The sequence below is a fragment of the Palaemon carinicauda genome, chromosome 6 (genome assembly GCF_036898095.1).
Source record: "Palaemon carinicauda isolate YSFRI2023 chromosome 6, ASM3689809v2, whole genome shotgun sequence".
NCBI lineage: Eukaryota > Metazoa > Arthropoda > Malacostraca > Decapoda > Palaemonidae > Palaemon > Palaemon carinicauda.
Window position 1 is genome coordinate 28,255,858 of NC_090730.1, and position 144,179 is coordinate 28,400,036.

A 144,179-nucleotide genomic window follows, 5' to 3' on the forward strand; every position below is an offset into this window, starting at 1 on the left:
TGTCTTGGTAGTTTCAGAGAAACGTCTTGAGAAGACACATCTCCAATAATCTCTTCAGCGAATTTTAGAGAGAAATTACATATTAACCTCCTTCAATTTCAGTAAAGTACCATGGCGAATATAAGTGTTGTTCAAATCCATTTACGTAAGCATGAGAAATATAAGTTTATTCCTGAAATACAGTACTATATAAGTTTGGCAATAAACATCGTAATTTGTCAAGATGAAAATTAAGTTTTCAATTAAATTTCATATACAGCCATTGGTTATTTTCACTTTTGAATCAATATCACACATCAACGGCCTATTTCTGCTGCAGAAGCTATATCTGCGTTGTGTAAGATTAGTTAACATAGCTTTGATTCGTGTCTTCCTTGAAGAGCGTTGCTACCTTTACTAGATGAGCTTCTTCGGTCCTTCGTATTTGGGAAAGTGGCCATTGGACATCATATAATAATAATAGTATTATTATTAATTATTATTATCATTATTATTAATTATTATTATTATCATTAATTATTATTATTATTATTAATAATAATAATAATAATAATAATAATAATAATAATAATAATAATAATAATAATAATAATATTGTTTACTCTAATCTAGTCATATTTTATGTCTTTATAAATGTTCACATCTGTAATGTATGTATCGTATACTATATCTTTATAGTGTACTTATAACTCCATAATAACAGCAATATACTGTATAGTAATAGGATCTACCAACTTTAGTGGGTAGGTAGATTTTTGTGTGCGTGTTTGTGTGTGCGTGTGCACGCAAAAAAAAAAAAAAAAAAAAAGAGACCCTACCAAAAGAAGGATCCAATATCAAACTTTGTGATCAGCACATTCAGGACCCAATAACTCTCTAGTTATCTTAATCTGATACGGATCAGTAATCTTTTTTATTTATTTATTTAGTTAACACTGTGAAATATGCCATTTAAAAGAATATACTAATATCTATATCTTCTACGAAAATTTACCTATATGTGAGCCTTTCTATGTTCTTTAATTACTATACCTCACGCTAAGCTAGAAAAGTATAAATTTATCTCGCGTTGGCGGAAGTATGCTCTCTCTCAGCATTTCCCGGTTAGATAGAATGTATTAATGGCCTCTTTCTTGGTGTTCTTGGTGATGGTGTGAGACGCTCATCATTTATCATTAATAAGCCAGGCAATAAGATAATCTAGCAACTGGCTATAGACCGTGAAATCAAAGGGTTTTTTTTTTTTCTTAATTATGAATTTAAAAGATTTAATAACTGGAAAATGAGCATTGCTAAATGGGAAACATGCTTTCTGGAATAATGAAGAATCTCATTTAATGTAGGCCTACCTCAAAAGGGGAAATTACCATGAATTTGAATTTTAATATTTAATCATGATATTAATGATTAACAAGGTGATTCAAAATGTAACCTCGAAGACTGAGGGATAGTGCATCAGAAACAAATTTATGATTACAGTCATAGTTTATGCCTCCCCGCTAACGAATCCCGCCATCAGCACCCCTGGCTCACGACATGATTCTCTGGCCGGCCAACCTTTCCCGTCCTCTTCCTGGTTAGGCTTTTGCATTACGTCATCTGCCTTTTATCTCTTTACTGTTAAAATGTCCGCATGTCGTCTACTAAGCAAAATACAGCTAGATGATGTTCCTTCCAATATTCTATTCTCTTGATTAGATTTTACCTCTGCCTCTATAGTTAATTATTTTATTTCAATTATCAATTTCCCGGAAGGTACAGTCAAACTCAAAAGTTCGCCAAGACTTCCTTATCGATGAGCCTAATATACTCACTTCACATCACTAGGAATTTGATTATACAAGTGTGGCTACATATGGATAAGGTACTAGCAACAACAAAATCTGCTATATTTGTACAAGTGATGCGACAAAAAGGACAGTTAAATGGTCTGAGTAGATATGCACACACACGCAAATGCATACACACAGATTGAACCCTTCCCACCCCCTCTCCCCTTCCTAACTACCAAACACTAGTTGGGCAATTTGTGGGAGGTTGGAGTTTCCGAGTGTACCTTTCGGGGTACCCGTTCTCACCAAGGTATGATTACTACCCATACCTGAGGGACGGGGAAAGACCGAGTAGTTATAAGTTCAGTGATGCCTCTGAGCGTGATAGGAAAGAAATATAATCTTATTCATAGCCAGACACTTTCCCTTCAATATGTAAGGGATTGTTTGATTGATTTGAAGTTTTCTGGCATCCTGACATCTAAGGTTATTGACTCCTAATATATAGGGGAGGATGGTTAGTACTATATAGAGGGGTAAAGATAAGAATTGTTAGTGAACATAGCTTACTTACTTATACACTGGTCTTGGGGCAGCTTGTTGTAATCGCCATAACAGCGAACGTAGAATAAGTATATGTGAAATAAATAATATAGCTATACGGAAGAAAGGGAACTAGAATAAAGAGTTAAATAGCTAGCGAGAGAAAATATGCTTACTATGGAAGCGCTCATCCCGGGCGCATTAACCTTTAGCCTTAACACATGTCGAACACCACCATAGGAAAAGAATTAAGCCATTGATGTGCAGAGCATAAACACATCTCCATCATGAATGTATAACGTAGTTGTGAACGAGAATTTGCAGAGAATACACACTGTAAATCAATCTCCAAAACTACCACAATACCGCATCGTGTATGTATAATGTTGTACGCAATTATGTAATATGTTAATATTTTAACAACTGTAAGTTAGAGGAGGCTATAACGATCAACATACAAATCATTGTTATTCATTGTCTGACACATGGATTTTAGATCAATAACATGTCAATTTATAATGATACTAACTCGCATATTGTCTATGTCGCCAGGTTTGATCACAACAAATAAATAGTGAATTCAACACTGCGGTATTAATTACTCCACCATTAGTCACTAGAGAAAGAGGCGACTACACTTGTTGACCCATGACCGCTCTTGATAGATTATTCCAATCTCTTCTGCCCTGTGCCACAGTCATCCAATCTCTAGGGTTCAAACCCTCCTGCTGGATATCCTCCTCTAAACACCTCCTCCAATCTTTTCTAGATAGTCCAGGAGGTCTACATTCATCTACATGTGCCAAGAAGACCCTTCTTGACCTTCTTTGCTCCTCCATTCTTGCAACATGCCCTCCCCAATTGTGTTCTTCTTCCCTTAATAAATCAACCAACATGTGGTTGTTTTGTTCGCTCTCTAAACTCCCAGTTATGTCTCCTCCTCCAGTTTTGTCTTTCTTGGTCGTATACTGGTCCCACTATGGTTCTTAATACTTTATTATAAAAAACTTCAGATCCTTTTTCTTGCTCTTTTTGTCAATGACCATGCTTCACATCCATAGACCAGAATGGGCCTTATTATTGTATCATACGCTCTCAATTTTGTCTTTTCTGATATTGATCTTCTTTTGAGAAGTGTTGAAAAACTATAGAGACACCTGTTCGCAGATCCAATTCTTTCATTTATTTCCGCTTTCATTTTTCCATCTCTAGTTATTTTCATCCCCAAATATTCAAAGCCTTCTACCACTTCAATTTCCATTCCATCGATGTTGACGTTTCCATCTATCTCTTGTCTTCTAGCTATTTCTATGACTTTGGTTTTTTTCTTGATTTATTTCTATCCCTATTCTTTCTGCTGCTCCTCTGAAGATATTGATAAATATTTCCATATCCCTCAGATCTTCCGTCACTATATCTATATCATCTGCATACCCTAGACAGTTAACGGCCACTTCCCTATACTTAATTCCCTCTATTCTGCCTGTGATCGTTCTTGCTACTTTTTTTAATCATGATATTGAACAACGTCGGTGACAATATACATAACTGCTTCAGCCCGGTCTTTATATCTATTGGTGATGATAGCTTTTTTCCATATCTTAGAGCATTTTGTATCTATGTAGCATGCTTGAGTCATTCTGATTAATTTATGTGGTATACCCATTTCCCTCATGATGCTCCACATTGATGGTCGGTGAATGCTGTCATATACTTAAAATTTATTGTGTTCCCAGAAATTTTGAATGATCTGTCGTACAGTGAAAAGCTGGTCTGTTGTTGGCCTTCCCTTCCTAAAACCAGCTTGATACTCAATAATGTTCCCTGCACATTGTCTCATTTGTTCATGTGTAAAGATGGTCAAAATCTTGTAGGCAGTAACAAGTAAATTTATTCCTCTATAATTACTACATATTAGTTTATCCCCCTTCTCGTGTAGTGGTATCATTATCCCTCCCTCCCATCTATCTAGTGTTATTCCTCCTTCCATATTATTGTTATGAGGTCATGCAGCTTTTCCTCCAGGGTATCCCCACCATATTTCCATATTTCAGTTCGAATATTGTCTATTCTTGGTCTTTTATTATTCTTTAACTCTTTAATTGCACTTCTCACATTATACCTCGTCGGAGCTTCTATTTCTAATTCAGAATCAAAGAAGATTATTGGCTCCATTGGGTTGTCAGGTTCAGGGTGATTTAATAATTCCTCAAAATATGTCCTCTATCTTTCCATTACCCTATTTTCATCTGTTTTTATTACCCCATTTTCTTCCTTAACCATGTTTTAGTGTTGCTTGGTATCCCTTTCTTATTTCCTGTATACCTTGATAATGCCTTCGTATTCGTCCCTCCTTTATCTCTTTATCAATCTCGTCTAGCTCTTTGTTGAAAGCTTGTCTCTTTTTTTTTTCTTCTCATTGTTGTTTAGACTTCCCTTCCTCTGTCTCCTTAAATCTCTAAATTCTTCATTCTCCGGGCTCTGAAGGGACCGAATTTTAGCTTCCTTCCTTCTCTTTGCTACTTCCTTACATTCTTCATCATACAATGTGTTCCCTGTGCATATCCAATCTCCTCCTCGGTTACTTCTCTAATCGTTTCCTCAATGTTTCCCCACTTGCCATTAATAACATCTCTCCACTCCCAACCCGCCTGCTCCTCCTCTGGTATCTATTTGTCAGCTTCAATTGGAAATTATTTCTTGTATTATCCTCCTTCAGTTTATCTACATGAAAACGTTTTATCTTCTCTACTGGTCTAGAACTTTCCACTTTCAAATTGGTTCTTATCTTAGCACATACAAGGTAGTGATCTGCGCTGCAGTCAGCTCCTCTGAAACTTCTTACATCCTCCAGGGTTCCCCAGTATTTCCTACTGATAAGTATATGGTCTATTTGATTGTTTGCCCTTCCGTCTGGGGATCTCCATGTCTATTTATGAATTTCTTTATGCGGGAATATGCTTCCTCCTATTCTGTAGTTGATTGCAAGTGCGAATGATATTTCTTAGTCCATTATCATTAGATGTAACATGTAGACTTTCATTTCCAATTGCTGGAGTGAATGCCCCTACTTCTCCACCTGTCTTTGCGTTAAAGTCTCCCATTAGCATAATTATATGATGTTTTGAAGGGCCATTTATTGTGTGCTGTAGACTGTCATAGAAATCGTCTTCTTCTTCCCCAGTACCAGCTTCTGTTGGGGCATATTATTATTATTATTATTATTATTATTATTATTATTATTATTATTATTATTGTTATTATTATTATTATTACTTGCTAAGCTACAACCCTAGTTGGAAAAGCAGAATGCTATGAGCCCGGCTCCAACAGGAAAAATAGCCCAGTGAGGAAAGGAAATAAGGAAACTACAAGCAAAGTAATTACCAATTAAAATAAAGTATTTTAAGTACAGTAACAACATTAAAATAAATTTTTCATATATAAACTATAAAATTATTTAAAAGAAAACAAGAGAAAGATAAATAAGATAGAATAAGTTTGCCCAAGAGTACCCTTAAGCAAGAGAACTCTACCCCAAGATAGTGAAAGACCATGGTACAGAGGCTATGGCACTATCCAAGACCATAGAACAGTTTTTTTTTATTTTGGAGTGTCCTTCTCCTAGAAGAGCTGCTTACCATAGCTAAAGAGTCTCTTCCATCCTTACCAAGAGGAAAGTAGCCAATGAACAATTACATTGCAGTAGTTAACCCCTTGAGCAAGGAAGAATTGTTTGGTAATCTCGGTGCTGTCAGGTATATGAGGACAGAGGAGAATATGCGTAAAAAATAGGTCAGACTATTCGGTGTATATGCAGGCAAAAGGAAAGTGAGCCGTAATCAGAGAGAAGGATCCAATGTAGTACTGTCTGGCTAGTCAAAGTACCCAATAACTCTCTAGCGATATTATCTCAACGGGTGGTTGGTGCCCTGACCAACCTACTACAACATAACAACAGCATGTGAAATAATATAAGAAACGGAGATAGGTAACACCAAAGGTTGAGGGATGTGGGCGGGAGCCTTGTTTCCCCCGTGGGCGTCTTCAGGGTTGGACATAACTCACACGATTTTCTCCGGTTGATTTTTCCCCCAAAATAATTACCCTATTCAAGACAGCAGTTGCTTCTAGAACAACTGCAGTGAGATAATCAAGAATTCAATTTGCTTGGAATATCATCCAATAAAATGGCCATTCAAACTAACCAGATGGAAATCTTTACAATTGATCAAATTCCGACCCGGATGTAAATATGACGCAGTCATATTTTTACTGGATGGAATCCGGGACTCGGTGAATCTTCAGTTAACGAGTTCCTCCCTCTGTACTTGTTTTATATGTATTTATATATGTGATCATATATATCATATTCCTCTTTCTATTTTTTAAGTTTATATAATATGGCTATATATCTGAGTAATTTGTGAATGATTTTGGACCTTAATAGCTTGTTTGTAAGGCTTAAACTCTTTGGTGACACAATTTGATTTTACTTGGTCCAGAGCAATGAAATGAACTTAATCATATAATACTGTTATCGATTTTAAGTTTCTTTGCACTGTCTGTATAACACGTTGTGAGATAAGATTTCAAATATGTATCGGCTACAATTTATCTGAACCTGCAACCAAGAGGGAGACACACACACATATATATACATACACACACACACACACATATATATATATATATATATATATATATATATATATATATATATATATATATATATATACATATACAAAGAAAGGAGTGGGCATCACTTATAAAGATAAGCAGGATGAGGAATGGGCTAGGATTGATACACGAGTGGTTAGGTGGCCTTGAAAGATTCAAGGATGTGGTCTACAGAGGTGGAATGAAGAAATAAAATTCTATTATTAACATTATCATTCATGTTATTATTTTCTTACATATCACTACGGCACTGACGCACGCTACTCCAGTCATTTGTTTGTGACTGCTTAAAAAAGCAAAAAAAAAAAATTCTTTGACTTTCCGCCAAAGAAACTTGTACCATTCAGGTAGATTTAACGTAAAAGATTGTTATAAATAAGCACAAAAATCTATTAATTTAGCAATGAAGCTTCCAAAGAGTAGAAATATCCGTACATGTAAAAATTGAATTATTATATTAACGAAGAGCAAAAGATATGAATCAGCAAGAAATTAAATATATGTCAAATAGTCAAGCCTTATAACAACCTCTTTGAGACTACAGTTATTATTATTTTACTAGATAAACTACAACCCTAGTTGGAAAAGTAGGCTGCTATAAGCGCAAGGACTCCAACCGGGGAAAATATTCCAATGAGTAAAGGAAATAACGAAATAAATAAACTACAATCAAAATAAAATATTTCTGAACAGTAACCACATTAAAATAGATCTCTCATATAAAAACTATAAGATATAATAGTGTGCCCTAGTATTCCCTCAAGCAAGAGAACTCTACCCGAAGACAGTAGAAGACCATGGTACAGAGGCTATGCCATTACCAAGGAATAGAGAACAATAGTTTAATTTTGAAATTTGCTTTTCCTAAACGAGCTGCTTACCATAGCTAAAGAATCGTTTCTACGCTTATCAAGAGGAAAGTAGTCACTGAACAATTACGGAGCAATAGTTAAGCGAAGAATTGTTTGGTAATCTCAGTGATGTCAAGTATATGAGGACAAGGGAGAATGTGGATAAAATAGGCCAGACTATTCGTTGTATGTGTGGATAAAGGAAAAAATCAACCGTAACCAGAGAGAGAGATTCAATGCAGCACTGTCTGGCCAGTTAACGGACCTAATAACTTTAGCGGCAGTATCACAACGGGCGACTACTTAAGCTTTCGATGTGTGTTTATTTATTCTTTACTCTTTCATTTGCTTTCCTAAAGTACATACTGGTTTGGTGTGTTCTCTTCAAGGAAATTTTTATAATATGACAACTTAGTTTTGCTCATAGTCTCTCTCTCTCTCTCTCTCTCTCTCTCTCTCTCTCTCTCTCTCTCTCTCTCTCTCTCTCTCTCTCTCTCTCTCTCATGTTTTTGATTTTGTTACTGCTTTTACATATCATTTTTTAAAAAAAAAATTTCTGTTAATAAGGCTAGAAAAATAAGTTGATATTATTTTCCAAATCTTATTATGAATACTAATTATTATGCAATAAATACATTGAAAATGTACATGGAGGACAGTGTAAAAAAATACCGCTGCATTTGCACTTGACAAGAAAAAAGAAAGCAATATTAAAGTATATGAGTTGTGTCATATTGCATATAAGGAAACAAAGGAATAAATAACGAAGAATATGACAGAGACATTTCAAACCAGTTTTTCATTAATACTCGATATCACTACATCCGACCAGAAGTTTAAATATAACACATACTGTATACAAAAAGGTAATAAACACACATGAATCAAACGATTATAATATTTTGGGGAAAAAGTGCTAAAACCTATTAGCATTTATTTGACTTCTTATGGAAAAAATATATGATATATATAATACTGTAGTCCTTTAGGTACATAATAGGATAGTCTTCACTTGAAATTTTTTCATGACGATGACAAATTCTTTAAAAATATTTCCTTGTATTTTCTTAGTAAACATCCGCTTAGCGCTACGCTCTTATTTTTCTATGATAATTTTTTTCTATTTGAATGACGGATCTTCAAGAAAATACTGATTCTAGCAAAAGGATGGACAATTTAATCCGAATCTTTTAGCTTCGAAACCTGTAACCTGTAGCTTCTCGCCTTTTATGGCTTTGAATAAATTTTTCATAATAAGTTGGGAATATATATATATATATATATATATATATATATATATATATATATATGTGTGTGTGTGTGTGTGTGTGTGTGTGTGTGTGTGTGTGTGTGTGTGTGTGATCACATTATTTCTGGTACCTACAGTTGTTAGTCTCCTGTTATCATGATCCATATAGCTGAAAATTTTCTTTATGAACATAATAAACCAGAAAAATCCCACTGCCATTCAATGTTAAGCTATATATAAGTATTCAATCATGTACAACAGGACAAGACTAAGGAACACGAAGAGATGAACAAAGGGAAACAGCATCATATGATTTTAGAACATGACGTGTATAGCATAGGTTATACATACATCAATAAACTACAGACAGCTATCATACGCGTATTCAGGAAGATAAATTGGTGGCAATGCTGTACTATTGAAGCATTTAGGAGGAACTCCAATTACTTGCGTCTTTACATCATCTTCAAAATAATCTCGTTGAAAATGAACGAATCAAACCTGGTCGGTCATCTAGGAGATTAACTTTGTCCTTACGTCTGCAGCGAATTACCAAGGCTTTCTTATTGTTTTGTCTCGAGGAAACCTGAAATACCTTTCCTTTTCATTTTGAGTTTTTTATGGTTTTGTAGCAACTGACAGCAACGTAAGAAATCAACATTTTCATAAATAGTGTTCATGAAGGCTGAAAGGTGAAGCCCATGACAATAAGATAAGGCTTCATGTTGCAGTCTGGCTCTGGCCGAATGGTGTTCCGTCACCCGTGACGTTTCATAAAAGACTTGGTCAGGTTTGAGCTCCGCCAGGTGAACAGACCCATCTGTATTGGCTCTGGGCCAGCCCACCACCTCTGTCATTTGCCCTCCTACTCTCCGATGCTATCTGTTTGGCTACTCGCCGCGCAATAACGGTAAGACAGAATGCAATTTATCAAAGCAAGGTGTGCCAGGAATGCCTGTGTCTAACGCACATTGGATCCAGTTCTGGTTATGGCTCAGTGCTTCTTTACCTGCACATACTCCCGATAGTCTGGCCTATTCTTTCCACTTCTCCTCTGTCCTCATACACCTAAAAACACTGAGATTACCAAACAATTCTTCTTTGTTCAAGGGGTCAACTATTGCACTGTAATTGTTCAGTGGTTGCTTTCCCCTTGGTAAGGGTAGAAGAGACTTTGGCTATGGCAAGCAGCTCTTCTAGGAGATATTATTCCAAAATCAAACCATTGTCCTCTAGGCTTGGTTAGTGCCATAGCCTCTTCTGTACCATGGTCTTCCACTGTTTCGGAGTAGAGTTCTCTTGAGGGTACACTCGGGCACACTATTCTATTTTATTTATCTTCCTCTTGTTTTTCAGAGTTTCTTTAGTTTATAAATGCCAAATTTATTTTAATGCTATTACTGTTCTTGAAATATTTTATCCCAGTTGATTATTGCTTCTTTTGTAGTTTATTCAATACCTTGTTTCCTTTCCTCGCTGGGCTATTTTTCTCCGTCGGAGCTTTTATGCTCATAGCTTCCTACTTTTCCAACTAGCGCTGTAGATTATCTAATAATGATGATAATCATCATCATCATCGTCATCTCCTCCTATGCCTATTGACGCAAAGGGCCTCGGTTAGATTTCTCCAGTCGTCTCATCTTGAGTTTAACTTCGATACTACTCCACTCATCATCTCTTACTTCACACTTCATAGTTCTCAGCCATGTTGGCATGGGACTTCTAACTCTTTTAGTGCCTTGTGGATCCCAGTTAAACGTTTGGTGAACTAATCTCTCTTGGGGAATGCGAAGAGCATGCCCAAACCATCTCCATCTACCTCTCACCATGATCTCATCCACATATGGCACTCGAATAATCTCTCTTAATAATAATAATAATATTAACAATGATAATAATTATGATATTATTATTATTATTATTATTATTATTATTATTATTATAGAAATGATAGAAATTATAATAATCGGTATTCTAATAATGATAATAATAATGATAGTAATAATAATAAGACAATTCCTATTAATCACTGAAAAATTGCATCAGAATAGAAGCGCCTACTCTCTGCAACAGCAGAATCACGACTACCGCACAGGGTGGGGGGGGGGGAGAACCTCTTGTCTGAAGAGCGCTATATACTTCTTAAGTATTCTAAACCCTGCGGCACCGCAAGGATTAGCAATGCATGTGGTTAACAAACCACTACCGTCCGGATATTCTGCCGCGCGAACATCGTATGAAGGCCCTCGTTGATCTACATTGATTTCTAAACCGCACGGACGAAACCGCACGATTTCAATTCGCTCGTTTGAAGCGATATTCGTGGTTCAACTGTTGCAGAAGGTATGCGTTCCTTTTCTGCTGCTATTTTTCAGTGATTTATATAAATTATTATTATTATTATTATTATTATCATTATTATTATTATTATTATTATTATTATTATTATTATTATTATCATATACTGTAATAGAAGAGGCACACTAAATGAAATAAGAACATAATTATACAAGTGATTGTTTTATTTTTCATATATGATACGTAAAATGAATTTGATTCAATCTTGTAAGAGAGAGAGAGAGAGAGAGAGAGAGAGAGAGAGAGAGAGAGAGAGAGAGAGAGAGAGAGAGAAGATCGATCAGTGTTTTGCAATGTTTCGGTCATGTTAAAAGAAATGAGTATGATAGTTGCTGAAAAGAATGCACAAGCGGGTAATGTAATGAGGAATGTTGAGAGAATGACATAGAAAGAACTAAATAGATGATGTACAGATGAATAGCTACTGAAAACGAAATGCACCCAATAGTAGTGTTTCCATCATCATCATCATTATTATTATTATTATTATTATTATTATTATTATTATTGTTGTTGTTGTTGTTGTTGTTGTCGTTGTTGTTGTTGTTGTTTTTGTGTAGGTCCAACCTTTGCGTAGTTGCTTTTTTTAAGCACCCTGTACATTATTTACACAAAAACCAGTCTCTCCTTTGCGTCCTCCACTCGAACCAACACCGCCAGACTGAGTATTCGGTACTGATGCAGATGAACCGCACTGTAAACAAACGTTCGTGTTAAGATATGCTTTTTAGCGGACATATTTCCGTGCGGAAAAAAATCCGTTCATGTGAAGCTTGATTTCAGTATCCCTCTCTTGAAGGAGTTGGTAAAGTGTGCTCTCTACTCTTACCATGAGGACAAATACCAGCAGAGCGGGTACACCGCTGCTACCCATAGACCTTGCTGCTACCCACGAAAGTGAGAGTCTCAGCCGTATATGGTGAAGTATGCTTAGACGAGGCGCCCAAAACTCCAGACAAGACGGATGAAGTTAAACCTGTTTTGTTTAAAGACTGTCTGGTGATAGATCTTACATATTACAACACACGCTGCTCCAGACATTTCTCTGCAACTGCTTCAGAAACCTAAACCAAATTTTTTTGACTACTGTATTTGTAAAAATCTTAACACTGATATATGAGCAGACTGATTTTCTGAGCAGGCCTAAATTCAATCACTTTCCAGCTCTCACCTATGGGTTTTGTCAATCAATTCCAGCCAAAGCGTGTCTTGTGCTGATGTGTTCCAAAGGGTTTTAAGAAACGGCTAATTGAATCTAGGCCCGCTATAGAGAACAACGAAATAAAAGATCATAACTTCAAAGATTTAATTAAAGAATTATGGGTAATTTTTGCCGCTGAGAGGAATGTACAAGGGATATTTATCCAATTGAATATGTATTGTTTCTTTTTACATTCGCTAAGGAAGAAATATCCTTTAGGTTGGTTAATTTCTTATTGCAGATTTTGTCCCAAGAATGTCAGATTTGAGCAATATGGTTATGAATTATGAAGTATATTAGACATGCATCAAACAGTTATTAATATTAATTTCATTGTAACTATAATTTGTCATCTGCACTTCGAATGAATTTTGGTGGAATCACTTTAGTCGGCAGTTACTCTGCCATTTGATAATTATATATGCTGTAACATCAGATCCCATAAAAATTGTTGAGATAAAGAAAAGAATAACGCATAGTATAAGCTTAAGAACTGGTAATAGTCTAATTTTTAAGCTATTCAAAAATGAGCAAATGGCAGGATTATAATCCCCACAGGCGTTATTAAAAGTTTTATTTAGATATAAACATACTTTCAAAGACTAAAATATCCATCTTATTTGCAAGTGGACAGGTGTGTCTAAAATCGTGTTACTGAAGCAGTGCTCGATGGGTCTAAGTGTTGTAAAGAGAGTGTATACACCCGACTATTCAGTAGGTGTGTAGGCAAAATGGGTGTATGCTACCTAGAGAAGATCAATCATTAAACGGCCTGGCCCGGCCAGTCCTTAAAAGATCATATAACTTTAAAGTGGTAGTGTCTCAACAGGTGTCTGGTGACTAGACAGCCCTTCTCTTTACATGTAATAACGTTTTCTGTATTAATTTTGTGCCAAAGAAACCGAATTGTTTATACGAAATTGTTATAGTAATGTGATTCAGTATTAGATATGACATGTAATTAACTGGGCCTGGCTATAACTCAGTAATAATTTCCACTTCTATTGAACTTATTGGACTTGTTGAAGGTCAGTGAACACATGTGAACCTTATCTGGATTTTTATAATAATTTCTGCTGATAAATATGTAAAATTGTTATTTGTTTAGTCATTCTTGCTCCCAGGTTAAAATGCATCTCTTTAAAAATTATTTCCTTCGCCTTCTCAGTCTCAGCCTTGTAGATGCACTTGTATTTTACTATCCGTCTAACGCCTGACGATTCTATTAGTCGCAGGGAAACCCCTTAAGGTTGAGTGTTAATAACTCCTTAACAGTCTCTTAGAAATGTGTGTTGCCATCGTAATTCGAGATCATAGTATTTTGAAGATGCCGCAAAATTTACCTTTCAGACATTGAATTCTCAGACAAGCATATCAACCTTGCATCTCAGCTTCCCTTTCACGTATGTTCACCGTAGCTTCCCATTATATTATCTTAATAAGTAAGTAATATATTTCATAATTTGGTTTTCTAGCGATCTTATTCTATTCTGAGAATAGGAAGAGGCAACAAATCATTCATTCCTTTATTGTTTATTTCATTCACGAATCATTTCTTTGAGTTAGGCTGTTTTCAACAACAGATATACGATGTAGGTATTTAGTATTCTGTTGAATTAAATCACATGTAGGCTACAGGTAGTGATTGTTGTGCGCATACTAGAAAGAAAGACCATTATAGGAAGGGCTGTCGTGGCTCGCCCGTGTCCCTTGGCCAAATTTTGTTAGTTATAACTAGTTAAAACTACTAAAAATTTGTTTCAAATGTCAATAACTGTTATACATTATACACATCAAAAATATTTATAGTTAAATGCAGATCCATACATTTATAAAAATACCTATAGTGATATCCTGACATCCCAATAACATTTGAAAAAGATAAAAAGTGCTAGTTTTGAAAAAGGAAAATATTACACGCTTTCAAAGAAGCTTAATAAATGAAAGTTACGAGATGGAAAACATCACATCATAAGGGATCAGAAAATGCTGGGTCCTTTTCCTTTCCTTACATTAGATGAAATTATCTCTCTCTCTCTCTCTCTCTCTCTCTCTCTCTCTCTCTCTCTCTCTCTCTCTCTCTCTCTCTCTCTCTCTCTCTCTCTTTTTTTTTTCTTCATAACAAAACCACTCCATTCAACCATCTCTTCCTTTTTATTAAAAATGAAACCGTATTTTTGGTTAGGTCAAGTTGTAATAAAAACAGAGGATATTGCAAATATTATCTCACCAAATGGATAGAACATTGGAGATAATAGACATCTTCAGGAAAATCTGTAAACTTAGGACCTTTTTGTTTCCAACCATACGAAGAATAAAAGATAATGAAAAATCAACTGAGTTTAAAGGTCGCTCATGAATGGCAGAGGCAAGGGACAATGACACTGCCATAGCATGCAGGACAATGCCCTAGAGACTGACCATATATTATATGATCAGCGCCTAAACCTCCTCTCCACCCAAGCTAGGACCAGGGAGGGCCAGGCAGTGGCTGCTGATGACTCAGCAGATAGACCTATAGGCTCCCTCGAACCCCCCAACCTTAGCTCACAAGGATGGTAAGGTTGCAAACACTAATGGCACTAACGAGTTTGAGCGGGACTCGAACCCCCGACTGGCGTTCACCAGACAGAGACGTTACCAATCAGGCCACAGCAACCATTTTATTATTAGTTTAGGAAATGTTTATGCAAGATGCTCGTCTAACAGCATATGTATTTTTGGTTCAATGTAGGAGAGAGAGAGAGAGAGAGAGAGAGAGAGAGAGAGAGAGAGAGAGAGAGAGAGAGAGAGAGAGAGAGAGAGAGAGAGATAGACCTTTGTTAGCAATACAGTAAACAATATTCCGTTTATCCTGGAACTGGTGTGTCATGGATAAAATTGTTTTGGAAAATGTGCTTTCTTTTAAAGATTTCAACTAATCGAAATACAGCTTGAATTACATATTGAAAATTTTTAATATATATATATTTTTTTTAATTTTTGGCCAACAATGATATCACTGGGTAAAACTAATTACGCTGAAGTTCTTAGAACATCATTCTGTGGAAAGTGGCAATGATAGGGCTAGGTTTATTGTAAGTACCATCGACAGATAAATCTATTACCAATCACTTTAGAAATGTGAACTCACTCAAAGAACATTGCTTAAAATAAAGATTTATACACAAAATCCTTTTAGAATTAGCAATGTCAAGGTCATAGTTATTTTTGGGATAATTAATTAAATTTAAAAAGGCATCACAAGTTTCTAATTGTGTTTTATAGGCTTACTGCCCATCATGAAACGAGTGTCTAAATTACATTAGCATATGGAGGTTTTAAAAAGAATTTAAAGAGAAAACGGAATAATCAATATAAACCTACAATTGGTTGGTTGATAAAATGAGTGTTTGAGATACTACCGCTAGTAGTCAGTGGGCTGAGGGGGCTCACCTTGCACCCCCCCCCCCCCTTAAAATTGAAAAAAAGTGCATTTAGGTTGTAGCTTTCGATCCATATTTTCATTTTTTTAATGTTCCAATTGAAAAAATACGGACTCACTACCATTACTGAGCCACTTTCTTCGATGACATCATCGAATTTTGCTGCTGCCAATTTTGGGGTAGGGGAAACCAAATTAGACATAACTCCGGACTGAATGGTCAGAGAAAGATAAATGACATATCAAAATGTTTGCTTTGGGCCTTTCTAACAGATAAAATAGACAATTTGCAATTATGTTCAATAATTAGGTCACCAGAGGTCAAAAGGTCACCAAATTTGGGGTCAAGTGAAAATTTTAGGCACCTCCATAAATGGAACCCCAGGACCTCCAGACCAATATCTGATGACATTTTCTGCCTTATTTTATCTCTAGAGACCTCAGCAAATAGAATGATACCCATTAAGTGTACTTATTGGCCAAATCGTGGAAATGAGATGTTATGTAAAAAGGTAAATTTTCAAATTTGTCGTTTTTTAGCCTCAAAATCGTAAAACTGCTAAAGCTCATAACTCTTCTTACAGAGGGGCTACGGAAATTATTTTGGTGTGTTTTCCCAGATTTTGGGGTCAGAGAATCCAAAAAAAGCATTCTCAACAATGTCAACTAATTACATCATGCTGAAATTCAAGATGGCCGCCACTCTGGACGCCGTAATTTTGACTTGGCTATAACTCCTCCATGAATGCAGGAAGAGAGATAATATTCGTGTCCTCACCCAGGTTCTTGAGATTACAGCATCCAATAAAGGCAGTCTCAACAAGTCTGTCAGTAAATTTGGGGAAAGTTACATAAATCAACAACAGAAATGCTTTATTTGAAGGTTACAGCAATCATGAATGAAATAAATAAAACTGTACATGAATGTACAATATACTCATATGATGCAAGACCTCATTGGGAAAATTCACACTGTGTTGCTTTGGACTACAGAAAAAAGTCAACCTATGCAAGGTATAAAGTTTGATAGTCTACTTGGGTACCTTTGGGTCCACTTTTGATTAAAGGAAAGGCAATTATTGGAAATATCTTGTGATACAAGGGAGGTCCTTGGTCCTTCGAGCGTGAAATCTACCATCTTGTTACTTGAAACTTTCTTAGTCCAAGTCAGACCCACTATCATCACTTTCATAGTCATCATCAAAATTTCCATCACTTTCATTGTTTTCATCTAGGCTTTCATCATCAGACGTCTCATCATCGTCCATCATCTCAAGTATAACAGCCATACTTGTAGGAACTGCAGTTCCCTTGAACCAACAGGGATCTAGGTTTCCATCCTTCATTATCCAACCATGGTCCACAGCTGGATGAGGGACCTGACCTCAGGTTTGGGATAATGGGCACGCTTCCATATAGCAACCTGATAGTTCACCTCCTGATATGCTCATTTAGACACTCTTGGTGGCTGAAGAGATGAAAGATCAACATTCTTCTTTGAATCCAGCGACTGCCCACTGCACTTTAACTCGAGTATTTGGTATCGAAGCTGGTCAACTTCCTTTGTCTTAGTTTTGGCAGAATACATGGTGCAGGTGAAATCCTCAAGAGCAAGGAATATTTCATCGGTTACCTCCCATGACTCCCCTAGGCAACGGAAGACTTTTTGGTACTTTGGGCATTTCTGTAGAATTCGCAGCAGTTTTAACTTGACAATTCCTTTAAAGGCACTTGTCATATCGCATCTACTGAATGCATGCAGACCAAAGAGAGAGGCACAGTAAGTTGGTGTGAACCCTTTCAATAGTTCTGTGACATCTATGAATCGCCTTCTATTCCCAGTGCCAGTATCAAAAAGGAGTTGCACACCTAAGTTTGGAGCATAGTACAGAAGTATGAAGAATATGTCACTGTCTGGACTTCGAACCCGAACAGATTTGTATCTTTTATCCTTGGCATATTTTGAATAGTGAATGACACGTAAATCATTCTCTTCCTGGGTTGAGTCAAGAGATTCAGTTTGAAATGCAGTCGCTGGATTCAAAGAAGAATGTTGATCTTTCATCTCTTCAGCCACCAAGAGTGTCTAAATGAGCATATCAGGAGGTGAACTATCAGGTTGCTATATGGAAGCGGGCCCATTATCCCAAACCTGAGGTCAGGTCCCTCATCCAGCTGTGGATCATGGTTGGATAATGAAGGATGGAAACCTAGATCCCTGTTGGTTCAAGGGAACTGCAGTTCCTACAAGTATGGCTGTTATACTTGAGATGATGGACGATGATGAGACGTCTGATGATGAAAGCCTAGATGAAAACAATGAAAGTGATGGAAATTTTGATGATGACTATGAAAGTGATGATAGTGGGTCTGACTTGGACTAAGAAAGTTTCAAGTAACAAGATGGTAGATTTCACGCTCGAAGGACCAAGGACCTCCCTTGTATCACAAGATATTTCCAATAATTGCCTTTCCTTTAATCAAAAGTGGACCCAAAGGTACCCAAGTAGACTATCAAACTTTATACCTTACATAGGTTGACTTTTTTCTGTAGTCCAAAGCAACACAGTGTGAATTTTCCCAATGAGGTCTTGCATCATATGAGTATATTGTACATTCATGTACAGTTTTATTTATTTCATTCATGATTGCTGTAACCTTCAAATAAAGCATTTCTGTTGTTGATTTATGTAACTTTCCCCAAATTTACTGACAGACTTGTTGAGACTGACTTTATTGGATGCTGTAATCTCAAGAACCTGGGTGAGGACACGAATATTATCTCTCTTCCTGCATTCATGGAGGAGTTATAGCCAAGTCAAAATTACGGCGTCCAGAGTGGCGGCCATCTTGAATTTCAGCATGATGTAATTAGTTGACATTGTTGAGAATGCTTTTTTTGGATTCTCTGACCCCAAAACCTGAGAAAACACACCAAAATAATTTCCGTAGCCCCTCTGTAAGAAGAGTTATGAGCTTTAGCAGTTTTACGATTTCGAGGCTAAAAAACGACAAATTTGAAAATTTACCTTTTTACATAACATCTCATTTCCACGATTTGGCCAATAAGTACACTTAATGGGTATCATTCTATTTGTTGAGGTCTCTAGAGATGAAATAAGGCAGAAAATGTCATCAGATATTGGTCTGGCTGGTCCTGGGGTTACATTTATGGAGGTGCCTAAAATTTTCACTTGACCCCAAATTTGGTGACCTTTTGACCTCTGGTGACCTAATCATTAAACATAATTGCAAATTGTCTATTTTAACTGTTAGAGAGGCCCAAAGCAAACATTTTGATATGTCATTTATCTTTCTCTGACCATTCAGTCCGGAGTTATGTCTAATTTGGTTTCCCCTACCCCAAAATTGGCAGCAGCAAAATTCGATGATGTCATCGAAGAAAGTGGCCCAGTAGTGGTAGTGCGTCCCTATTTTTTCAATGGGAACATTGAAAAAATGAAAATATGGATCAAAAGCTACAACCTAAATGCACTTTTGTCAATTTTAAAGGGGGGTGCAAGGTTAGCCCCCTCAGCCCACGGACTATAGAGAGTTACGGGGTCTTTTGACTGGCCAGACAGCTCTACATTGGATCCTTCTCTCTAGTTACGGTTCATTTTCCCTTTGCCTACACATACACACACGCACACACACACACTAAATAGTCCGGCCTATCCTCTGTCCTCATACACCTGACAACACACATTACCAAACAATTCTTCCTCACTCAAGGGGTTACAACACTGTAATTGTTCAGTGGCCACTTTCATCTTGGTAAGGGTAGAAGAGACTCTTTAGCCATGGTAAGCAGCTCTTCTAGGAGGACACTCCAAAATCAAATTTGCATAAGTGTTCCTTTTTAGACAGAGTCTCTTCAATATCAAGGAAGAACACTATCAGTTCCAACACATATATGTAAAATGCTGAAAACTGAGGGGACCATTTTCTGAACACAAAGGTCTCCTCTAAATGACCTCCCTATCCCGACCGGTATGTGTCTGTATGAAGAATTGTGGTACTGAGACTAAGAAATTTGATATCATCTATGACCTGGGAATTCTCTTGCAATGACCAGGCACACGAGCGCGATGGTATTGACTGAAAATTTTACAAGTAGGCCTATTCAACAATCAGTTTTGCTGATGCTGTCTTTGATTTCTTAACCGTTCAATGATTCCAGTTTATAAAGGGAACTGAGACGAAAACAAGAAGCCTATTCTCATTGGCTTTCAGCGTGGCAAAAAGAAATTATGAATGTGAATTTTTTCGCTGATAAAACCATTTCTTCTGTATTCTGTATTTAAGCCATTGTTTTGATAATAATGTTTATAATAGAAAAAAAAACATATAAAAGGAAATTCAGGTCTATACAAAACCTATCTATACATTTTTATTTAGTATGTATTTTTTTCGACTTCTGACTCGAGTTAGTTTTCTGTTATAAAATCAATAAATATTAACTCAAAATTGTCAACCTTATCTCTCAAAATATTCAAATTGATAATGATAATTACTATGATAGAAATGATGATGATAATAAAACTTACATAAAAATCATACCCTTTGCTCCTAAAAATAAAAATAAAAGCGTGATTACTAAAGGGAAAAGTCATATATATATATATATATATATATATATATATATATATATATATATATATATATTTATTTATTTATTATAAGAAATATTCTTCACAGGGTTTGACTAACGTGAATCTAACTAGTTCGCCAACAGCAGCCCATAAATCAGAGAAACCCTCTCACCTTATGCATTTTAGCGGGAAATATCTGGCGTATCATTGGCTGATTCTTAATCCGTTCTGATTGGTGGATGTAAGTGACGTCATACATTTGTATTTTTATGAATGAATTTAACTAGGTACGGGGTAGAAAGCTATATTCATTGCAATTAAATTGTGACAGAAAATTATAATTTTCAAGGAAATGTACTTAAAATGATAATAAATTACATAACTAATAGATAATAGATCTCGTTAAAAGGTATAAGATAAATGAATACGTCATATTCGAAGGAATGCTTGACTGTGTTCTGGCTGCCATGATAAATTTGAGTATGTTAAGCTGTAGTCCGCGAAGGCACCAACCAATCACAGTCGAGAAAGTTATAGCCAATGAGAGGACTGGAAAATCCCGCCAAAAGAGTTGGTGGATTTATTCATAATCCTGTCCAAATTTTATTAAGATTATTTCTTGGGAAATAAACTTAAAAAAGGTTTTACATTTAGTAATAGAATAAATAATAATCTTCTTGAAGGGCATAAAATTAATAAATACGCATATTCGAAGGAATGCTTCCTTGTGTTTTTGGCTACGATGTTGTGTATGTTTGTGTGTGTGAAGCTATTGTAACTGAAGGGAACCGCCAATTACAGCTGAGGAAGATTTGGCCAATCACAGGGCAGGAATTTATTGCCAAGAGAGTTAATTGAGGTGTTAATGTGTTGCTGTTCAAGAAACCTGCCCGAAACTTCATAAAATCGCTCTATTTACTATTTTTATTATGAAAATACCTCGTTATTACATCATCAAGGGTAAGGATAAATTTACCAGCTTGTACAGTATTTGTTTTTGAGTGAGCTATTAATTATATCAAGCTTATATAGTGAAATAAATATGTTACTTTAATTCGCATTTTATTCCATTAATCATGTGTTTGTTTATTGGGAAATATGTCATCATAAAGGGTAGGGAAAATATCAGCATCTTTTCACATAAATAGTGATGTAAACTCAGGAAATTTTATGGGAACGACCTCTAAACAATCATTTGGTGATAAAATGGATCCTAAATTATTGTATGTACAGGATGAAAAAGGCCCCTTTCAGAGTGTGGGGTGAGTGTATGGACAACCAAAAATATCTCGTGTTAATTTGATTCGTTTGTCAACAGCAGCTCATAAGTCAAAGAAATCCTCGCACCTAATGTATTTCCTTAGCAGGAAATAATCGGCATCTCATTGGCTAATTTATCTTCTGTTGTGATTGGTGGTTGTATGTGACGTCATGGAATGCATTCAATTGGGAGGTAAAATATCTATACCTATTGTAGATAAATTGAGGCTTAAAAATTACAATATTCATAAAAATAAACACAAAGTATAATTTATATTTTGGTAAAATAAATAATCCGAGTTGTTCAAATGTGTAAGCTAAATAAATACGTAATTTTCAAAGGAATAATTAGCGGGACTTTGGCTACGATATAAAAAGTGTATGTGTGAATTTGTAAATAAAGGCAACAACCAATTACAGCTGAGAAGATACAGCCAATCAGAGGACTGGAATATACAAACATGAGAGAGTTATGAGAATTTATGAGTTGCTGTTCAAGAAACCTGCTCGAATTTCCATAAATCGTTTTCCAATGATCGAGTTAGGAGGGACGGGCCTAAATAGTTTTTGTTTTGAAGGGAAGATTAGAGATTTGTATATGTCCTCCCTTATAAGATGTTTTAATAACATATTTTATCAGTGAGATACATTCTAATAGCCAAATAATTATTATTCTGTTTGCTAGTTTGAATGAAGTTTTGAGTATCATGTGGCTAATTTTCTATATTTAAATAAATACTATTATTCTATCGAACTTATGTAGTGAAGGAACTATAGTGTATGACTGTACTTCGTATTTTGTTACATTTCAAGTTTAATGTAAATTATTTGAAGGAATAATTGACTCTGGATCAGAAGTCCAGTGGTAAATTTTTAGGGATAATTCTTGATAATAAACTAACTTTCTGTGAGCATGTAAATATGACAGTTAATAAAATTGCCAAAGTAATTGGTATCATATATAGATTAAAAGAGTATTTCCCCTTATATATTATAAAACAATTGTATCACTCGTTAGTATCTCCTCACCAAAATTACTGCAATACGGCGTGAGGGAGTAGTAGTAGAAATGTCTTGCAACCATTAATTGTAATTCAAAAAAGACTGGTAAGAATCATAAGCTCCAGTGATTACTTAGCTCATACATCACCACTCTTCCGGTCTCTCTCGATATTGAAGCTGGAAGACACTTATAAGCTCTCCTTAATGAATATGATGTTCCAAACACTTATTTTGAACAAATTTCCAGATTTAAGACGAAAAATAAATCAGGAACAATCAGTTCATCCATATGGAACAAGAAATTCAAACTTAACTCTTCCTTTCATACGTATTAATAGATGCGAGCAATCGTATCTATACCAAGGTATTAAACTTTGGAATACTCTGCCCGCTTATCTAAAGGCACTCCTTAGCGTTCGATCTTTAAAGAAATCATATACAAATCTCCTGTTATCTGGGTATTAAGCTTTATTCATAAATATTAATACTTGCCTACCTAACCACAACGCAAGTATGTTTCATTGTTTAGAATATTTCTTATTTGTAAAACTAATTCTTTTACTGAGTTTTTTGCTTAGTATCTACAATTTTTCAATGTATATACCATTAGCTTTCATATACAATCCTTCTTTATCATATAAATATGCATTTCCATTTGTTTTTAGGCTAAGAATCTCATTTATATGTATCTACTTGTATACATATGATTATGTATATGTATGCCTACATTTTGTATATCTATATCCATATTTACTTTATTTATTATTTTTACTTAATTGATGATATTATTTTAGTTGTATTATTGCCCGAAGAGCTCTGCTCCACATGGGCTTGGACTGAGTCTTTTTTTCTTTTTGTAAATCTTTGTATGTAAATATTTTTTGTCCAATAAACATTATTATTATTACAACGTTAGGAGAGAGAGAGAGAGAGAGAGAGAGAGAGAGAGAGAGAGAGAGAGAGAGAGAGAGAGAGAGAGAGAGAGAGAGAGAGTTTCGAACATTTATGAGTTGCTGTTCGAAAAAAAACCAGCCCTTGATAGAATTATATTCTATCGCTCTAGTTAATGTGGTGAAGTAGATTTTAAGCTTTTAAGGGAATTGCAGTTATATTTTTTTCATAATATATAGAGACAGTTCTTTATAAGATGTTTTATATCATATTCTATCAGAGGAATGAATTTTGATTATCAAATCATATTTATTTAGAATAATGCGTCTTATGGGCGTCATAAGGAGTAGGGTGAACTTTACATTTTGTCTAAATGACTGATTAATTCTGTTCGCTGGTTTGAATGAGGTCTTAAGTAACACGTGGATAATATTTTTCATTCAAATAAGTACTATTATTATTTTGTGAGTAGATAGTGAAGGAGCTGCATGACTGCAATCCGTATTTTGTTACATTTTTAGTACAATGTAATTAATTAGTCGAAGGAATAATGAAATGTTTTGGGCTGACCAGATTTTGAGAATTGACGGGACACCTAATTTGTACTGTAACAAACAGCTGTTCATTATAAGTGTCAAGCATTACAATATTGCAATCAAACATGTTTTGCAGCTTTAAAGGACAACTAGAGTTATTTGCCATAATATATTGAATAGATTCAGGCATGATGAAAACCTTTCCACACTCCTTTTAATATTGTTTTTCTAATTTTTGTTAATATATTAGTTTTCATTTGTCATATTTTGTACTGAAACCAACTGCTCCCAATAGATGATGTTTGATTTCAACTCGGGACAAGATGATTATCTTATAATTTTTCACATATTGAAAATACGGGTCAAAAATATTCCGGGGAGGATCGATACGGGGCAAATGTCATAAATATAGGTTACCCTGGTTGGAGGTACTTATATGAATATAAAAGATAGACTATAATAAACCGAGACAATACCAACCATTGTTAAATTAGAAGCTTTTGAATAACAAAGGAATATGAAATTCAGGCATGTGAATGGATACAGTACTGAATTATAAAAGGCAGGATTACAAGCTACTGGAACAACCTACACCATACAATATTGAGGATATATTAGCGACAGTGGTCTGCAGGCAGTAAAAGGTAGAATTTGATGTGTTAAAACAAATGTGATTCACCACACAATCCAAACAAAAAAAAGAGAAGGCTGGTGCAAGAGGTACCAAAAGACAAAACAAGGAAACCTTATACAGACTGCTGAGAAGAAAGTGTTTTAAGGTGTGTCTAATATACGAAATTAATGTGGAATACGCAAAATAGTGCACAAAACAAAGCCTTACAATGGAATAGTCTTACTTGGCAAAAGTCCAAAACAACTTAAAAGAAGGTAAAAACTATAAAGCTGGTGGGAAGAGTATAGATTTAAATTTAGACTAAGTACGCAATTCAACTGTTATAAATTAGGCCTGATTAAATATGCTAAATCCAACATACACCCATTGAAGAGAAAGTGAGGATATGATCTGAGCTTTAAAGAGAAGAAGAAGAAAAAACTGAGCATATGTTTGACTTTGAGTTTGAATGCCGAAAACTTCCGGTAAGTAAAGATTGGTAAACATCTTAAAGTATAGAGCCAGACACACTACAGGCAAACAAAAGAAGCAGAAATTAGCACATAAGAAGCCCAGCGAAGGAAGCAAGGTACCTATGTAATAGATATTTGACATGTGTTTTAGAAAGGAATTGCTGTCATAGTAGATTTAGTCAATAATAATAAACTGTCCCAGTTTTCACCTTCTTGAGTAGTGAGGCCACACCCTGCATTAGTTGTGAAGTGAGCATCGAACGATCAGGGTCACTCCGTGAAGTGTAAGGTACATTTATTAATATAATATTAAATGGCATGTAACTAGATGGTTATTACTACATTGTGAAGCTTGCGCAAATGTGTACCGTAAGATCAAGAATAGCTTAACCTTGGCTATCAGATTCCAGATTATCTCTGTTTCGGTATCTTAGGCAACTAGATGAAAATAGTAATTTTCATTGCCAGTCCACTGTGAAAGTGAGTGAGAAACCATAGAAAAATGGGGTTCATATGTTTAGCCGGATTTACATGTGACCGAAGATGAATATCATACATCTTACCGTATGGTAGGCTGTCATGTGTTAACTTTTGGAACTTGGTAAAGTTTCTCCTTATGGCCAGGATAACTTTCACTAAGGTTCTTGCAAGCTGCCAATATTTGGCATGAAATGTTATAATAGGCCAGTTATCTAGAGGTAACCTAGATCAGCCCTAATCATTAGGGACCAGGCTAGGTTGTGGGTGGTAGATCCAAGTCTTAAATCGTGTATCCCATTGAGAGAATATCTTTAATAAACCTATGAGTTTTTCTCTCAATGTGTTACCATTTTTTAGCCTTTCCAATTAAATTTTGCGGGTGTATGTATGATAGCGGCCAGCTGTAGGCCTATGTATGATTACGGGTGACTTAGAATACGGCAGTGGTAGGGGGGTCGCAGGGGGGCGTTAGCTTAAGTAGGTAAGGACACGTCTTGTGGGTTAGGTTACGGGGGGTAATGTGGGTTATTTGATGTCAATTTTTAATCCAAATGGGAGGATCTGGCTGCTGATATTCAAAGGCTCCAAATTTTGTTATTTATACGATGTTTAGATTTTAACATTCACAACTTATTCGGTATACAGTACATGCTGATGTGAATATAATTTTAGGGGCCTTTGTATATCAGCGGCCAGTTCTTCACACTGATTAAAAATTAACATCAACTAACTTGAACCTTTCCCCACTAACGTAACCTACAAGCCGTGTCCTTACCTAATGGTGGGTGGGCTGATGCCCCCCTGCAACCCACCTTACACTGCCGTATTCCGAGTTAGACGTGATAATACATACAGATGGCTGCTATCGTACATAGACCACTAATTTTATCAAGTAACCAGAAGTTCGACCACATTTTACTTATTTAATTTCTACCACCAATTAACCTATATAAAGGGACTAGTACATCTTTTAATATTACCTCATATTGTGAACTTGCCGCCCTTCTTTTATTAATATCCAAGGGGAAAAAGAAGTAGAACTTTGAATGAAAGTGGGGTTGTATGTACGATAGCAGCCACCTGTATGTATGATGACGGCTGATTAATAATACAGTAGTGTAAGTGTGGTCACAGGGGCCGTTAGCCCTCCTTTAGGTAAGTAGGTATGGACACGGCTTGTTAGTAAGGGTTGGGGGGAAGTTTAGTTTAGTTGGTGCCCATATTTTATGCTCGCAGGAGGAACTGGCCGCTGATATACAAAGGCTCCTAAAAGTTCCTTTGTGATTACTCACAACGTAATTACAGTCGTATTTTCTTAGTTTTTGATATTGGTACAGTGTTTACAATACGACTGGCGTGTCTTCCCGAAAAACTAAGGCACAGTTACACTTAGGACACTAAACTCCAATGGAAAGTACTAAATGTTCTTAAAGAAAACTATTTACTTGATCAGGAGTACTACTATGATCTCCCTGAAACCGTCCGATATCCCCAAAATATGAATACAGTACAATAACTGGTAATATCACACGTCTGCATTATGGAAGATGTTGCAATTGTACTAAGCTTATATCTCAGAAGGAAGGCTGAATTCTAAAATTGCAGTTAATTGGATGATTTCAAAACAAAGGAACCAATCGGGTTTAAGAATTGTAACCAAACCCAAAATTCAAAACTGAAGAAAAAACACGATTCATTCATATTTACCTACTATGCGTTTCCCAAAAACAAGCAACACTTGCTTGACACCATAAACATGTCATTTGGATAGCATTATTATTATTATTATTATTATTAATTGCTAAGCTACAACCTTAGTTGGAAAAGCAGGTTGCTTTAAGCCCAGGGGCCCCAACAGGGAAAATAGCCCTTTGAGGAAAGGAAAGATTAAATATTTTAAGAACAGTAACAACATGAAGATAAATATTTCCTATATAAACTACAAAAACTTTAACAAAACAAGAGGAAGAGAAATTAGGATAGTGTGCCTGAGTGTCCCCTCAAGCAAGAAAACTCTAGCCCAAGACAGTGGAAGACCATGGTACAGAGGCTATGACACTACCCAAGACTAGAGAACAATGGTTTGATTTTGGAGTGTCCTCCTAGAAGAGCTGCTTACCATAGCTAGAGAGTCTCTTCTACCCTTAACAAGAGGAAAGTGGCCACTGAACAATTACAATGCAGTAGTTAACCCCTTGGGTGAAGAAGAATTATTTGGTAATCTCACTATTGTCAGGTGTATGAGGACAGAGGAGAATCTGTAAAGAATAGGTCAGACTATTCTGTGTATTTGTAGGCACAGGGAAAGAACCGTAACCAGAGAGAAAGATCCAATGTAGTACTGTCTGGCCAGCCAAACGACCCCATAACTCTAGCGGTAGTATCTCAACAATGGGGATAACTGTATTCCTCTGTATACATATCTATTTTCTGATAGATTCAATCAGGTATTTTGTACAGTTGTCTCAAGAAGACATACAGTAAAAGAGCATTAAATATTTAATGTTGGCTTAAACTTTAATTATACCCAAAATTGTAGGCTAATCAAAGTATCAATTTGTGTTTGATCGTACATGTAATACAAACCCTCAACCTTTAATTGAAATACATCATCAGTGAAGCTGGAACGGTCGTTAGATATTTAACAAGATAAACGTACTGTAGTTGGTAGTCAGGTGGTGGGTAAGCCCTACCTAACCCAAGAGGTAGAGCAACCCTCACTTTGATTTTGTGTATACCTTAGTACAGACGTACACTACTGCACTCACTAACTTAGTTGTTTTAACAATACTCTACAGTAATTGCTTTTCCTCACCTTTCAGTATGTATGTGTTTGGTTTGCATGTCTGGCCCCTAAGCCAGACATGCAGCTTTGCCCTGATAAAGAAGGCCGCCAGTGTGGCTGCTACATTAGTAGCCGGAGGGGGACTCTCCTTTTTACTTCTTGGGTTTTGCAGTGCGAATGAATGCTTGCAGTCAGGAGTGTAGGGAGTGGCCTCCTGTGCAGTGGGCAGAGTTTGCTGAAAAGAAGAAAATGAAGTAAAAAAAAACTTGGTATCAGATGCAATGCCAAGCTGATGCCGAAGAAGCTTTTTAGCTCCTTTTTCCATTCTTTGGGAATGAAGCCGGGTGTTTCCCTTGCAGCTATCTCCGAGGCTGTCCTCTTGGGGGAACCAATTGTGGCAGGAGAGACTGGCCCCCATCCTCCAGGAGTGGTTCTGAGAGGGTGTTTGTATAGCTCCTTCCTCTCTCTACCATGTACCTCCGCTGTAATTACAGTAATGTTGACGACCCTGGCTAGAATATAGATCTGTCTTGGTTGTAGCCTTTGCTTGTGGTGGATGGTGCCCTGTCTGCGGAGAAACTTCTGTAATGCTTAAATCTTCCAGAGCCCAGAAGTTGTCTAATGCTGCTTTGAAGGAGGTGTTTGACAGACACTGTTACGACCTTCCTCCTATTGGTTCCCCTATGAAGACTATGTCTAGTGGTGAAATCCTCGACTGTGGGAAAGAAGATGATTGTGAAATGTCCCCATCCCCCTTTACCTCTCTTCCCATGCTTGTCGTCCCTACGAAGATGATGACGAGACCACTAAAGCACAGGACAACTGGTTGTTCGGAGTCTCAATAGACACTTAACAATTGCCCTGCTTAGTTTTGTGGGGTAGTAACGCTACACTGAGGCCTGACCTTCAGGAAACAAGCTTGGTGTCGGTTTCCAGTGCTCGCATGCAGGTTCCTAAGGATCATAATATCAAGAGACTAATCCAGATTGTTGCTAGTCAGGACTCCTGTCCCTCTTCATCCTTGGGATGCTCTTGGGGTACTTTGGTGGCTGGCTAAGTGTTTGATGAAGATAGCTGCAAGGAAGAAGGAAATCTTAGCCGACGCTTCAGATTCTTCCTATTGTCTGGAACTACCTGTCCAGTGGAAGGGGAAGCACCCCCGTTTTGTTCACATAGTGAGGATTTCCCAAGCTTCTCCCTCCAGAAACAAGAAGTCTTGTGCTTTTAGTTTTTGTTTGCCATGAGATACAAAATTATGGACAGCTTGGTCGCACTCCTTATGAAACCGGAAGGCTCACATTCCCAAATCTTGTTCTGAGCAGCACTACACGAGTCCTGTAAGCAGCTCTCCTCCCGAACACAATCATGTTCACCTCGATTAACGGGCTTGAGCCCCATCGGCACGAGCAGCCTCAAACAAGAGATCTCGGTCTTGCTCCCAGGGAACGTAGAGAGGAAATGATAGTGTGTACCTCTTAATCTCCGTTGGTAAAGACCAATAGTGGTCGGTCTGCCTGACAACGCTCCTCTCCTAAGAATTCTCCAGTCTCGTGGAGACCAGAATTCTACGGAGGAGACATCCAGGCTTCTGACCCCTTGGGCCAAGGGATCGAAAGCAAGAGATAACTCGTCTTTCCTCCAAATAGAGGAGGGGAGTTTCATCTACTGATGCCTCGGGCGAATGCAGCGCGATACAAGAAATCTTCTATGAAATGACGTTCTGCTTCTTGCAGTTTCTCTCCTGGTTAGATGGGGATGCTTCTGACTCATGATCTTGGTGCAAGGAAGTCAGGTCCAAGATCAAACCTGCTTTTGAGGATGATGAAGGGAGAAAACGTTCAGCTCTAGAAAAGTCACCCTCCAGGGAATCATTCTTGACAAGTGTATGCACAGAGTGACTCCGTCAAGGGGATAAGTCACGCTTTGGCTGCTTGGCCTGAGGATTACTGGCCCGGTTTGGACTTAGACCCAGATAGGTCCTACGCCAAGCCGGTGGAGACTCCTCTCTGCTGGTAGGAGGATCTTTTGGTCCATCAAATTTGTTCACTGCAAATCAGGGTCCCTTGGTAGGACTGACAGAAAGTTTCATTCTGTGGAAACAATGTTATAGCTGACAAGCTTAGCTGGAGAGGCCAACAGGATAGGTCAGTCCCTTCATCCTCAATTGTCGGGCACTCGTGTGACTTCCTTGGGTTTCCCTGCCATAGACCTGTTCACAAACAGTTTGAACCACAAACTCCGTCTTTTAGCTTGCCAGTACTGGACCTGATGGCATTCAACACCCCTGGGATGGAATGGATGCATACCCCTTCCCTCCCTTTTGTCTGATCTGAAGGGTGCTCAACAGGATTCTAGCCACACCTAAACTCCAGCTTACCCTGGTGGCACCAAAGTGACCCCATATGGAGTGGTACTCAGACCTAGTTTTAACTCCTCGTTGAAGAGTCTCGGAGTTACTGCTGAGGCCAAGACCTCCTGTGCTAGCTTAATGTTAGAAAGCACCACAAGCTGACATTCCTATCTCCTCACTGGTGGAGACTATTCGGTTCCTTCTCGGTAAGAAGGGCTTTTCGAGAAGAACTGCGAGAAAGATGTCAGGCTACCTCAGAAAATCCTCCACTGCAGTTACAAGGCCAATTGGACAGACTTCTGTGCATGGTGTTTGGGGAGAAGGACATCCCTCTAGTCTCGGCGTCCATATAGGTCATAGCAGACTAACTCGTTTTTCTCCGAAGGGACAAGGGATTGTCAAGACTAGTGATAAAGGGTTACCTGGCCACTATAGGCCAGGTCTGCCCTTTCAAAGTGCTAGACCAGGGGGTTTCCAGAGAGTTCTCCATGCTCATGAGGAGTTTCAAGCAATCTAGTCCTCCCAAAAATGGGTCATCCTCAACGAAGAAAATCCTTCTTCCTTTTTCTGGCATTTGTGTCCAAGAGCTGCCATCTATTCCGCCACAATTCCAATCTCGTGTCCTCTATCTCTTCCTAACAAGCTGGGTGTAGGACGACTCTCTCCTATCTGGTAAGGACACAGTGACTTATCTTTAGTCCTCTTATGGAGAGCCAAAGACTTCCCTACACCGAAAGTGAATAGATAATAATATCCAAGAACAGTTGTTCTGATCCAAGGAGAATCCGGAAGTACTGTACCATCCCGGTTCGTGCACACGAAGTTAGGGATATCAAATTACAATAATCTTAAGGTACAACAGGCAACCTTCATTGCTCATCCCATAATTGCCTGGATAACGTTATTCTTTGTCCTGCAGTAGCCACTGAAGTTGTGTTGAGAACCTTGCTTCATCACAGGACAAGTTGCATCCCATCCAAGATAGTGGTTACAACAAATCTAAAAGGAAATGTAAAATGTAAGGGTATTAACTTTTTCCCTAATTTTGGATGATGAAGTTGCTCCATTATGTGGTGGATCAGATGCTGGCGACACTCATGATTGAGTGAATGAAATTGTTGTTATTGACAGGTTTTGTATCGAAGCACAGTATCTCCCTTATTCTTCTAGATGAGGGGGAGGATGGAGGAACTGTATGAAACATATTTCTCATAATGATCATACTGTACATACAGACACCATATCCTTACAGACTTAGGTTCTTCCATGACTGCCTACCAGTATCCTGGTAGGGACTTAGTCTAACATCTGCAACATCTTCCTGCTCAGGTTGTTGGTAGGTTGACAGGAGCCATCACTTTCACTCTTCTCCAAGACCAAAGTTCAGTGACATTTTGTGTGCGAGTAAACCAGGCTGATTGAGTTTCAGGACTTTCTCCCTCTAATTTGTATTTTTCCCTCTATAGAACCTGACACCGTAAGTTACACTTCCTGCATAGGTTAAGGTCAAAGTGATGGTTATGCTACCTTTGTTCCGTAAGTGGAATACATATCACGCTATTTATTAGGGGTTGTACTTTCGGCGGAGCTGAAATGACGAGCCATTAAAATTTAGTGAGGGTTAACTACCCACACCGCTAGTTAGCGGGGGGAGGGGGGGGGTTAGCTTGCTACCACTCCCGTTCACACACCTGTGATTTAGTCACTTTTACTTTTGGCTCGGATCGAGAGTGGTTGTTTCCTCTCTCCCTGCTCGCCTATTCTGGACTGCCATTAATTTTTGTCTTTTAACTTACTTTTTCTTATACTTGTATATACAGTATATGAAAACATTCTTAATGTTTGTGTATATAGGCTATGTGTATAGAAATGTGATAAGTTTTCTTTTCAGTGTTTGTGCTGTGTGTGTTACACATACGACAACGACACTTGCGTAGATTAGCAAGGCCAGCACAATTCAACTTTGTGGGGAATGACCTCTCCCTCTCTGGTCCATCGCTCTTCCCGTCGGTATATAAATGTTAACTCGGCCGCCGCAGGGAAATTGTTGCTGCCTTCGGCCAGACTCAGATCCAATGCACCAGCTCTTGCCAAAGAGTCGAAGCTTGCAGATCTAATGCACCATCTCTTGCCTAAGAGCCAGCGCTTGCCTGCTCTCCAGGCAGAAATTGAGCACCAGCATCACCGTATGTGCCATCGCTTCAGTACTCTCCTACACACTCGTGCAATAGGCAGTTAAAAGGAATAAGAATTTTTGGACTGGTCACCATTGCCCCATTCCTCCCCGCAAACTCATAAACATTGCCACCGGGAAAAGAGGAATAAGGCTTCACAGAAGGATTCAAGATCCCGAAGATTCCATCCTACAAGGGGAATCGAAACTGGGAATCCTTGGTCCCTGTCTCTTCTGAAGTTTCTTTTTTCCTTGACAGACCACCGTCAGCAAACAGGAAAGCATCAACAGTCTGATATCTAGATCACTGTTTGCTGATGGCTAGTTCACAGTTTACAGATTGCTAGTTCGCCGATCACCAGATCTCCAGTTGCTAGCTCAGTGCTGATCTTTGACCTTTAGTCCCTCCAATGACTAACAATCTCCAATTGCTAGTGTTTCCAATCACCGATTGCTAGCCAATAATCAGTCGTCAGCTTGCTGATCAGTAGATCACCGATGGGCAGCTCATTTTTCTTCGATCATTGAACTCAGCTCGCTGATCTCTGACCAGCCCATCTTCAGCTTGCTCATCTCTGACCAACCAGGGGGGTACCATAATCAGCTCACAGACCACCGATTCATCGGCAATTTGCCAGCAATTCGTGACTCGAACTTACTTGTCAACCTCTTCCTGTAGTTTCCTAGATCAGAAGGTGTACAACATACTTCTCGCTACTGGCCGTTCGCCATCACACTAAAGTGATCGCCAAACGTTCGACAACCCTCATCAACAGCTTGTCGATAGGGAACTACTTGCGAGCACTCTCCAACTACACAGTAACCACGATGTTTCTATTCTAAGGAATAGCATCAATCCCATCAGGGCGCATGGTAAGGCTAAGCGTTGCCTTCCTTCTGTTAGTTAAAGGAATTCTCTCTGAGAAGAATTCTTACACTGGGTATCGCGCCTGATCCTTTACGACACGAGTCAAGACTCCAGCGTCGACAATCTTCCATGCAAAAGGATCCGCAAGGAGCTGTCCCTTTGGGTCGATGTCCACACCATGTTGGAGTTCGAACAAGGGCTACGACCTCAGGTCTTCATTTGCACACTGGACCTAAAGGACAGTTACTCCCAGGTCCAAACCATCCATTTAGGAAGGTTAGAAGATTCAGTCTAGACAAACAAGAAACAACAGATCAAGGCACTGTGCTTCGGTCTTTCTACTACACCCATCCTGGTCGCACAGGATCGGCTTCTGTCTTTGTCTCGGGACGACTGACTGACCTTAGCAGACTCAGTGGCAACTTTGCATTAACACCGGAACTTCTGAAGTCTTTTTACCAAGATTCAGTGATCAGAGTAAACCTACGAAAGTTTTCCCTACTTCCCTCCCTGAAGACTGGTGTATCTGGGAATGCTTCTAGACACCAATCTCCACAAAACCTTTTCAAAACAAGAAAGACTCCCATTTCAAGAGACTTGAGTCGGAAAAGAAGAGAGGAGGGACCATAGTGCTGTACCACACGACCTCAGCCCTCTGGACAGAGTCTGAAAGCACCTTCACTTGAATCTCTTAAGAGATGAAGGCCAACTGTCCGGTCCTTCAGCAGCCTCATCGGTTCCTAACAGACCACTCAGTGATGTGATGGACGATACACCACACACCACTTAGAGACTCAACATCGACAAGCAAGAAGGAACTTGCGCGTAGCCTCTTCCCATCTAACAGTATAAACACTAAGATGGGCCTAAGTCCGTTCGGTACCACTATCAGCCCGGTTCATTCCAGACTAGAAGAACGTGCTCGCCGACAATCTGTGCACAACATCTCAGATAAGGTATTCCGAATGGACTTTGGATCGCCTTGTAGCCGACAAAGTCCTGATTCTCAGGCTGCCGTTGCTCCCCAGCCCTAGACCCCAAGGCTCTCTGGTAACAACGGTGAGTACAAAAATGACGTTTACGTCTCGTCCCTGTTTTATATGGAGAAGGGCACTCAAGAAGGCTTAGAACATCGGTCAACCTCTCAAGGACTCTCCTAGCTCAGCTATGGCATTATGCAGAACGGTTTCCAAACCTTTTGCAGCTCCTGATAGTCTCTCCAAGAGAACCCTCTCCACATCACAGACAACCCACTTCGACACCTACCACAAGCTATAGCTTTGCTATGATTGTACGCCTGGAGACTACCCAATACCTCTTTGCGAAAAGGTTGTCTAGATGTCTGAGGAATTCCTCAGCATCAGTCTACCAGGCAATATAACGTCGTGTGGTTGATGTCATGTGAAAGTGTGTGTCTCCACTCGATACCTTGATTCCAGCAATAGCGGAATCCTCGAGATACCTTGATTCCAGCAATAGCGGAATCCTCGAGTATATAAAAGAGGAAAAGACACAGGGTCTTTTCCTCTTTTATATACTCAAGGATTTCGCTATTGCTGGAATCGAGGTATCGAGTGGAGAGACACTTTCACATGACAACCACACAAGACGTTATATTTTCGACAGGTAAAGATGATCACTTAACCTTGATCCTTCACCTTCAAACTGAAAGAAAGGGACACCCTCTCATCGATAGACTTTTCCTAACTCATACGGACTTACAACTTGCCTTTCCCCATTCGGCATTGAGACCTTCCTCTCGGAACATGGTTCAAATTCTCCGATCCCTAAAGGGACCTTCTTATGTTCCACTTCACCAGGCAACAAATTTTCTCCTGATTTAAGAACATGATGTTCCTACACACTCGGACAGCAACCATACGAGTCAAGGAACTTCATGGTCTCTCTTTCGACATTGCGCATTATTGAGAAGGGCGAAAGACAATGTTCAGTTTCGTCCCTGAGTATGTCTCCAGAGATGACGGATCCTACACAAGTCTCCACTCGGTAACGGACAATCCAGATCATCCGTTACTGTACCCAGGGTAAGGTATGAGACTTTACCTAAAGGAAATGGCAACAGCCGGCCCGGGTCCCTTCTCTTGTCATCAGCACTGGGAGAGACTAGAGGTGGATCACCGAAACATCATCTTGACATGAAGACTCATAGTGTCAGGGGCATAACTATGCCCCTGGTCCTTCTTAGCAGATTACTCCGTGACGCAGGTTTTACAAGAAAGGATGTGAATGCTCCAGGTGACTTTCATAGCCTTTCTCCTGCAAGACGTGACCCACAGGAACTCGATACGATCTCTATCGGTCCGGTGGTGGCTGCACAACAGCTTGTTGTATACCTCAAGCTCCGTATTGGACAACTAGCAGAAGGTTAAGGGCACTGTTACCCGGTTTTAGTCTGCGTGAATGAAAAGATTTGACTGGCTCTTATTCTTTCCTTCATCCTACCCTCTCATGGGGAAAGCAGCATCCTGGGTTCTCTGCATAAGCGGACATCAAACCACTGCAGGTAAACCATGCTCCCTTTTGTACCTAGTATTAAGCTAATACTGTTGCGTCCCCATACCCTGGCGAGGTGGTATTGGGAAGTCTTGGTTACTTCAGGTTTTTCCTACATAGACTTGGAATAACTTTACCCAGACAGTCACACTTCTGCACGTCTCAACACACAGCTTGTGTAGGCTGCGGACCTTGTGTAGCAAGGTTTAGCGAGGGCAGGAACTCCCTATTTTTTGAGTACTAACATACTCAGATAAGGATCCCCCGGGCAAAGCCAAAAGCCAGATTGGCACGGACGTCCACCTATCCTAATGGGTGAGTCACCCCTAATAAATAGAGTGGTTTGTATTCCAATTATGGAACAAATGACAAATTCGTTGATAATTTGTATTTTTCCTAACTATACAAACCTTAGCTATTTATACAAACTTGCCCGCCATCCTTATCCCCCTTGAAGTCCTACCTCCAAGCAAAGTGACTAAATCACAAGTGTGTGACCGGGAGTGGTAGCAAGTTAACCCCCCCCCCCACCCCGCTAACTAGCGGTGTGGGTAGTTAACCCTCGCTAAATTTTAATGGCTCGTCATTTCAGCTCTGCCGAAAGTATAACCCCCTAATAAATAGCTAAGGTTTGTATAGTTAGGAAAAATACAAATTATCTACGAATTTGTCATATTGGATGGGCATGGCCTACTCACCAGTTGCTACTACTGTACTACTAAAAGTTTAAACAGTCCGTTCCATCTTCCCTGAAAGTCTTTCTGCTATTAAAAGTGTCTGATTAGTATAGTAAGAAAACAAATACTGTATACCGTATATTGCTTTTAAATTTGTGATATTCCTTGAAAAGGTTAAATTAATTTGAAATTTTGACACTGCATTTTTTTTTTTTCAGAATAACTATGGCTGTGAATGTTTTTTCTACGAGTTCCACTTCTGAAAACTTGAGCCGTCATGACTTGCTCAGTTGGGTCAATGACTGCTTACAGTCTTCCTATTCTAAAGTGGAAGAACTTTGTACGGGAGCAGCATACTGTCAGTTCATGGATATGCTTTTCCCAGGTACAGTATGTATATTTTTGTATTTTCTTTAAATTTTTTAATATGCAGACTTGTTTTTTCTTACATTTCTTGGTAGAAAGTGTAATCACCTTTTGTGAATTATATATGATTAAATTCATAATTCTAAACTATTTAGTAGAATGTATTCGAGAGGAAATGCCTGAAGAGTATGGCTGGTGTATCTTGATTAAATAGAGGTATGAACAAAATAGTGAGGGTGGAAATGGGTGTAAGAAATGAATTAGCAGGTAGGGAGGATATGAATTCGTTGAGGTGGTTTGGCCGTGTAGAGAGAATGGAAAATGACTGTCTTCTGAAAAAGGTGATGAATGCAAGAGTTGATGCGGGAAGTACAAGAGGAAGCCCAAGGTTTTGGTGGATGGATGGAATTAAGAAATCTCGGTGATAAGAGGATAGATGTGAGAGATGTAAAAGTGTGTGCTAGAGATAGGAATGAATGGAAAGAGAATGTGACAGTTCCGATGGGTCCTGCTGCTTCCTCCGGTCACCTTGGTTACCGTGGAGGTAGCGGTAATAGGGGATTCAGCATAAGCTTCATTTGTGGTGGATAACGGGGGAGTGTGGGCTGTGGCACCCTAGCAGTACCAATCAAACATGGCTGAATCCCTCGTCAGGCTGGGAGGAGCAAAGAGAAAAGAAAAAACCTTTTTCTCTTTTTTTAAACATTAATCTTACCTGCTGGTTATATAAAGATAGCTTTAGGTCTCTGACGTCCGGCAGAAATTCAAAACTCGCGGCAATCGCAGATAGAGTAGCCAGGTGTACACTAGCGCCCTCACACGAGATACACAGAACCATTCCATGAATCCCCAGATTTTCTCTGCCGGTCACATCGGCAACATCGTTGGAATTTCACTCATTAACCTGGATTTTAGCAGTTATCTTGGATTTACTCAAACAACCCCTCCTGGAAGGTACCATCTAAATCTCCAAGCTCTTCATCTAACTGTCTTCAGATTATTGAAAAACTCACAAGATCTAGAGGTTTTTTCGAAGGAAGCAACTACAGCTATTGCAGGAGCAAGGAGTACTTCTTCCATCAAGGTTTAACAATTTAGGTACGAGGTTTGTTAGAGAGGGGTGCAGAGTCAACTCTCTTTCCTCGCCCAGTACTTCTGTAACTCAGGTTGCTGACTTCCTGTTACATCTTCGAAGGAAATACAATTTTGTTAGCCTCTACCATTATAGGATACAAGAGTATGTTAGCAACCGTATTCATGACTCAAAGACTTGGACCTTTCTAATGTTAAAGACCGACAGAAACTTTTCAAATCGTTTGAAACATCAAAGCAACAGCTCCAGGATTCACCAGTTTGGAATCTGAATATTGTCCTGAAGTTCATTATGAGTGACAGGTTTGAGCCCTTGCATTCAGCTTCATTTAAGGACCTCACGATGAAGACTATTTTTGGTCAGTCTGGCGACAGCTCACAGAGTCAGTAGGATTCATGCTTTTACCTTAAATGGTTGGTTTTTTCGAGATCACAAAGCTATCTGCTCATTGCAGTTAGGCTTTCTCGCCACGAACGAACACCCTTCTCAACCTTGACCCAAGGCTTTTGAGATTCCGAATCTTTCGGATGTGGCTGGCGAAGAGTTAGAGAGTCCTGTGCTCAGTAAGAGCCCTGAAGTTATATCTGAACTGAACGAAAGAGTTGCGAGGCTAGTCGGAAGCTCTTTGGTGCTCGGTCTAGAAGTCCTCGTTACAGATGTTGAAGAATGCGCTGTCATTCTTCATCAGGCTCTTAATTAAGAGGCTCATGCACTTTGCAGTAAGGCAGACTGGAAGTTTTTTTTTATAAAGGCCAAGACGCTTGAAGTTCAAACTGTAACAAATTCGGTGACCTTCAAGCAGAATAGATCGTTGCAAAGCATTAAGGGCACAACCTTTTAGAGAAGTAAATCTGTGTTCGCTTCACTTTATTTGAAACGTTTCCAGACTCTTTTTGAGGACTGCTTCACTCTGGGACCATTCGTAGCAGCGAGTGCAGTAGTGGGGGAAGGATCCACCACTACGTTCCTATAATCCTAATACCCTTTTCTTCTCTTAGAACTTTTGTATTTTTATGGTTGCTTGGAGATTGGTCGACAGTCTTCCACAATCATTGATTTTAGCAGGTGGTCAATTTTGTTCCTTGAGAGAGCCTGGAACAAGGGTATTGGAGGAGGTACTGTCAACATAGAGGTTTTTACACTGATTTGACAGCTCCTAGAGGTCTTTAGCCCCCTGGGTGGATCGCTGGATCTCATAAGGAAAGCGGACATAATGAAAGTATTCATTGAAGTCAGCTTCCTTATCAGATACGAACCCTTAAGCGTGTTTATTAACTCTTAAGTAAAATTCCAACAATGTTGGCTCTGTCTAACCCTCCACCAAGGGTGTTGTTCAGCTATTTTTATATAACCAGCGGGTAAGTTTAATGTTTAAAAATGATATTTTCATAATAGAATACATTTTTGAACATACTTACCCGCTGGTTATATAAACTTTATTCCCCTCCTCCTCCCTTCTAGAGACATTCTATGGGCATGGAAAATCTTGGGATTCATGGATTGGTTCTGTGTATCTCGCGTAAGGGCGCTAGTGTACACCTGGCTACTCTATCTGCGATTGCCGCGAGTTTTGAATTTCTGCCGGACGTCAGAGACCTAAAGCTATTTTTATATAACCAACGGGTAAGTATGTTCAAAAATTTATTTTATTATGAAAATATCATTTTATGTCGGCTACCATCCAAAAACTTGGAAGAAGTTCCTAGAGATTTTTATTTTTTGTTACAGTTCTTTGGGAATTAAGATTTTGTAAGTCATTGACTGAAATTGGAGGAAAAAAGAATGACCAAGAATAAGTAGTCATTTATGGGCTTGGTTCTTGAAATGAATCTTTTTACAGCAGACAGATTTTTACAATGTGTTCTATAACAGTAAAACTTTACAATACTGTATGTCGTAGTATTGCAACCCATACATCCTAAAAGTTTAAACTTTATTGCAGGTAATTATTATTATTATTACTAGCCAAGCTACAACCCTAGTTGGAAAAGCAAGATGTTATAAGCCCAAGGGCTCCAATAGGGAAAAATAGCCCAGTGAGGAAAGGAAATAAGGAAATAAACAAATGATGAGAACAAATTACCAATAAATCATTCTAAAAACAGTAACAACGTCAAAATAGTTATGTCATATATAAACTATTAACAACGTCAAAAACATATGTCATATATAAGCTATAAAAAGACTCATGTCAGCCAGGTCAACATAAAGACATTTGCTCCAACTTCAAACTTTTGAAGTTCTACTGATTCAACTACCTGATTAGGAAGATCATTCCACAACTTGATAACAGCGGGAATAAAACTTTTAGAATACTGTGTAGTATTGAGCCTCATGATGGAGAAGGCCTGGCTATTAGAATTAACTGCCTGCCTAGTATTACAAAGTTAGTATTTTTCAAGTATAGTACCTGACTGTACTGTAAATTTTTAAGAATAGTTAGAAAGCCATATTGTTTCATTTGCAGTACTGTAGTGTAATTCTGTACTAGAATTGGGTATAAAAAATATAATTAACAATTGACTATGGATTCAGTGACTTGTATTACAAAGAAACTCCTCTCAGTTTTACCTTTGTCTACCAATACTGTACAGTCGTTTACTTAGCACTCCCAAAACATTGCAATTCTTCCTCACTCAAGGGGTTAACTACTGCAATGCAATTTTTCAGTAGCTACTTTCCTCTTGGTAAGGGTAGAAGTGACTCTTTAGCTATGGTAAGCAGCTCTTCTAGGAGGACACTCCAAAATAAAACCATTGTTCTCTGGTCTTGGATAGTGCCATAGCCTCTGTACCATGGTCTTTCACTGTCTTGCCTTTGGTTAGAGTTTTCTTGCTTGAGGGTACACTCAGGCACACTAATTCTATCTTATTTCTCTTCCTCTTGTTTTTATAGTTTATATATGAAATATTTATTTCAGTGTTACTATTCTTATAATATTTTATCGTAATTGTTAGCTACTTCTCTTGTAGTTTCCTTATTTCCTTTCCCCACTGGGCTATTTTTCCCGTTGTAGCCCTTAGGGCTTATAGCATCCTGCTTTTCCAACTAGTGTTATAGCTTAGGAAGTAATAATAATAATAATACAGTTGACTTTGATTGAAGATGAAGATTGTTTGATGAAAGTTATCTAACCATATGAAAAATAGTAAATGGATTATATATTTTTCTGTAAACAAAAGGAAAATTCCTGTTCTATAAGGACGCTGTGTTTTTTTTATTTTAGAAATAGGATAAATACTTAATAAAAAGTTGGCATTTTTTTTTAACTTTGACTTTTAGGTAAAAAAGAATTTTTATTGCCAATTTCCTGACTGTATAGTGTCTTTTGAAGTATATGACTCTCCTCCTCTTGCAGGATCCATCATGCTAAAGAAAGTGAAATTCAATGCAACTCAAGAACACGAATTCATTAACAATTTCAAGTGCCTACAGTATACATTCAAGAAAGTCCATGTTGACAAGGTAGGTTCAACATTTCTTATCAAAGTACGTAATTATAACTCATGGCAATGCATATTTTTCTAGTATTGCTTTGGAAGCGAGCAATTTTTCTATACCTGTACTTGGCACGGTCAGTGTAAGTTCATTCAGTAGTGGTTTGATAATTTAATTTTGTCGATTTTTTTTCTTCATTGCAATCCTTTACAAAAATATACTAGTGCAGTACTCTATACTGTCCTGGTTATCTCAAAACGTCTTTTTAATCAGAAGGAATCCTTCCTGGGTTAGGAATTGTTCCCCATTGTAACTGTAAACTGCTGCTTTCCAAAAATATAGTAGATAGGGGAGTGTGATTTTCCTGGTGAATTCACAATTTTAAAATACAGTACAGTAGTTGATGTTAGTTTGGAGTAAAATTACATGACTACTGTGCTTTTAGTATTTAAAAGCTGAAGGAGTTTTATGGAGATGTTATGTTGATGTGTGGTGTTTTCTTAGCATAGTTTCTGAACTACAGTGTATGATACTCCTTATAAACACAGCTAAAAATAAGTAGTTTCTATGCAAATACAAATCTTTTTCCTTTAAAAGAGAAGATTGTTCCTGTCCCAGGAATAATCTTTATTCTTGCACAGGTACAAACCTTCAACCTTCAATAGGAGTATGATTTCAGCGAAGCTGGAAATCTGTTAAGATTTATAACAAGGTGTTGGTAGTTGCTGATGGGCAACAGGGAAGTCCTGGCCCCTTGCCAGCTCACTGAGAAGTTACTTCGACTTCAGCTGCTGAGTGATACAAATATGCTTTCGGTCAACAAACTAGGCTTATTACAGTAATTGCTTTCTTCTTCATCTTTGCAGATTGCTTGTGTGTGCGCCTGTTCACAGAAAAACCACAAGTAGACGTTGCGGGGCATTCATAAGCAAGCTGAATGTGGATCCCCATTCTTTATGTCTAGTTTGCAGGTTTCACGTCTGTACGTAGTGGCAGGAGTTCGGAAAGAAGAGAAAAAGAAAAGAAGCCAGATTTTTCCCAATTGCGTTATGCCACAAAAGCGAAGAAATCTGCTAGTTCTCTTCTTTCTTCTTTTAGAACTCGGGCTTCTAATCCTCCTCCTAGGTGAATGCAAAGATGGAAGGCAACTAATTTTACCCTGGGGCATGCCCAGATTGAGATAGTAGTAGATATCTCTTAGTTAACCTGACAAGACACTTTTTTTTTTTTTTTTTAGATGACACTACTAGTGACGACACCCTAAAGATGTTAATGGCTGTCCTTAGGGCTGGAATGTATCCCTTCTAAAGAGAGAGTTCTTCAAGCTTTATCTTTACCCAAAGCAAAGTCTCCATGGATGGAACCTGCTTAGTATGCCACATCTGCAGAAGAAGCTCTTGGGTCTCCCCACTCAGGATTATCTTCTGCAAGAATAGCTGGCCAGCTATCTTCACTTGGAGAGGCACTTTATGCTTCAAGGAAGCTCTTAAGCCTTCCTTCTCCTTGTGGCCCCTTACTGGCTACACCTTCATCAGATGGTCTCCTAACTTAGACCATGTTTACAGGACGAAGAGGAGAGTTTCTCTCCAGCAGTGGACGTAGTAGACTCACCCATAGATCCTCCTTCAGGGTGTGTATTATTACATCATCAGAGGAAGATTCCCTTCAGTGCAAAGGAAAGAAGTCTTACTATGGGAAACTATAATGTCCTCGTGCTTTCCCCACTGTTCATGCGCACTCATTCTTATGAACACTTTCTGACTGGATCTCTCACCTGTGTGTGCTTTCTGGAATGAGCATGAGCACACTTGCCAGCTAGCGCACACTCGTCAGTGGTACTTGATCCTTGTTGTACTTGTGTGATCATTATCTTGAGCACTCTTTAGTTCATTCACACTCTTAGAAAGTGCTCCCCTCTGTGCTTGATCAACCTCCTGTTTGTGTGCGCTCTTCTATTCGCATGTACGTACACAACTTCAGATCATGCTTGCCATCTTTTTTGCGATATACCATCTGACTTAAAAGAATTTCCTGCGTGCAAACATGAGTATCGCAATTAGTACTTCCCTGTTTGTCTACATTCTTCACATACAATGCACCAATCAACGAGAATGAGCTCCCCTGAGCATCCTAAGGCATTCTCTAGGATTTTCAAGATTGCATCTTTGCACTTAATCTGCAGACAATGAGATAGCGATAGTACGCACACTCCTCTTCCCATGCTCGAGTGATCAGCTTTACATGCACAAATCTTGAACATTCTTTGGAACAGGAAGATAACCCTGTTAGGAGTCTACATGTGGACATACTGTACAGTCACACTCCCGTAATGACACACTCCTAGCAAACTTTGCTCTTCAGCAAAATCTTCCCATTACTTACCCTCCTCAAATTGAGAGGAAATAGTTTTCGAAGTGCATTCCCTTGGGGGTGCAAGATCATTTACTTGCACTCTAATGTGTGTTCTTTGCATTCATGCACTTCTCACTATGAGCGCTCACCTATGCTTATACAATCTGCTAGTAGGAAAGACCAGGTTACGAACAGGCGCTCTCCCAGAATAACATTCGCATGCATTATGTCCACTCTTGTTCTCCAATTACGGAACTCTCATCGATTCCTGTTTCTACCTCATGGATGATAACCTCATACTTTACACTTTCCTAGTAATGCTCACACTACATTTCATAGTGGATTTTAATACTCACTTGCTCTTTAAATAACGTAGTTAGGGAGAACTCGAGTGCCATTCATGCTTCCAAGCGTCCTCTCATGGTTCTAAACGCTTTCCTGTTTGTGCGCTGTTATCTTTGGAATCATGCACCTAGAAACCTTTTGAAGGAACATGCTCTTTAGTGTGCTCTTGCTCACCTCATAAGAGGTGCTCACCAATTGAAGATATCTCTGCGACACAACAGTGGTCAAGACAGGCTTTGGTTTACTGTATTCAAAACCATATGCTGGGAATATTCCTCTTGCAAGGTACTTGGAAGAGGATAATTTCCAAGCAGGTCACAGGAAGAGGCTCCCTGCTAGAAACTGAACTTCCCTTGAGGAGAGCTATTGTAGGACAAGGTCCCAACTGCATTCTTCTCCTTCAGACAGCTTGTGTATGCAAGGAAAAGACACTATGATAAGATACGGAGGAAGAATAGAGATCTGAGAGATGTATATTTCTAGATCCTGATGCATAATTGTTAAAGAATCTTCTGTGGTTCTTGCTAGGGGCAAGGCCTTCCAGTTCAAAGTCCAGTGTATTGGGTCTGTCAATCGCCCCTAGGTGTTCACTTTCGTCTCGGCTTGATTGCATGCCAACATCATCTGGTTACTGAGGTACCTCGACGATTGGCTAGTCCTATCGTACTCCAAGAGGCAACTCCTATGACAGATTTCTCTCCTTTTACCAGAATCTGGAGATCAGGATAAATATGAAGTCCAGTCTTCTTTCCAAGCAGAAGATGGAGTACTTAGGGATGAGAGTGGGCACGGTAGTAGGAAAAGTCTTTGTTTCTGACGATAGAGTTACCAGGCTCAAAAGGGTGGCACACCTTTTTCTAAAACTGCAACTGCTTCCAGCTTATCAATGGCAGCAATTTCTAGGCCATTTATTATTGGAGAAGCTGGTTCCCTTCAGGGGTGGCTGAAGAGAAACTAGTCAGAGCAATGACCCTCCCTAGTTCCTGTCAAACAGGAAGTAAGTTCCCATATGAACTTGGGGCTGAAGGACTGAATTCCGTTTGAAGGTTCTCTATTAAAGTGCCCAACTTTAGAACTTTTGTACATGATGCATCAAAAGAAGAGTGAGGGGGCCATCTAAGAGTTAATGTTATCATAGGCCTGTGGTCAAATATAGAGGAACCTTCATATCAACGTTCTATAAATTAAGGTAGTCCTGGTGGCACTACAGTCACTCCAACAGAATTTGATAGATCACTTGGTAGCATTGTTGAATGACATTATTACTGTAGTGGCCTACAACAAGAAAAAGGTACCGCTTCTCAGCACCTGTGCAACTTGGCGATACAGGCACAGAATAAAGCAGAACAACTGCCACTCAGGTTCATTCCCAGAAAAGGGAATGCGATAGCCAATAAACTAATTTGACAGGGGCAGGTTCTTGGGTTAGAGTGGTCCCTTTAACCTCAAGTGGTGAAGAACCTCTTTAAGTTTGTGAGGTTCCCCAACAATAGGCATATTCGTAATGAAAGTTAGGAACAAACTCCCTGTTTACTTCTTGCCAATACCAGATTTGGTAGTACAGTTAGAGGATGCCTTCCAACACTTGTGGGAAGGTCTCAATGTCTGTTTTTCTGCTGTTCGGCCTGATCAGAAGGGATGTCAACACAGTGGACAACTCCAATCCTCAGTGTGACATTGGTAACCCTCAAGTGGCTGCACGTAGTATGGTACCGTAACTTTCTGATGCTATTAACTGAGGCTTCAAAACAACTACCCAGGCGATCAGATCTCTGCCAACCCCATCTTCAGGCATAATGCAACTCCATGACGCACCTGTCTCTTCACAGGTGGAGGTTATCTAGCATCTCATTAGAGGGGGAGTTTTTTCTTATTTTTTTTTGCAAAACTCTGCACAGGAGATTGAATATCTCAGGAAATCCTTGGCAATCTACCAAGCAAAATGGGACATCTTTGATTAGTGCTGTAGGAGGGGTACTTTTCCTCTTAGAGCCTCTTTTCAACTAATATTGGACTTCTTGGTTTTCTTACATAGAGAGAAACTCCTTTCAGTTTACGCGGTAAAAAGCTACCACTCTCCCTTTATTATTATTATCATCATCATCGTGAGGGGGTTGTGAATCAATTGTTGTTTGCAGATATTATTAGTTGCAGAGTCTGAGGAGAAGCGGGGTTGATTAGTGACAGTTCTCAAGTCTTCAAAAAAGGCCCTTTACAAACCACTGAAACAAGCTTTGGATAAGGACTTATCCCTTGAAAGTCTTTCTTCTTGCTTTTATTTCAACAAAATGAGTAAGTGAGCTACATGGACTGTCCTATCTTTTCAGCCATTGTGAGGGTTGGAAAAAAGTTTTTTTCCTTTCTTTCTTAATATGTAGCAAAAACATAGAACCTCGCTAGAAACTACCAAAGATTTAAATAATTTTAAATGTCCTCCCATAGGAAAGTAACCAACATTCCAGATGAGTTGCTTCTATCCCCTGGAAGGGAACTAAAATGCTACCTCAAAAGATCCCAGCCATTCAGACCACAACTGCAGAACCTTTTTATTGGTGCTGGTAGGGTCAATAAGAAAATCTCCAAAAATGCCATCTCTATCTGGATTTGGCAAACCCTAAACTACTGAACCATACAACTAGCACAGGGACGCGCTGATGAAGTCAGAGGAGTTGGTTTGGTGTTATCCTTTTGAAAGAACTTGTCAGTATATCAGGCCCTGAAGGCAGGCGTTTGGATACAACAGATGATCTTCAAGGTCCACTATGTATGGAAATGCATCACTCACAAGTCACTTGACACTTACTCTGTAGGACCTGTGGTAACTGCTCAGCTGGTGGTGTAGCATACTTGGATCCCTCACAAAACAAAAAGCATCTCATCTAAGATGACGGTTACTAAGGCAGTCGAGGATGATAGTAAGAATATCTGGCCAAATTACCTCTTCTTCCCCAACCTTGGGAGGCACCTGTTAGACTGTTATGTTACTGGAATGGACTTTGATGCAGGTAAGACACTATACCAAGTTACTATGCTCTTGATTTTAAGATAGAAATGCTTATTCCCCAATCCTCAGGATGAGGAAGAGGATTGATAGTAATGTGAACCCATCATTTTACTTAGCTTTAGATTACAGACACCATGTCATAATTAGGGTACTCTATAGTTTCTTTTGTGACCACCTGTCTATGACTGTAATCTAGCCCTATCACCTGAAATTCAGATGATTGGAATTGTCGTGGAGTCAGCACTCTTGCTCCTCATAAGGACTTAGTGCTTAGACTACTGAGATTTTAAACCAGTCAGTTGAGTTATAGGAATTTCCTCTGAAGGATGAGTCTCTTATTAAAGGACGAGGGTTTGTATAAGTGTAGGAACAAATTGAAAATATTTAGAAGTTATGTGTATTTTTCTTAATTACAAAGGTATTCCACCTCATCCATCCCGTAAGTTTGAACTATAAGGTCAAAGTAGATTCTTGGTGAGCTGGCATGGGTCATGGCTTTCCCTGCTACCTGCCAGTAACTAAGACACTTCACTAGTAGTTTCCAGATTTTCTAAAGGTCTTGGGTTTGCATAGTTAAAAAAAAGCAAATTACCTTGAAAAAATTGTGAGATTTTAAAAGACCCAGGTTTGTATAGCTAGAAAAAATTTATTTCTAACTTTGTTAGATAGTATTCAGCAATGGAAGAAATTCATATTCTTGTTAAAATATGCCCAGCTAGCTTTAGATAAGTTGATTAAAGGGTAACCTAAAGAGGAAGGGTATGGTGAGCCTGTGAAGGCTAAAGTTGTTTAATATCAAGAAGGTATTATGATAAGTGTGAATATAACATAAGCAGTTGTTTTGATGCTGAGGGGCTTTAAAACTTAAATTGCCAATTAGCTGTTCTACAGAAAAAAAATCCTTAAGGGGCCCGGTGGGTTTGCTAATTAGAGCAAACATCAAAATCCTGAAAAAATTCACTGAGATTCGTATGGCAATGGAGAATGCATATACAAAATATTTTGTCAAAAGTCCTCTTACTTTTATTGTTACAGGGCAGTTAGTAAAAGTAACTCAATGAGACAAAAGCATTATTCCCTATAAGAAAAGGAACTATTTCTTCTGTTATCGTAACTATTGATAATTATTACATTTTAACATAAAACAAATTGTGAGCAGTGGGATCTGTATAGATTCCATGAGTCACAAGACTACGTATTATTCGATAATTACACACTTCGGCCATCAGTCCTAGCACGAACCTCATAGAGAGTACACGTTTCAGTTTAAGCTCTTGACTTTCACTTGTTTTTACGTCTCTATTTCTCTATTTCGGCAAGAATTTCATCATGCCTAAGAGGAAAAGATAATTTCAACATCTCGCTAACATAAGGATGACGAAAATTCGCTCTAATGAATTCAGAAGTGGGTAATATCGGCGAAAATAGCGTAGTTAGTGAGATGATAAAGGAGTGACCGTCTCGCCTAAAGAAGCAAGATATTGATCAAAGTGATCTTCATTTATGATTAGATTATGATAAATAACTTTGTTTTGCTTTATTAATATCCAAAAATACAAAGAAAAACTTTGAATGCCCGAATCTGAAAACTTTACTTATTGTCCTTCAAATTCTATCTTCTCCCTTAGTTTTAAAGGTATAGCATTGAAATTTGTTATATAACTTAGAAAGCCATTATAAAACAATAAAATGTTGCCCTTTTTTTTCAAGTTTTGTTTCATATTTTTTTCTTAATTTTTCCCCCCCTGATTTTTAGGGTCTATTTTTTTACCATAATGAAAAATTCATATCTAGCAAAAAAATAAATATTAGAAGAAAAACTGCACTTGATTGGATGTCTACATCAGGTCTAAATGTGGTAGTAAGCCCAGGTCTTATTAATGATTATCAAGGGAGGTGATAGAATTTGAAAAACACTCATTTTCAGGATAAAACGCTCTGGTGTCGTAAAACCGAAGATGAGAGGCAAAAATCCTATACAGTTTGGAGATGTCCTAAGTCACCTTATTAACCCTTTTACCCCCAGGCTCTTTGGAAATTTCCAACCCTTAACCCCCAAGGGGTTATTTTTTCCCCAGCACATTTTGCAGTATATTTTTTTTTTAATTGTTCTAACAGCCTTAATTTTTGTCATAGAGAGGTCAGGTTGGTCTCATTCTCTTGGAAAATGCCTGAATTTTCTCAAAAAATATTCAAAAATATGAAAAAAAAAAATTTTATAGCATTTTTTTGCAAGGACGTACCGGTACGTCCATGGTGGTAAAAGGATGAGTTTTGTGAAACATACCAGTACGTCCTTTGGGGGTAAAAGGGTTAAGTGGTATGAATGTCAGAGTCTTGTCCCTAAAAAACGGCATTAGCCGGACGTCCCTCCTAACTAAGAAAAAGAGGAAATTTTATCATATCTAATGTCCTCTTGTAATGAATTTATGCTCTTATAAACTGACTGAATTTTTAGCTTATTTCGTAGGCTTTATGTAAGATAGCTTTTTTCTTTTTATTTTGGTACTACTATTATTGATATCTCTCAAAACTAAGATAACAGGAGAGTAGATTTGCAATCCCCTCGTTCCATTTTTTTTTAGTCGCCTCTTACAACACAGGGATGAGCACAGGTGTAAAAATCCCCCCCCCCCTTTTTTCCTATCAAGAATATTCGGATTTCAAGTCTTTTATATAAGTAATTGTAATATTTAGTTTAACATGTAATATGTAGTTTAACATGTACTTTTATTTTTTCATTTTCACTTATTTTTCTACTTTCAGATTGTTCCTGTCGACAAATTAACAAAAGGAAAATTCCAAGATAATTTTGAGTTTTTACAGGTATGTTAACTATCCCTGTTCATGCATCATAATTCTAACAAAACCCATAGTTACTAGAAGGAAAAGCACTCCTTTATTTTTACACAAAGTAGAAGCAAGTATATGAAAATACAGTCACCCCTTCACATTTGCTGTTCTGAGTTGTGCAAATTTGATTATTCCTGAGGAGGCCTGCAAATAATTTTTTTTTTATAATTTAATTTTTTCGTGACCCTTCTTTCTTTGATCGTCAAGCTTTCAAATTTTCTTGTTTGCTTGCCTACCTTGCACTGCATCACGTCACTCTCACAGTTCCCACCTTAGCATAGACATTTTCTGTTCTAAATGCTTTGTTATTCCTTCCTTTTTGTAAATTTTTTTTTACTATAATGCTTAAGAGAGCTTCTATACAATCCTCCAGAGCTACCTCTTGAGTGTCAGGAGGAGGTAGGTAACTGGAAGGAAAAGTAGGAGTGTTTTACCACAGGAAGCCAAATGTTCCATGTGAACAAGAGCATTGTTTGGTACATCAAGAAAAATGAGATCAACCTTTGTGCTGCCATAAGTGCATAGGCTTAGTTTTGAGATAAACATGCATTTGTTATTGTTCAAAATGAAGTTGTAGCTATTGCAAGAGGCAGCAGGGATAAATCTTAGTATATTTGGTTGTTGTTGTTATTATTATTATTATTATTATTATTATTATTATTATTATTATTATTATTATTATTTTTATTATTATTATTATTATTACTAGGTAAGCTACAACCCTTGTTGGAAAAGCAGGATGCTATAAACCTAAGGGCTTCAAGAGGGAAAATAACTCAGTGAGAAAAGGAAATAAGGGAATAGATAATCTACAAGAGAAATTAAGAACAATTGAAAATCTATTTTAAAATAGATCCTTCATATATAAACTATAAGTAGAGACTTATGTCAGCCTGTTCAACATGAAAGCATTCACTAGAAGTTTGAACTTTTTTAAGTTCCAGCAATTCAACTACCTGATTAGGAAGATCATTCACAACTTCGTCATAGCTGGAATAAGTTTTTTTTAGAATACTGTGTAGTATTGAGCCTTACAATAGAGAAGGCATAACTTTGAATTAACTGCATACCTAGTTATTACAAACAAGGTGGTATTGTCTGGGAAAATCTAAATGCAAAGGATGGTCGGAATTGTGAAAAATCTTAGGCAACATGCATAACGAACTAACTGAACGATGATGCCAGAGATTAATATCTAGGTCAGGAATATGAAACTCATACTGTAAGTTCTTGTCCAACAAATTAAGATGAGATTCAACTGCTTAAGACCAAACAGGAGAAAAATACTTTAAATTAGGCAGAATAAAAGAATTAAAACGCTTCCTCAGAATAGATTGATCACCAAAAATCTTGAAAGACACTCAATACTACAATTTTGTGTGCCATTGACAAAGAAATGGACTGAAAGTCTCTCTCAAATGTGAATTTGCTATCAAGAATCACATCTAGAAAGTCATAAAGAGTTAAAGAAACATTATCAATGCTGAGATCTGGATGCTGAGAGGCCACTGTCCTCGGCCTGCTTACAATCATACTTATAGTTTTGTCAGGGTTCAACTTAATGCCCCGTAATTTGCACCAGTCATTAATTTTAGCGAAATCTCTATTAAAGGATTCAGCAACCAAAAATCTGCATTCAGGAGATTGAATTGATGCAAAGAGAGTAGCCTCATCTGCATATGCAACTAGCATGTTTTTAAGGCCAAACCACATGTCGTGTATATAGTATGAAAAGTATTGGGTCAAAACACTACCGTAAGGAACACCAGATATCATATTCCTATACTCACTATGGTGTTCATCAACAACAACTTGCAATCTATTACTTAAAAACTGAATAATGATGCTAAGCAAAGACCTACCTACTCCCAAGTGTTTGTTTGAAAACATCATAAGGTCAAAAGCAGCTCTAAAATCAAGGCTGGTCACACAAATTTACTGACCACAATCAAGGGATTTCTGTATAACATTGAAGATTGTAAGATGGGCATTACATGCTCCAAGGTCTTTACATTAGCCAATTTGCAAACTAGGGAACAGATAAATACTAGTAGCAAACCTATTTAGATGTTGAAAAACTGTAGATAATATGAGTGATATGGAAATTATGGTAATCAGCTGGACTAGAGCAACCACACACACATTTACATAATGGTGTAACATCATCAGTTCTCCAAGTGCTAAAAGAACCACTTCTTCCTAACTTGCAGAAAATAAGATAACTTGGGAGCTAAGAAATCTGCAGTCTTTATAAAAAACAAAGGAAAATACCATTTGTGTCTACACCTCCATAAGCATTAAGGTCCATCGAGAGAGTTTTAATTTCACGGGACCAAAAAGCTAAACTAGTTAGTTTAGCCTCAGGAAAACAGGAATGAGGAAAATTGAGATTCTCATTACTCTGCATACTGTCAAACACATCAGCCAAAAGGTACATGGATGAAATGACGGATGCACTTTTGCCGAAGGACAAGAAGTAGAAGTCAGGAAGCCAAACAGACAATGCCATATGGATAAAATGTCTAACATACATTAAATTGAGCAGACACAATGCTGAATATTTATGCATAAAGATTCATATAAAAATAAATAAGATGACAAAAATATTTTTCTAAGAGATAAAGATAACTATACCAATGACCAATTAACTAATTCAATAATTACTGTTTACCTGCCTAGTTTAATTAACAATTAACTAGATACTAATACTGCTATGAAGTTATGTATTTTTTTTTTTACTTTATTCAAGTGTGACTATGGAATTTATCCTTTTTTTCTAATTTAACCATGGAATTCATTATAACAGGACCTGGCTAATGAAAACTGCTTCTTGATGAATATTCATACGTTAATTTTCTAACATTATTCTTAAAGCATTGAATATTGTAACACTCATGAAAGACCATTTTGTTAAAATGAATACCCATACAGGATAAGCAAATTTGACATTGTGTCCATTTGACTTAGTTAAGTTAGTCATTTCATCCGTTCAGCTTCGTGGGTTCTCCCTTTTGTCCTTCGGCAAAAGTGCATTCGGTATCCTGTCTGCACATGAGCCAAAAGGGTTGCCGTTTCTTTTGGACAGTGAGTGACAGCTATCTGGTTTAAGTAAGGAGGAACTGTTAAGCCTACACAAAGATTGCAGATTTAAGGGTAGTCCACCACTTATGTTCCTTGGTTTTATCAGATAGGTTTTCTTTTAGGGTTAAATTTTATTTCTTTTCAGTTGAAGCATAAACTCTCGAGTTATAACTCCTAACTGAGTACAGTTATTCTAAGTAAAATCTGATCTGTTGCCCTTCCAAAGATGATGGGCCTCCTGCTTTTCCAAATAAGTTCGTTTGCAATCATCATTGAATGAAGATTTGTCTTCAACTCTATACTTCAGCACATGAGAAGGGATACACCTATCAATTATGCTGACCGGATTCTCATTCAAAAGAATTGCAGGGTTAACACTATTATACAATTGTAAAAAAGTTCAATAGGTCACTCAAAATGCCATTCCAATCTGCCGAGATTTTATGTAAATCTTACATTAGTAGAATGAAAGTGGCTTCCTTCCTTGGGAGTACCTATGCTAATGACCTCTTATGAAGGTAAGAATACCACTGTGACATTACAGATATGTGATATATTTTCAGATTAAGAAATTGTTATTACATAAATCACAAACTTGTGTTGTGGCTCTAGCAATTACCACCTTATTTGAGGCTGACATAATAACCTTGCCCCTCCTGCTGGTAGTGATAGTCATTATTTTATCCTGCGTCAAGGGTCAGACAGATGTCTTAATATTGTCACATAGGGACTTCCCCCCCACCTAAGAAAGACTCCCTTATTAATGACGAGGGTTTGTATTTACGTAGGAACTACTACACATTTTTAAAATAATTAGTAATTTTTCTAGCTGTACAAATCTGAGCCATTTATTTATATTTCCTACCTTTTGAAAATTATTGGTAATGTTTTGTGGTAAATATTTCTTCTCATGTTTTATTCCTGATTTTCTTTGTGTAATGAAAGTCAGCCATGTACTGTACTGTATTTGCATAGACAAACATTACCTTTTGTTATATATTAACTGATTGTTAGAGATATGCAGTTTAAACTCATGTTGATGCTTTAGTTAAGGGAAATGTTCAAGTATTACTGAAATATCCATCAAGAAACTAGGAAATTTAGATAAATATAGACACAAACCTTTCTACAAAACAATTGGATATTTGTATTCAGTGGTTACATAGTACAATATATTAGTTCTTTACTATTGAAAGCAAAATATAGATACTTTGATATCAATGTTATTTAGTTCTTTAGTATTGAAAGCAAAAAATAGATCTTTGAAATAGATTTTATTATTAGTAAGGGTAATCCTCACATATATCAGGTGTTTACAAAGTTTTTGTTAAGCCCATTTACTTGCCACAATATCTTCTGTCCTCATGATTAAAGTGAACCTAATGGAAAAGTTTAGCCATCAACTTGGGTGTTGTAGCAAGGTTTTTATTTTATATAAAGTTTCTTTAAAGTGTACAATTGGTTCTATGAGTTCAACACTGTAGTTACTGTATACTCTACAGTGCTTATTGCAGGGACTACCTGTTGGTATGCTGTTGTAAGTGTCTGAATGGCAATCATGAAAGCATTTGGAAATAAAATTTTGGACCTTTTAAGTAAAGATATAAAGTTTAGAAATCTTGTACTTCATATCGAAGCCCCATTTAAATTGTTTTTGTTTTGTATACCTCATTCTTATCCTTCCATTCTTTACAGTGGTTTAAAAAATTCTTTGATGCAAATTATGATGGGTCAGAGTATGATGCTTTAGCTGCTCGATTTGGTGAACCTATGATGGGCAAGAGTGGAATGGCCAGAAAACCTGTGGGAGGCCCAACTGGGGCCTTGGCCCGACCTACTGGAGGTTAGAGTTCCTTCAGTATAAGCTTTTACAGTAATAAGGAAAATATAAAGCTCCTTCTATCATAGAAAATCTTTCCCTCAAAAATGTTACTCAATTTATCTTGCTAAATGATATAGGTTATGGGATTCCATAAGTAGAATATTGTCTCATGTCTAGTTTTTATTACCTTAACAATTGTAGTTCCCATTAATGTAAGTATAAGTTAACTTAGCAGGTAGGTTATATGTTTATCCTAAAGAAAGTGAAAATTTTTTCTATTGAAATTGGTGCATGAGATCAATGCTTGTCCCAGAAGTTTGAAGACAAGATCTTTAGCCATTATCTAAAGCTAATCTAGAAAAGCTGTTTATTTTATTTTAGTATTTTAACCAGAAGTGCAAGAGATATGTAAATGATACTGTACTGTTTCAGACATATTGTTTTGAACAGGTCATTAAAAACAAAAACAAGAAAAAACAGCTATTGTGAATTGTTATTCCAGGTTTTCATCTACCGAAAATGAAGTAGAAGTTTGTCATTTGTTCATACATGAATACAAACCATTGTCCTTTAATGTGAATATGAGTTCAGCAAAGTTATAGCTACTGTTAAATTTTAATGAGGTAATTATGATTACTGACAGGTAGTGGGGGAGAAGTGCCTCACTCACATGTCAGAAAGCTGGACATTTAATTTTTACTGTGTTTGCAAGCAGTACACATGTATTCTTGCTTCCCATCTAATTTTGGCTGAATTAAGTTTTTGCTTTCCCTTTTTAGACACTTGTGTTTGAAGAATGAATTAAAGGAAGAATATGCAATGCTATGCTGTTGGTTCTGGGTAAACCTAAGGAAGTTATTCTTTGGACATTTCTGGTGCTCTGTTAGCAGGAGGTTTTGCTGCTACCCCTGAGCTGTTTTAACAGATTCCTGCGTCACCTGTAAAGGTGCTGAAGGATATATAGTAGTACCTGCTGGTATAGTCTTTGCTGCTTTGAAGAGTTCTCTGTGGTCTCTTCACCAATGGGGTGTTGTTGATTTCCACGACTGCGAAGAAGGATAACAACAGATTTGTTCATCCTTCTCCTATACTTCATCTTTGTTAGATTTTTCCCACCACTGCTACTTCTAAGATGTGATATTGAAGTCCAGGAAGACTGATTGATAGTAACCGCTTAAGTTGCTGACAGATCTCTCCCTACTTACGTGAGAGAGACAATTTGGTACGGAGAATCAACCTGGACTAAGAAGGTGTCTTGGTACGTGGTATAGGGACTTTAGCTCCTTCTATCAGTGCTCAGTCCTAACTGAACCTAGCATGTCTCTCTCTCTCTCTCTCTCTCTCTCTCTCTCTCTCTTTTTTCTTTGGGGGGTGGGGGGGGGAGTTTCACATATGCATACAGGCTCTAGGAATTTCCCTTTTTCTTGTGTGACTGGTAACAAAAACAAGTGACCCTTGGGCCAAAGTCAGCTGGTAGGCAGGGCTCAGCTAGAAGTGTTGTGGGTGGGCCACTTAATGGGTTGGATTATGGTAATGGCAATGACGATAGGTCCAGGGGCGGAGCCTGTTGATCCTTTTAACAAGAAACAAGACACCGAGTTTTATAGGTTTTTTTGAGTTGGTCGGGGCTTTTACCTTCCCCCCCTTGATACATCACAGGAGGTGGTTTTCTCAAGGGTTCTCCCCAGTCACATGAGCATTTGGATTTTCCCTTTCCTCAAAGGTTTAATTTTCCCTTTCCTCTAAGGTTTTTAATGCCAGGGCTGGTGTATCTGCTAAAGTCTCTAAGGAGATTGGAGAAGGGAAGAACTTTTCTTTTCTCTTCAGGCACCGAAGCAGTATCTAGAAGGTAAGCCTTTGCCTTCACTGAGGTGAGGGCATTGGTTTATGTTCCTCTAGAGGATTTTGTGGCGATGAAATTTGTCCTCTATTTGTAGTAGAGACTCGATCATTCAATATATGGCTCCGTGGAGCTTGTTGAGATACGTGAATACCAGTTTTGTCTCTCCTGACACCCACTTACTCAATAATGCTTCCTTCCTTATCTCCTTGAGGCATTAACTGTACTGTATATTTTCCTTTTCCTCCTGCAGTTTCAGAGGGACTATTTGTTGGTTACGGCGCCGTTTTGACAAGTCCCTGTTTGATAAGATAGTCGTATACTTTCTTGGAGCACCAGGGCAATATTGCTACTTGAGCCCAAAAGGCTCTATCTCAAGCTTTTGCTTCATCCAGGTGAGCATATGGCAGGTTCTAGAGGTGGTTAGTTGACTTCTTCTCATGCTGCCAGTTATCCTTTGACTGGTCTCCCTTATTAGATCTGTTGCAACAGTTCCCTCTTTTGGCAGATTTCCCAGAAAACTTGGGAGAAGTTCTTGGCATAGTCTCCATAGGGAAGGGAAAGGGACAGTCAAAGGGCGATTCTGGTGCTTCTGGTCTCGTGGGCAAGGGTTTTTCTGGAGGAGAGTCGTTCCCTCGTTTGGAGAATGCTGTTGGGCCCCGCCTGTCTTGCCATTTGTCAGCTTGGCAGGAGAGAGGGTTGGACGATTGATTAGTGGAGGTCTTGAAGGACAGTTACCAGGTCCGTTTTGTTTTCAGCCATCCCCTTTCTGCCTGTCCACTCAGCTTTGACAGTTTCCTTGCTGCAAGCCTTAGAGAAGTTGGCAGATCTTGTGGAGGGGGATTCAGTGGAGCTGGCTCCTCATTCCCCAGGGTTTATTATTGCATGTTTGTGGTCTTCAGGACTCTGGTGCCGGGCATCCAATTATTGTGATGAAGTTCAAGTTCAAGATGGAGACACCAAGTCAGTCCAAAACAGCAAACATTTGAGAGTGTTACCTTAAGTGATTAAGATGTACTATAGTGTTTTGTTGTTACTGTACATGTAAGTGTGGCGATGACTTGTGTTATGTGTACTGTAGTCTTACTGTGTACATAAGTACATGTGTTTGTGTACTTTACAGTTACTGAAATGTGTTCATTCATTAACAATATTTATAATCTGATAGAAACCAAATAAAAACAATGTTATGAAGTACAATGGGTTACTTAGTATGTTAGTCAACCATTCGCAGGCAATGGGCAGTCAGTTGGTAGGTTGGGAGTTAACCAACCCTAGGATAGTATTGGTAGATTCTCACTTTTCGTGCCTGTCTCTATTACCTAAGCCTCACGAATAAGTAGGGCTGACTGTACATACATATATACCAGCCACCCGTTGAGATACTACCGCTAGTGTGTTATTGGGTCCTTTGACTGGCTAGACAGTATAACATTGGATTCCTCTCTCTGGTCACGGAGCATCTTGTTTCTGCTTACACATACACCAAATAGTCTGGCCTACTTTTTCCACATTCTCCTGTGTCCTCACACACCTGACAACACTGAGAATACCAAACAATTCTTCTTAGTACAAGGGGTAAACTACTGCAATATAATTGTTCAGTGGCTACTTTCCCCTTGGTAAGGGTAGAAGAGAGACTTTAGCTATAGTAAGCAGCTCCTCTGGGAGAAGGACACTCCAAAATCAAACCATTGTCATCTTGTCTTGGGTAGTGACATAGCCTCTGTCCCATGGCCTTCCACTGTCTTGGATTAGAGTTTTCATGCTCGAGGGTACACTTGGGCATGCTGTTCTATCTTATTTCTCTTCCTCTTGTTTGTTTTGAAGTTTTTCTAGTATATTTATAAAAGATCTAATTTAATGTTGTTACTGTTCTTCAAAATATTTGATTTTGATTGTTTATTACTTCTCTTGTAGTTTATTTCTTTATTTCCTTTCCTCACTGGGCTATTTTTCCCCATTGGAGCCTTTGGGCTTATAGCATCTTGCTTTTCCAACCATGGTAATAGCTTGGTTTTTAATAATAATAATAATGTGTAATATACTTTAAAAAGAAAGAAAACCCGTAAATTACTATACCCTATACCTGTACTGTGCTGACAAATTTTTGTACCCTGTACAGTAGTGTATCTACACTAATACACTTGTGATAGACAATAAGTAATACATATAATAATTACCATTATTTCTGTGGTTAGCCTGCATTGAAATGGGCATTGCAAGTGGTGGAGAAATAGGCTTATTGGAGGGAGGAAAGGAAGATGCTGGACAGTCAGGATGAGATGGTGGAGAACCCGATTAGCTGGAGAATCAAGATGAGATGTTGCAGCGTAAAGATTAGATGCTGGAGAACCTGAGTAGCTGGAGAGTCAAGACGAGATGCTAATGAGTCAGGATGAGATGATGCAGTGTAAACTCCTCACTTTCACTCCCTCCTTTTGACTTTTCAAGGTCTCAAACAAATGCTTAGCCATCTCTTGAACCCCCATAAGGCTCACTGGGATACGCCGCTGATTCTAGTAGTGCAATGAGAGTACTAACAATCTTTCATCTCAATGATGAGACCACAGCATTGTTTCATATTAATGGTCAACTTCATAGGGTAGATCCTTTCACATTCTCAACGATGTGATGTTTATCCTTAATGATAGTCGCAATTGTAGAACGACCAAGGTCTAATGCGCAACCTATGTTCGTAAGGATCTCCTCTTTTTCATTTTGTTTTACTATGTTGTACACTTTGAATTCCGTTGAAAGGGCTTTTCACCTCTTCAGTGCACAGCCATCAGATGAGCTTCCTTTATGCTTTCCAGACATGGTGCAAAGCTTCCCCGTCACCTGTTAGTAGTTAAAATCACCTCGTTAGATTTTAACAGCTGGTCCAACTTTGCTGAAGGCATTTTCTAATGAAAGGACACAGGTTTGTATAGTTAAGAAAAATACAAATTACTTTAAAGATTCTGTGGTATTAAACACAAGCCCAATGTTACATTTTAAGGTATGAAAGGTTTCTTTTGAATTTTGAAAATTGGAGCAATAGAAAGTTCAATTATTTGTATATATATAGAAGGAGAAGGTAAGGGGAACAAATGAGAAGTTAAAGATTTTTTTTTATTCAATTTGGATGCTATGAAGAACTTGAATTCTTAGTGTAACAAGATGTGCATGCCTGAGGCATTACCCCTAATGTAGTTTTCTGATGGATTGAAGATCAGATATGAATGATAGGTCTTATGACACTCCTATTGTAGTTTATATGAAAAAAAAGACTGGGTAAAGTTAAATCACTATGCAGTATCATTAAGGTTTCTGCTGGTCATAGCTTGATTGGTTATTAGTTTATTGGCAGTTTTGATTGATAATTTTTTTCCATTGTTTTTTATAGAGTACAGTACTTCAAAGAGCTGACCTCGGTGTGTACTCATTTACAATGATTCTGTTTTTTTTCCACTGACTTGGAAGTAGAAACTAGTGCCAAGTTCTTTAACATTACTGGTTTGTGTTAATGTCTTGTAGGTTTTTATAGAAAGTGTTTTCATGCTAATTTCAACTTTAGATTGGTGAAGTTTGTGCAATATGAATAGAATTTAGCCGTGTTCTTAAGTTAAGGAGATTTAAGAGTTCTCTTGAAATAGACTTGAGAATTTCCTCAAAATATTTATAAAAATTCACTGATGGTGTATCTTTCAAGGAGTGCGCACAGCCCCATCTCGCATTGCTTCAAGACCAGCTACGACAACTCGTTCCCCTAATGCAAAAAATGCTCAAGTTGAGGAACTTTCTAGTCAGGTAGGACTTTTTCTTCTGGTAAATCAAGGTTTAAATACTGTTTTCTTATGGTAGAAGTATTGCATTTTTTCTTTTTTTGGGCAACTTAAATGTTACAAAGTAACCTCGACTGAGTAAACTGTTGTATTGTATATTTAGTGTGAGTTTCTTGAAAAGTTAGGCGGACCAAAGCAGATACAAACTTGTATTTATATATTTTTTATCTCTCTCTCTCTCTCTCTCTCTCTCTCTCTCTCTCTCTCTCTCTCTCTCTCTCTCTCTCTCTCTCTCTCTCTCTCTCATGTAATAGGGTCTCCATACATGTTAAATAGCTTGACCAACAATTGGGCTAGTGTGGAACTACTTTGGTTTGATCGAATGGCATGGATCATAACTTGATGGAAAAAGTGATATTTGTTCCTACATGAAACAAAACCTTTGTCATTTAAAGGGGGTTAACTCTAGCGTGAGCTAGAGATGCCCGGTGAAGAATTATTGGGAATCTGGCAACTAGTGTGATAGCTACTCTCATAGTGTTGGGTAGACAGGCTATGGCTAGCACTGAGCACACCATTGTATCTGGCTGCTCCGCTGTTTGGACACGTGTTGTCCATCTGGCTATTGAAGTGTTCTCTTTTTGTTTTAACATGTTTTTCTATCATTTCCTTATGAGTGAAGCAAGTTTGTGATGAGGACTTGTCCGGGTTGCCATTGTGGAATGTACATGAGCAATTTAGACGTCGATCCTTCTCCTGTGTGTCCGACTTGTAGGAAACATTGCTGCATGTCAGATTCTCCGTGTGCTGTGCGTCAGGAGTGGTTGGCCTCTTACGGGAGGAAATTTTGAGGTAGAAAAAGAAATTTAGATTGAATTGTTCTCCTTTGACGGCTTCGAAAGGAAGTAAACAGTCGAAATATTCTTTTCAGAAATTCAAAATTCTCCTTTCTGCTCCTGCTTCCTGCTCCTTTGTTCTAGAGTCTTTCATAGAGGAGACAGCAAAGGATAGTGATAGTGTGTTTTACCAGGATTTTCCTATATACTTGGATTCTTCTGCCTTATGCACTTAACCCTCGGCTGTAGCGTTTTTCTACTATAGTGCATACCTAAAAATCTGCCCAAATACTTTAATTGTACCCTAAATAACTGCTATAGCGCACCCTGTTTGGTAGAAAAAGTAAAATATTATGGGCTCTGAGCGTGAGTATTTAATTGACTTTGTAAAGAAAAGATTTCAATTGTTAGAGAGAAAGGCAGGTAGATAGAGCAAGAGGTAAGTAAAGAGAGAGCGAGAGGTAGCCTAGGTAAATATTGACAAGAGAGGTAGATCCGAGTGATAACTTAATAGTGATAGCTACAAATATACTGTATGAAAATTATGATAGCTTATAACACATTGGTGCTTATGCAATATTAACTATATAGATGTTTTGAGTAAGTTGAGAATTACTATAAACAATACTTGTTTTTTTATTCTTATCTGCGCATATTCCCGAGAGCGGCAGCTAGATATCAGCTGATCTGATCGTAATCAAAAACAAAAAGAAGTCAGTAATACATGATTGTTAGAATAAGCCTGAAATTCAAAATAAAAGTACATAAATGTTTTATTAAAGCTGAATTAACTATTTAAATAGTTATAATTTTCTTGAATGCAATAACCCTGTTTTGTTAATATAGCGCCCAGCTAACGATTGGAAATGGATTTAACCAGGATATAATTTTTTGTGTCGTTTAATTGTATATCATCTGCCACACACACAGAGTGAATGAGTGAGTGATTTTTTTTTCAGTTCACATTTTAGCCTCTTTATGATCAGCTTTTCAAAAGTGATTAAGGCTCATTCAGCAAATTTTCTAGCTATTCTACACGTGAATCGCCAGTACAGTCAATGAATGCCTCATCTGAGCTACGACACTTTCTTTCATGTTTGCCATCCTCGACGAGGAAGTCTGCATTTCCCCTTATGTCTCGTGGTCCTCGGGTCCTTTACACAATTAACTGACAAGACTACAAAATTCTGTATGCATTTGTTAGGCCTAATAAGCAGCCTACTTCACAAGTTGATAGGAATCTTGACAGATCTGCATACCCCTATTAGAGGCGTCAGTCTAGTACTCTTAAATCCACATAGGGGTCCTGTCAAGTGGGACTATCGATTAATCCCTGTTACAGACAAGACATAGGTTTGGAAAGATGTAAACCTTTTACATGAGTCCACATCAAATTATCTGGAAACAGATTCTCCTGATGTCTTGATGGTACAGAATGACACCATGTCTTATTATTATTATTATTATTATTATTATTATTATTATTTTTGTTATTATTATTTGTTAAATTACAAAAAAGCTGGATGCTATAAGCCCAAGGGCTCCAACAGGGAAAATAGCCCAGTGAGGAAATGAAATGAACAACAAGAGGTTTGACATTAAATTAAATTTGTCTCACACTTATCCTGTGTAACTTAACTCAGCCGATCACATCTGTGCCGACACAGATGTGATCGGCTGAATTAAGGTATACAAGTAAGTGTTGGAAAGTTAATTTTAAATTTAAAAATTAATCTTTCATATATAAACTATAAATCTTCAAAATAACAATAGGAAGAGAAATAAGAATAGTCTACCCAAATATACCCTCAAGCAAGAGATCTCTAACCCAAGACAGTGGAAGACCATGGTACAGAGGCTATGGCACTACCCAAGACTAGAGAACAATGGTTTGATTTTGGAGTGTCCTCCTAGAAGGGCTGCTTACCATAGCTAAAGAGTCTCTTCTATCTTCTATCCTTACCAAGAGAGAAAAGGAGAGTTGGTTGGTAATTTCAGGGTTGTCAAGTATATGATTAAAGAGGATAATGTGTAAAGAATAGGCCAGACTATTCTGTGTGTATCGGCAAATGAAATGAACCGTAACTAGAAAGAGGGATCTAGTACAGTACTGTCTGGCCAGTCAAAGGAACCAATAACTCTATTGCAGTAGTTTCTCAACGGGAGGCTGGTGCCTTGCCCAACCTACTACCTGCAACTGTTCCAGATGTCCGGTGATAGAGGAGAGATGTACCAGAACATAAAAACCGTTGTCCGCTAGTGAATCAGAGGACGCCGCTGCCCAATCCCCTAGTAAGCATGCCCGACCCCTAGTAAGCTTGCACGACCATCATCTCCAGATAACTTCTCTCCTGTTCTCATTGACAATCATGAATGTAATGCGATTGAGCTACCGTGAATTTATCCATTACAATCTTTGTCTCCAGAACAGGGAGAGAAATAGTCGTTCTTAAGACTTGTGGCCGTCATTAGAAAGCTCAGTCACTTGGGAGATGTGCCTAGAGGTCCATTTGAAGGAAGAAATACAGCGATTAATTCCTTTTTGGTGGAACGTAGCTCTAGCTGTGGATAGTATCCAAAGGATTGAGCAACATGTCTGCGCCTAACGGCTTGCTTAAAGCTGCGAGATCATCAAAATTATTAACCCTTGCCCTTTTGAAACAACAGAAATTTTACATTACAGGAGCAGCTCATCCAAACTCGTATCTGGATCTGGACGTGACTACTTTGACCCCGGTGATGTCCAGTGAAAAGTTGCTCAGCAGCCAACCGTCTTTTTGTCAGCAGGAACATTGAACTTGGAATCTGCTGCCATGTTGGCCTTACAAGTTTGTTCTTGGTTGAACCACTGGTTGGACAAAGTTTCCCAATTTGTGATTTTGAAGAATCTCTCTGATTCCAAAAAGAGGAAACTTGTTCATTCAAGGGCCAAGGCCATCTAGTTCCTTTTCCACCTGTTTTCCTTCTTATTGGGCATTTGCATTCTCAAATGTCTAGATGCAGTTTTTAACAATTTTGTTCCTCAGATGGCATTTCTAGATGCGTTGCCCTTTTGTAATACCCTGCTGATGCAATTCCCATCCCTGTTCTGTCTCGAAGTTGTGGCAGTAGCTGAAAAATGGGAAAAAGATAGCCAAGCCACCTTTCGACGAGCAGCTTTGTCTAAAGAGGCTCATTCAGCCCCCACAAGGCCCAAGACCCACCTCCACCCCTAAGCAGCCTCAACAGTGTAGCATCCATCTTCTGGAGGCTGACCATCCTTAGTACAGGAGACAAGGTGACTTCTCATTCCTTTCGTCGCTGTGGACATCCCACCAGCAGGGGTAGAGGTTGGCAAGGTTCCATTACATAAGGCATTCCTCTCATATTACTAATTGTTGGACAAGGTGGCAGTTCTATTGGGCAGATCCCTGGATGGTAGAGGCCCTTTCCAGGTATTGAGTCTTGTTTATGAGCTGTGGCCCTCTTACTCGGATTTTACGATCCGATCATTGTACATTAGAGGGACCCCCAAAGACATACTGTACTCTTATAGGACAAAATTCAAACTGTGGTAGGGAAGAAAGCCATAGAGGAAGTCCACGACCGGCTCCAGGCTTCTACAGCAACCTGTTCTTGGTCAAAAAGATGACAGTGGGTTGGAGACTATTCATCGAGTTATCTGACTTTAACCATTTTAATTCTTCAGACACCGTTCAAGATGGAGATTCTCAGTACAGTTCTACAACTGTCAAGTAATCAAGCTATATGACTTCCTGTTTTCCTTAGACCTCAAGGATGTGTACTTCAGATCCCAGTCCATCCTAGATCAAGAAAGTATCTCTGCTTCGTTCAGGGGATAGGAGATTTCAGTTTAAGAGTCCATTGCTTTGGCCTGTCTACAGTTTCTCAAGTGTTCACAAGTCTTCACTCGATTACTGGCTGTTATTGGCAGAATCTGAAGCTCAAGCTGTATGTCACAGATATCTGCTTGAGTTTTGTCAAGATCTGGGGATCAGGATAAATATTAAGAAATCTGTCGTAGATCTTCAACATCGTCTTTAGTGCTTGGACATGTGTATCGATACAGTCTGAGCAAGAATGTTTCTGTCTGGAGAAAGGCTGCTCCGATAACGACAAGTCGTAGCAGCCTTCTTCAAGAAAGACTTGCTCAAAGCAATACAGTGACAAAGACTTCTGGGGCACCTCGCATCTTTGGAATGGTTGGTTCCTTTAGGGAGGATGCACTTGCTTTCTATCCAGTGGGCACTGAGACGTCTTGCTAAAGGATAGACCCTCCATCATTTCAAGTGGAAATTCTTCCAAAAGTTGGGACAGATCAATCTTGGTTGCTTCGAGAAGAGAACATGTTAAGTGGATCCCCATTGCAGGCCTGGCCTGCAGATTTTATCCTTTTCACAGACACATCCTGGCAAGGGTGGATAGCATATCTAGCCCAGTATATTTTGAGCCTATGGACACATGATATGAATCACCTTATCAACTATTTAGAATTTAAGGCAGCTTACCCAGCGTTGCTCCTTTTCACAGACTCTTTAGGGTCACTAGGTAGTGTTGATAAGCAACAACATGACTGTAGTGATTTATGTCAACAAGCAAGGTGGCTTCCTTTTCACTGTGTCAGTTAGCAATGACAAAGCATCGGTAGGCTATGTCCAGCACAGTACACTACACAGCCTGGTTCATTTCAGGAAGAGGAATGTGGTTGCTGACAATCTGAGTTGCCTGGGTCAAATAGCTGAATCAGAGTGGTCTTGGAATCCTCTTGGGTTGAAGGAACCCCTGGGTTTGTGGGGTTCCCAGATCATTGATATGTTCGCCTGACACCTGAATAGGAAGCTGGAGTTGTACTGCTCTCTAGTTTCCAATCCATCAGCATTGGTGGAAGACACTTTTCAACATCCAGGGGACGATATGGACATTGATGCATTCCCCCAGTTCTATTTGAGAAGACAAGTTTTTAACAAGATAATGTTATCTGAGGACTTCTGAGTAATGCTACTTGCCCCAAAATGGCCTCATGCGGAGGAGTACCTTGACCTTCTTGACATGCTCGTGGAGGTCCCAAGAGAGCTTCCCAGTTAGCTCAATCTTCTGTACCAGTTGGATATCGAAAGGTACCACAGCACAGTAACTTACCCTATCTCTTCACAACTGGAGGTTATCCAGCATCTCTGAGAGAAAGGGTTTTCCAGATCGACTGCGAAATGACTCTCAGGATACCTCTTTCAGTCCTTGACAGTAGTTTACGAAGCATAGCGGTTAGTCTCCTGTAATTGGTGTAGGCGATGGAATACTACTCTGCTCGAGGCCACCGTTCTTGTTATAACACTTTTAAGTTTTTCCGCGGGAGGAGAAACTTCATTCTGTCGCTGCGATCACTCGACCTTAAGCCACATTTGTTGTCCAATGGGAGTAGATCTCCCCTTGTCGTGGGAACTATCAGCTTTGACTGAGCTTCGAACAGTCTTGCCCACCTCTGGGAAATCAAACCCCTATCTTGTGATGAAAGTTCTAAGAACCCTGAAGATGTCTCCTTATATGAACCCTTACCAAAGGCCTCTTGACGGGATCTCACTCTTAAGACGGTCTTCCTATTAACCTTAGCGTCTTTTAAGTGATTGAGTGAATTTTGTGGCCTCACGGTTTTGATATCACACACTAGGAGGTAGAGGCAACTGTCGTTCTCCTTTGTACCCGACTTTGTCACGAAAACGCAATGTCTTCCTACAGTACAACACCTTTTCGTAAGCACTGGCATAAAGAAAAGGAAAGTCACCAATAATACAATCTCCTTTTGGCTTCACAAGACCATTCTCAAAGCCTATAAGCATTGAGGAGAATCCTCCTCAGGGATGACCTCAAACATATGATGTCAGAGGGATTGCTGCCAATGGCTTTTTGAAAGAACCATTCAGTGGCTCAAGTTCTTAAAACTGGTGTCTGGAAGAGATAAACTACATTTATGGTGCACTGTCTATCTAAAGGATTACACAGATAGTTCTTTGGCTACCTTTTCCATAGGCCCTGTGGTAGCTGCCCAGCAAGTAGTGTAGCGAGCCTAGCTCCTTACAGGACAAGTAGCATGTTGCAAGTTATCAATGTTACTTCATTAAGTTTATTGTACGAGAGTAGAATGTCTGGCCTGTTTTCTCTTCGTCATCTTCCCCTCACTGGGGGTTAACCAATGTGATGCTGAAGCTGGTTGGAAACTCCTACCGGTGAGCTAACTAATGACGGGTAGTTTTTCTTCTTGATTAAAAGTGTTGTCTTCACGCTCTTTTCGAGGAGCTATGTGCCATTTTAACCCAAATCCTATAATCATGTACTAGTCTTTGCATGGTCTCCCATGAACCCTGATATGATAGTGACACTTGTCATCTTGGTTCACGGGATGCTAGAACATGATGCATCATTTCTCCTCTTACCCGACTTTGCATCTTTGTCCCGGGTGATTGCCAGCCAGATGCCCAACGGGACTTCCTCCCTTCTAGGAAGACTCCTTTTAAAGGATGGGGGTTTGTTTTGCGTAGGAACAAATCGCAAATTTTATAAATCGTTCGTAATTTTCCTACCTTTACAAACCTGAGTCATATAAATTTTACTTCCCTCTGCATCCACCCCACAAGTCCCAACCAAAATTACAATGGTGTGCCCAGTTCATGCCAGAGCCTGTCTACCCGATGCTCTTGTTGAGAGTAGCCACCATTTTGGTTGCCAGATCCTCACTATTTTTTTATCAGCCATCTCCAGCTTACACTAAAGTTGACCCTTTTAAATAACTGGTTAGTATAGCTAGGAAGAATGCAAATTGTTATTGAAATTTGATAATTTTTTTTAGCATGACAAAACTAGAACCTTCCAATTGATTTTATTGTCATTAATATTGTGAAAATATAACAATGAATTTATAGTCAACAATGAATTGTAGTACGGCTATATAAGCTCATAAAAACTTGTCCAAAAATTTCTCTGGTTATAGGAGGCTAGGATGAACGATGAAATATATTGATTCCTGCCAATGTCGGCTTTAAGGTAAATGAAGGTGCATACTGAATATGAATTCTCCGAAATGGCATGTATTACAACCAGATATAAGAATACCCTACAGTTACTTTAAATCCTTTAATCATGAATAAAGGGTAAAACCTTTTTTTGTACCATTGTATTTTCAAAACAAAAAATGTAATTTTCTTCAAAATAATTGTAATGGGATATTTGATGAGTAACCCATGTGATTTAATTCATGTATATAGTGAATGTAGGTCAACATTATTTAACAAATATTTTATGACTGTTCAAACTTCAACCAACAACAAATGTTGAGTTTTGAAAGTAAATATTAAGAAAACCTTGTGAGCATTCTGAGTATTTTCAACTAACAATATTCAGAATTCTGAAAAGCTTTGATTTAAATTTTGAGCACCAGAGTGAAAGTAGCCTTTAGAGTCTAATAAATAATGTCCTGGCTCTTTTGCCTGTTGATATTCCCTATCAAAGAATTACATGTAGGTAATTATACTGTATTAATAAACTACTTTTGTAAAACTGTTCAACATCAAGGAAAATCTATTAATTCTTTGACCATGCTTAAAGTTCATTTTATTTTCATAAGGAATAATGACAGGTTTTAACTAGTGATTTCAGGTTTTGATATGTCTACTTTAAAAGGAAAAACATTCATTCAAGTTAATGTCTTGAAGATGTATCTCTCTTTTCAAGTAGGGTCCTAATGGCTTCTCTTTTTTTCTTGTTAGTTGATGGAAATGAGAACGACAGTTACTAGCTTGGAAAAGGAACGTGATTTCTACTTTGGAAAATTGAGAGACATTGAAATTATTTGTCAAGATGAGGATGAGAGCACTCCCGTAATAAAGAAAATGTTGGATATCTTATATACTACAGAGGTAAGGCTTGTCCGTTTTTTACCAGTTATTTAATTTTTCTGATAGTATGAGGGAATTTGTCAAGTTGGGTCTCCTGGACCACCAAGTACAGTTTCATCCCCACAGTCTGACTCAATCTGTGCAGGAGGGTCACTAGATTACAGGATATAGGGGTTGAGAGAGAGTAGTTCTTATTTTTATTTTAAGTTAGTGAATTCTGTGCTTTATAGATTTGCTCCTACACGAATACAAACCCCCGTCCTTTGATAGGAATATGATTTTGGCAAAGCCAAACTTGGCTGTTAAAATTTATGATGCGGTGTCGGTAATTATTGGAGTGTAGTGGGAAAGCTCCACTGACCAATTAGCCACCTTTTTTTCAGCCACCACCACAAACTGGCTGTATTAATATTTTGTTTGTTCCTTCACAAATATAAACCTTCGTCCTTTAATAGGAGATTGATTCAAGCACAACTGAAACTCAGCAACTTATGACGATATGTAAGCAGTAATCAGTAGTTACCAGCCGTGTTGTGGGCAAGCCGGTACACAGAGAAGTCACTTTGTCTCCAACCACCGAATAACACAGATGCTATCGGCTTCTCTTCTAGCTTTGCTTTTAAAATTTTCTTTCTTTAACTCTTCAACAAGTTTCTTGTTCCCGTTGACGACGCTATGCTACACCTTTGGACTTATCCCTAGAACGGAAATAAACTTCAGCATCTTAGGACATTGTCATTGGATCTGAACTCACACGGCAGGCTAATATTCCACCCTTGAATCAGACTTCCCTGATTGTCCAACCCTCTAAGTTCGAAAGAAGACTATTGAGAGAAACAAGTTCTTCTTGAAAGAGAGATTGTAGTTCTTCTTGTATATGTGCACTTGCAAGCAATACTGTATGTCTCTTAGCATGCCGGGGATTTGGACTGAATCGGCATTTACCGTGAGTGCTCTGCGTCATGTTTGCAACCTTGCCTTGACAGACCTTGTTTGCCCGGCGTGGTCCTGATAAGCTCTCACACTAGCATGCTTAACATTGGCGAGCCTGTGATGTGCACAACAACAGCGTGCTCCCACACTAGTGCACAGTGACAGAGCTTCATTTGATCCAATGGATGCCCGCGGTCTCCCCATGGGCAGATATTTCCTTACATCCCGAACATGTGATTGCTATTACATGCACACGTTCGATGATCCCAAATCTAGCCATGATGACAGACTGTGCTCATTTGAAGTACTCACCTTGTTGCAAAACAAGCAAGCACAATTGCAATGTGCGCTCTCCTATTCCCTTCCCAGACGGACAGAGGATAGCTGATAAATAAGTGGGCCAGGGCATAACTTCCACACACATTCTGCGTAGATCATGAAAGTTTCTGAATAGAGGGAAAATATTCCTGTACGAGTGTGTTCGTACCTCTTAGTGTAGTTACAGACAGCATACCGTGTACACACTGCTGGTCTGGAGAAAATGTGGCTGCCACCCTTCCTATTCCCCTTTGCGGATGAATAGTCCTTTAAGACCGATCAATGGGAGTTTTATACAAGTTACTCCTACCGTTTCTCTCCCTGTGGGATAGAGTGTGTTGACCAATCCTTCGCGGAAGATGAAGACAGAGTTAGCAAGACTACGCACTACTTTGCTCTTATCTCAGCCGTTTACAATGGCACGTATCTAAGGGAGTGCCATCACACATGATCATTTGCTCCTAATGGAGCTGGAACTGGTACCTGTAATAGATCTCTTAGCCCTGAATGGGTTCTCCATCAGACCCTATTTAGTATTGAAAGTCCCAGTTCAGTCACATACCCCCTAAGGGAGAATGATTCCATGACTTCACTTGATCTTATTTGTTGTGATTTTATGATTTCACTCAATCTTAGTGACATACTTCCAGATCCCTGTAAATTGTTCTTCAAGAAAGTTTCCACACTTTGTCCAACACTTGTTGCTTCAAGTTGTTCACAGAACCCCAGGTATTCATTTGGGTGTTGGCATGTGCCCATGCCAATGCAATTCATCTGATCCAGTACTTCGACAATTGGCTAATTCTGGAGGAATTAGTCCCAATTTTGTCACCATCGGGACAGGCTCCTCTCGTTTAGTCATGATCAAGGAATTGTTAAAAATCTGGAGATGTCAAAGCTTTCACCTAAGCAAAGAATACTGTAATGTAACTTGGCATGGACATAGATACAGTAGTAGGGAGGGAGTATCCATCCAAAGACAGTGTAACCCAATTCAAATAAGTGCTCATTCTTTCCTTCATCAGACACACAGTTAGCAGCACAACAATAGATATACTTACTAGGCCACTTGACATCTTTAGAGAAACTTGTTCCTTATGGTCACCTCCACCTACAATTGTTACAATGGTGTATATAAAGGCACTGGAGACCACAGATTCCTCTTGAGCCCCGGTACTGATCGAGCAAGATATTGGATCCAACCTACTTTGGTGGCTAGACAAGGGGAATTTGTTTCAAGGGTCTCCCTTAGAGAGTTTCCCGCGAGATCTTTTTTTACAGAAGCGTCAGAGAGGGTGGGTCCTCATCTGAAGGACCATCTGACATCGGGACAATAGTTGTTAGAGGACAAGTCTCCATATCAATGTGCTCGAGTTGAAGGCAGACTATATATCACTTCCAGCCTTTGTTAATCAGCCACACGGTTGCACTAATGAATGACAATGCAACCGTAGTTGCACATGTCAACAATGAAGGCGGCACAGTAGCACGGATTATCTGCCAGTAAGCTTTATTTGTTCATGACTGGGAAGTCTGCAATGTGGTAGTCCTCTTAGCCCATTTTATTCCTGGCTAAAGGAATGTCATAGTGGACAAGTTGAGTTGGTGGGGTTAGATAGTTGGATCAGAAGGGTTTTTACATCCCAAGCAGAGACGAAGCTCAAGACTGTGTTGGGTTCCCTAACAAAAGACATGATTGCCACAAGCCTCGGCAAGAAACTGCCAGTTTATTGCTTACCAGTGCCAGATCCGGCAGCAATGCTTGAGGATGCATTCCAGCATTCTTGGAGCGACCCCATTGTCTATGCTTTTCTGCCTTTTTTGTTTTTTGAAGGTTGATAAACAGTGTTATCATCCCAAGATATGAAGGTGGCACTAATAGCAAAGAAATGGCCTCAGGCAAAATGATACCATGGACTTTATTCCTCCTACTAGTAGAGACTCCGAGAGACATTACACCAACAAATCTACAGATTGGTTCATCAAGAAGGATTAAAAAAATATAGAGAAGATGGCAAATGTCACTTTTAACCCCTTCACTATGAGGCATCGGATCCCCCCTCAATAGCTGCTTACTGTACTAGGTTTGTTGTCACCAGATATACATGCATACATATTATATGATAACCTATATTCCCATGTTCATTTTGTTTTACTGCTGATTGCAGATTCAATTTTTCAAATTTTATTTTACTTTCATGATAAAAGTAGGTTACTGTCATGTACATTTTCTTTGAAAAGTCTTTCTATTCATTGTGAAGGGAATATAGAAAACTTTTTGAGTATTTTTTTTTGTTATAAAATTGTTTCCTAATTGTTAGTAAAACACTGTGATTCTGTGTGTAAAACCACTTTATATTTAAAGTGAAGTGATTATGTGATTGCATAATAATTCCACGATAGCCGTCAAAAAGTAATAAACTGTCCATTGATAACAGACGTTACGTTATACAGAAATGTCAAGAAAATATCTTTGCGTTGACACAAAGAAGTCTACTCGAATGTGTAATTATAAGACATACAATAGAAAATAAACTGATTTACTGTAGAGCATGTTCAATTTCGTTTTCAAAAGATGTATACAAGGACTCCTATTTTTATATATTGGCTTAATCCATAAACATGAGAGAAACTTACAGTAATAGAAATTTAGTCTCAAGAGAAGCACTTGTACTTGAGAAAGAGAGAATTAATATTAATATAGTTCATGAGAAAAATGCTTGTTTGTTCATAATTTTGTTGAGACAAAATAAGTAAGCAACTATGAAAAAAGTAAATCTTGTCGTTTGTCATTGTGTCTGCACTTATTAGGGTTACAAATGTGATCAATGTTAACGATTTTGAGGAAATTTCCCAAAATATGTGAAATGTAAGTAAAGATGGAGGAATTTGGAAATTTATAAGAAAACAAAAGGAAGTTTTATATGGATTGAGACATTTTTGGGTAATTATTTATACTGAAGTATGGAGATAATTTGATGGGATTTTATGTATTATGTAATTCGACCAAACAGTAGCTCTCAACAACTTTCATGGGTAGTTGGCAGAAGGGGAAAGTGGGTGAATGGGAGACATGGCTGTGTCTATAAAATATTCCCAGTAATTTGATGTTGTATGCCAACACAAAATACACTAAAATAACCCTTACATATTCACAAGTAAAGACTAGAAGGGAAAATATCTTGGTGGTGGGGTGAGATGCGAAGATAGTTACGTCTTTAAGCTTGGGGTTGTCTTGGGGGAAATTAGTGCCTCACGTAGGGACTATTGCTATTGGTTAGAGTGGTGTGATTGTGCATGGTAACTTAAAAACTCTGTGAAATAGGCCTTACACAATTATGAATAAAGACTAGAATACCAAGTCTTTGTTGGTTGGCTGAAGAAAGGAGTTGCCAAAATCAAGGGGAGTTTACGATCTTAAAATCGTCACAGGTTCTTTTAATAATTGATATAAATGTATCCAATAACCACTATTGAAATATGGGAAATGAATATAAAAAGAAACACACGAAAAAAACGTTTATTCACAAACTTATAAAGAAAATCAATGTTACCTCTTTGGTTACTCTGACAAATCAAATCAGTCAAAACATCAATAGAAAAGAACAGTCAGTGCGGTAGAAATACTTAAGGAATAGTTTTCTGCAACTGCTGAGACGATACTGGAACGAAGCCTTCAGGCTTGAGAATGTCGCAGAAGGCCGGCTGAAGTTCAGATGAAACTGGCACGATGGCCGGATTGGAAGATGTCACAGAAAGGGTGGCATCAAGATGGGACATCAGCGATCTTCTTCCAAGAATTCAATGATACTGTTGAACTAAGGCAGGGTGCAGGCAGTGTTGGCTACTTCTCGTCACAAGCAGGGAGGTCTGGCTGCTTCAATTTGTCTCTTCTTCTCGGCCATAACAGGATTTTGGAGATAGGCTTTTGTTGTCTGAAGGGAAGGTTAGAATCTGGCTCTATCAGACTTCTGGTTTTCTCTGTTTCTTATCTCATTAGGACTTGGATCTCGTCTGCTTCGGACATAGTTCTTCTCTTGTCTTTTGTTCTGTCTTATCTCCCTTGGACAATCTCTTCTTGAAGTTTATATACCTATGTATGGGTGGAATTAATTACAGTGGGCAATAGTCATTTTCATAGAAGGTGTTCTTTTTAACAATTCTGCATCTCGATTGCCTTCCTCAAAAACGCCCACTTCAATCACGCCATGGAAGCTTCTAGAAGAAATTTCTGATGCAATCTGGACCACGTGTTGAGTCGTAACAAAAGGGCAGCACTTGTCTACCCATGATGATATATTTCATAAACACTGATTTCCTTCAGGCTCAGTTTCTCAAAATATGCTGACTCCACTAATTAAGACGATGACATTTGGTCAAAACAGGACAGTCCCTTTATCCCGGCAGGCGCTCGGCGCTCTCGTCTAGGCTGGGTTTACTTCCAAAATGCTGATGACAGGTTTGACTAAACAATACTGTAGTTGGATCTCGCCTCGCCTTGCTGCTCATACTTTGGTAGTAGATATTTTTGTCTTTTATAACCTCCTTTTAAAAGTATTGTATCTACCCATGACAGGAGGAACATTTTTTTCTAGTTAAATATCCCTTAGGTGTGATATATGACAATGGGTTGTACTCTTTGGCAGGTTAAACAAAGGATTTTAACTTCTATATGGTTTATATTTTTAAATGACGTATCTGGTATGTCATATACCTTTGTACTTGGCATGTTTTGATGTGCAATGTATGTCATCATAGTAAAAGGTTAAAGGGTTAACAAGACAGTGAGAAAGGGTGGTAACTTCCTGTAATAAGCTCATTGTAAGGATAGAGTCAGCATTAGCCCTTTTGATGAGTGACTAGGAAAAGCATCATTGCACTCTATACCAACACCATACTTAAGAGGGCCAAACAGCTCAATGGGAAGTTTACAGATGGCAGTAACAACAACCTAGAACCAGTATCATGTACGTCATCTCCCATCAAACTAACCAAATTCAATGCCAGCAAGGGTTGGTTTGATAAATTTCAAAGAGATTCAACCTTAAGAATGTTTCCCTGCATGAGAAGCCAGCTTTCTTTGCTGACAAACCAGACTGATGAGTACGTGAAGGAGACATTCTAGACCATTTGTGAAGAAGGGTTTTTTGGGTGAGAAAGATTTCAATAGTGATGAGACTGGCCTCTTTTAGAAATGTTTGTCATTGCTGACTTTCATTATGAAAGAGACCAGATCCCATGGATTCAAGACCTACAAAGATTGCATCACACTTATAATAGAAGGAATTACTGTAGGCTTTATGATAAAACCATTACTTGTTTATAAGTTGAAGAAAACCAAATGCCCTCAAACAAAAATAAGACCCTGCTGCCAATGTATTAAATATAGAACCAAATGCCATTGTTAACAAAAGCACTGCCATCTGATTGGTATCACTATTGCTTTATCTTGCCAAAGCTTGATTTTAAATTGCTCCTAATGGACAATGCTGGAGGCCACACAATCAACCTGTATTAGAAGGCCGTACAGGTAGAAGACCTACCGCCAAACACTACATTGCTGATTCAGTCCATGATAATGTATTGGCGTTATTTGCACTTTCAAGGCACTTTGTAAGTGAAACACACTAATATCTGGTCAAAGCTATGGATGCAGATGATTACGTGTCACTGAAGGAGTATTGGCCGGCCTACACCATTGCATCATGTCTCCAAAGTATCTAGAAAGACGATAAAGTGGCCAGAAGTACTCAACTACTAAAAAGGATTCTGACCAGTAGATAAGCCAGTGAGGCTGGCAAAATTCCTCGGACTAGATTGGTTAACAGATCCATAAATGGATGAATATTTGATGAAATCCACAAGTGAAGATGAAGAGGAGCATGAAGATAAGGGAAAGAAGAGGAAGTTGGACTAATACAATACTACTCAAATTGAGCAAAGTCAACAATAGAATTTCAGACAGTGGCCAAATATTGGGACCTGCAGAGATTCATGCATTGTATTTCAGAAATGCATTCAACAGAGCCATAGAAATTTTCAAGCAGTGTCAGCAACTGTCTTAGTATGTTCCTCACCCCCCCCCCCAAAAAAAAGGACAGGCATTACTCAGTCAGCAGAAATGGGAGTTACTTTGTTGGATAACAATGATGAACGTACAGTATTACACGACCTAACAAAAGGCCTGCTAAGGAGTGCTTTCAGAAGAGCAGTGATGCTCTTCTTTGCCTTGCAGTCCTGTACATTTACCTCATCATCTATATACTTCAATATTGCAAAGCTAATCATCATTATTAACCAAGTTTATGTTGCTTCACTGATAAGTGTTTGGATATTCTTTTATAGTACATAGATGTAAGGATGTGTCTACAGTAAAAGTAAGATTTAGTTTAAAGAGTGTTTAAGGGGTTATTAGTGTGTTGGGGTTTATATAAAGGTTAAATTTAAATAGAAAATGAATACAAAGAATGAAAATAATTAAGATAAACTATACTGTAGATTTTTATATCTTTTTCATGGTTTTTTCAGCTCTCCCTGGGAGGTGGAGGGTGGATGTTGCCTGAAAAATAACACTTACAATAGTGGAGTGTATACCAACTCATTATAGTTGAGCCTTTCCTCTGTATTCTCTTCAACCTCATTTTGTTCAGCAGGATAAACCGAGGCATTACTAGCTTGTTTTCTCGTATGCTAAAATCTTTGCATGGGTCCAGCTTTGCATTTATTTTTCAAGGGACTTGTTTCGACAGTTGAGGTACTAGCACATATATATACTCGGTAAGTTCACCCATTATTAGCTAGTAGCTAGTGGCCAAACTTGCAAGCAAATGTTCACTGCCATCCAAAACATGATGCAACCGATTAGCTTTTGCCAAAACTTGATTAGACATCTTCCACATATGAAATAAGAGGTCACTTTAAAGTGCTTACATCAGTGAATGGAGGAATACTAGGATTCAGGCTATCTTTGTCTACCTTGTAATCTAATGTGAGAAAAAAAAAGCAGCTAGTATTACAGGAATGGGAGGGTCTTGCAGCAGAAGTTTTAAAAATTACAGGCAATGAGATGATATCAAATCTGTAATGCATTCTGCACCATCAAAACCCTTACTGTATGGTACACCAGAATCACTAGGCCAAACTTACGAAGACAGGTCAGTTTAGAATTACTGTTTGTTCCAACACGGAGTACTTACCTCGAACTACTTTCTTAGGAGTATCTGGGATCTCCTCCCATCCGACCAGAGTTTTGTGTAGTTTACCCTACTCCCGTTTTCTATGCGGAGTGATACGCGCCCAGAGACGACCCGGGGTCAGAGAGCATGCTTGCTCAGGTCTCGGTCTCCAGTAAGTTTTTGGTCTCTTAACCCAGTGCGACCCTTTGTGTCCCTGACCCCTTTGTCTCTCACACGGTCCCCACGTGGTCCCTTTGTGTGCTTCCCTATCCTTTCCCTCTGTGTTCCTGTGTCTCGCGGTGTATTACTAGTGCGTTATGGAGCATCCCCGTCGTTGCCCTGGGCCTGTGGCTGGCAAATCGTGTGGCACTTTCCTCTCTAAGCCCGAAGTTGACCCGCACTCCTTGTGTTCTTCGTGTAAGGGCAGTGTGTGTTCCCCTACAGCCACGTATCCGGAGTGCGAGTCCTGGAATGAAGTGCAGTGGGTGCGATACGGCACTAAGAAGAAGAAGACCTCTCGATGGTCCCCTAGGAAGTCCAGCGTCTCTTTGCCTCTCGCTTCGCCTGGCGTCCCGTCGGACAGTCTCTCTGCCGTCTTCTCCTACCCAGTGTAGGGGTCGAGGTAAGTCTGTTGTGGGGAAGCGGCCTGTGGCCCTTCCCCAGGAGTCTGATTTACCTGACAGTGGGATTGTGTCTTCTCTCCCTGAGGGAGGGGCGGTTGTGTATCCGGGGGACGGAGCCCTGGTGAAAGCAGGTCCCGTCTCGTCGGACGATCCGATGTGAGGTAAAACGGCGGTAGTGTCTTCTCCCGCCTCTTGGGCAGATTTTTCAGGTGCGTCAGCAGCCGAGGGTGCCGCCGAGAAGGACGGCTCGCCGCCATCAGACACCCTCGTGTGGGTGCCTCCGAAGACGCCCTTCAGGATGGAAGAGGAGTTTAAGACCTGGTTCCCCAGCAAGGTGCTCCCCCGCTCCCCTCCAACGCCTTTAGCTACGTTCCCGTCGAACTTCATGGAGCCGTCGTCGCCGGCCGAACCCCATGCAGAACCACCAGCAACGCGGCAAGATTCAGGCCCTCCAACGAGGTCCTACAGGTCTTCGGGCTCCTTGGTCATGGCCTACTCCTACTCGTCGGAAAACGGAGCCCCGAGAGACCATAGGAGATGGCGAGATTGGTCCCGCAGGAGGCGATCTCGCTTGCGCTCTCATTCAAGATCCCGCCACGTGAGTAGACATTCCAGATCCCCCAGGAGGAAGTTCAGGAGAAGCCTTTCACCGGAGGAAGAATGGGTGCGAGTCTCCATCCCCTGTAGCCAACTCCTGGGGGTTGCAGCAATCGCGGGCGCCTCGGAATGGCGACCTAGGCCCCGCTCACCGGTAGGTTTTGTCGACGAAAGTAAGTATGACCGACGGAGGGACTAGTCTCATCAGGCACCAAGGGACAGGCATAAGTCCGCGAAGGTTCCGACTCTACCCGCCCAGTGGGGAGAGTCGCCCCTTCGGTCTGGCAGCCGCGTCCCAGCCTTAAGATCTTCGATCAGTCGTCCAGAACGGGAGAAACTCCTTTCCTTGACGGGCAATCCCGCAGACCCCTAGTCCGCCGGAAGAAGAGATAAATCCAGGACGGAGGTCTCCGTTCCAGCAGCGATGCCTGTCCTACTGCCTGAAGCGAGGGGACTGGACCTCTCCAGGAGGATGCCTCCTCCTCGTACGGCTCCCCCCGTCGGAGGTCTTTCGTCACAAGAACTGGGACGCCCAACGGAGAAGGTAGAGGACGGGGAAGAAGGTTCGCCAGCAGAGGTTTCTGCATACAGGAGGGTGATAGGCCTCATCCGACAGCACCATAGGCTGGACGAACCAGAGCCCTCTAGTGACAAGGTCTGGCTCTCGAGCCTCAACAGGCTGGTGGATGCGCCTGTACAACAGAGGCCCTCGCTAGCCCTCCCTTTAGCTAGAGATGTGAAGCTGGGATTGGCGCACGTAAGCAAGATCGTGGCTAACCATGCGGAAGCTCCCAAGAACCTGAGCGCCTCTAGACTTCTCCAGGGCCTGAAGACGCAGTCCCGGTTCTACCTCGCGGAAGGACACCGCGCGGTGCCCTGCGCAGTGGAACCAGCAGTCACCATCTTGGGACAGGGTGCAGCAGAGGAGAGGGCTATCACGGCCCCGGTTTGTTTCTCCCCAGCAGAGACTGCCATGATGGAGGAGCTGTCCAGGGACTTGGTTCACGTGTCATCGTGGCTGGTGGCTGGATTGGTGGGCCTCCACGCTGGTAGGGTTCCAGTCCTCGCACGACCTCGCAATCCCGGAAAATCAGGCCTTGCTGAAGGAACTGATTAGCTCGGGAGGTAAGGCCCTGAAGTTCCTTTCCTATCAGTCCATAGCACAAACCGCCAACTGGATACTGAGGAAAAGGTGCACAGTGCTCAGCAGACTTGTAAGGCGGCTCCCTGACAGGGAAGCGAGGTCCCTGAGGAGCCTTCCACTGTGGGACGAGTCAGTTTTCCCCCTCAAGGAAATGGAAGCGACAGTGGAGAGGGTGAGGAAACTAAAGGATGCGGGAGAACCCAGGCCCCCTCCAGCTAGAAGACCCACCCATAGAAGAGCACCTTCTGACGTCCCTCTCCCACCTCGCGCCTCACCTAACCAGCCCAGGAGAGACGCCCCTACTACATCCTGGCAGCAACCTTCGCAGCCCTCCCGTAGGGGAACGTCGGCTGCGCAGTCAGCATTCAGGCCCTCCTATTCAGCCGCCAGAAGAGGTCGTTCGGGTCGCGCCTCTCGAAGGAGATAGGGAGAGGGGCCCCCTACTCCTGCCGAAGCCTCAGGTTGGGGGGATGCCTCAAGCATTCTTGGCAAGCATGGCGGACCACGGATTGGACCCGTGGACCGTGACATCCTGAAAGAAGGGTACAGGTTGCCCTTCCTGGTGGACCCCCACCTCTGATACCAGATCTACAGGCGGAATGGTTGGCACCGAATGACCCCTTGAGAAGGACGGCCCTGCAAGAAGAGGTCTCTGCTATGCTGGCGAAAGGGGCAATGGAACCAGTCAAGAACCCAGGTCCAGGGTTCTACAGCAGACTCTTCCTGTTGGAAAAAGTGACAGGGGGCTGGAGACCGGTCATAAACCTCTCAGCCCTCAACAGGTTCGTGTGCAAGACCGACTTAAAGATGGACACTCTGAAGTCGGTCCTAGCGGCCTTGAGGGAAGGAGACTTCATGATGTCCATAAACCTCAAGGACGCATACATCCAGGTCCCTGTCCACCCCTCCAGCAGGAAGTACCTAAGGATAAAATGGGGTACCCAAACATTACAGTTCAAGACCCTCTGCTTCGGTCTCTCCACAGCCCCTCAGGTATTCACGAGGATCTTCGCGAAAGTCTCAGCCTGGGCTCACGAACAGGGCATCCGCCTGATTCGGTACCTGGACGACTGGTTGTTGCTTTCAGCCTCAAGGGAAGTACTGAGGGGGGCAAGGCGCGAAGCTCCTGCAGTTCTGCAGCGTCCTGGGTATCACCATCAACCTGGAGAAGTCCCAATTAATACCCTCCACCAGGATGACCTACCTCGGGATGGTCCTGGACTCCCGGTTGGCGAGAGCATTCCCTTCCGCGGAGAGATTGGACAACCTGAGCCAGATCCTACGGCCCTTCCTGTCGGGTCAGCTCAGGAGAGCCAGGGACTGGCAGAGACTGATAGGCCACCTCGTGTCATTGGAAAAGCTAGTCCCACATGGGAGACTCAAACTCAGGGGAGTACAGTGGAACCTGAAGGAGGCCTGGAACCAGAGAGACTCCCCGCACAAGGTGGTCCCGATGTCCCCAGATACGAAGGAGATCCTCGAGTGGTGGCACGACACATAGAACACCCTCAAGGGGATGCCCTTCGCGGCCGACCCTCCGGAGATGCTCCTGTTCACGGACGCATCCAGGGAGGGTTGGGGTGCTCATCTCCTCGACAGCACAGCGAGAGGAAGATGGGGAGCTGAAGAGAAGAACCTGCACATCAACGTACTGGAAATGATGGCAGTGCAAAGGGCATGCCTAGAGTTCGTTCAGAAGCTCCGGGGAAACACCGTGGCACTGATGTGCGACAACGCCACGGTGGTGGCCTACATAAAGAAGCAAGGAGGACTAAAATCGAGGGAGTTGTGCGGCCTCATGTTGGAGTTCTTGGAATGGGCCGAAAGGGAGCAGATCAAGATCTCGGCCAGGTTCATTCCAGGGAAGAGGAACGTCCTGGCCGACGGCCTCAGCAGAATGGGTCAAGTGGTGGGGTCTGAGTGGTCCTTGCACCCAGAAGTGGCCAAGACTCTGATTCAGAAGTGGGGCTCGCCAGTAATAGACCTCTTCGCTACGAGGCTGAACGCACAGCTCCCCGTGTTTTGTTCTCCTGTGCCAGATCCAGGAGCGGCGTTCGAGGACGCCTTCCAGCATCCTTGGGACAACCTCGACGTTTACGCCTTCTCTCCATTCGGAATGCTCAGACAAGTCCTCAACAGGGTGAGGAAAGCGGACAACCTGTGGATGACTGGTAGCACCCTGGTGGCCGGAGAGAGAGTGGTTCGCGGATCTAAAGGAACTAGCGCGCCTTCCACCTTGGCCCCTTCTGGACAGGTCAGACCTTCTCCGGCAGCCACACTTTCAAAGGTTCCACGAAAACCCTCGGTCCATCTGCCTTCACGCGTGGAGGTTATCGAGCGTCTATTGAGGAAGGAAGGGTATTCGGCGAAGACCGCAACGAGGATGATAGGTTACCTGAGACGGTCGTCAGCCGCTGTGTACCAGGCTAAATGGGCTACCTTCACGAAGTGGTGCGTCGCAAAGAACATCAAGCCGTTGAAAGTCTCCATCCCGGAGATAGCTGACTTATTAGTCTATCTCAGGGACGAGGTAAATATGTCTATCCCAGCCATTAAAGGAGTCCGAGCCGGCCTAGGACAAGTCTTCCTCCTGAAGGGCATCGATCTAGGTTCCTCCAGACACATCTCGATGCTCATCTAGAGCTTTGAGCAATCATGCCCCCCTCAAGCGTTTAGAGTGCCCCAGTGGGACGTGGCTAGAGTCCTGAAGATGCTGTCAGAACCTCCCTTCGAACCTCTAAAGGACATCTTAGACGAGGAGCTCACCCTCAAGACAGTTTTTCTGTTAGCACTGGCATCAGCAAAACGGGTAGGGGAGCTTCATGGACTTTCATACGAGGTGTCACACTCAAAGGGCTGGCATGAAGCTAACTTCAGGTTCGTACCATCCTTTGTGGCCAAGACCCAGAACCCAGCAGTCTGGGACCCTAAGTTTGAAGGATTCTCGGTGCCGGCAATCCCACGTTCACACAACCCGAAGGACTTGCGGCTGTGCCCTGTCAGAGCAGTACGGAAGTACTTGGAGAGGACAGCCAGACTTAGACCCGAAATCAAGAGTCTGTTCGTTTCTTCAGTATTAGTAAAGAAACCAGTCTCCAAAAACATGATCTCCTTCTGGCTACGGCAAGTGATCATGAGAGCCTACAGTAGTGTAGGAATTCCTATTCCGGGTAAGCCTAGACCCCACGAGATCAGAGGTCTGAGTACTTTGTTGGCCTTTGAGAAGAACATGGCAGTCGGCCAAATCCTGCGGACGGGTACTTGGGCCAATCAGTCAACCTTCGCAGCTCACTACTTGAAGGAATGCTCGAGGAGGTCCTTGGACGGATTCTCTCTCGGTCCCGTCATTTCAGCGCTTCAAAAGATTTAAAGGTGTAGCCCCAGGGAAACCACGGGCAGTAAGTCCAAGAGACACAGGTTCCCTCCTTAACCCCCCCCCCCCCTGTTCCCTTATTACCTTCCCTGAAATGACACTAAAATCCTTTAACTACCATGGGATACATCGTCAGTGATTGGATACGTCTCCAAGGATTTTTACAGAGGCGAGTTACTTAGACACTAAGATAGTTTTTTGAGTAGTTTTCCCTATTTCTCATGTTTTCTCTCGGAGGGTCAGCAGAACCTAGCCTCCTATCTAGGTTTCCACCTTTTCTCTCCTCATCACAGTCTCTGGGTCCTGTGGTATACTCCCACCTCCTAAGGTATAAGTCTCCTAAGAAAGTAGTTCGAGGTAAGTACTCCGTGTTGGAACAAATCACAAATTTCAAGTAATTTGTATTTTTCCTAACAGTACTTGCTTGCCCTTTAAGATTTCACAAAAAAAAAAAAAGTTAAGAAATTTAGAAGCTTATCACCAACTAAACTTGACTTGTTAAGTGCGCTATTGGATTTTGGTGCTGGCATGTCATTGGCATCATCCCTGCTCTAAATCAACTTGCCTAGTTTTTTCGAGATTTCCCCCAGAAGTGAAAGGATGCTGTGAACTTCAAGTCGCCAACCATAAAAAACATACTTATCTATAAAAGGAACAGTGAGGCCTTCTCACTTCTCACAATATGAGAATGTGGATCATGGTTACACAGAAGTAATTCCCTTGTACAGTATATGCAGTAGTTAACCAAGAAATCCAGATATCATTTAAACTTAAAAAACCTAAATTTTAACAATCTGGAGTTTGGGCTGTCGACAAATCAAATTCAGCACACACAAGAAAGGATTTGTGGGTTGGATAAGCCATATGTTTAAAGGCTTAAAGAAAAGTCACTTATGAATGGCAGAGCCAAAGGACAGGACAATGTCTTAGAGAATGGCCATATACACATAATTAGCACCCAAGGCACCTCTCCATAAAGTTAATAGTTGCATTTAAACGCTAGTATCCGTTACTGTACTAGAGGCATGTCTATTGAAAAGAAAGAAAATTGTATTTTTTAGTTTTATTGTTAAATATTGATAAACCAGAGCTAGAGCAAAGCTGTATGATCATTAGGGGAGGTTCATGAGCTTAAGATTTTTGGCTCATGAGTGATGTTTATTGGAATATTTGAAAAGGATTTCATTTCTTAATCTTTTAATACTGATGAAAAATGCTGAAAACAATTTTATTTTTGTTTTAGGATGGCTTTGTTACCCTAGAGGATGAAGACGTACCACCACCACATGAAGATGAGGAATACATTAACGCCTCAACTTAGCGAATTGTTCAGGTGTCTAGCCATCTGGTAAGTAGTCTACTCACAGCTCTGAGACAACACACACCGCTCGATTGGTACTATTTCGTATCATCAATATCCTATCTTAACAAATATATGTTCACTTAAGCAGTACTGTCGTACATTTTCCAACCCCTGCATGCCCTATCTAAGTAAGTAGTTATTCCTTTGCGTAGTTTACTTTTATGCATTTTATGAAATAGAAACCTTTAGGTGAAACAGTTGAAGGCCTTGTAATAATTATCTTTTACAGTAGATAATTACCATAGATTTGTGTATACCTCATATATATGTAAATACATTCATATACCAAGGCCCTTCCCCCAATTTTGGGGGGTAGCTTACATCAAACAAGTGAAACAGAAAAGGGGACCTCTCCTCTCTACGTTCCTCCCAGCCTGACAAAGGACTTAACCGAGTTCGGCTGGTACTGCTAAGGGTGCCACAGCCCACCCTCCCCCGTTATCCACCACAGATGAAGCTTCATAATGCTGAATCCCCTATTGCTGCTCCCTCCGCAGTCATCCAAGACACCAGAGGAAGTAGCAGGGCCTACCGAAACTGCGTCACAATCGTTCGCCATTAATTCCTATTTCTAGCACGCTCTCTTGCCTCTCTCACATCTATCCTCCTATCACCCAGAGCTTCCTTCACTCCATCCATCCAAACCTTGGCCTTCCTCTTGTACTTCTCCCATCAACTCTTGCATTCATCACCTTCTTTAGCAGACAGCCATTTTCCATTCTCTCAACTTGGCCAAACCACCTCAACACATTCATATCCACTCTAGCTGCTAACTCATTTCTTGCACCCGTTTTCACCCTCACTACTTCGTTTTTAACCCTATCCACTTGAGATACACCAGCCATACTCCTTAGACACTTCTTCTCAAACACGTTCAATTTCTGTCTCTCCGTCACTTTCATTCCCCACAAGTCCGATCCATACATCACAGTTGGTACAATCACTTTCTCTTACAGAACTCTCTTTACATTCATGCCCAACCCTCTATTTTTACTACTCCCTTAACTGCCCCCAACACTTTGCATCCTTCATTCACTCTCTGACGTACATCTGCTTCCACTCCACCATTTGCTGCAACAACATACCCCACGTACTTAAACTGATCCACCTCCTCAAGTAACTCTCCGTTCAACATTACATTCAACCTCGCACCACCTTCCCTTCTCGTACATCTCATAACCTTACTCTTACCCACATTAACTCGCAACTTCCTTCTCTCACACCCTTCCAATTTCTGTTACTAATCAGCCAAGCTTCTCTTCCGTATCTGCAACCAGTACAGTATCATCCGCAAACAACAACTGATTTACCTCCCATTCATGGTCATTCTCGTCTACCAGTTTCAATCCTCGTCCAAGTACTCGAGCATTCACCTCTCTCACCACTCTATCAACATACAAGTTAAACAACCACGGTGACATCACACATCCCTGTCTCGGTCCCACTCTCACCATAAACCAATCGCTCACTTCATTTCCTATCCTAACACATGCTTTACTACCTTTGTAGAAACTTTTCACTGCTTGCAACAGCCTTCCACCAACTCCATGTAACCTCATCACATTCCACATTGCTTCCCTATGAACTATCGTACGCTTTCTTGCGATAATTTCTTTTATCACTTTTTTTTGGTCATCTTTTCTTCTTATCTTTCTTAAGGGGTGCAACTCACAATCTCTGGTTGGGATTTTGAAATTCAGATTATTGCACTTTTGTGTAGGAGATTGTCTATATTTCATGTTTTGAATGAATAGTTTTTGATGAGTGTATATTTCATGTTTTGAATAGTTTTTGATGAATACAATTTATGATGCTACTATAGCATGATTCCTACCCTCATTTTCTGTTCCTACCTCAATATTGGGATTCAAATCTACTATAGGGTGATTTCTACCAAACAACCAAATAATGTAATATTCCCCTTCTAATGTGTTATTACAAGAGTAACACCTCAATTAAGCATTACCAAACTAATTAAACAAGCAAATAGTGTAAACAAAACGACCATTTTACCCAATCCAACCTAACCTAACCTAACCTAAAGTGTGTTTTATGGATTTTTCAGTATGTTTTATAGAATAGAATAGATTAAAATAGTGTGAGGAAGTATGTTTCATCTATCCTCCTTTGGTAGGAATCACCTCATACCCAAAAATTGGGTAGGCATCACACTATAGTAGAATCCTGATGGTAGGAATCACACTATAGTAGCACCCAATTTATTTTATTGCTTAAAAGTCCAATTTGTTATATTCCATTGGTCTCGTATGCAACCATTTTCTAACCTTGGTACCTATTTATTTACTTTTCATCAAAAAATTCCGTGGAAAGCTATTTATCTTGGTAAAGTAATTCTACAATTTTCTCTGGTTTCCTGAGGAATACCTTATCAGTTTTGTTATATTTTCTAGGATAGGATATTCATCAAGAAAATTTGCTGCACGTCTCTGTAAGGGATGTTCTCCGTATTTCTTTGTCGTTTGGTTATATATTCACAATCTATTATGATTATTTTGAAAAATGCATAATAAAGTGTCAGAGACGATTACTAAATATGCCAAAAGCGTAAAATTTACCATGGAAAATACACGGATATACAAATGTTATACCAGCCATTAGCTTTTGTATTTGTATGTGGGAAGCTATAGAGAGAAAAATGTGGAAGTAAAGCGCAAGGTAAGTGAGGCAAAGAGTGCAGCTGACTGAGCTGTGGGGTCAGGGATTGGGTCATTCATATGAAGAGAATAAGAAGTTTTGGAAAGAAGTGAAGAGAGTAAGGAAGGCTGGTTCAAGAATTGAAGAGACAGTGAAAGATGGAAATGGAAGGTTGATAAAAGGAGAGGAGGCAAGGAAAAGATGAGCAGAATATTTTGAAAGTTTACTGAATGTCGAGGATAATAGGGAGGCAGATATAATAGCTGTTGCAGGTGTTGAGTTGCCGGTGATGGGAGATGAGAATGAGAGAGAGATTACAAGAGAGGAAGTGAGGAGAGCATTAGATGAAACGAGATTAGGAAAAGCATCTGGTATGGATGGTGTGAGAGCTAAGATGTTGACGGAAGGGTGTGTGACTAACTTGAATGGTTGGTGAGATTGTTTAATGTGTGTTTTGTGTTATCAATGGTACCAGTAGGTTGGGTTTGTGCGTTTATTGTACCACTATATAAGGGTAAGGGAGATGTGTATGAGTGTTGTAATTCAAAGAGAAGTGTATGGTAGAGTACTGATTAATAGGTTTAAGGATAAAACAGAGAATGCAATCTTAGAAGTTCAGGGTGATTTTAGAAGAGGTAGGGGGGGGGGGTTGTATGAATCAGATTTTTACAGTTAGACAGATATGCGAGAAATATTTAGCAAAAGGTAAGGAGGTGTATGTTGCGATTATGGATCTGGAGAAAGCGTATGATTGAGTTGATAGGGAAGCAATGTGGAATGTGATGAGGTTATATGGAGTTGGTGGAAGGTTGTTGCAAGCAGTGGAAAGTTTCTACAAAGGTAGTAAAGCATGTGATAGGATAGGAAATGAAGTAAGCGATTGGTTTCCGGTGAGAGTGGGGCTAAGACAGGGATGTGTGATGTCGCCGTGGTTGTTTAACTTGTATGTTGATGAATGGTGAGAGAGGTGAATGCTCAAGTGCTTAGACAAGGATTGAAACTGGTAGACGAGAATGACCATGAATGTGAGGTAAATCAGTTGTTGTTTGCGTATGATACTGTACTGGTTGCAGAGGAGGAAGAGAAGCTTGACCGATTAGTGACAGAATTTGGAAGGGTGTGTGAGAGAAGGAAGTTGAGAGTTAATGTGGGTAAGAATAAGTTTATGAGATGTACGAGAAGGGAAAGTGGTGCAAAGTTGAATGTCATGTTGAATGGAGAGTTACTTGAGGAAGTGGATCAGTTTAAGTACTTGGGGTCTATTGTTGCAGCAAATGGTAGAGTGGAAGCAGATGTACGTCAGAGAGTGAATGAAGGATGCAAAGTGTTAGGGGCAGTTAAGGGAGTAGTAAAAAATAGAGGGTTGGGCATGAATGTAAAGAGAGTTCTGTATGAGAAAGTGATTGTACCAACTGTGATGTATGGATCGGACTTGTGGGGAATGAAAGTGACGGAGAGCCAGAAATTGAATGTGTTTGAGATGAAGTGTCTTAGGAGTATGGGTGGTGTATCTCTAGTAGATAGGGTTAGGAACAAAGTAGTAAGGGTGAAAACGGGTGTAAGAAATGAGTTAGCAGCTAGAGTGGATATGAATGTGTTGAGGTGGTTTTGCCATGTTAAGAGAATGGAAAATGACTCTGCTAAAGAAGGTGATGAATGCAAGAGTTGATGGGAGAAGTACAAGAGGAAGGCCAAGGTTTGGGTGGATGGATGGATGGATAGATGTGAGAGAGGCAAGAGAGCGTGCTAGAAATAGGAATGAATGGCGAGCGATTATGACGCAGTTCCGGTAGGCCCTGCTGCTTCCTCCGGTGCCTTGGATGACCGCGGAGGTGGCAGCAGTAGGGGATTCAGCGTTATGAAGCTTCATCTGTGGTGGATAATGGGGGAGGTAGGGCTGTGGCACCCTAGCAGTACCAGCCGAACTCGGTTGAGTCCCTTGTCAGGCTGGGAGGAACATATAGAGGAGAGGTCCCCTTTTTTGTTTCATTTGTTTGATGTCGACTACCCCCTAAAATAAGGGGAAGGGCATTGGTATATGTATGTATGTATGCATTCTTCAAATATTGTAGGCACCCTTATGAAATAATTGAACTCTAATTAACAATTAAGTATAGTTCACTGTCAGTTTTATAGGTTCTCGTTGTGTAACATTTTTAATGTAGAATTTCACCTATCACTTATTGACATCTCTCTCAACTCCATTAGGACTGGCAGGAAGAATACAATTTTAAGTGAGGGATGAAAACTGGAGCAAGATGAAGTTTGACAGGTAAGAAAGAAGAGACTGCAAGGAATGGATGAATAACAAGAAACCATGCAACACAACAGTTCTCTTATAGATTAAGGAGAACTTTTTCTGTTGCCAACAGTTTGCAGCACAAGGCAATCTGTAAGGTTAAGATAACAACTGAATGGTTTTACCTATCACTAATTGTATTAAAAATTGATGTGTAATTAAAAGATAAAAAAATATTGTTAATTATTTTATGAATTTATCAGGAAAATTACAATGCAAGGACAGACTTTTCCAAATATTTGGTGATTTTAATGCAATTAGCATTAGTTTTACAATTAGAAAAAGCAGGGGATAGTAGAAAGGCTCTGTAAACAAAATGATGTTACTATGTCATATCATATCTAGAGTAAGGATGGGAAAAGTGGATCAGAGAAATTTGAGATAAGTATGGGTTTTTATCAAGTTTCAGAAAGTGACACTTTTACTCTTTATTATATTAAAGAATCAAGTCTCAGAAAGCTTTATATAAAGATAACCTGTTACACAGTAAATGATTGGGAAGAGGTTGAAAATATTGAAGGCCCCAGGGGTGTTCAGTCTTGTCAGTGCATCTCAGGTGGATTACTGTAGGCATTACTCGAAGGCCTTGATAGCATTTCTTTGGCCCTTCGCTGCAATTGCTCTAAGTCCTACTTTACCACCATTCCCACCTCCTTTTTTAGGTGCTGAATGGTCTCAGGCCCAGCACTGGGCATAGCCCAAATTTATAAATGAAATCCAATCATTCCTTCCATTTTACTATCCAGCCTATTTAGCTCAAATTCTTGAACCCAATCCAATGTTAAAGATGTTAGAGCAGAATAGAAATGTGACAAAGTCATCAAAGGCAAAACAAATCTATGGTGGATTGAATGGAAGCAAAGTGGCCATAGGTCCTCTGTGGATAGATTCAAGTATACTAATGTATACAAAATATAGCAGTAGGTATCATACTATAGGCTTAGCATTACAAGAGTAACGAGGAGAAAACTTTTATTTTTATTCCCAAAAATATATTTATAAAGATGGGGACAATTTTGGTAGACAGGCCTTAGAAGAGGAAGAAAAGAAAATTATATAGCTTGGGAATTTGTGTACTGTGAAGAAGAAATTTTGACAGTCTAAAGAACTTGCTTGAGCATGCATGAAATGATGATTATAAAGCTGCAGCGACTTGATTCTCAACAAGAACTGCACTAATCTATACATATGAAAGAAGATTGATATGTATTATGAAGTTATTGATTATTATGTTTCCTGACAGAGTGCAGTGTAAAAGATTGCATTAGGAATGAAAATACTTCTAGCTTCTAGAAGATAGCAATCGTAGAATAAAATAGTTTGTACATTATGAAAAAGGATGAGGAACAAATTGTAATATAAGCAGTGTTTATGGAAATATCATGACGAATACTTTTAAGAACCCTTAAAATCATGGGAAAGGGTTGAATGGAGACCTAATTATGATGGGCGTTGAGGTCTTCTTTAAAAGTACCAAAGAGACTATAACAAAGGGAAAACTCAAAACTGTGATGGTCAAAGTGAAACTGGCTCAGAATGATTAAGTACAGTATGTCTTAGTATGCAAAGTATGAATTTTGTCTGAAATTATCTTTGAGGTCATAATTGTATACAAACCTACCTTTGTATGAAAGAAAAAAAAAAAACTTTATTTCAATAGTTAATCCTGAAGTCACGTAAACTATATAAAAAAAACATGAGCTTTTCCAAAATCCTTTTTAAAAAAAAAATCCCCTCCATATCCAACTTGCCCAGGATACCTATCAGTGTGGTATCGCACTCATACCAATGGGTAGAAAATGGCCTGGTGGTTTCAAAATTATGAAGACTGCTATTAGATGCCATAAATCACTGTTTAGTGGGAAGAATTGTGTGATAAGATTTGTTTCATAAAAATTGATTTTTTATATATTTTTATTTTTCCTAACCATACAAACCTTCAACCTTTATTAGTATGACTTTGGTGAAGTTGGAGTAGCTATTTAAAATTTAAACGGATGTAGTAGTAGTAGTAGCTGGCAGGTCGGCCTGACCACCCACCTGGTACTGTATGTAACCTTCGCTTTTATCTTAGCCTAGAAGTTGTAGGGGGTTAGTGTAAGTTAAGGGTCTCAGATTGAATGGTTAAGAAAAATATAAATTGATTTAACATGTGATTTGTTCCTATACATGATGCAAACTATTGTCTTTTAATAGGAGACTCATTCTTGAGAGGGCTGGGAATCCAAACTGACCGGTTCCACTAAACCAGAAAAATATCAATGCACTGGTATTGGAGAAGAGTGAAAGTGATGGCCCCTGTCAACCTTCTAACAACCTGAGGATGTCGCAGTTGTTTTGCTAGGTCCCTGTAAGGATACCAATTGGTGGTCATGGAGGAACCTAAAGCCATTAGGATCATCTTTGAATGTATAGGCATTATGAGACATTGGTTGCATATATTTCGTGCATCCTTTTCATTTTGGAGAATGTAGAGAGAGATATCCCCATGCAGAACTTTTCTGTAAGGAATAGTTACTCTGTTGTGAGGCTTGCCTGCATCTACTGTCTGATCCAGCACATAATGGAGTGATGGCTTCACCCCAAGGGAGGTAAAAGGAAGAGGAGAACACCCAGACATTCCATCTCTCCTAGACAATCACAACCATCATCTTAAACAAGGTGCTACTTATCCTATGAGGGAGATAGGTTTGCAACAGCTTATTGAATAGCTACCACAGGACTAAGAATAAGGTTATACAGGGATCTGTGGGTAAATTCTCATGTGTAGTGCGCAGTGAAGGTTGTTAGTTGTACCAGACTGCTACCTTAGGACTAGCACCAGTGACAAGTTCTTCCTGGAGGTTAGGGTAGATCTGATATCCCTGACTTCATGCGCTCGAAATAGGATGATACTTGTAGAATCTCATTGGATCAGCTTGGCTGAAGTGCATGATTCAGAAGTAATTTCCTTGGACTTCAGAGCGGGGAAGTCTTTAACAAGTGATGTCATGTCCTCATAGGACAGTCATTCTGCACCCTAATAACATTAGAGTGGTTAGCGGGCTGTGACCAGCTGTAGCAAGGAGATTAACTATCAGGATGCCAACCCCAATCCACTACCAAACATGTAAATAGATGGTTCCCAGAAAATTTAATGCTATAAGAACAGGGCACCATTTTTTTTTTCTTAAGATTTGAGCAAGGTGACCCTACACCTTGAATCTGGTAAATTTTTCTCTTTATATTTTCAATACTTTAAACAAAGGTAGAAAGCAAAATTGAAGAAAAAACTTAATTGTCCTATAAAAAAATAAAAAACCTGAAAATATTGCAAAATATAATACCTTGATTAGGAAATGCAGAACTTCAATATGAAGTAGAGATTTATATCAAATGTGATATAACGATGTACTGTACATAAATAATGATTTTATGATGCACTGAAATGTTGTAACAACTTGAAAGGCAATGCCTAAGATGGAAGATTAATACTAAAATATTTACCAATACAATTAAATTTGAAATTTTTCTTCATGCAATCTTTAAACTGTACATGTTTACTGTATACAGTTCTCATTTCTGGTGAACACACATATAAAAATTACACCTTCAATTAGGATTCCATTCAGTGATAACACCACAGATTACCTTCTCAGCTTAGTCACTCACGCAAGGAAAAATATCATTATCTAACATCAACACCTCACCAACTACTTAATTCACAAGACAGCACACCTTTTCATGGGTAATCTTCAATATAAATATATAGTCGAGGTTAAGCATCATTTACTCACCTAATGGTCATATATATATACCCACCCGCCCTTACCACTGCTTCGTGTGGGTAAATTTTGACCCCGAAACTAAGGAGACAGTGACATGGGCAAGTGCCGATTAAACTGCTACAGGAGAAGCAATATGAACATCGAGTGAGTATAGAAGTAAGAAATTTAATGATTAAAATTCTGCCTTTTAAGTTAGTCAAAAATTCAGAAAAGGCTTTCTCATTCTTTGAATCATACAAATGGAAGTGGCTAATTACAGGGTGGTTAGCTGTGAACAAAAATTTTTTTTATCAATTTTTAATCAGTAAAGTATGGTACAGTATATACATTATACAGAAATAGAATTTTACGTTATTTGTAAGTCGTGTGATTTTTCATGGAAAAACATGAACTAAAAATATTTTTAGAACTAAACAAGCCTGGCTCTCTCACCTTACAAAAAATACTCTATCCATGAATGGAAAATGCAATTTTGGCTCTACAGTGGAGATAAAATTCAGCAATATTATTATTATTATTATTACTATCCAAGCTACAACCCTAGTTGGAAAAGCAAGATGCTATAAGCCCAGGGGCTCCAACAGGGAAAAATAGCCCAGTGAGGAAAGGAAATAAGGAAATAAATAAATGAAGAGAACAAATTAAAAATAAATCATTCTAAAATAAGAAACAACGTCAAAACAGACATGTCATATAATAAACTATCAACAACATAAAAAACAAATATGTCATAAATAAACTATAAAAAGACTATGTCCGCCTGGTCAACAAAAAAGCATTTGCTCCAACTTTGAACTTTTGAAGTTCTACTGATTCAACCACCCGATTAGGAAGATCATTCCACAACTTGGTCACAGATGGAATAAAACTTCTAGAGTACTGCGTAGTATTGAGCCTCGTGATGGAGAAGGCCTGGCTATTAGAATTAACTGCCTGCCTAGTATTACGAACAGGATAGAATTGTCCAGGGAGATCTGAATGTAAAGGATGGTCAGAGTTGTGAAAAATCTTATGCAACATACATAATGAACTAATTGAACGACGGTGCCAGAGATTAATATCTAGATCAGGAATAAGAAATTTAATAGACCGTAAGTTTCTGTCCAACAAATTAAGATGAGAATCAGCAGCTGAAGACCAGACAGGAGAACAATACTCAAAACAAGGTAGAATGAAAGAATTAAAACACTTCTTCAGAATAGATTGATCACCGAAAATCTTGAAAGACTTTCTCAATAAGCCTATTTTTTGTGAAATTGAAGAAGACACAGACCTTATATGTTTCTCAAAAGTAAATTTACTGTCGAGAATCACACCTAAAATTTTGAAAGAGTCATACATATTTAAAGAAACATTATCAATACTGAGATCCGGATGTTGAGGAACCACCGTCCTTGACCTACTTACAATCATACTTTGAGTTTTGTTAGGATTCAACTTCATACCCCATAATTTGCACCATGCACTAATTCTAGCTAAATCTCTATTAAGGGATTCACCAACCCTAGATCTACATTCAGGGGATGGAATTGATGCAAAGAGAGTAGCATCATCTGCATATGCAACAAGCTTGTTTTCTAGGCCAAACCACATGTCATGTGTACTGTATATAGTATGAAAAGTAATGGGCCAAGAACACTACCCTGTGGAACACCGGATATCACATTCCTATAATCACTATGGTGCCCATCAACAACAACTCTTTGAGATCTATTACTCAAAAAATCAGTAATAATGCTAAGAAACGACCCACCCACTCCCAACAATAGCTGAAACTAGGCGTCACAGCTTTTGCGAGGTGTAACTATCCTCTGCTAGTTAGTGGAGGGGGTTTAGCAAAGGTAGGCCATCCACTCTGCTCACACCTGCACTAATAAACAACCGTCGCTCTTTATTTCAGCTCGATGAAGTACAGTACAGACGTTGTCATACTCCCCCCATTAAAACCAAATAATATTTCCTTCACAACTTTTTCAGGTGGGGATCATTAACCATACAAGTTTGTCCTGGCAGTGAAAGGTGCCGTTACGGAACTTTCATGTTGACAGTGGAAACTGGTCCTCACAGTCTGCACTGCGTGTAGGGGTCACTCATGCACGCAGGAGTCTCCATGCCAGGTTTGTCGGGATTGGTCGCCCTCCCAGTGGAAGAGGTTTAACAGTCGATGGAAGAAGGCGGCTAAGAGGGATTCTTCCCCTTTGGCCTTCGGGGTCATCCTCAAAAGGAAAGAAACCTGAGGGTTGGTTGAACACAAGTGACTGAGACAACCCTACACTCCAGGAGTGCTCCAATTCTTCCCCCCTAGCGAAGCAGCGCCAGCCCCTGTCATAGGGGTCTCTTTCTGATGATGCTGTGACCATTCTTATGGCTCATGGGTTCCCCATGCGAGGAAAGTCGATGAGGTCTTGCGGTTGGGTGCGCAATGGGAGCAGGCATCCTCCCCAGTGGTTGATTCCCATCCTCCTCCTCGAGACTCCGTAGGTCGCGGGCCGAAAGAGTCTCAGGCGCATCCAACCCTCTTGACCTGAGCACTTGCTCTCCCCAACGTTCGCTCTGCTTCTGCTGGATAGCGCAAGCGAATGCTGACAAGTACTCGTAGTGACTTGAGGGATTCCTCTGGGTTGAACCCTGCGACCAGCTTCAGCTACAGGCGGGGGTTAAGCAGATAGAGCTGCCCAGAGGTCTGCCTCCAGATGTTGGACAACCTTCCCTTTTGAAGGAAAGTTATCCTCTACTAGATGTTGGACAGCCTTCCCTTACGATGGAGAGCTTCCTATCGCCAGCCTCTGTTCAGCATTCTTCTATTCTCCGGAGAGAATTGCCAACGGGCAAAAGGGGTTGATCGTCCTTCCTGCGTGCGGGTGAGACTGGCTTCTCCAGAGTGGTTACCCCCTCGGGGGTTCCATCAAAGGGCATTGGATTCGTCCATGCTTCGCTGTAGCTCATCGGAGCACTGCGTTTTGGAGCTGAATGATGATGAAGTTAGGCGGTTGCTTGTGATCGCTAGTCTTCGCCGTCGTGTACAATAAACATTTGTCGCTATGGGAGGCCAAACTTCTTGGAGGCCACACCTTTGGTTTCTACCTCGCAAACCTGCTTCACTGCTGTAATGCATTCGCTCAGCAGTTGCCCGTCTTCCTTCTCCCTTGCAGGATAGGAACACAGCTTGTCTTTTCCCTTCAGATGCATTAGTATAGGATCATGCTAACATAAGTCTAGTAGACGAGTCTTACGCAGCATTGCGCACCTTACCACCTAGTGAGGCGGACGGATGAGCTCTTCTTTCTGACAAAAGTATGTGCTCTGTCTCCACTATGTGCATTGCACACTATGGCGATTCTTTCCACCTTGACTCGCAAGCGCAAGAAGCATTGTCTAAGAGGTCAGGGGAGCTCTATTGCGCTAGCGCAGGTAGTCGGGAAAGCCTTGATAGACTAAAACTTACCTGTGTACATCGAGAAGGGTGTATGTGCAAGCGCACCTTATCAGTTCTTGCCTTGCTAATGTTCACCTCACTTTCGGTCTACCTTGCAAGAGGAACAGCATGTTCCCGTACAAGGTAAGATAGATTTTCCTGCCCAGACCACTCGTTTGGTTAGGCATGCGGATGGAACCGCTTCCCTAAGGAAGCTTACAAGTTGATGTCCTCTCATGCCCTTCCATTCCTTGGCATCCACCCAAGCCAAGGAAACAATCTCGTGGAGCTCAACCAGGAAGTCCCGGTTTCAAAAGATGCACGTCTTTTGTGGTGGTTGTCTTGGATAGTGTATCTCTCCTCTCAGTGCCACTATCCCAACAATAGTGGAGTTTTTGATGTACCCCAGGGAGGAAAAACTTTATTTGGTGTCAGCAGTGAAAGGTTTCACTCTGTCTTAAGCCTCGTTTCTGAGCTGAACAGAGTTAACATTGCCTCCTCGATAGAAAAATCTCTCCTCATGGAATTTAAGAGGGCACCTGCCCCCGGCCCCAGTCGGAAGTTAAACCATCTCCTTGGAACCTAGTGAAAGTTCTACGCTCGCTTAAAGGAGCACCATACGAACCTTTTGGCTTGACCCTGAAGACAGTCTTTCTCCTAGTCCCGGCCTCTGTCAAGAATCTGGAACTACATGGTCTGTCCTATAACATTGCCCATTCAAGGTGAATGGGGAAAGTGACACTCTGTTTCGTCTGAGTTTGTGACCGAGACTCGAAATTCGGTTGTAGTGAATTCTAGATTAGGGCTCTTCTGTATTGAGAGTCTCCGTTCTGTAACAAATGACCTAGACCAACTGTTATTCTGCCTTGTTAGGGCACTGAAGAAATCCCTAAAAAGGAATTCCAGAGTCCACCTTCAGATCAGCAGGCTCTTTGTGAGTCCAAGGAGAACCAAGAGGAAGATTACAAAGAACTACATATCTTCCTGGATATGACAGGTAATTGAGAGAGCCATACAACCAGGCTCCTCGCCTTCCAGTCGTACAACGTCAGGGGTGTCAGCTCATCCCTGGCGTTCAAAAAGAATTTCCGACAGGTACTACAAGAGGTGTGTGGAAATGGAAAACAATGTTCACTGCCCCCTACTTGCAAGTCATAACCCACAGGAATCTAGATACATTAACCTAAAGCCCCTATTACACTTCTCCGGTTTCCTATGGCGCCATCAGTCGCGATGCTTGCATATTGTCAAACCGGAGCGTGTGATTGCAAATCGGTTGTATGAAAGCTCACCCATGACCGATATGGGTGAGCTTTCATACAACCGATTTGCAATCACACGCTCCGGTTTGACAATATGCAAGCATCGCAACTGATGGCGCCGTAGGAAACCGGAGAAGTGTAATAGGGGCTTTAGGTCCTGTGGTGCCTGCACAAAACGTTGTTAGTAACACCTCGGCTCTCTTCTAGGACAAGTAGCAGTCGATTGAGGGCAGATGTTACCTGCAACTAAGTCTAGGATGAATGTGCAAGTGACTGGCCACTTCCTATTTCAACTTCCTCTCTTTCGGGGTCCAGCACCCAAAAAAACTCTGCAAGCTGACCTCCCCCGACTGCAGATTGGTACCATTGTCCCTTGTGTAACCCGATATGTGTTAATATATTTACGTCTTCGTTCTCCAAATGAAATGGAGTGGGGCAATGTCTAGGTTAAGTGAGGAATTTAGCTCCAAATTTATGCTTACCTAGTCAAGTCACATTGCTAAATTCTTCACCTGGCACGGACTGTCCAGGCCGTCATCTGACGTCAGGGTGCCATCTAAAAGCTTGTACAAAGCAGTGTGTCATCCCGGGACAGTCACCAGCTAGTTGGTTTTTGACGAAGTCTCCACTGTAAAGAGCGTAAGGTTTGTATATGGTGCTAGAACAAATGACAGATTTGAAATCATTTTTACTTTTCCCAACTCTACAACCCTGGACTCCTTACACATACTTGTCCCCCCATCACCTTCCCCCCGGAAGTCTTGGGGCTCAATTACAAAGTGACGATCGTTTACTAGTGCAGGTGTGAGTGTGGTGGTTGGTCTAACCCTGCTACCCCCTCTACTAACTAGCGTAGGGTAGTTACACCTCGATAAAGCTTTAACAGCTAGTTTTAGCCATCACCAAAATATATCTCCACCACAAGAGCTCCAGGTTTGTATAGTTACAAAAAATTACAGACTATTTCAAATTTGTCATTTTAGTTAACTTTAAAGTAACCATATTTCTGTATGTTGTGCGCACGCACGCACACCATTCATAAAAATAAAAAAAAGTTGGTCAAATCATAGTTGTAAAATTTGGAGAAATAAAGTGTAGTAAATGCTATTATGTTGTCTATTGTATTTGCATCAAAAGCATTAAAAAAATTGACAAGTTTAATCACTTATTAGGAGTGGCATAACCTGACTGAATGCTTAACAGTTGAGGTTTTGTAAAACTAAGACTACACACATACAATTGGAGGTTAAAATAAAAATACATTACATAGAAATAGTCAGGTACAATATTCAGGTACATTTCATAAAAAAAAAAAAAAAAAAGACATTTCATTCTCTATGTAAATAACTCTATATTTACACAAAAATTAAGTAGAGATGCTGGTACTTTATAGCAGTGACATATTTCAGAAAGGTGTTGTATATTTTTTTTTTTTTTTGCCAAATATGACAACCCTAAAAACAATCTTGCACATAAGCCTTATATTACACATGGAAAAAATGCCCAATATGGTAATGGTTTTTGAAACAGTCTGACAATATCTGCAATGATAATCTTACTCCTTGAATATATGGAATTCTACTTTATCTGGCAAAATAAAATTAGAGGCTTTACATAATAAATTTAAACAACTTTAAAATCTATCGGTCATATTATCTCCTATTAGACCTTTGAATAATATTGGGCAATGATATCCTAACTGGAAATAATGCTGAATTCTTTTTTAATTCCATTGCAGCATGAAAGAAATGCGTTACAAAATTTAATAAAAATATTTTCAAAATAAACCCATTACCCATAAATACACTATATCTTTGGTTAATGAATCATCTGTAACTACAATGACCATGGAGAAAGAGAAAAAAGGTAGTAGTTGCCACATAGCATAAAACAGTCTGAACCTCAATTTTCAATAAACAGCAGGGTTAAAAGGGAATTCTTATAAGTAATGATTTATAATTGATTTTACATAACTGAACTTATTACATAGCAAACAATTTAGAGGAGATGGGTCTAGCGGCTGAAAACTTCTGCTGTCCAATCTCTCTTCTGGCATGGGTTTGCTTCATGGATGTGTTTGATCTAAGAAAGGCACCTGACATTTGAAGGTCATGCTACTTTATCAATGATCTGGGCTATTGCCACAAATGGCTGATTATTGTTTTAACTGCTCCTGCACTGTAGCCGCTCACTCTTAATATTCTATCCATTGGTAAATCAAATAAACAATCGCTAAAATAACCAGGGTACTAGGATGAAAATAATAGGGCTGCATTATAATTACCCTTGTGGTAGACCATGCAAAACTGTCAGAACAAAAGGATATCTGGGCTTACTACAAAAAAGCTTCTATTAATGAGTATTGAGAAACCTTTATATTTTATTGTTCCAATATATTTGGACTTTGGGTAACCGTATTTAAGAATTTGCTGAAAATCAATGAGGATGAAATAATCAGTAGATGCACTAATCTATGGAAGAGAATAACCAAGGTATTGGGTAACAAAAAAAAAAAAAAAAAAAAAAAATATCGCATAAATCCAGGGATACAACGAACAAACAAGAAAAAGCTGCTAAATGAAAAATATGACGTGAACCAGAGGATGTAGGCAGAAATGAGGGACCAACAGAAAAAATGAAAAGGTTGAGAGGGCCCTTGAAAAATTGAAAAACACAAGGACTTCTTGGAAAAACAAAACTGGCTTCATAAAAGCAGCAGGTTATTGTGTCATTCATAAGCTTGTTAAGGTGTATGAAAACCTTCCCTTAAAAACAATAGAACCAGGGAAAACTTTTCCAGTAACGTATACAGAGGAATAAGACTTGTTTACACAAGGTAAGGAAGGGCTGAGATAAATTATAGAGTGATGATTGTTAATTTGGCTTCATACCAGAGATCAACCTCCAAAGTATTCTGTACAATGATGCATTTATGGGAAAAAAGTAATTAGATAAGCATTTTGAGTGGGGTGTACCACAAAAGACTCGTCAAGTCAAGTGCTGTTACTCTTAACAAAACTCTACATCTAAAATGAAGGCAGTGGCATGACTTGAGAAAAATTATTGACAAAAATGTTGGCTTCAATCAAGTATCAGCACTGAACCCACATATAATGGACTCCAAGAATGACAGCCTATGAGAGTTGCTAAGCAGAAGACCTGTGTTAACAGAAAAATCCGAGAAAGAGCCGATGGAAATATTCAAGTTTTAAAGGTGGAAGAGTGGAATGAGAACAGGACTGAAATCACCATAAGCAAGACAAATAAATCTAATGTCTAACTTTCCCCATAAAATTAGAGTAAAAGTACGAGTATGAGAACTCAAAAGATTGAGATGAGAAGGAACGAATAAGTGACCTGTGGAACAAGTGTAAGCATACAGTATTACCACTGAGCATTCTATGTTATAGAAAGTGACTTGAAGGACAGCAGTTGCTTTGTAGTCTTGCTATTTAACAAAGGCATGGGAAAAGGTGATAAAGACGTGGTCCTGGTGTATATAATACAAGATGATGGGTATACCTCATTACATATCTAACTATATAAAGAGATAAAATGAAAAAGATCATGATGACGGTATTAGAAATATCTTCAGCAGATGACAAATGTGCTAAGTACTTCAGTCTATATAGTGAAATTGAAGTGCAAGAAGAGAACAAAAATTTGTTTAAAAAACTGTTGGATGATGTTGACAAAGCAATTTACAGTATTCTAAAATTGGCAATGCAGTTAGAGCAATCAATAGAATCAGTTATGAAATATCCATGGGTGGGAATTAGGAACAGATCAATAGCATCATAACCAGAAAAAAGGAAATACTGGTTGGAAAATTTTTGTGAGATGAAAGATTAGGGAAGATAATCTGATTGCTATACCAGGAGCTATGAATGTACTAATGAAAGAGTTTATAGTTTTTGGCATGGGTGATTGACTAACTCGTGAAAGTTTCGTCTGACAACCTGGCACTGGAACTGCTAGGTTATTCTTTGAAGAAAGGTTAGGTTGCCAGTGTTGAACACCAAGATAGGAGATACAGAGAGTAAATGATATGAAGTGCAAGAATTAAAGGTGTAACAGAAGGTTGCCAGTGTTGAACACCAAGATAGGAGATACAGAGAGTAAATGATACGAAGTGCAAGAATTAATGGTGTAACAGAAGGGGAAGCCTACAGTTACACTATGGAGTAACAAATAAGGGAAGCTGGATAGCAAGATGAAAGAAACAAAGTGGATGCAGCTAGTAGGATGAAGGGACTACAAAGATCAAGACTCTGTAATATAAAAAGAAACTTAGGAAGAAAATAGAAAGCATCAGGCTATGATGGAATCTCTGAAGAAATGCTTTCAGCTGAAAATAAAATGACAATCCATATGCTAACTAGACTTAGGCAGAATGTGGAATGAGGATACAAAGCCTTATAACTAGGAATAATTGCGAGTTACAGCTAACATAACAGTGAAAGATGACCGATTGAGCATAAAAACTATAAAACATTGACTTCAGTCAATCCCAATGAAAAAAATTAGTGTGCATAATTCTAAAAGCTTTAAAAATCAAGGGTTAAATTCGGGAAACATTTCATTAAAATACAGTATTGTAAAAAAAAAAAATTGTACAACATTTTAAAAATTACCTTCTCATACTTTTTTATGATTAACTAAAGGTATTTGACATTATTCATAGATTAATATTAAGGAATGTCTTACATTATTATGGCATTCTAGTTAAATATGTAAAACTAATTGAAACTAATCATGAATGAAGCATATTGAAACTAATCATGAATGAAGCATATGCAAAGTTAATGTTGATGAAATCCTGTCGTGTAAATTTGCAGTAATTAGTTGAGCGCTACAAGGAAATATGTCACATTTGCTCTTTACTCTTCTTGATTATGATGGGAAAACAGATAATTAAACCAGACCACTGATTAAAGCGAGGACAGCGTATGGACACAAGACACTTGTTTGAGAATAGACAAATGAGGGAGCATTTGATTTGTCTTTTTACTCTTTCACTAAAATTCAATTTAAGAGAATATGTATTGAATATAACTGTTCCTACATACTGTATCTAGGAACAATAATATTTAATACATTTTCTCTTAAATAGGGTTTTACTGAAAGAGTAAAAAGAAAAAAAAAATATTGAGCCTGCTGGATAAGGCTTGGAGATCAATTTAGACTGACAAGAAAGTAAGATTATACAACAGTAAAATCTGCACAAATATGTTGCGAAACAAATGCAAATTTCATTTCCACACAGGTGGAATTTTCAGGTCTCATCTATTTTTTAAAAATCTTACTACAGTACTGTACTTCACTGCCTTACATTACAACTAACTCTTAAGTGGCAATGAACAATACATTGACATTTTCCTCAAGCACTGTACATCACAGATGATTAAATCTAAACCTGAATGTATCTAAACATATACATTCTTGCTAAATTGGGAGATCCACTACTCTGGTAAATAAGAGCCAGATTGAATGCAATCTCACGTGATAAATCGAGCATTGGCCCATCTGGAGGAGACTCCACTGCCGGACATTCTAGAGCACGTTTGTAGTAGTGAATAGCTTGTGGTAATAAATTCAGCTGGTGAAATGCCCTTCCCATATTGTACATAGACTCTTGACATTCCCCTCTCATTTCTACATAAGTGTTAAGAAAAGCGCAAGCCTGAACAACAAGAGAATGCTTTTTCCCACTAAATTTTTGACAAGCCATATGGGTAAATGTCAATCCCAACATCAAAGGAATAAGAGGATTACTGGGATCTTGCTTAAATGCCTGTATATATTGGGCTAAGGAATATTTGTATGTTCCTGCTACCAAGCAGTTATGACCATTAAGCAGGTCTAATGCCACTAAATCGGGATGCTTGTGAGTCAGTCGAAGAAGGAACCGATTATGCCGAAAATCATCAGCCTTAGATATAATTAAGTTGAGCAGATTCCAGCACCTTTCACTCTCAGGATTCTTGATGACTAACTCACGCATGATGTTGTATGCAAAATAAGAGCTATCATTATAAATGCATGCCAGGAGGCACATAAATTCAATTTCTCTTGCCCTTTCTTTTTCTTTCATGAATTCCTTTGATCCCAGTGCACTAAAGGTCATTCTCTCCAACTCTTCAAATCTGAAAAGAAACATATTTAAAAAATTTATTGTTTAAACAAAGTGTGTCACATTCAATGAAAATAGAATCTTGCAACCACTGAATCTAAGGGTTTCAACTAACAGGGAGTAATATAATCAAAATGTGTTTCGGGTCTGGGCTATTAAAGATTTGCACTGGTATTGGACTTCATTATAAAAATTTCTAATAAGTTCTTTTAAGGAAATGATAAGAACTTTAGCAAATAAAAATGAAATACAAGTCTGCACTATATTTGCATAAAATCTGTTTGTACTTAAGATTAACTACCTAACATACATAAGAACGGAATACTTATAAGCAAAGAAAGTACATGGCAATGTAATCTCATTCTTTTTTTGCCTCCTGTTCTCCTCTATTAATTCTGTCTTGTTTTGCAACAATTGTGACAAAACTGCATAGAGAATTGTTATCTTGTGTCACTTCTGTAACCTGGTAATAAGCCTGAGAAAATATGTCTGGTGAAGTGTGCAAGTTTTACAGTCTGAGAGTGCAAGAGTGTAGATTGTGAGACATACTGAAGATATCAATGCTTGGCAGGCAGTTGAACTTTATGGCAGTAACAATGTTGTCATATACAGTTCTCTTTTTCTGTTTAGGAGTAAAGACTAGAACGCTTATTATTTTTTTGGAACACTGTCTTAGTTCACCTGGAATTACTAGATTATTTGATGTTTTAGGACATAAGTAATGTTTCAGTTTGCTTACTGAGAAATTTGACTGGATATCCAGTGAATGCAGTATAGATTAAAAAAGTGAATCTGTTGAATATTTCTAGTGGTTAAAAATACAGATATTTTCAAGACAAAAAATAACCTGCATAGAATTTTTTATGAACATAAGACTTGCTTACTAGCATGGAAAATTATCTTATGGTTATGAATTTAATATGGTATTTTGCTTATTGATTTATTTTACATTATAATTTATCTTATCTATAATAAGGACATAAGTGTGAATGTGTACATAGGACATAAATAAAATCAATGTGTAAAAATACTCTTTGGGCTCAAGCCATGTCATCCTGATGGAAGTTCCTATTATTAGCTTCCTAAATGGATATATGTACTACAGTGATATTCCCAGAGAATTTTACCTTCAGGTCCCCAGAATTCTAACTCCTGGCACGAATATCCTTACATTTTCTCTCAAGGATATCACATAATATCAGAGGACGTGTTCTTGACACGCTACTTAGCAATCTGTACCCCGCAAAGCAGTCACTTACAGTACATTAGCAATCTTGTGTTGTCACCTTTAGATGTACTGCTTAAAGTGTTATGACCTTGCACCCCTTCTTTATTTCAAATATCCTTTAGTACAGTATAACGTCTGAATTAATGTATACGTATGGCATAAATAAAATCAATGCGTAAAGAATGTTTGATTTCTATAGCCTCTTATACTTATTGGGAACTCAACACACAACCACTATAGATACAATGATGTATGTTGGGACCATAAAGGATGCATGTGTACAAAGCATTCACTTTAGAGTACATTAGTTACCTTGTGTTCGGCCCCTTTGCATGTACTGCTTGAAGTGTTATGGCCTTGCACTCCTCCTTTGTTTTAAATATCCTTTAGTACAGTATAAGGTCTATATTAATGTGCATTTGTTTATATCTATCTTTCTTTCAACAACCATGTGAAATACTTCCATACCGAAGCATACAAAGAAAATTCTCATTTGAGAAATAGCAATCAAGTCACCCTTATTAATCTTGAAATGCAATTTATTAGTCTCATTAAAAAGCTTTATAATTCTGCAGCAATGTCAACAGATTTGTGTGTAAAGATTATTGTATGGCAAGGTAATTTGTCAATCATCTTGACATAACCATGAGGCATGAACAAAACAAATAGCAATCACAGATGGTACTTAAGACAAAAATATCACATGACAATGAAAGAAATACTGTATTGCTTTTATGACAAGACCATTTTCCCCTAAATCCATCAATCATACATATGCTCAATATTCATGTCTCAAATCTTTGCAGGTTCACCTAATTTTGTATGTCAGACAGATGGTTACAATGTGCATGAATATGTCTCAATCAGCTTCATCATTTTACATGTAAACTGCATGCCAAGCAGCAAGGTTCATGTTATGTATCTTGGAAGAAGGAACATGATAGTGTATATGATTTCATGTGATTACAGTATATTAAAAATGATTCTTATGAAAGCATATCATTTTATCAAAACCCAATCACATTGTGCGTGGATTCACATTTTTAAATGACCTTAGCCATGTACTTTTTTTCATACCAGACAGGAGAGATCCTTAATACATGTATCTCAATTGACCCATAGTTAGGTACTAACAACACCCCTTACGTACATTAATTGTATGTCTTTACCTTTTTAGAAAAGTATAATTGTAACTTTTTCTACTTACAGGTACTGTACTGAATTGTTTGCCAGCTCCCCAAAATATCATAAGCTAATATTTTACTATATTGCTTTGGATTTTACCTATAAGAACTGTTATCCAGCATCTGACAGCAATATTCTGGTCAACAAAAAAACTTCCAATGGACAGCATGAAAACAGACATACAACAAACACAAGCCGACGTCAAAGGCATTTTTTTTTCATTTCATGAACGAAGGTACTTTATTTTTAAAACAAACCAATATCTAATAACGGGTATTGCAAGCTATCAATTCAGATGTTTTGAATGTTTTTTTTCCGGTAAACAAAATATATCCCAAGCATTTACTAGATGTGCAGAAACACACCTGAATTATAATTGATGTACAGCACAGTAAATATTTCCTGCTACTTTTCTGCTTGCAAGGAGTCTTTATGTCAGATTTCTGTGTAAATAAACGTTTGTGCCAGCAAGCATTTGTGTCCAAGCACTGAAAAAGTATGCTGGTATGATAAATTACTAGCACTATTTAATACCTAACCTTGCCAGAATTATGTCTTCCTTATATGAATGCTTAAAAGAATTCCAAAACCATTATGCAAGTCAGATAAGGAAGAAATGGCATTTTAAGAAGCCAAAAAAATCCCTTAGCTCTGCTATAACATTAATGTTTCCTCTCTCCAATAAGTCCTTTACATTGATCATGGATGCAGCACAGCAATGGGTGCAATACTAAAACAGGAAAGAGACAATGGCTGCCAACTGCTAGCATTTTTCAGCAAGAAGCTATCTCCAGTGGAACAGAAATACTCCATCTTTAACAGAGTACTACCTGCAGTCCACTGTGCCATTCAGCATTTCAGCTATATGCTTGAGGGATAGCAATTTGTGGTTCAAATGGACCATCAGCTCTTGATTCACGCCTTCCAAAAAAGGGAGATTGCCGGTCAGTGAACTAACAGAAGCAACATCAAGTATCTGAAGGGCTCTTTCAACACCGTTGCAGATCCCCTTTCCAGAAAAATTACTGACATTGTCCAAATCACATAGCATAACCAGAGATACATAACCAGTGATAAGGGGGCTAATTTCACGTCAGGCCTACGGAATTCTCTTGCTGCCAGCCTCAGGACTAAAGTAAACCATAAGACAGCGTACAATCAAGATACCATTAACGTTAATGGGTTAAAGGTAGGAGCTAGTATCTTTATGCCCAAATGAGTACTATCTTCCAATGATAAACAAACCCAAAAATTAGCTAATGTTCTCTTGGTTCCTCCTGCAGTATAGAAGTAAACTCATACACAGAAGATGAAAGTATGAAAGTAGTGCCTTCTCCTAGAAGAAATGGCATAATAAACTGATTAAGGGAAGTTCTTAAAGCATCTTATTCAACCAAATTGAAAAAAGTGGCTAGTTCCAAAACAGTTTATGCACCTTAACTCTCCAACTTCATGATGGATAGAAACCTATGATACAGGAAGATGAAGGAGGCAACCTTGAAAGTAAGGAATTATCTCCTTTCTAAACCTTGTGTAACATTATTGCTGAGGAATACCTTAAGTTGAGTATGGTAAGTTTGGAAGCCTTTTATTCTTTCAATTCTTAGGAAATAGCCTCTTCCAAGACTGATTATATCCTTCAGTTAAGTTACCCCTTTGTGGTGAATAGCATCGATATATTGTCTCAGATTCAGAAAAGGGTATGAATTATGATTCTCTTTTAAGCCTTAAGACTATAATATAGACATACTGACTGGTATGAGACTCATCTGTTACATGATATCGTCTTAAATTTCAATTTGATTTCCAGTCTTGACCTTCTAAGTTGGTTGACTAAAGAGATATTGTTTGTGAGAAATCAAGTCGGGAGTGTTCTTGAATCACTTTACTGTACTTAGAAGCTTCATAAGTGTTTATTGAGTTTTAGTGGGCTTTCCTGCTAGATATATTAGCATTCTTGCATAGGAAAAACACTGAGTTTTAAATAAATAAAGAACCTTTCAGGTTGTGATAAGTGTTCATTGCATTTTAAGTTATCTCTCAACTGAGTTTTAGTTTGTGCACAGGGAAAGTACTACCTTTTAAATACCATTGCGAGGAGTACAATGTTGTAAACAGAACGACTAATGTTAAGCATTCATAATGGCCAAAAAAGCAAGCCAAGGTAATGATGATTAGGGAGAACGGTTATTTTTGTGGAGTGATATGCCAATACTCCTTTACCTGTCAAGTCAGTGATAAGTTTTTAAATTTCAAATTATCTAAATACCTTTGTTACTATCAGAAGGCCAGCATGCCTTCCCTTGTGGGAGGTAAGTCTGACATGCCTGCCCAGTTTCTTACACTACTGTAGTTTGACTTCATTACAGTAGTTTGGTCTAGTGCTCTTAATTACATAGTGTTCCTTAGGTAAAGGTTCTGAATGTTCGCTGCTCCTTAAAGACTCGTGAAATGAAATAAAAACAAAGCGAATATACCGTACTGTAAGTCTTATCTGTTGTTTACGTTTGTAAGCTCTTCAAGTCTACCATCTATGCTTTCCAAATCAGCTGATTAAGGTAAACAACCTAATTATTTTTTTCTCTTGCTAAAACACAATTATTACTCTACTATTGCTATAATTTTAATTTTACCATATTAAAGTAATTAGTTTTTAGTAAAAATACTTTTCTTATATCTTATTTACTGTTAATTTTAATGCCATAAAAAAATTTGGATGTGTATCATCCCTATTGCAGATGCACAATAACTGTGTAGTCTTTACCTTTACAATGGTTGATTACAAAACTTAGGAAGTTATTGACTTTTTCTTCCAATTCTTTAGGTAAAAGTGGACTAATAATATAGTAGTCCTATTCTGCTTAACGTCATTTATAGAAACTATGGTAATTGTTTACTATTGTACGAAAGTTAAAATGTGAGCTAAACAGCTGTTGTTATCCGAATCAGTTACTCATAACAAAAAGCTATTTTTCATTCGGTAATATTTTATCATTCACTTAATGAACTAAAGTTGGGATAAAGAAGTGGAGAAAAAGAGGTTAGTTTATTATAATTTAGTCTCAAAAAAGGAACTCGCATGATACATGAGATATGATAAAAATGATATTTTGATTATAAGATAAATTTTTGAATATACTTACCCGGTGAATATATAGCTGCAACTCTGTTGCTCGACAGACAACTCTACGGAAAAACTCGCCAGCGATCGCTACACAGGCTGCGGGTGTGCCCAACAGCGCCATCTGTCGACCAGATACCCAGCTCTCATGTAAACAAAGACTCAATTTTCTCCTCGTCCCACTGCGTCTCTATTGGGGAGGAAGGGAGGGTCATTTAATTTATATTCACCGGGTAAGTATATTCAAAAATTTATTTTATAATCAAAATATCATTTTTAAATATTTAACTTAGCCGGTGAATATATAGCTGATTCACACCCAGGATGGTGGGTAGAGACCAGTAATATATGTTTACACTTTTATGAGCTAAGAGTTTTTTATTTCATTTTAGAAGTTATCAAAATTACAAAAACAAAATAAATAGGTACCTGGTAAGGAAGTCGACTTGAACAATTACTCTGCCTTTTAAGTACGTCTTCCTTACGGAGCCTCGCGATCCTCTTAGGATGCTGATCGACCCCTAGGAGCTGAAGTATCAAGGGTTGCAACCCATACAACAGGACCTCATCAAACCCCTAATCTAGGCGCTCTCAAGAAATGACTTTGACCACCCGCCAAATCAACCAGGATGCGAAAGGCTTCTTAGCCTTCCGGACAACCCAAAAAACATATATAAAAACATTTCAAGAGAAAGATTAAAAGGGTATGGAATTAGGGAATTGTAGTGGTTGAGCCCTCACCCACTACTGCACTCGCTGCTACGAATGGTCCCAGTGTGTAGCAGTCCTCGTAAAGAGACTGGACATCCTTTAGATAAAAAGACGCAAACACTGACTTGCTTCTCCAATAGGTTGCGTCCATTATACTTCGCAGAGATCTATTTTGCTTAAAGGCCACGGAAGTTGCGACAGCTCTAACTTCGTGTGTCCTCACTTTAAGCAATGCTTGGTCTTCCTCACTCAGATGTGAATGAGCTTCTCGTATTAACAGTCTGATGAAGTAGGATAAAGCATTCTTTGACATAGGCAAAGATGGTTTCTTTACTGAACACCATAAAGCTTCAGATTGGCCTCGTAAAGGTTTAGTGCGCTTTAAATAGAACTTAAGAGCTCTCACAGGGCATAAGACTCTTTCTAGTTCATTGCCTACAATCTTCGATAAGCTGGGAATATCGAACGATTTAGGCCAAGGTCGAGAAGGCAGCTCATTTTTGGCTAGAAAACCAAGTTGTAGCGAACATGTGGCTTTTTCTGACGAAAAGCCGATGTTCTTGCTGAAGGCATGAATCTCACTGACTCTTTTAGCTGAGGCTAAGCATACCAGGAAAAGTGTCTTTAAAGTGAGATCTTTCAGGGAGGCTGATTGTAGCGGCTCAAACCTGTCTGACATGAGAAATCTTAGTACCACGTCTAAATTCCAACCAGGTGTAACCAAACGATGCTCCTTAGTGGTCTCAAAGGACTTAAGGAGGTCCTGAAGATCTTTATTGTTGGAAAGATCTAAGCCTCTATGCCGGAAGACCGATGCCAACATGCTTCTGTAGCCCTTGATAGTGGGAGCTGAAAGGGATCGTCCTTTTCTCAGGTATAAGAGAAAGTCAGCTATTTGAGCTACAGAGGTACTGGTCGAGGATACAGAGACTGACTTGCACCAGTCTCGGAAGACTTCCCACTTCGATTGGTAGACTCTAAGGGTGGATGCTCTCCTTGCTCTAGCAATCGCACTGGCTGCCTCCTTCGAAAAGCCTCTAGCTCTCGAGAGTCTTTCGATAGTCTGAAGGCAGTCAGACGAAGAGCGAGGAGGCTTTGGTGTACCTTCTTTACGTGTGGCTGACGTAGAAGGTCCACCCTTAGAGGAAGAGTTCTGGGAACGTCTACTAGCCATCGAAGTACCTCGGTGAACCATTCTCTCGCGGGCCAGAGGGGAGCAACTAGCATCAACCTTGTCCCTTCGTGAGAGGCGAACTTCTGCAGTACCTTGTTGACAATCTTGAACGGTGGGAATGCGTAGAGATCTAGATGTGACCAATCTAGGAGAAAGGCATCTATATGTATTGCTGCTGGGTCCGGGACTGGTGAGCAATAGATTGGGAGCCTCTTGGTCAGCGAGGTTGCAAAGAGATCTATGGTTGGTTGGCCCCAAGTGGCCCAAAGTCTCTTGCATACATCCTTGTGGAGGGTCCATTCTGTTGGAATTACTTGCCCTTTCCGACTGAGACAATCTGCCATGACATTCAAGTTGCCTTGGATGAACCTCGTTACTAGTGATATGTCTTGACCTTTTGACCAGATGAGCAGGTCCCTTGCGATCTCGTACAACGTCAGTGAGTGGGTCCCTCCTTGCTTGGAGATGTACGCCAAGGCAGTGGTGTTGTCCGAGTTCACTTCCACCACTTTGCCTCGAAGGAGAGACCTGAAGCTTTTCAAGGCCAGATGTACTGCCAGCAGCTCCTTGCAGTTGATATGCATGATCCTCTGACTCGAGTTCCACAGTCCTGAACATTCCCGACCGTCTAATGTCGCGCCCCAGCCCACGTCCGATGCGTCCGAGAAGAGAACGTGGTTGGGAGTCTGAACAGCCAGAGGAAGACCCTCTCTTAGGTTGATACTGTCTTTCCACCAAGTCAGACAAGACTTCATCTTTTCGGAAATGGGGATCGAGACCGCTTCTAGCGTCTTGTCCTTTTTCCAGTGAAAAGCTAGATGGTATTGAAGCGGACGGAGGTGTAGTCTTCCTAATGACACAAATTGTTCCAGGGATGATAGCGTCCCTACCAGACTCATCCACAGCCTGACTGAGCAGCATTCCTTCTTCAGCATGTTCTGGATGCATAACAGGGCTTGACTTATTCTGGGAGCCGACGGAAAAGCCCGAAAAGCTAGACTGTGAATCTCCATCCTTAAATACACAATAGTTTGGGATGGGACCAGTTGCGACTTTTCCATATTGACAAGGAGACCCAATTCCTTGGTCAGATCTAGAGTCCACTTTAGATCCTTCAGACAGCGACGACTGGAAGAGGCTCTGAGAAGCCAGTCGTCCAAATAAAGGGAGGCTCGGATGTCCGATAAATGGAGGAATTTGGCTACATTCCTCATCAGCCTCGTAAACACGAGAGGAGCTGTGCTTAGGCCAAAGCATAGGGCCCGAAACTGGTAGACCACCTTTTCGAAAACGAATCTCAGAAAAGGTTGGGAGTCTGGGTGGATGGGGACATGGAAGTAGGCGTCCCTTAGGTCTAAAGAGACCATCCAGTCTTCCCTTCTGACCGCTGCTAAGACTGACTTTGTGGTCTCCATGGAGAACATCGTCTTTGTGACAAAGACATTCAGAGCACTGACGTCTAGCACCGGCCTCCACCCTCCTGTCTTCTTTGAAACCAAGAAGAGGCGGTTGTAGAATCCCGGAGATTGCAGGTCCGAGACTTTGACCACCGCTCCCTTCTCTAGCAAAAGAGACACTTCCCGTTTCAAGGCTCGTCTCTTTTCTTCCTCTCTGTACCTGGGAGAGAGATCGATGGGAGACGTTGCTAGAGGGGGTTTCCGTACAAAAGGGATCTTGTACCCCTCTCTGAGCAACTTCACAGATTGTGCATCTGCGCCTCTCTTCTCCCTGGCCTGCCAGAAGTTCTTGAGTCTGGCTCCCACTGCTGTCTGAAGTTGCGGGCAGTCAGACTCTGCCCTTAAAGGACTTGGATCCTTTCTTCTTCCCTCGCTTCCCTTCGGCACGAGCACCTCCTCTGCTGGAGGCTCTGCCACGAAAGGGCGGAATAAAGCGAGACGCTGGAGTGTCCATCCTTGGTCTAGCTGACAAGGTAGGCAAAGGGGGAGCTTTGCGAGCGGAGGACGCAACAAGATCGTGAGTGTCCTTCTGCACTAACGAAGCGGCTATTTCCTTAATCAGGACTTCTGGAAAAAGGCACTTGGAAAGAGGAGCAAAGAGAAGCTCAGATCTCTGGCACGGTGTAACTCCAGCAGAAAGGAATGAGCAGAGAGATTCTCGCTTTTTTAGGACTCCGGACACAAATGATGCAGCAAGCTCATTAGACCCATCACGGACGGCCTTGTCCATGCAGGACATAATGAGCAAGGAAGTCTCTTTATCTGTCGAAGAGATCTTCCTGCTTAGGGCTCCTAGACACCAGTCTAAGAAGTTAAAAACTTCAAAGGCCCTAAAGATTCCTTTCAAAAGGTGGTCCAGGTCCGAAGATGACCAACAAATCTTTGAGCGTCTCATGGCAAGGCGGCGGGGAGAGTCTACAAGACTTGAGAAGTTGCCCTGGGCAGAGGCAGGAACTCCCAAGCCGAGAACTTCTCCCGTGGCATACCAGACGCTCGATCTAGAAGAGAGTCTAGCAGGGGGAAAAGCAAATGCTGTCTTCCCTAAACTCTTCTTGGACTGCAACCAGTCTCCTATCACCCGCAAAGCTCTCTTGGACGAGCGTGCGAGGACGAGTCTAGTAAAGGCAGGAGTGGTAGAAGGCATGCCTAAAACAAACTCTGAAGGCGGAGAACGAGGAGCCACAGAAACAAACTGGTCAGGAAACAGCTCTTTGAAAATGGCCAAAACTTTTCTAAAGTCCAAAGAGGGTTGAGTAGACTTAGGCTCGTCCAATTCTGATTGTGGTTCATCTATATGTGCAGCAACATCATCATCAGAAAGTTCCTCATCCGACAACTGATGAGGAAACGGCAACGGAGTGGGTAACGGCTGGTTCGCTGAGTCCGGTCGCACTGGTGCATGCGTGACTGAGCCGGACGCAACGTCATGGACCTGCTGCCCAGTCTGTGAGCTGGCAACAACCATGGTAGCGCGGGGACGCACAGCGTCTACCCCAGACTGTCTAGACTGATTGGGTTGCGCAGTGGAAACCACACTGGGTTGCGGAGGTTGACGCACCGCGTCAAAACAAGGCAACTCTGACGGTTGTTGAACATCCAGAACGTCAAAGGCCACCTCCGTGCGTCGCTTAACGTCAACATGCGGCTGGCAGATCACACTGGAACGCATGGGTGGAGGAACTCTCTCAACTGGTGTGCGTGAGAAGGTTACCTCAGCGTCCACAGGACGCACAACCGATCGCTTGGAGGGTTGTAGGCTAGGTACTGCACTAGCTGGTACGGCAGCAACCTTCTCCGCATGAAAGTCCTGCATCAGAGACGTAAGTTTAGACTGCATGTCTTGCAGTAGAGACCACTTAGGGTCTACGGGAGCAGGTGCGGCGACAGACGGTGTTAGTGTCTGAAGCGGTACCGCTTTGCCTCTCTTAGGCGGTGAGCAGTCATCGGATGACGGCAACGAGTCCGAACTGACCCAGTGGCTACAACCGGGCCGTTGGACTTGTGCTGAAGGGACCGATTTACGTTTTAACGGTCGCGAGACCTTGGTCCAAAGTTTCTTGCGAGAAACACCTTCAGACGACGAGGTATAAATGGGCTCTCTCGTCTTAGGTAGGTAGGAGCGATCTTGGGGAGATACGCCCGATACCACGGAGGGAACGTCTGTTCGCTGATTAAAGCCTCTCGAACCCATGCGTCGTACGACATTGCTTCTCCCCTGGACTTGGGAGCTTGCAAGAGGTCCCGGACTAGGAGGACGACAGGCACGAACAGACGAACCCTCAAGCGCAACACTGTCCACAACACTATCACTTGGCACTTTAGCACTTCCCACTGCACTTTGGCACTTAAGCTCCTTAACATCCGCCATGGGCTGATTACGGTCACTAGCAAGGGACTCAACTCTCTCACCCAGAGCCTGGATGGCACGCATCATGTCAGCCATCGATGGTTCCTGAGTGCCAGGAGGGGGGTTAGGAGCAACCACTACAGGGGAAGGAATAGGTTGTGGGGCATGAGGAGAGGATACATCAATAGAACGAGAAGAACTTCTCCTAACTCTATCTCTCTCTAGCCTACGTGTGTACTTTTGAAATTCGATAAAATCGAATTCCGAAAGGCCAACGCACTCCTCACACCGATCTTCCAATTGACAGGTTTTATCCCGACAATTGGAACAAACAGTGTGAGGGTCGATAGAAGCCTTCGGAAGACGCCTAGAACAGTCCCTAGCATTGCATTTCCTAAATTTGGGAACTTGTGAAGGGTCAGCCATTTTGAATTGGTCAAGGGAAATTCCAAAAAACGATCAAAAAGTCATCAACAAAGAATCCGATATAAAAAAAAAGAGTTCAAGGATTTGTGTGAAGAAAAACCCTGCACAGCGAAAGCTCAAAACTAGAATATAGTACTTCACCAATTAGATGTGAAAAACTCCAGTTTAGCAACAGCGAGTAAAGTACGTCTTGTCGACACGTCGACAGAGAGAAAATTGAGTCTTTGTTTACATGAGAGCTGGGTATCTGGTCGACAGATGGCGCTGTTGGGCACACCCGCAACCTGTGTAGCGATCGCTGGCGAGTTTTTCCGTAGAGTTGTCTGTCGAGCAACAGAGTTGCAGCTATATATTCACCGGCTAAGTTAAATATTTAAAATCTATTTTTGTGGATGAAAATTTGGTGCTTGCACAAAATGTGAGATTTGCAAGTGTTAAACAAGTATATGCGGTATTTCTGTAAATTTATTTTAATAATTTAAACTAAAAAAAACTATTTATAAAAAAATAATTAAAATATGAAAACTTATCTTCTCTCAGAAACCCACAAAATAGATTTACATATATATTTATAAATCCACAATGCACTATGCTGAGGGAATGATAGGTGAGCTGTAATATGGTGATGGATTACTAAAATTTATATTACAAACTCAAGCAATACAGCAATACGTTTAAAAATTAATCATAAGCATCACAACAATTAATCTTTGTAAACATAAATGTTTTAATAATTAACCCTTATAGAAAAGCTATATTCTAAAACTATTCTTGGCATTATATAAAAAAATATTCACATTTTATGCATCCATTCATACATCAGCATTCTTATAAATCCAAAAAAACTGAATGTCATCACTACTGATATAAATCTTTTCAATTTTAAGAAGATTCAAGAATACATGTACTGTGGTCAGGAAGTTCGTATGATTGGCCTTGATTTTAGTGCGGCCTTTGACCGTGTTAATCATGAGGCCCTTGTTTTCAAACTCAAACAGTTGGGAGTGGGTGGGTTGTTTTTTAGCATCATTATCAAATTTTTAAGTAATAGATCGCAAAGAGTTGTTGTTGATGGACACCATAGCGAGTATAGGAATGTGATATCTGGTGTTCCTCGGGGTAGTGTTCTTGGCCCATTACTTTCCATACTATATACACATGACATGTGGTTTGGTCTAGAAAACAAGCTTGTTACATATGCAGATGATGCTACTCTCTTTGCATCAATTCCATCTCATGAATGTAGATCTGGGGTTGCTGAATCCCTTAATAGAGATCTAGCTAAAATTAGTGCATGGTGCAAATTATGGGGTATGAAGTTGAATACTAACAAAACTCAAAGTATGATAGTAAGTAGGCCAAGGAACGTAGCTCCTCAACATCCGGATCTCAGCATTGATAATGTTTCTTTAACTTTGTATTACATCCTCTTTAAATTTTAGGAGTGATTCTCGATAGCAAATTTACTTTTGAGAAACACATTAGGTCTGTGTCTTCTTCAATTGCACAAAAAATTGGCTTACTGAGAAAGTCTTTCAAGATCTTTGGTGATCAATCTATTCTGAAGAACTGATTTAATTCTTTCATTTTACCTTGTTTTGAGTATTGTTTACCTGTGTGGTCTTCAGCTGCCAATTCTCATCTTAATTTGTTGGACAGGAACTTACGGTCTATTAAATTTCTTATTCCTGATCTAGATATTAATCTCTGGCACCGTCGTTCAAATAGTTCATTATGCATGTTGCATAAGATTTTTAATAATTCTGACCATCCTCTAGATTCGGATCTTCCCGGACAGTTCCTTCCTGTTCGTAATACTAGGTATGCAGTTAATTCTAATAGTCAGGCCTTCTCCATCATGAGACTCAATACTACCCAGTACTATAGAAGTTTTATTCCAGCTGTAACCAAGTTGTGGAATGATCTTCCTAATCAGGTAGTTGAATCAGTAGAACTTCAAAAGTTCAAACTCGCAGCAAATGTTTTTATGTTGAACAGGCTTGCATAAGTCCTTTTATAGTTTATAAATCAAATATCTGTTTAATGTTGTTAATGTTTATAAAATATTTTATTTTAATTTTTATTACTTATATCGTTTATTCATTTCCCTATTTCTTTTCCTCACTGGGCTATTTTTCCCAGTGGAGCCCTTAGGCTTATAGCATCTTGTTTTTCCAACTAGGGTTGTAGCTTAGCTAATAATAATAATAATAATAATAATAATAATAATAATACTGTATACGGTATATAATTTACTTATACATACAGTGGCTTTACTTTATTGCCAAAGATACCAATCATTTATTTTGTATGATTGAAATGTTAGCCATAACATTCACTAACTTGTGCAAATTGTCCCTTTCCTTAATATGATACTCGTCACAGATTGATTAATTGTATACTGGCATCATCACAACAACTACAATATGATCATCATTATCATGGCTCTTAGAGAAATACACAATAAATTAAATTTATGATAAAAAGAAAGCACCCACCTGGACTTTTCGTGTAATATGTTGCATACAGTAACAAAAAGCTCCCACTGGTCTTCCATGGGGACTTCTGGCCCTGTATATGCAGGACCATTATCCTCAAGATTTTCTCCTTTTGATTTTCTAAGGTCACGAATTGCCTCATGTTTATTGCTCAACTTCTTATTATTCAGCATAGCTTCAGCTTCATCGCGATCTCTTTAAGAAAGAGCAAAGTAATAGAAAACAAACCATATGTTTCTTAAATATTGTATATTGTACTCAGAAAAATATCTTAAGACATCTAAAAAGCATTTGTTGGAATTCCTTCACAAAGATAAAATTAATATTGTTTATAATTAAATTCCTTGGAATCTAATGATTATTAATAAATTAGTGTTTCTAACAACAGTAAAATCATGCATAAATTGTTGCCTCAATGTAAATTACATTATATTAGTTAGTAACATAATAAAGAATATATACAGAAAATGTCAGCATTGATTCAAAAGCATGTCAACATTTGTGCATTAATTAAAATCAATGGCATAAGGAACAGCATTAAGAATTTTGCAAGTACAGTAAGTGACAATGGGATTGTATAAAACTTGAAAAAGTTTTCTGACTAAAAATATGCTAAGATTTTCAAACACTTTGTATTTTCATTAACAATTTTGTGACTAGGATCTTTATGGATTAAGTGAAGCATAACCTACAATCCTTCATTTACATGAAAGAATTTTGATAACAACATATGCAGTATTATTTTCATGCTTACCTGTCGGTAACATTACTAATACTGTATATCCAACACATAAGCTCTTGACCATGAAACAAAAATTAAAAGTTTTCTCTCTCCATCCCCTCCAAGAACCCTACAGCGAAAGAATATTGCGCAACTTGATGTGAGCAAACACAAACTATGTGGTTCAGCAACATGCCTTACCTATTTGATCTTATATTTCTGAAGTCAACATGGACCTCTAGGTGAGGACACAAAATCACTTGAAGCTGGGAGGATGGAAACACATAATTGGATCCTGCAGGGTCATTTATCAAAATGAAAAAAAATCAACATGCAAATTCTCTTAAATTCAATGAATCTTACATGTAAGTGACATGTAGTAGGGTTTGATTGAATGTAATCAGGTTTGATTGAATGTAATCAAAGTAAAAACTTTATACCTTAAAATTAATCCTTTCTTTCTCTATAAATTACTTATACACCATAATGAGGTTCTTTCCTATGAATATAATCATGATGACTTATAGTTACAGTATGCTTCTTTGATAAAATTTATTTACAATTCTAGGTGAAGGAAAGAGAGATGGTTGAATAAAGTTCATTGTGATGTTTATTTATTAAAATAACCTATTTGCTCTTATTGGTAATGGCAGTTCATAATAATATTTAAACACTCACTAGGTACTAATGTTTGCTTGACCCATCCAGTGTATGTGCTGATGCTATCTGTTTTCTGTACATGTATTCAAGTAGGCCTAATATCTGACATCACTCAGATGCAAATCTTATTTTCGTTGGATGAATATTTCCACAAAATAAGTATAAGAGCAGCCAAGGTCACATGAACATATAATGCCACAGTGCATCATCAGATTACCAGGGGGTTAATACACCTCATTTTCTAGTTTTCCTCATAAAAGGGAAAAAACAAAAACAGATTTAATATATCAAGTTAATATTAGAGCTGACTAGTTTGATTATAATCTAGCTATACTGTACAGGTTGTTGGAAAGATCCTCGAACGAGATCTGTTCTTATAGCCAAAAAAAAGCCACGAAAATATCCAAAAAAGGGCAGAACCGAAATCTCAAAAGCATATAGTAAACAAAGATGGTGAACTAATCCTAAAGTGACGCTTTAATGCCCTACTCCACAACATTAGTTGCTCTCTGCGTTAGCATGTCGTAACTTGAAATTAAGTTATGATTATTTTTTTAAGTGCCTCATGGGAGCCCATTCGTAATAGCGTATCATCATGATTCAAGACCATCATAACCCAAGGACTTCCTGTGCTGTAAATGCTCGAAGCATCGACTACACATGCTAAGACAGGAGGTTGCCATTAAGTATATTTCTGAACTGCATCTATCTGTATACCTGATGAGTACTTCTGCATGAAATATTATGAGGGATAAAAGAATATACTGTATCAATAATACAAACTTCTACTATGAACAATCAAAATAAGTATACTATTCTCAACTACGCCACACTGTTTTGTAAATCCCTACCAGGAATACACAGGGAGTGGCGTGTTGGATAACAGAATACATATGAAGTAGGGTGTCAAGTATCGCAAAATAGCAGCAAAATACTGAAGTTTACTTTAAACACAAAAAACATTTGTCGAAAAGAAAGTAGAGTGGTACCTCAGCTTATAAGTTTAATTTGTTCAGGGAAAGAGCTTGCAACCAAAAATGCATGTAAACCAAAAAAAGTTCCTCTCTACAGAAATATGATATTTTAATTATAAAATAAATTTTTGAATATACTTACCCGGTGAATATATAATAGCTGCAACTCTGCGGCTCGACAGACAACATACTCAAAAAACTCGCGAGCGATCGCTATGCAGGTTGCGGGTGTGCCCACCAGCGCCAACTGTCGGCCAGATACCATTCTTGTATGTAAACAAAACCTTCAATTCTTCTCGTCCCGCTGCGTCTCTATTGGGGAGGAAGGGAGGGTCATTTAATTTATATATTCACCGGGTAAGTATATTCAAAAATTTATTTTATAATTAAAATATCATTTTTAAATATTTAACTTAGCCGGTGAATATATAATAGCTGATTCACACCCAAGGAGGAGGGTAGAGACCAGAGTTAATTATGTTTACAGCATATAAGCTAAGAGTTTTTTCATTTTGACAGTTATCAATATAACAAAACCAAAATAAATAGGTACCTGGTAAGGAAGTCGACTTAGACGATTACTCTGCCTTGTAAGTCTGTCTTCCTCACGGAGCCCAGCGATCCTCTTAGGATGCTGACAGACTCCCAGGAGCTGAAGTATCAAGGGCTGCAACCCATACAACAGGACCTCATCAAACCCCTAATCTGGGCGCTCTTAAGAAATGACTTTGACCACCCGCCAAATCAACCAGGATGCGAAAGGCTTCTTAGCCTTCCGAACAACCCATAATAACAATATTAAAAACATTTCAAGAGACAGATTAAAAGGATATGGAATTAGGGAAGTGTAGTGGTTGAACCCTCACCCACTACTGCACTCGCTGCTACGAATGGACCCAGTGTGTAGCAGTTCTCGTAAAGAGTCTGGACATCTTTCAAATAAAATGACGCGAACACTGACTTGCTTCTCCAAAAGGTCGCGTCCATGATACTTTGCAGAGATCTATTTTGCTTGAAGGCCACGGAAGTTGCTACAGCTCTAATCTCGTGCGTCTTAACCTTAAGCAAAGATCGGTCTTCCTCACTCAAGTGTGAATGAGCTTCTCGTATTAACAATCTGATAAAATATAACAAAGCATTCTTTGACATAGGTAAGGATGGTTTCTTAACCGAACACCATAACGCTTCAGATTTACCTCGTAAAGGCTTGGTACGAGCTAAATAGAACTTAAGAGCTCTAACAGGGCATAATACTCTCTCTAATTCGTTGCCTACGATCTCTGATAAGCTAGGAATATCAAAAGATTTAGGCCAAGGACAAGAAGGCAGTTCATTCTTGGCTAGGAAACCAAGTTGAAGAGAACAAGTGGCTTTTTCTGTCGAAAAACCGATGTTCTTGCTGAAGGCATGAAGCTCACTGACTCTTTTAGCCGAGGCCAAGCACACCAGGAAAAGAGTCTTAAGAGTGAGAACCTTCAGGGAGGCTGAATGTAAAGGCTCAAACCTGTCTGACATGAGGAATCTTAGGACCACGTCTAAATTCCACCCAGGTGTAGCCAAACGACGTTCCTTAGAGGTCTCAAAAGACTTAAGGAGATCTTGTAGATCTTTATTGTTGGAAAGATCTAAGACTCTATGCCGAAAGACCGAAGCCAACATGCTCCTGTAGCCCTTGATCGTGGGAGCTGAAAGGGAGCGAACTCTTCTCAGGTATAAGAGAAAATCAGCGATTTGGGCTACAGAGGTACTGGACGAGGATACAGATACTGACTTGCACCAGTCTCGGAAGATTTCCCACTTCGATTGGTAAACTCTAATGGTAGAAGCTCTCCTCGCTCTTGCAATCGCACTGGCTGCCTCCTTCGAAAAGCCTCTAGCTCTCGAGAGTCTTTCGATAGTCTGAAGGCAGTCAGACGAAGAGCGTGGAGGCCTTGGTGTACCTTCTTTACGTGTGGCTGACGTAATAGGTCTACTCTTAAGAGGAAGACTTCTTGGAAAGTCTACCAGCCATCGAAGTACCTCGGTGAACCATTCTCTCGCGGGCCAGAGGGGAGCAACTAACGTCAACCTTGTCCCTTCGTGAGAGGCGAATTTCTGCAGTACCTTGTTGACAATCTTGAATGGTGGGAATGCGTATAGATCTAGGTGAGACCAATCTAGGAGAAAGGCATATAGTCTATATGTATTGCTGCTGGGTCTGGGACTGGAGAGCAATAGATTGGAAGCCTCTTGGTCATCGAGGTTGCAAAGAGGTCTATGGTGGGTTGACCCCAAGTCGCCCAAAGCCTCTTGCACACATCCTTGTGGAGGGTCCATTCGGTTGGAATTACCTGACCTTTCCGACTGAGACAATCTGCTAGAACGTTCAAGTCGCCCTGGATAAACCTCGTTACTAGGGAGATGCCTCGATCTCTTGACCAGATGAGCAGGTCCCTTGCGATCTCGTACAGTGTCAGTGAGTGGGTACCTCCTTGTTTGGAAATGTACGCCAAGGCTGTGGTGTTGTTCTAGTTGACCTCCACCACTTTGTCTCGAAGGAGACTCTCGAAGCTCATCAAGGCCAGGTGAACTGCCAAAAGCTCCTTGCCGTTGATATGCATGCTCCTCTGACTTGAGGTCCACAGACCTGAACATTCCCGACCGTCCAGTGTCGCACCCCAACCCAAATCCGATGCGTCTGAGAAGAGAACGTGGTTTGGTTTCTGAACTGCTAGGGGAAGTCCCTCTCGTAGACTGATATTGTCTTTCCACCAATTCAGGCAAGTCTTTACTGTTTCGGAAATCGGGATCGAGACCGCCTCTAGCGTCTTGTCCTTTTTCCAGTGAAAAGCTAGATGGAATTATAGAGGTCGGAGGTGTAGCCTTCCTAGCGATACAAACTGCTCCAGGGATGATAGAGTTCCTACTACACTCATCCAATTCCTGACTGAGCAACGTTCTCTCTTCAACATCCTTTGGATTGCGAGCAGGGCTTGATCTATTCTGGGGGCCGACGGAAAAGCCCGAAAAACTGGACTACGAATCTCCATCCCTAAATACAGAATAGTTTGGGATGGGATCAGCTGGGACTTTTCCAAGTTGACCAGAAGTCCCAATTCCTTGGTCAGATCTAAAGTCCAATTGAGATCCTTCAGACAGCGATGACTGGACGAGGCTCTGAGAAGCCAGTCGTCCAAATAAAGGGAGGCTCGGATACCCGATAAATGGAGGAATTTTGCCACATTCCTCATAAGCCTCGTAAACACGAGAGGAGCAGGACTTAGGCCAAAGCACAGGGCCCGAAACTGGTATACCACATTGTCGAACACAAATCTCAGAAAAGGTTGGGAATCTGAGTGAATGGGGATGTGGAAGTAAGCGTCTCTTAGGTCGAGAGAGACCATCCAGTCTCCCTTTCTGACCGCTGCTAAGACTGACTTCGTGGTCTCCATGGTGAACTTTGCCTTTGTGACAAAGACATTCAGAGCACTGACGTCTAGCACCGGTCTCCAACCTCCTGTCTTCTTCGGTACTAGGAAGAGACGGTTGTAAAACCCCGGTGATTGAAGGTCCGAGACTTTGACCACCGCTCCCTTCTCTAGCAAAAGAGACACTTCTAGTTTCAGGGCTTGTCTCTTTGCTTCCTCTCGGTACCTGGGAGAGAGATCGATGGGGGACGTCGCTAGAGGAGGTTTGCGTACAAATGGGATTTTGTACCCCTCTCTGAGCAACCTCACAGACTGTTGATCTGCGCCTCTCTTCTCCCAGGCTTGCCAGAAGTTCTTGAGTCTGGCACCTACTGCTGTCTGAAGCTGCGGGCAGTCAGACTCTGCCACGCGAGGACTTGGCTCCTTTCCTCTTTCCTCTCTTCCCTTCGGCACGAGTACTTCCCCTGCTGGGGGCTCTGCCACGAAAGGGCGGAATAAACCTGGACGCTGGAGTGTCTATCCTAGGTCTAGCAGACAAGGCAGACGAAGGGGTCCCTTTGCGAGCCGAGGACGCAACCAAGTCATGGGTGTCCTTCTGCACTAGAGACAACGCTATTTCCTTAACTAAAAGTTCAGGAAACAAGAACTTAGACAAAGGGGCAAAGAGTAGCTCAGATCGTTGACAGGGCGTCACTCCTGCTGACAGAAAAGAGCACAGAGACTCTCGTTTCTTTAGGACTCCTGACGTAAACGAGGAGGAGAGCTCATTGGATCCATCGCGGATGGTATTATCCATGCAGGACATAATGAGTAAGGAGACATCTCTATCGGCTGATGAGATTTTCCTACTCAAGGCTCCCAAACACCAGTCAAGGAAGTTGAAAACTTCAAAAGCCCTAAAGATGCCTTTAAGTAGATGGTCCAGGTCTGAGGATGACCAACTAATCTTCGAGCGTCTCATGGCTAGGCGGCGGGGAGAGTCTACAAGACTTGAGAAGTCGCCCTGGGCAGAGGCAGGAACTCCCAAGCCGAGAACTTCTCCCGTGGCATACCAGACGCTCGATCTAGATGAGAGTTTAGATGGGGGGAAGGCAAAGGCCGTCTTCCCTAAACTCCTCTTGGTTTCCAACCAATCGCCTAACAGCCGTAAAGCTCTCTTGGATGAGCGAGAGAGAACGAGTTTTGTAAAGGCTGGCATGGCAGCAGGTACGCCTAAAACAAACTCAGACGGCGGCGAACGAGGAGCCACAGAGACAAAGTGTTCAGGGAACAACCCTTTAAAAATGAGCATGACTTTTTTAAAGTCCATAGATGGCGGAACTGCTCTAGGCTCATCAATATCTGAAGGATGATCCTCAGGCTGAGGGTCAGCAACGTCCTCATCCGAAAGTTCCTCATCGGATAACTGATGAGAAACAAGCAAAGGGGTTGACAATGCTTGACACGCAGCGTCCGCCCGCACTGGTGCATAAGTGGCGGAGCAGGACGCAGCGTCCTGAAACTGCTGAACAGTCTGGGAACTGTCAACAACAACAGGTGCGTGAGGACGCACAGCGTCCACCCGAGACTGCTTAGACTGCCTAGGTTGTGCAGTCAAAACAACTCTAGGTTGCGGAGGTTGACGCACCGCGTCAAAACAAGTCAACTCTGATGGTTGGCGAACGTCCTGAACGTCACCAGGCGCATCAGCGAGTTGCCTAACGTCCACATGCGGCTGAAAATCCACACGAGACCGCATCGGGTGTGGTACAACCCCAACTGGTTGACGTGAGATGGCTACACCAACGTCAACAGGACGCACAACAGAACGCTTGGGTGGCTGAAGGCCAGGATCTCCATGAGATAAACGGCTAGGTTCAACGGAAACCTTCTCTGCGTTGTAGTCTTCCATAAGGGACGCAAGCTTAGACTGCATGTCCTGCAGTATAACCCATTTAGGGTCTACGGAAACGGGTGCGGTAACAGACGGGGTTAGCGTCTGAGACGGCACAACTTTGCCTTGCTTAGGCGGCGAGCAGTCATCCGATGACAGCAACGGGTCCGAACTGTCCCAATGGCTACATCCAGGACGTTGGACCTGTCCTGAAGGGACCGACTTGCGTTTCAGAGGCCTAGAAACCTTGCTCCATGGTTTCTTGCGTGAAACGCCTTCGGAAGACGAGGTAAAAATGGGCTCTCTCGTCTTATGGTAGGGGCGATCTTGACGAGATACGCCTGATACCATAGAGGGAACGTCTGTTCGCTGATCAAGGCCTCTCGAACCCATAAGTCGTACGACATTGCTTCTCCCCTGGGCTTGGGAGCTTGCAAGAGGTCCCGGACTAGGTGAACGACAGGCACGAACAGACGAACCCTCGGTCGCAACACTGTTCACAACACTTTGCGCACTAATCACTTTCCCACTTTCCACCGTGGCACTATGGCACTTAAGCTCCTTCACGTCAGCCATGAGTTGATTACGGTCACTTGCTAACGCTTCAACTCTCTCCCCCAAGGCATGAATAGCACGTAACATGTCTTGCATAGACGGTTCCTGAGTGCTAGAAGGGGGGTTAGGAACAACCACTACAGGGGAAGGATTAGGTTCAGGGGCATGTGGAGAGGAAAAATCTACGGACCTAGATGAACTTCTCCTTACCCTATCTCTCTCTAGTCTGCGTGTATACTTAACATATTCGATCCAATCGAATTCCGAAAGGCCCACGCATTCCTCACACCGATCTCCCAATTGACAGGTTTTACCCCGACAATTGGAGCAAACAGTATGAAGGTCGAGAGAAGCCTTTGGAAGACGCCTATTACAGTCCCTAGCATTACACTTTCGAAATCTAGGTACTTGAGAAGGGTCAGCCATTTTGAATTAGTCAAAGAAAATTCCAAAAACAATCCAAGTCATCAACAAATAATCCGATTCAATAAAGAGTTCAAGAGTTTATGTTGAGGAAAAACACCTGTACTGCGAAAGCTCAAACCAAAATAAAGTACTTCACCAAATATGATGGGAAAACTCCAGGTTCTACAGCGAGTATAAATACGTCTTGTCGTCAACGTCGACAGAGAAGAATTGAAGGTTTTGTTTACATACAAGAGTGGTATCTGGCCGACAGTTGGCGCTGGTGGGCACACCCGCAACCTGCATAGCGATCGCTCGCGAGTTTTTTGAGTATGTTGTCTGTCGAGCCGCAGAGTTGCAGCTATTATATATTCACCGGCTAAGTTAAATATTTAAAAATAGGAAATTCACTTTGTGTTCCACATATCCATAAATAAATGTATACACTCTTTTTCAAAAGTTTGTAATGGTAATTATTTAATCACTTATAACCCCTGATATAAAAAAATTACACTAATAATTCACAATGAAAAATAAAAATAACACTGTAGAACAATTTATCTAGCATTTAAATTGGATGAAAAAGTTACTACATGGAAATACTCTCCTGGTCTCATGTGAAGACATGAAGGATGTCCGTATCATTTCTCAAGCTCCCACGATATACCACTTACATGCTGTTGTGGTTCTCAGTTTGACATACTGGAAAGAGATTATTCCAGTATGGAACACCCATTGCGAATGCAACAATCCCGCATGCCAGTGTGCCCATCCAATCGTCTGCCACTGCACATTTTTTAGCTAGTCTTGCCAGCTGACGTAATAACCTGCATGTACAGGCACATCTTTTCTGAACCTCAAATTCTAATTATGATAACACTGCCATTTTTCCATTTTTCTTCTTCAAAAGCTTTTGACCATTTCCTCTTATAAAAAATATATGTAAAGAAGTTACCAAGGACCAATGCCCAGTTTTTGTAGACATGCCTATTTTAAAACTGACTGTACTCACATACACACAAAAGTTAATGCTATACAGTCACTCCCTGCTCTTCAGGAGGGATACATTCCAGAACCCTTTGCAAAAAGCAACATTTTGTAAAGAATGGGGGAATCTATTTTTCACTATTTACGGGTATTTCAAGTCTTCATAAACCCTCCCCACACTTGAACACTTTTCCTACACTCATACCATTTTCTTACATCCAAGAAGACTTTTAGTTATATTGTACAGGATTTTTGCTGTATGTATCAAAAGTGCACTGCTCAATATGGTACACGTGATGTTAGGCTAGCCTAGCCTAGCTCATAGGTACGGGACTGGAGTCCATTTTGCTATACACGTTCACTACCCTACACGTATGGCACAATGCAGAATATTTTAAGGCTACAGGACATGGAGAATTTCTCTAAACTGTTACTATGTAATTCAAAGCAGCAGAAGATGGAGAATTCCTCAAAAATGTTACTACTGTACGCAATTTAAGGCTGTGGGACATGGAACATATCTTTGAAACTCTTTCATTAAAAAAAATTTGCTACATATGTCATCATCATCATCTCCTCCTACGCTTATTGATGCAAAGGGCCTCAGCTAGATTTCACCAGTCTGTATCTTGAACTTTTAAATCAATACTTTTCCATTCTTCATCTCCTACTTCGTTTCATAGCCCAAACACAGTTATACTAAATTCATTCTAAAAACACACATAACAGCACAACTGAAAAAGTCGATTGTATTGTCAACTGATGGAAATAGTATGAAATCAAAGCAGTATAAAGGGGAGCTAAATCCCATGGAGCAGGTTCGCTCCAACAAACCAACTTACCATTCCCTCGCTGGGTGGATCCTGGACGGTATATGGAATGGAGAGAAGGATCTTTTATGTAAATTCTAAAGGTCAAGAAACTCATACTTCACGGATATTAGTAATGTGATCTACAGGTGAGATACATCAAAATAATTATGCTATTACTTTAATGTCTACTTAACTCTACATACAGGTCTAACCTGTAGAGGAGTACCACTTCCAACACAATGTAAAAAGTTCTGATGATTCTTTACTGTATCTCAGTCACTCCAGCCAAATTGTGGCTTTACATTGTGCCATTCATTCGTCCCCTTTAGTCTCTTTTCATTTGGGTGTCTAACTTTGAACATATTTTGTTTTATTTTCAATTCTCATTTCTAAAAAACTCTTTACAGTGGGCCCAATGAGAATCTTGTTACACCCAATTGCAATAATATAATTTCCCTGAGTCTAACACACTGTTCAAGAATATGCACTGTACTTGACAAAAATTCATAACCCTCATGTTAACAGTGAATTAAAAAATGCCCTGCTTGAAACAAGAATATTTGAAGGGATGCTGAGGACAGTATCCAAGGGAAAACACTAGACATCCTCTCCGAGAATGGGATACTATGTCAAGAAAAGTAACTGTCAAAATCATAAAATTAACTATCACAAAGTAAGAAAATAAACTAAGTATTGGATTTACCTCTTATAAATAAATGATTGAAGATAATTTAATGTTGTTGGAGATTAATTACATAGGGTGAAAATCATAACTCATTTTCGATTAATTACATAGGGAGAAAATCATAACTCATTTTCATCTCTTTAGCATATGATTTCTGAAAAGACCTAGGTAATGAATTTTTTTCATTTCCCATAAAATAAATCAGTATCATTTATGAGCCATGTTCCTTACAAACACACTTGATGAAAATTCATGTCCAGACTGCAATATGCTAAAAAGGAGCGGGACCAATTTTAAGTTCAAGTAATCATCAACACCAGCTTGCCTTTCTATCAGCAACTTGTTTAGATGGTTTAATTCACTAGAGTTAGCAATATGATCTACAATCAGGACATACATATTTTGTAAGCAAACTTCTCAACTATTCAGTCACTGGGTCCCAGTTTCTATACTATAAATCTATTTTTCAAAGAACAAAATCTGCTGCAGAGTGTTGATTTGATCTAAGGAAACCTGTTAATGTTGCATGAAGCCAAAAAATAAGTAACACTATTTTTAAAATATTCCAAGTTTTGCATCATTACACATATTTAGGAAACACAACTTACCGAATATGAATGAAATGCCTACGGAACAACAGCTTGGCAGCATTAATGAAGTCGTCTATGAGGTCCTGATCTAAGAGAATTTTACAGCGTTGATACAAAAGTTGAGAATCTAATGGTTCCTTGTCACTTTCTTGATTAAGGATAAGGAGGGCTTCATCCAATTTTCCCAATGACTGCTGAATGGAGGATAGAGTCAGCCGTGCTTCTGCATGTTGAGGAGCTAGTTTGACTACCTGAAAATTAAATGAAATACTGTACTGTATTGAAATTGAATATTAAAAAGCAATTGCAATAAAAAATTATTCTATTTTCCACTCAATTATGTCACATGTCTGGTGCAAATAAAAGCTGCTATATCTTCATTAAATGATGGGTTTGCCATACCTTGATTTAGTTTCAAGTGACATCTCCCCAAGTAATGACTCCTAACATCATCCTGCACTGCACTTTAAAGTACAGTATTTGTGTTAATTTTTAAAAATATTTTATTAGCTTTAAATCTTTGAGCGCCACACAATTTGAAATCTACGTCTTGTGAATATTACACCCTTCAGCGTCATAAAACCTAATTTACGTAGGGTAAAAAAAAAAACTTGGAAATTTTTCGACATGTACGATAGATAGAGGGTATAAGGGGTCTGAGCATGCGTGGGAGTGTTGTGATGCGAGGCAGTATTACTTTGACTCAGCAGAATAACTTGTGGTGGATGTTAGCAGACAGAGAGCTCAGTCTCAGAGATCTCTACCATGGCCACTGCAGAATTTGCAAGGAGTCGCCAAGCTCTGAAGAGCAAGGGATGGACATGGACGAATCCAAATCCCACCGGAGGAATACCCCGAAGAGGGAAACCACATAGGTGAACGCATTCTCTCCCACGAACGGGAAAAGCGACCAACCTCTGTTGCCACTGTCGGCAATTCTGACGTACAACTGCTTCCACTTCACCATTTGCTGCAACAATAGACCCCAAGTATTTAAACTGATCTACTTCCTCAAGTAACTCGCCATTCAACATGACCTTCAACCTAGCACCTCCCTCCCTTCACCTGCATCTCATAACCTTACTTCTACCCACATTAAGCCTCAACTTCCTTCTAACACATACCCTTCCAGACTCTGTCACTAATCAGCCAAGCTTCTCACCTGAGTCTGCAACCAGGACAGTATCATCTGCAAACAACAACTGATTTACCTTCCACTCATGATCACTTTTGTCTATCAGTTTCAATCCTTGACCAAGCACTCGAGCATTAACCTCTCTCAAGTCCATCAACAAACAAATTGAACAACCATGGCAACAGCACACATCCCTGTCTCAGCCCCATTCTCACTGGAAACAACTCGCTCATTTCATTTCCTATCTTAACACATGCTTTACTGCCTATATAGAAACTCATCAGTGCTTGCAACAACGTTCCACCAATTCCATATAACCTCATTACATTCCATACCGCTTCCCTATCAACTCTATCATACCCTTTCTCTATATCAATAAACACAACATACACCTCCTTGACTTTTGGTAAATATTTCTCACATATCTGCCTAACTAAAAATCTGATTCATACATCCCTACCTCTTCTAAAACCACCTTGTCCTTCTAAGATTGCATCCTGTTTTACCCTTAATCCTGTTAATTAGTAACTCAACCATACACTTTTCCAACCACACTCAACAAACTAATACCCTTTGAATTACAACACTTGTGCACATCTCTCTTACCTTTATATAGAGGTACAATACATGCACACACCCAGTCCACTGGTACCATTGACAACATAAAACATATTAAACAATCTCACCAACCATTCAAGTACAGTCACACCCCCTTCCTTCAACATCTCAGCTCTCACACCATCCATACCAGGTGCCTTTCTTACTCTTCCTCTCTTATAATCTCTCTTTCATTCTCATCTCCCATCACTGGCACCTCAACACCTGCAACAGCAATTATATCTGCCTCCCTAATATCCTTAACATTCAGTAATCTTTCAAAATATTCAACCCACCTTTTCCTTGCCTTCTCTCCTTTCAACAACCTTCTATTTCCATCTTTCCCTGTCTCTTCAATTCTCAAACCACCCTTCCTTACTCTCTTCACTTCTTTCCAAAACTTCTTATTCACTTCATATGAACGACCCTATCCCTGACCCCACCTCCAGTCAGCTGCCCTCTTTGCCTAAACTACCTTACACTTTACTTCCAAATTTTTCTCTCTATATCTTCCATACTTCTCTACATTATTACTTTGCAGCCTTTCTTCAAATGACCTCTTTTTCTCTTCCAATTTTATGTTCATTCCTTCACTCCACCATTTACTACCCTTCCTCATGCTGCTGCCTCCAACAATCCTCATGCAAACCACATCACTTGCAGTCCAACAAAATTTTCTTTTACTAACTTCCATTCCTCCTCTAAATTACAAGTGTCATAAGCCACTTCCAATCTTTCTTGATATCATCTTTTTACCTCTGGTTTTACTAACTCTTCAACCTTCATTACCTCCCTTTCACATACCCCACTCTTTTGCTACAACTAATTTTCCTTCAACCAAAATATGATCAGACATACCGTTAACCATATCCCTAAACACGTGCACATCTTTCAATCTTCCAAACATCCTTCTAGTTATCAACACCATAATCCATCAATGCCCTTTCTACCACTCTTTCATTTGCCACTCTTACCCATGTATACTTATTATCTTTCTTTTTGAAAAACTATAACTTTTTACCAGCTCTTGCTCAACACACATATCTAACAGTCTCTCACCACTCTCATTTTCACCTAGTACGCCATACTTCCCAATGACACCTTCTACCTCTCCAGCACCCACTCTAGCATTTAAGTCACTCATCACAGCTACATAATTCAATCTATCCAGTCCTTCTACACAGCTAAATAATTAATTCCAAAATTCATTTTGCTCATCTTCACTTTTCTCACAACCTGGCCCATACGCACTAACAAAAGCCCAACATTCCTTACTCAACCTAACGTTTACCCATATTAACCTAGATGATACCTCCTTTCATTCCCCTTCTTTACCTGTCACCCATTCACTCAGCAATAAAGCCACACCCTCTCTTGCTCTTCCCATTTCAATCCTAGATGCTCACACAAGGCCAATATACTGATCCTTCTATTTCTAAACATACTTTCAATCTCCCACCTTTCACTTTCTATCGTACTACATCCACTCACATTCAGACACCCTAAAACTAGAGTGTGGAGAGCAGTCACTGTCCCCCCAGCTCATCTTCTTTGATATCTCTTAGAAGCAAAATTACAGGAGAGGGGGTTCCCATTCCCCTCGTCCCGTCCCTTTTAGTTGCCTCTTACGATAGGCAATGATACATTAGCACTATTCTTATTGTTGTTATGCCCCTGCGGACACAGTTTGCTTCATAATGGATAAAAAACATGTCCTATATTTTTCTTGGGCAAAATTGGGGGTATACTTACATATTTTTACAATGGACATTTTCATGGAGGCATTTCTAGTATTCAAATATACATAAAAATCTATCAATAAAGTGGGTTCCGGAGGATCATGGGGGGAGTTGCACGTCAGGCTATTATACATATCTGACTAGTAATTATATAAGACATAACTCCAATTTTAATTTTTCCTCTAAAAAAAATCTTTTGCATGAGAGCAAAGTCCTTAAAATTGATTTGATAGTTCAATACTGTATTAGGCCTACATATGAGATAAAAAATTTTCTTAAATAATTGTAACACTGAAATCTGGAGTCTACTTAGGCAAAGATTTTTGACAACTAGACATGCATTGTGTTATGAAAGTTTACCTGAAAAACTATTTACAACTTAAAAATTCTCTTTTCTTTATATGAAGCTTTTTCCTTTCACTTTGAACACAATTGTTAATAGAGTACTGTAATACCACACCCTACGTCATCAATTACTTCCAAGAGTTCGGACGTGAGTCAATTTTTGACGAAGGTTGAATTTTCTCATTATAAAGTGACTTACCGGAATGTTCCCTATATACATACTGACCACAAAACATTATTTACAATCTGCTATCATTAAAAAAACAGATACTTACATTAATAAGCTTTCATGCGAAGTACAGTATTGTACTGTACATAGCAATACTGTACTTAATTGTTATTGTATGACGTGGAGGTCGATGTATAGTCAGAGAAAAATGACAATTTGAATTTTATTTTGGTATTTAATATCTAAAGACAAGCAACATAACGTCAGAACTTCCTGTATTTATGTCAAATCTACGTAAAAACTGGTACAGTACAGTATTACTTTTGAATTAATAATTTTTAAGCAAAATGCAGATAACTAACCTGACCATATGCCTGCGCTGCTTCTTCCATCTGATCTAGAGCAGCAAGACATTCTCCATACTGCAGCCAAACAGCAGCAACATTATACTGTTTTGATGTTATCAAGGGTCGTAATAATGGCAATGCAGCTTCATGATAATCAGCACTCATGTACGCCTCGGCAGTGTCTAAATACAAGTCTCCAAATTCCTCCTCTGACTCACTAAATAAAATAGGATCAAAATAATATAATCAATAACAGATACTGGGCTGTTAGACAGGTCAATTCCAATATGCATAAAACAGATATCAACATAGACATGTACTTTTAAATGGCTGATACTGGGGTATTCTCAGCATACTGTATTTCAGGAAGACGAAAACTTATAATACATGTATGATAATACACTATTGACAAGGGTAATTTGGGTGGTTAATATCTTTCTTGACTTACATCAATTGAAGAAGACCAACTTATGATTCTGGTACTGTATGCTTTTGGACTGCCCTTTTGAGCCCTTATGATATAGATTAGCGGCCTTGAAAATACCTTGCTTGGAGCAGATAGAGGAGAGACCCCAACCATTCAGACAAGGCAAGACAAAGTTTTAGGAGTAGACTATGAAAATGATGATCTTTTTTACTAGATTTCTCTTGGAAGAAAGCAATCGAGGATCTAACTGAAGTGATCAAAATTTTACTAATGGTGAATGGGGGAAGAGTATCAACCGACACTGTAGCATGACAACGACTGCCTATGCTAAAGGATCCAGAACTGGAAAATAGAAACCATCTTGTTCTTGGTAAATGGAACTGATAAAAATGTCCAGATTATGCCTCCTCCAAAGATACCAGATCTACTGGACGACCTATGAGGAGCTGATAGGGGATCACTTGAGTCACTTCTTTTGCTCCCATATAGGACCAAAGAGACCGGCATTTCCAGATAAGAAAAAGAACAAAGCAATTCAATTTTAGTTTGATTTCCTAACCACCAATAGGTAAATTTCTATTTAGAAGGACAAAAGGTTTGTATACTCTTGGGAATAAATAATAGGTTTAAAAGCACATTAATTTGTATTTTTCCTAGCTATAAAAACCTGAGCCAATTAATACCCTGATAAGTAAGATAAACCCTGGTTTACTTATCTACCACTAGCATAAATCAACTACATAGTGTAACATGCAGTTAGGTAATCCTGAGCAGGTACTTAATAATAATATCAGGACTAACTAACCTCAAGCATCAACCTTAGAAACTAAAATCAACCAAAACCAAGAATAAAAATCCCTATATAGCCACTAAATCTAAAGGAAGTCATATGCAGAAGATTCTTACAAAACAATAAGGGAATCTTTGATACTGACATTACCCTTGTGGTAATAACAGGAAAGTGATTGTCTCTTAAGGTAAAAATCTTATCCCATAAATCACCTAAAACAATAAAAATGATCACCAATTACAGAAATAGGTGTACAGTATAAGAAAATTGAATATAGTGCTTAATGACATGAACTGGTTGAAAATATCATCTTTTAAAAATATCTAAAGGTAATCTTTTACAAATCTCTGAGAAGTCTGGAGAGTAGACAAAAGTGCTTCAGCATTAACAATTAAAAAATAAACCATCTTCACGGCTAATAATGCTACTCTTATTCCATTGGAAAACATGTTATGAAGCAGTTTATAACAAATTACACTACCCCTTTACGAGTTTGTTCTTAAAGTTAGAAACTTACTTCATCAATAGTTCTACTAGTGGAGCAGATATTTCAAAGGCTTTCAGGTGTATCAAAGCCACTGTCAATTTTGTTCTAAGGTCGATTAGCAAATCTAGAGGAACATAACATTCAGTAGCTATTTCCAACTGCTCTTCTAATGTGTACTGACGAACACGCTCTTCAGGTAATTCCTGTAAAAAGAAACAATCAGCATAAAATTAAAACAAATCACCTTTTAAATCTAGAATAAAACTTACGGTTGATAAATATCAAACTTACCTGAGCAACTATAAAAATTATGCAAAGCTTGAATACTACTTGGACCTCAAGATTAAAGATATTTATGATGAACTGTAAAGAACAATGTCTTGTGGTCAGGCTTACCATCAGCCTATGATTTCAAAGTATAATAACACATAAGATGAGTTGGGAGCTATCATAGTAACAGCCCAAAAGATTTTTATTTATAGAATACATGCCAAGTATCATTTTCAATAAAAGCAATATGATTTTATGATGTAATGTGTTGCTCACTCAATAAAATTAGCAAATTAGCTAAAGGTAAATTTTTTTAAATGCCACTTTACAATCCAAATAAATCATTTCTACATGTACAATATATCGCAAATTAAAAAGCTGCATGATTAAGAAAAATAAGATAAATGAATATAAAAACAGTTTTGATTATGAAATGAAACAACTCTTGTTCATAGTGCTTTTCTTTTCAAAATTCTAGCATTCTGACATTTTAAATAAAGAAGTAAAATATGACTGTACAATATTTCATACTCCTAGTAAGCTCTTGGTCCACATCATCCTTAGTGGAATAATATTGTAACCACCATAAATAATCATCATCCTCAAGCAAAACAATTAGAGGAGAAAGGTATTCCTATGAGATAAGGCAAGGTCCATCACTACATGACGAAACTGTAAAGGGTGAGGGCGCACACTGCAAGGGACAGCAGCTTGCTACCCTAAACTGTAGATTGGCAGATGCGATTCTGATCTGCTATTTAGCAGACATACTTACCCGAACTGTAGGTAAGCAAACACGGCTCACTCCATTGAATCTTGTGGGAGAGCGGGCATACAACTATGCTTCCACCTATTCACAGCTGGCGCTCTGGCCTGGAGAGTATTTCACGACGCTGATCTCTCAGAGTGGCCATCACCTAACCTACCACTCTCGACAACCCTTTCGGAGAAGAGCTTCTCGATATACCATGATTATCGTTAAAAGAATACAGGAATTTAGGCTGTCGTGGTATAAGTGGAAGGCCAGACCTCTTTGTAGGAAGTGGAGAGGAATAGGACGCCACAAATTACGATGGTATGGAGTCAGGTGAGGATGGAGATCAAGGGCCCTCAGATGATGGTTGGCGCTCTGGAGTGTGATTTGAGGAATGCGGACTGGCGAGTTGTCTAAAAGGCACAGAGGTGATCCCAGGGGCATACAGCCTGAGAACTCACTTTGAGAACCCAGGTCAGAGATAAGAAATTAGTTGTATGAATCCAGAGCGCTGATATGTGGTGAAAGCGATGGCACATCATTACGCTTCTCAGCCTGGAGTGCAGCGAGTATCAGTTTGAGTACGCTTAATGACTAGAGACAAAGTCAAACCAAGAGAATCATCTTCTAATACAAGATCCCCTGCCTCACTCTGAAGGGCAAAAGAATCTACGTTTTCCCCGGTTGGCCTTATGCAAAGACCCGATGACGAAAGCTTAGGCAGGGGACACTCTGGAGTCAAAATAAGTGATTATTATTATTATTATTACTTGCTAAGCTACAACCCTAGTTAGAAAAGCAGGACACTATAAGCACAGGGCTCCAACAGGGAAAATAGCACAGTGAGGAAAGGAAACAAGGAAAATAAAATATTTTAAGAAGAGTAACATTATAATAAATATCTCCTCTATAAGCTATAAAAACTTTAACAAAACAAGAGGAAGAGAAATAAGATAGAAGCGTGTGCTCGAGTGTACCCTCAAGCAAGCGAACTCTAACCCACGACAGTGGAAGACCATGGTACAGAGGTTATGGCACTACCCAAGACTAGAGAACAATAGAAGAGCTGCTTACCAAAGCTAAAGTCTCTTCTACCCTTGCCAAGAGGAAAGTGGCCACTGAACAATTACAGTACAGTAACCCCTTGAGTGAATAAGAATTGTTTGGTAACTTGTGTTGTCAGGTTTATGAGGACAGAGGAGAATATGTAAAGAATAGGCCAGACTATTCAGTGTGTATGTCAGCAAAGGGAAAATGAACCGTGACCAGAGAGAAGGATCCAATGTAGTACTCTTTGGCCAGTCAAAAGACCTCATAAATCTCTAGCGGTAGTATCTCAATGGGTGGCTGGTGCCCTGGCCAACCTTCGAAGCCGAAGCAATCAAAAGACAATGGTCTCGCTCAGATTTCTTCTTCCTCCCATGAAATTTCTCAAATAGGGAGGGCAACCACTCCCTACACAAATTACAAGGGGACACAAAGGAGCATCGATGTCCATGACACACTGGACACAAAGCATGAGAATTCCCTTCTAGACGACTCATAAAAGTCCCATAAGGAAGTCCTTCCACACCAGGACAAGTCACCATCACACACACTTGCTTTGCACTCATGCTGAAAAGATGAGAGAAATAGCATTTACCACAAAACAAAAACTTCAAGGGCCATCAACAGACATTCGAAGGGTATCACAGCTGTGGGTTGCCCACTTCATGCCAGTGCCTGTTCACCCGACATTCAGCATGTAGGGGATGTCATATTGGCTGAAAGATCCTTAATGACTCTTCATTGGCTGTGATCAGCTCACGCCAGAGTATACCCCTATTAAATGATGAAGGTTTGTTTTTTGTATGAACAAATATACATAGTGTCTATTGATAAAATTAATAAAACTAGTAATAACCCTAAATCCTACAATGTTTCTATCTATGTACAGTATAAGAAATATTCTATATTTTGTTTTACATTCTTTTCCGAGGAAAATATACCTTTAATGTCCAGTTACCGCCATTAACAGTAAAGATAGGAATATCTAGTTATATAGGCTGATACTAACTGCCCGTAAAATTAACAATAAGAGATATAACCTCACCTTGGAAAGTAATCGGACACCACCATGGAGAGTAAGAATTTCGACACATCGAAGATACTCCTGCTGGTGCATCAGTACCTCAAGCATTAGATTAACATCTTCTGGTGTTACATATGAGGGGTATTTCTTGAATGCAGTTTCCATGGCATCACGAGCTAGATGTACATCTTTGTTTTCGTAGTGAATTTTAGCTATCTCCTTTGCTAATTTAAGACCATCCTTCAACATAAGAATTTACATATTACTGTTTAACATATTAGAAAAAATATGTTTTTTTTATCAAAATACAAAACTTACAAGAGTATTCCTAAAAACTGTTTTTGGATAATAAAATATACTTAATTGTTTCAGCTTACACATTCATATTATTTTTGATGACTATGAACATGCTCCTGACTCCAACAAATGAAATATATATACTTTGGCTCAAGAATTTAAACTCAATAGTGAATATACTTTAAATTTCATTGGGATATGCTTATTTTTTGCAGCTTGTGCTCATAATTGTCTCTTAGTGCTTTTAGTGAATAAAAACTTATCCCATCTCAAATTAAAAAAAAAAAAAATAGTTGAATTAAGGTACACTCTACACTTTGTATTATGGTAAAGTAAATAAAAAAGAAATGAAAATGCTGGTCAATATACTTCATTACTACTATGCTTGTACTGCAATAATATCTTTGCAAAATCATTATATGAAATAAGTGACATGTGGGTCTAATAACTAAAACATGATAGTCTTTATACCTACTTATATAATACTTGCTAGGATTTTATAACTAATTTCATATGCACATAATCTTCTTCTTCTTCTTTGCCTACATCTTTTCCCACTTCTATGTAGGGTCGATGTTTCTGGTCAGCTTTCTCCATCTACCTCTGTCCCACACCTCATCACCGGTTAATCCCTTCGATAGAAGGTCATCCTTGATACAGTCCACCAACCATCGCTTTGGTCTCCCTCTCCTTCTCACTCCCTGTACCTCCATTTCCATCACTCTCCTCCCAATATACTGTTCATCTCTTCTCATGACATGACCATACCACCTCAATCTACTTTCTTGGATCTTATCTGATAGTTTTCTAACTCCCGTGGTACCCCTAATTACCTCATTCTGTATCTTATTTCTTCTTGTCACCCAACACACCCATCTCAACATTCTCATCTCCGCCACATCCATCTTCTTCTCTTCTGTCTTCTTTATTACCCACGTCTCCGCTTCATACATCATTGCCAGTCTCTCAACTGTCCTGAGTACTTTACCTTTCAACTTAACCCCTATTTTCCTGTCGCTTGTATCCACATGCACATAATAATTTATCTAAATCCATTGCTAAATTTGGGGGGGGGGGAAATTCACTAATAATTTATTCTATACTGTGCTGTAGTACAAATAAATAAACATCAGATGCCTATTATTCTACCAATGTCCTCCACTTATCTAGCTTCCAAGAGCTAGATGCTTCCAGTTTAAAACCCCATGCTAAGATAAATTCATATACTGTAGTGTCCCTTTACTCACTCTAGCAGATATCAACACCTATAATCTAAGATATGATCCCTGTAATCACGTATTTTCATAGCCCTTTTACTCTAATGCTTTAATTCTAAAAAAAATATTTCTTCATTTTTACAGCTTTTCTTAGATAGGAGTATGTGATAAAATTTAGGTCTACATTCTCTCTGGGTCTATATACAATCCCTTACCTAAAATTCTCTCTTCCTTGGAGCATCTATTTTTGTTTAAACTTTTTTCAGTTATACCACAATAACATTTTTTATCCATCAAATTAATGCAAAAGAATTACTTACCTTTCCTTGGTCAGTTCGTAGATACTTTAGCATATGAGTATAACCCTTAAGAGCCTTCAACTTCTCTCCTAACTGTTCCAGAAGATTGCATCGGGCCCAATGGTAATCTAAATTTTGTGGATTGGCTTTAATAGCTCTTCCCCAGCAAAAAACTGCTTGCTCAATATCACCCTGAAATCAATTCAGTATTGTTAAATATCACTACAACAAAAACAACAAAATTGGATGTATGACCCTAAATCACACACACATTAAACAGGCAATGCTAGAGAATGCTACATACATTGTGTTGTTACTGCATCGATATCAGCATTGATATCCCTATTTTTCCATACAAAAAAAACTGGCTCATTTTGCTTCCCAACTCAAAGTCCGGGTCATTTACAAAGATAAAGAGGAAACTACCAAGCATTCAACCCTGAGCACACCACTAGTAATTTTTGGCAAACCAAAGGTTGTACCACTGATCAAAATTATTCTTTGCTACTTAACCAATTTTCTATCCACTCTCTTACTTTATCTATGGTACCTGAACTCCACAATATTGCTTTCATATTTTCATGTAGTACCTTGTTAATCCTGGAACACTAACATCCTAAAATTTCGGAATATTTTGTATTTTTCCTAACTATACAAACCAGAATCATAGCAAGGAAGCTTACACTCCTGCAAGTGTGGGGTGGATTGTGGGGTGGATGAGAAGGGAAGTTGAGTTACAGGACTCAGGTTTGTATAGTTATGAAAAAAATTCTTTTTAAAATTTATGATTTGTTCCTATACAGATACAAATCCTTGTCCTTTAATAAGAGAGTGAAGTCTTATCCTTAGGAGGAAGTTCCTACGAACAAACTGGCTGGTGTAAAATCCAAGGATGTCAGTACACTCGGACCTAAAGAGGAGCAAGAGTGTCAATTTCCATCCACATCATTTGTCCTAAGTGTTTAGGAGACAGATTAAGCTTCTGCAGTTGGGTGGATGATCACTGCAGGAACCTATATCCACACTGGGATACCCCGTCAAAATGTACACCTACTATATTGATGGGTGTACATTAGATCCCCCATTCCCTTCGTTAGGAGGATGGGGGATATAATTTCTACAGTACGTTAAATAAAATAGTGCTCAGTATGGTAGCTTACTGCATCGTGTCCATTCCAGCAACGTGATGTGTTGACTGCTGCACCCCTAGGGAGGAGAAGAAAAGAGGAAAAGGCAACACATTCTTACTATTATATGTCACAACTGTTATATAAATGTGATACTTCTTGTCCTATGAAGAGCTAAGAATGCTACACTACTTGTTAAGCAGCTACCACAGGTCCCAGGTGAAACATGTTGCAAGCCTTGTGGGTACAATCCCTAAGGCAATGAGCCATGAGGATCATCTGGCGATTCCAAGCTTCTGGCTCCAAAACTTGCTCCATTGACAAGTTCCTTTTGAAGGCTAGAGTAGCTCCTACTCCCTTGACTTCATAATTGCGAACTTGGGATGGTTCTACCGGGTCAGTAACCTATCAATATTCCTGCACTCTGATTGTAGTGCTTCAAATTCAGAAAGAGATGGAGAAAGAGGAGCTGTATCTAAACTCTAAGGGTTGTGCATGCTTCAGAGTGTCTTAGTGCCCTCACAGGGCAAATAAGCCTCTCATCTGAATCCATGGCTGCTTCCAAGAATGAAGAAATTGAAAAGGTCTCACTTCTAGGGTAGTGAATGGCAGGGTTCTGAATCTTCGCTATGAATTCAGGCACAAAGAAAGGGATATTTTACTTTAAATCTCTGTATGAGACAGAGTATGAAAATCCCTGTAATTTGCTACCCTGTTTACCCGAGGCCAGCATTAGTACAGTCGGCCCTTAGTATTCGTTGGTTCTGTCTACAAAGTTTTTGTTATTTGCGGTTCAGAGATCCATATAATATTTCAATAAAACTTCTTTGAACCTGTCCTCGCTCCATTTCCCTCACTGCACAATTTTATAGCTAACATATGTAAACTATTCAGTGATAATCCCTTTACATAGAAATTCTAATAGAAATTAATAAAAGAGGTTCATACACACATGATGCTTTAGTAATATTTGATATGTAATATAAAATGCTAATGAAACAAATAAATGTGCATTACTGTACACTTATAAGGTGTTCTTTCTCTCACTCTCATTATGAAAAAAGGTAAAGATTATGAAATGAGATTATTGTTACAGTATTTAATCATTGTATGCTTAAATAATATTCTAATAGAAGAATTGTTACTTCAATGAGGAAAAATGAGGACATTAGAATTTATATAGAATTTACGATAATCAGTAACTTTCTTATTTGTTAACGATAAAATTTGTACGTTTTTAAAAGGAAGCTTTTTGAA

General features: G+C 39.5%; 2 protein-coding genes across 7 annotated transcripts in view; one reads left to right on the top strand and one right to left on the bottom strand.

The window, feature by feature from the left end:
- Positions 1–25,333: 25,333 nt before the first annotated feature.
- On the top strand, positions 25,334–90,634 carry LOC137642534 (microtubule-associated protein RP/EB family member 1-like). Of its 4 annotated transcripts, none has more exons than XM_068375165.1 (9): positions 25,334–25,460; positions 37,514–37,680; positions 42,113–42,219; positions 50,660–50,719; positions 55,523–55,670; positions 61,184–61,281; positions 69,850–69,999; positions 85,385–85,489; positions 90,368–90,634. In XM_068375165.1, the coding sequence occupies exons 2-8, from the start codon at positions 37,521–37,523 to the stop codon at positions 85,460–85,462; spliced, it is 801 nt and encodes a 266-aa protein (XP_068231266.1). In that variant the 5' UTR covers positions 25,334–25,460; positions 37,514–37,520; the 3' UTR covers positions 85,463–85,489; positions 90,368–90,634. The 4 variants fall into 4 exon arrangements, with proteins under 4 accessions (XP_068231266.1, XP_068231264.1, XP_068231265.1 ...); XM_068375163.1 differs by having other exon boundaries at positions 25,410–25,564; XM_068375164.1 differs by lacking the exon at positions 25,334–25,460 and adding an exon at positions 25,585–25,737.
- A 12,261-nt stretch (positions 90,635–102,895) lies between these two features.
- The window catches only part of LOC137642535 (general transcription factor 3C polypeptide 3), a 139,986-nt gene continuing 98,702 nt past the window's right edge, over positions 102,896–144,179 (bottom strand). For 2 of the 3 annotated variants that reach the window (XM_068375169.1, XM_068375168.1), the window contains exons 9-15: positions 141,817–141,987; positions 140,004–140,222; positions 136,918–137,090; positions 135,195–135,400; positions 130,870–131,098; positions 119,183–119,377; positions 102,896–105,048 (exon numbers count right to left, since the gene is read on the bottom strand). In XM_068375169.1, the coding sequence (XP_068231270.1) occupies positions 104,313–105,048; positions 119,183–119,377; positions 130,870–131,098; positions 135,195–135,400; positions 136,918–137,090; positions 140,004–140,222; positions 141,817–141,987 (1,929 nt within the window). In that variant the 3' untranslated portion in view covers positions 102,896–104,312. Of the gene's footprint in view, positions 105,049–119,182; positions 119,378–130,869; positions 131,103–135,194; positions 135,401–136,917; positions 137,091–140,003; positions 140,223–141,816; positions 141,988–144,179 lie in introns of all 3 variants that reach the window. The other variant, XM_068375170.1, reaches the window with a different exon arrangement.

Coding starts and splice junctions, on each gene's coding strand:
- LOC137642534 (XM_068375165.1), top strand. CDS start 37,521: ATGGCTGTGAATGTTTTTTCTACGAGTTCCACTTCTGAAAACTTGAGC. Junction 55,671..61,183: donor CTTGGCCCGACCTACTGGAG/GTTAGAGTTCCT, acceptor GTATCTTTCAAG/GAGTGCGCACAGCCCCATCT. Junction 61,282..69,849: donor TTGAGGAACTTTCTAGTCAG/GTAGGACTTTTT, acceptor TTTTCTTGTTAG/TTGATGGAAATGAGAACGAC.